This window comes from Macaca thibetana, chromosome 3 (genome assembly GCF_024542745.1).
Source record: "Macaca thibetana thibetana isolate TM-01 chromosome 3, ASM2454274v1, whole genome shotgun sequence".
Lineage (NCBI taxonomy): Eukaryota > Metazoa > Chordata > Mammalia > Primates > Cercopithecidae > Macaca > Macaca thibetana.
In genome coordinates, this window is record NC_065580.1 from 150,141,446 (window position 1) to 150,266,673 (window position 125,228).

The following is a 125,228-nucleotide window of genomic DNA, read 5'->3' on the forward strand; positions in this document are numbered from 1 at the left end:
CCATGTTGGCCAGGCTGGTCTCAAACTCCCGATCTCAGGTGATCTGCCCATCTCAGCCTCCCAGAGTGCAGGCATGAGCCACCATGCCTGGCCCCATATACCTTCTTTGGAGAAGTATCTGTTCATATCTTTCACCTGATTTTTAAATTAATTAACGTGTTTTTAGAGACAGGGTCTCACTCTTGTTGCTCAGACTGGAGTACAGTGGCACAATCGTGGCTCACTGAAGTCTCGACCTCCTGGCTCAAGCAATCCTTCTGCTTCAGCCCCCTGAGGAGCTGGGACTACAGGCATGCGCCACCACACCCAGCTAATTTTTGTAGTTGTAGAGATGGGGTTTCACTATGTTGGCCAGGCTGGATTTGCCGAGTTTTTAATGGACTGTTTCTCTAGATATTTTATTGCCTCTTTAACAATAAAATTAAATAAACTCCTTCTTTCACACAGCCTTAACTTCGTGTAGTGGTCTTGTGGATGGCTTAATGCCTGGAGTTAGTTTTGTTCCTTCTCGTTTCTGCTACCAGCTTCACAGGCTTCTGCTAAGGTAAGAGCCTGGCTATGGTGGAGCTTGAAAAGGTTGTCTCACCCCTCCTTTGCAAACCCTTTTTTTGTTGTTGTTGTTTAGATGGAGTCTCACTTTGTTGCCCAGGCTGGAGTGCAATGGCGCAATCTAAGCTCACTGCAACCTCCACCTCCTGGGTTCAAGTGATTCTCCAGCCTTGCCTCCTGAGTAGCTGGGACACGCCTGGCTAATTTTGTATTTTAGTAGAGATGAGGTCTCACCATGTTGGCCAGGCTGGTCTCAAACTCCTGACCTCAGGTGATCCACCCTCCTCAGCCTCCCAAAGTGCTGGGATTAGAGGCATGAGCCACCACGCCAGGCTGGAACCTTCTTATTTTTCTTTTTTGTTTTGTTTTTGTTTTGAGACAGAATCTCATTCTGTCACCCAGGCTGGAGTGCAGTGGTATGATCATAGCTCACTGCAGCCTTGACCTCCCAGGCTCAGCCTCCCAAGTAGCTAGGACTACCGGTGTGCTCCACCATGCTTGCCCAATTTTTGTATTTTTTTGTAGAAATGGGGGAGGGGGTCTCATTATGTTGCCCAGGCTGGTCTCCAACTCATGGACTCAAGCAGTCCTCCTGCCTCAGCCTCCCAAAGTGCTGGTGTGAGCCACCGCGCCAGCTATGCTTCTTTTTTTGAACACGTGCTTTGTGAGACAGCTTTCACATGCCCTCTGGACCGGGAGAGAGTGAGAGAAGAACTCCATTTCTAACATTTTGGTTGGTCAATGCCTTTTTACTGGTCCTTTTTAAACCTTCCCTGTGGAAGCTACCAACATATCCAATGACTGCGTAAGGAAAAAGGAATGGCAAATGATTAAATCCATGTCTGGACTTGCCAAGGTCACAGGGAGTTGGCCTCGTGAACTCCTTGCAGTATTATTGTACAGTGTTTTGCTCCTTGGAGAAAACATCATCTAGGTTTGTAGTTTGTGCACAATTCTTTCTTTCTTTCTTATTTAGTTATTTATTTTTTGAGATGGAGTCTTGCTCTGTCACCAGGCTGGAGTGCAGTGGCACGATCTCGGCTCACTGCAACCTCTGCCTCTCAGGTTCAAGCGATTCGCCTGCCTCAGCCTCCTGAGTAGCTAGGACTACTGGTGCACAGCATCATGCCTGGCTAATTTTTTGTGTTTTAGTAGAGACAGGGTTTTACCGTGTTGGCCAGGCTGGTCTCGATCTCCTGACCTCGTGATCTGCTCACCCCCATCCTCCCAAAGTGCTGGGATTACAGGCCTGAGCCACCGCGCCCAGCCTCTTTCTTTTTTTTTTCTTTTTTCTTTTTTTGACCTCCTGAGCTCAAGTGATCCTCCAGCCCCTGTCCCCTAAGTAGCTGGGATTACAGCCATGCGCCACCACACTTGGCTAATTTTTTGTATTTTTTGTGGAGATAGGATTTCACGGTGTTGCTCAGGCTCTTCTCAAACTCCTGACTTCAAGTGATCTATCCACCTCGGCCTCCCAAAGTGCTGGGATTACAGGCATGGGCCACCTCACCTAGCCTACAAGTCTTTTTTTTTTGAGATGGAGTCTCGCTCTGTCACCCAGGCTGGAGTGCAATGGCGCCATCTTGGCTCACTGCAACCTCCACCCACCGGGTTCAAGTGATTCTCCTGCCTCAGCTTCCCAAATAGCTGAGATTACAGGTGCCCGTCACCATGCCTGGCTAATTTTTGTATTTTAGTAGAGACTCGGTTTCACCATATTAGGCAGGCTGGTCTCAAATTTCTGACCTCAGGTGATCCACCCGCCTCAGCCTCTCAAAGTGCTGGGATTACAGGCATGAGCCACCACGCCCAGCCTACAATTCTTTACATTTAATATTGTTAGGCCTGTGGGGCCTGGAGGTACATACATGCCTCTTGTCATTAAATAAATCTGTCATTAAGAAGTCAGAAGTCATCTCAATGAGTCCAAAGGAAGAGACTGTGTGAGGAGATTGTATGTAAATCTCTCCCTTTACCATTGTGGTAAAATATACATAACATATAATTTAACATCTTAACCGTATTTTTTTTTTTTTTTTTTGAGACAGAGTCTCATGTCTCACTCTGTCTCCAAGGCCGGAGTGCAGTGGCGCAATCTCGGCTCACTACAACCTCCGCTTTCTGGGTTCAAGTGATTCTCCTACCTCAGCCTCCTGAGTAGCTGAGATTACAGGCGCCTGCCACCATGCCCATCTCTATTTTAGTAGAGATGGGGTTTCACCATGTTGGTCAGGCTGGTCTCGAACTCTTGAGCTCAAGTGATCTGCCTGCCTCAGCCTCTCAGAGTGCTGGGATTATAGGCATGAGCCACCACGCCCGGCCATCTGAATCATTTTTAAGTGCACAGATCAGTGGCATCAAGCACGCTCACAGTGTTATGCAACCAACACCATCATCCACCTCCAAAATGTTCTCATCTTCCCAAACAGAAACTCTGTCCCTATTCGACAGTAACTCCCCGTCTCCCCTCTCCCAGTCTCTGGCACCCAGCATTCTACTCTCGTCTCTATGACTCTTACTGCCCAAGGGAACCCATAGAAATGGAATCACACTGCATTTGTCTTTCTGTGACCAGCTTATTTCACTGAGCATAATGTCCTCAAAGTCCATCCCTTCACATGTCACGTATGTCAGAGTTTCCTTCCTTTTCAAGGCTGAATCATACCCCACTGGATGTGGTACCACAGGGGTAAATGCATGCTTGGATTGCTTCCATCTGCTGGTTCTTGTGAATAAATAACGCTGCTGTGAGCATAGCACGCAAGTGTCTCTTCAAGACCCTGCTTGCAGTTCTTTGGGGTATAAACCCAGAAGTGGAAGTCTGCATTGCATCTTATGGGAACTCTAGTTTATTTATTTATTTATTTGTTTATTTATTGAGACAGAACTTTGCTCTATCACCCAGGCTGAAGCGCAGTAGCGCGATCTCGGTTCACTGCAACCTCTGCCTCCCAGGTTCAAGCAATCCTCATGCCTCAGCCTCCTGAGTAGCTGGGACAGGTGCACACCACCACACCCCGGGTATTTTTTTTTTTTTTTTTGTATTTTGGTAGTGACAGGGTTTCACCGTGTTGGCCAGGCTGGTCTGAAACTCCTGACCTCAGGTGATCACCCACCTCAGCCTCTCAAAATGCTGGGATTACAGGTGTGAGCCACTGCACCCTGCCTAGTTTTAACTTTTTGAGGACCCTCCATGATGTTTCCCACAGAGGCTACCCCATCTTCCATTCCCACCAACAGTGTGTGTGTAAATGCCTTTGCAGGAGATCAATATCTCCTGCATCCTTTTGCTTCTCTGCACCTCTCTCCTTTCGCTTCTCTTGCTGGTCTCCAGCTTCCTAAGGAACCTCCGCCGTCATTCTGGCCTATTTCAGGTTCAGGATCCCCATGGCAGCGGGAATGATTGCATTTCAGATACTGCACGTCGGTGTGCCTGCCGTCTTGCACTTAAAGCCCCTCAGTGGCTTCCCACTACTCTAGGATCAGCCCCAGATCCTATAGGACCCATCTCGGCCCTTCTTCCCTCCTTAGCCTAACCTGGTTCAGTTGAACATGGCCACTCGGTTCCACACACAGTGGCCACCTGCCTACCCCTCCATGTCCCATACTTCCTTCTTTATCACACACAGTTTCCTGGCAGGGGCACTGCCCTCACAGTCCCTTGCCACTTCTCTAATCAGGCATCCCTTAGACCTCAGGGAGGAGCCCCCGACTCTGTTTACCATCCTCCCCACCTCAATCAAGCAGGTACTCTAGTTACTGCTCCTGCTAAAAATGCGTTCCTTGGCTGGCCACCGTGGCTCACGCCAAAGTGCCTGTAATCCCAGCACTTTGGGAGTCCGAGGCAGGCGGATCATGAGGTCAAGAGATCAAGACTATCCTGGCAAACATGGTGAAACCCTATCTCTACTAAACATACAAAAATTAGCCGGGTGTGGTGGTGCACACCTGTAGTCCCAGCTACTCAGGAGGCTGAGGCAGAAGACTCGCTTGAACCCGGGAGGCGGAGGTTGCAGTGAGCCGAGATCGCGCCACTGCACTCCAGCCTGGGCTACTGAGGGGGACTCTGTCTCAAAAAAAAAAAAAAAAAAAAAAAAAATGCTTTCCTTGCCTCCCACTTACCTCTGTTTGCATGCACATATTCAAGACTGAGAGATGAGATTAATACCTATTTCAGCCCCAGATTGGAGCACGGTGTGTGCGGGGCAGGGAAGCTCCCGCCTTAGGCCCAGTCTCTCGTCTATACTCGCACATCACCATGCACTAGTCCCTCACCGGATGTATCATAGCTGTGACTTGATTTTACTTTTACTAGATGTGTCTTTGATTTAATATCTGCATCTCCCCCTCGACTATAATCTCCATCAGGGTGGGAACTGTGTCTCCTTTCCCACCCTTAATAATTCATAAATGAGGGAAATGTGGAAACTGCACCGCCTTTTTAGGGGGATCTGAATTGGCAATGGAGGACCAGGCTACTGAAGTCCCAAAGGGATCCCAGTGATGCCCACGTTTGCCACTCCCTGTTTTCAGCTAACATTTCTCTCTGGGGCATTCTCTCAGATCTGTCTTGCCTGGATCTAGCATATCGAATGAGTGAATGAAGGGCTCTAAAAAGAAAGAGAGCTAGGCTGGGCGCGGTGGCTCACGCCTGTAACCCAGCATTTTGGGAGGCTGAGGTGGGAGACTGCTTGAGCCCTGGAGTTGGAGACCAGCTTGGGCAATATAACGAGACCCTGTCACTATACAAAATTTAAAAAGGCCGGGCGAGGTGGTTCACGCCTGCAATCCCAGCACTTTGGGAGGTCGAGGTGGGTGGATCACCTGAGGTCAGGAGTTCAAGACCAGCCTCACCAACATGGTGAAACTCCATCTCTACTAAAAATACAAAAATTAGCTGGGTGTGGTGGCAGATGCCTATAATCCCAGATACTTGGGAGGCTGAGGCAGGAAAATCGCTTGGACCCGGGAGGCAGAGGTTGCAGTGAGCCAAGACTGCACCATTGCACTCCAGCCTGAATGACAGAGTAAGACTCTGTCTCAAAATTAAAAAAAAAGAGAAAACTTAAAAATTAAAAATTAGTTGGGCATGGTGGCTCATAGTCCCAGCTACTTGGGAGGGTGAGGTGGGAAAATCACCTGAGTCTGGGAGGTCGAGCTGCAGTGAGCTATGACTGCGCCACTGCACTCCAGCCTGGGTGACAGAGTGAGACCCTGTCTCAAAAGAAAAAGACAAGAAAGAGAGAGAGAGAGAGAAGGAAGGGAGGGAGGGAGGGAAAGAGAGAAAGAGAGAAAGAGAGAAAGAGAGAAAGAAAGAAAGAAAGAAAGAAAGAAAGAAAGAAAGAAAGAAAGAAAAAAGAGAAAAAAAGGAAAGGAAAGGAAAGTAATAAAAAAAGAAAAGAGGCCAGGCACGGTGGCTCAAGCCTGTAATCCCAGCACTTTGGGAGGCCGAGACGGGCGGATCACAAGGTCAGGAGATCGAGACCATCCTGGCTAACCCGGTGAAACCCCGTCTTTACTAAAACATACAAAAAAAAAAAAAAAAAAACTAGCCGGGTGAGGTGGCGGGCGCCTGTAGTCCCAGCTACTCGGGAGGCTGAGGCAGGAGAATGGCGTAAACCCGGGAGGCGGAGCTTGTAGTGAGCTGAGATCCGGCCACTGCACTCCAGCCTGGGCGACAGAGCCAGACTCCATCTCAAAAAAAAAAAAAAAAAAAAAAGAAAGGAGGGAGGGAGAGAGCGAGGGAGGGAGAGAGCGAGGGAGGGAGGGAAGGAAGGAAGGAGGGAAGGAAGGAGGGAGGGAAGGAAGGAAGGAAGGAAGGAAAGAAGGAAGGAAAGAAGGGATCAGGGATTCAGGTATCCATCTCAAGTGGTCTTCAGTTACAGTAAAGTATGATGACCTTTAATCTGAGGGTTTAAGAATGATCAGGCCTGGCACTGTGGCTCACACGGGTAATCCCAGCGCCTTGGGAGGTCGAGATAGATAGATCTCTTGAGATCAGGAGTTTGAGACCAGCCTGGCCAACATAGCAAGACCCTGTCTCTATAAAAAGTAAAAAAATTAGCTGGGCATGGTGGCACTTGGCAGGCAGAGGCAGGAGGGTCCCTTGAGCACAGGAGGTGGAAGTTGCAGTGAGTTATGATTGTGCCACTACACTCCAGCCTGGGCGACAGAGCGAGATTAAAATATAAACATATGTATTATATATAATACACACATATTTTATCTTCTATCTATCTTACACTTTAGGGTTGGGGGGCTGGAGTGGCTGGGGCGGAGACACAGCTGAGGTCATCTGTTCCTTTCTCCAGTGACCCAGGCTCAAAACTTTCCAGATGGGCATTTCAAGGGTCCCCTGTTCCCCCCATGGAGGAAAGGGCGTCCACCGGCTGCAGCCCCGCGGGCAGGGGGCTAGGTGCGCCGGGTCTAGCTCTCCGGGGGACCCCCCAGCCCTGCCAGCACAGGCCTCGCCCCCGGCCCCCAGCTGGCGCGCGCCGCGTGGGCTGCGCTGGGCGGGACCGGCGGGCGGGCGAGGCGCACGGTGGGCTGGGAGGCTCCGCTCCGCGCCGGCGCGATCTGGTCCGGGTTTCCGCGCCCGCCCAGCGCCCCGGCCTCCCCGCCCCCCGCGCCGCCGCTGCAGCCGCCGCCGCCGGAGGCCGCTCGGAGCCGCGCGAACATGGCCGAAGTCGGCGAGGACAGCGGCGCCCGCGCCCTGCTCGCGCTGCGCTCGGCGCCCTGCAGCCCCGTGCTGTGCGCCGCAGCCGCCGCCGCCGCCTTCCCCGCGGCCGCGCGCCCCCGCCGGCCCCAGCGCAGCCCCAGCCTCCGCCTGGGCCGCCGCTGCCGCCGCCGCCGCCGCTGCCTCCCGGCGCGATCGCGGGCGCGGGCTCCTCCGGGGGCTCCTCCGGGGGCTCCTCCGGGGTATCCGGAGACTCCGGGGGCGCGGGCGCGGCGCCGGCCCTGGTGGCCGCGGCGGCCGCCTCGGTGCGGCAGAGCCCGGGGCCGGCGCTGGCGCGGCTGGAGGGCCGCGAGTTCGAGTTCCTCATGCGCCAGCCCAGCGTCACCATCGGCCGCAACTCGTCGCAGGGCTCGGTGGACTTGAACATGGGCCTGTCCAGCTTCATCTCGCGGCGCCACCTGCAGCTCAGCTTCCAGGAGCCGCACTTCTACCTGCGCTGCCTCGGCAAGAACGGCGTCTTCGTGGACGGGGCCTTCCAGCGGCGCGGCGCGCCCGCCTTGCAGCTGCCCAAGCAGTGAGTGCCCCCGCGACCCCCGCCGCCCGCACCCGGGGCTCACCCCCGACCTCGATCTCTGAGGCCCAGACCTGGGGATCCCCCTACAGCCTACCTGGCCTGAGCCCCCACCACCCCCAGCCACCCCCGTTAACCCCCGACCGGCCTGGACCCCGGGGTCAACCCCGACCCCCGCCTCCTGGGTCCCTGGGGTCACCTAGACCCCAATTCTGGACCCTCCGGCCTGAGGATTCTCCTCCACTTTCGCCGGCCTGGACACCCCGTCGCTCCCGACCTCCACCGGCCTGTACTCGGGTCAACCCCTACCCACACTTCGCGGCTCCTGGGGTCACCCCTGACCTCATCTCCCACCGGCCTGGGCTCCTGGAGCCACCCCTACCCCAAGCCCACCTGGCTGGGCTTCTTAGGTCACCCCTGACCCAGATCCCTGCTGTCCCCCAGCTCCCACTGGCCTGGACTCGGTGGTCATTCTTAACTCCTACTGGCCTAGATCCCTGCGGTCGTTTACGTCCCCACCCCGCGTAAACACGCAAGGTCAACCATGACCCCCACTTCCTAGGCCCCCCCCCCCGGGCCACCCCGACCACTAACCCCACAAGCCTGGGCTCGCAGGGCCACTCCCACCCCAGCTCCGCCCAGCTGGACACTGAGGTCACCCTGACCCCAGTCCCTGTTTCTTGGGCCTGGGGATCACCCTCAATCCTTCCAGGTCACCCCGGACCCCCACCAGCTTGAACTCCAGGGTCACCCCAGCCTGGCCTGGTTTTCAGGACTACCCCCGACCCCCACCAGCCAGGGCCTCAAGTCACCTCAGTGCCTGATCCCTGCGGTCCTGGACCCCAGTGGCCACCTCTGACCCTGTCTGGTCTGGACCCTTGGATCACCCCGACCCCATCCAGTCTGGGTCCTGGGGGGCCCCAGCACACTCACCCAGGACAGTGGGAAGGGTGTTGCTCCGGGAAGTGCGAGCTCCCTAGTAGTTTGGACTGTGCTGAAGGAGCAGAGGCCTGGCAGGGAGAGGAGAGGACAGGAAGCCTGTGCCTCAGTTTACCTCGCCAGTGAGTGCTCCTGGGATGGAGTAGCAGGACCCCAAGCTCAAATTAGATTCCCCTGGGCCCGAGGTCGCCGGGGCAGAGAGACCCAGCTGGGCCTGGATGGCTGCCCAGGCCTGTTGGTGCCTTTTCAAAGCATCCCATGGTCACCTCCTGCCCATTCCGGTTCCCTCCTTTCCAGCTCCACCGCCCGCCCTCCGCACCCTGTGCTCTGCCCCGGACCTCAAGGTCTGTTGATCAGGAGAAAGCCTGTTTAATTACTCATTTCCTCTGGAGCCACTTTCTTTTTCTATTTAGTGATTGCCTCTAACTCATCACCAGTGTTTATATTTCTTCAATGTGGTTCTTGTTCCAGGGTTGTCTGTCTAATTACTCCCTTTTATAAACGCCTTGCGTCTGGGGAATTTTTGCTGGGGTAATTCCCAGGGCCCAAAGTTTGTGTCTGTAAACTTCTCCCCATTTTTAGAGTCTTGGCATGTTTGGTTACAAATATCGCATTGAATAATTTACAATGCAACATCAACAATGACTCACTCCCTCTTGGGGCGTGAGAGGGGAAGTATACCTTTTCCTAGCCATGCTGAAAGGTGTGCATTTTGGTAAAATCAGAACCCAGGAGATAACAAAGTTGTTCTTTGCCTCAGTTATTACTCTGTTCTCTCTTTTCCATAACCAATGTACTCTCTTCTGTTTGGGGCCATTAAATGCATTTGCTGGCCACTCTCCCTTCCAGTAAGAAAATGACAGGTAGGCTCCCCAGGCCCCCCTTAGAGACCTGCTTTACAGATGCACTTTTATGTAACTCAGGTTCACCAAGTACTTCCATTAAACAGTCTTGTTTTCAGCTTTCCTGCTCCAGCCATGGAAACAGGTACACTCCCCAGTCAGACCCAGCTTTAGTGAATCTTGAAGGAGGTTTTCACGGTATTTTTTTTTTCTAACTCAAGGGGAAAAAATTTCGACCTCAGATTGTCTACAAATAGGCCAGTAGCGGGTTTGTTATTTATGAAATGTTATCAGTGTATACAGTCCTTGCACATTTATGCTCCAGGGAGCTCGTGTTCTCAGTGGGTGCATTACCAGGCATCGTGGTGGAGCTGTCAGGCTACACGGATGCCCGCCCGCTGACTTGGTGCATTAGATGTGTGTGAAGTGCTCGGTGCACTGTGCCTGTCTGTTTTTATTTGACTTCACCTGCACATGTGAGCAATATCTATGTAGGCAGCATGTAAAATTTACAAGAACAAAGCACACGTGCAGAAGGAAAAACATTAAGTGGATGTGTATGTCCACCCTCCTAGAAAAGAGCTGTTTGCTTCTTTTGTCTTTCTTTTTTTTTTTTGTCACGGAGTCTTGCTCTGTTGCCCAGAGTGGTATGCAATGGCTCACTGCAAACTCCACCTCCTGGGTTCAAGTGATTCTCCTGCCTCAGCCTCCTGAGTAGCTGGGATTACAGGCACATACCACCACGCCAGGCTAATTTTTTGGATTTTTAGTAGAGATGGGGTTTCGCTGTGTTAGCCAGGATGGTCTCGATCTCCTGACTTTGTGATCTGCCCCCCTCGGCCTCCCAAAGTGCTGGGATTACAGACGTGAGCCACTGTACCTGGCCTCACTTTTTTTTTTAATTTTAGAAAACTTATACCTAAGTAGTCATATATGTAGCACAGGCTGTTACAAACTTCTTTTTGGTTAGGTAGATTCTTTTTTTTTTTTCGAGATGGAGTCTGCTCTGTCGCCCAGGCTGGAGTGCAGTGGCGCGATCTCAGCTCACTGCAAGCTCTACCTCCCGGGTTCACGCCATTCTCCTGCCTCAGCCTCCCAGGGAGCTGGGACTACAGGCGCCCGCCACCATGCTCGGTTAATTTTTTGTATTTTTAGTAGAGACGGAGTTTCACCGTGTTAGCCAGGATGTTCTCGATCTCCTGACCTTGTGATCCGCCCGCCTCAGCCTCCCAAAGTGCTGGGATTACAGGCGTGAGCCACCGCACCCTGCCTGGTTAGGTAAAGATTCTTAAGCCTGGCCGGGCGTGGTGGCTCATACCTGTAATCCCAGCACTTTGGGAGGCCAAGGTGGGTGGATCACTTGAGTTCAGGAGTTCAAGACCACCCTGGTCAATATGGTGAAACCTTGTCTCTACTAAAAATACAAAAATTAGCTGGGCGTGGTGGCTTGTGCCTGTAGTCCCAGCTACTTGGGAGGCTGAGGCAGAAGAATCGCCTGAACCTGGGAGGCGGAGGTTGCAGTGAGCTGACATCACGCCACTGTACTCTATCCTGGGCGACAGAGCAAGACTCCATCTCAATAAAAAACAAAACAAAACAAAAAACAAAAAATGCTTCTTAAGCCTGTTACATTGAAAGTCATCAAGAAATTTTAAGGATTTCAGAGCAAGGAAGTTAGATGCTTAAGTTTTTGTCACCCTAAATGGGAAATTCACCACCGAATGTCAGGAATTACTGTGTCTGTTTTCTCTCGGGCTTTGGTACCTGCTATTGCCATTGCTACTGGAAATTGTGAATTTCTTTACTGTAAACTACAAATTTTCTTGCCGCGTTGGAATGTGATTGCCTTGGACGTGCTTGGATTTGGTGGGAGGTCTATGGGAGGTCTATGGACGTGCTTGGATTTGGTGGGAGGTTGGTGCCCACACCATTTTCCAAAGCTGTGTGATCCGGGGCCGCCCTCTTCACCTTGGGACAGGTGCATGCCACACACACTTCCTATACGGCTCCCACTCAGGAAGGATGCCAGAATTCACCCCTATTTGTTACTGGAGGTATATAATTCCAAATCTTCAATATTTTTAATTATTGGCGGGGGAAATAAAAATGACTTGTGACCCAGCTTAGAGCTGATCTCGCTCCACTGGGTGTCTGACAGTACGCGTGGTGGGTAAGCATCTTGCCAGAGCCCCCAGGCACAGGGGAGAGTGCGTGGATTCTGATTCAGGTTTGCTTGGTGTTGAGTTGGAGGAACTGCCCGGGTGTCCGTCATAGCGTTTCTCCTAGACCATAAGCTCCCTGTAGCTGGGGCCGAGAATTTATGATCTTTCACCAGAGACCTAGCGCAGGCACTGGCTGGTATTAGGTACACAGCAACTGAGTTCTGTTTGTTGAGTGAACAAATTAATGACTAAATGAATTTGCAGCTTCCATAGGAGAAAAACAGTGTCATCGATTTAGCCTGGTGTCCTAAAAGCACCATGAGCCTGTCATGGGGGGAATTCAGACAGCCTTCTTCGGTTATGGGGAAGTGGGGGTGAGGTGTGTGTGTGCTGTCATTCTTGATGCCACTTAATTTTTTCTTTTTTTTTTTTGAGATGGAGTCTCTCTGTTCCCCAGGCTGGAGTGCAGTGGTGCCATCTCGGCTCACTGCAAGCTCCGCCTCCCGGTTCACGCCATTCTCCTGCCTCAGCCTCCTGAGTAGCTGGGACTACAGGCGCCTGCTACCACGCCCTGCTAATTTTTTGTATTTTTAGTAGAGACGGGGTTTCACCATGTTAGCCAGGATGGTCTTGATCTTCTGACCTTGTGATCCATCCGCCTCAGCCTCCCAAAGTACTGGGATTACTGACATGAGCCACCGCGCCCGACCTTTTTTCCCCTTTTTACATAGTTAATGTGTCCAACTGAATTCTTGGTTTGTTTGTTTGTTTTTGTTTTTTTGCGACAGAGTTTCACTCTGTCGCCCAGGCTGGAGTGCAGGGGTGTGATCTCAGCTCACTGCAACCTCCGCCTCCCAGGTTCAAGTCTCGCCTGCCTCACCCTCCTGAGTAGCTGGGATTACAGGCGCACATCACCACACCTGGCTAATTTTTGTATTTTTAGTGGAGACGGGGTTTCACCATGTTGGCCAGGCTGGTCTGGAACTCCTGACCTCAGGTGATCCACCCACCTTAGCCTCTCAAAAGTGCTCGGATGTCAGGCGTGAGCTGCTGCGCCCGGCCCCAACTGAATTCTTGATGCCACTTAATTTTGAATTTCAATTATCCAATTCAAAATTCAAAAAATTTGTTTTTCTCATGAACCTGAGACCCTGTGTGTATCCCATACTTGCTTTTCTCTCTTTCTCTGCAACCTTTTCCCCCAGTATTTTTATAGTAAATGTGGATTGCTTGAATAATTACAATGAGAATGAGACTTCTGTTTGTGGTAACTTTGAGTGGTAAGATTCATATGGGTGTCTTTTTTTCTTTATACTTTTCTGTGTTTTCCATGTTTTCTGAAGTGAACGTGGTTACTTTTTAAAATTATTTTTTAATTCTGTAGAGACGGGGTCTCACCATGTTGCCCAGGTTAGTCTGGAACTCCTGGCCTCAAACGATCCTCCCACCTTGGCCTCCTAAAGTGTTGGGATTACAGGCGTGAGCCACTATGCCCAGCTTCTTTTTTAAAAACACACTTTTTATCATGGACAATTTCAGACATAGACATAGAGTAACAAGCTTCCACATGGCTGTTGCCGGCTTCAGCAGCTATCATCGTGTGGCAGGCTTCTTTATCTTCGCCCCCATTCACCTTTCCCCCTCGCCCCAGTTATTTAGAAGCAAATCACAGATGTCATCTTACTTTGTCTATAAATATTTCAACCAAAATTTCTAGAAGATAAGAATTCTTAAAAAAAAAAAAAAAAACACAGTGTCATTATCACACCTAAAAAATGAATAATAATTTCTTACTGTCCTCGAATAATCAGTGCGTAGGTTTCTCTTACCGTCTGCATAGTTATTTTCTTTTCTTTTTTTTTTTGAGACAGAGTCTTCGCTCTGTCGCACAGGCTAGCGTGCAGTGGCACTATCTTGGCTCACTGCAACCTCCACCTCCCAGGTTCAAGCGATTCTCCTGCCTTGGCCTCCTAAGTAGCTGGGATTACAGGCATGCAACACCACACCCGACTCATTTTTGTTTTTAGTAGAGACGGGGTTTCGCATATTGGCCAGTCTAGTCTCGAACTCCTGTCTCCAGTGATCCGCCCGCCTCAGCCTCTCAAAGTGTTGAGATTACAGGCGTGAGCCCCCAGGCCCGGCACCCGCTGCTTTTTTTTCATGGGGTCTTTTGTCCTGTGTAGTTCCTCATACCTGCCTTTGCAATTGGATTCTGCCAGCATCTGTTCACTATGTCCCTTCCCCTTGTCATTTCTATAAACTGGTGACTAGACCCGGGGATTCCATCAGACTCAAGTGTGTTTTGTTTTGCTTTGTTTTGCTTTTTTTTTTTTTTTTTTGGCCAGAACTGCCTTATAGGTGGTGGTGCATGCAGAGGTGAAAATGTCTGGGTGTCCCCCCCTAATTTGTAACATTAGCAGCTTTTGGTGGTCATTGCCTGGGTCCCTTAATTTGTTCTTACCTGTACTTTTTTTTTTTTTTTGAGATGGAGTTTCACTCTTGTCACCCAGGATGGAGTGCAGTGGCACCATCTTGGTTCATTGCAACCCCTGCCTCCCAGGTTCAAGCAATTCTCCTGCCTCTGCCTCCTGAGTAGCTGGGATTGCAGGCGTCGACCACCATGCCTGGCTAATTTTTGTATTGTTAGTAGAGAGGGGGTTTCGCCATGTTACCCAGGCCAGTGTTGAACTCCTGACCTCAGGTGATCCGCCTACCTCAGCCTCCCGGAGTGCTGGGATTGCAGATGTGAGCCACCGCGGCCGGCCACCTGTACTTTTTTGTAGTTCGTTTTGGCTGCCAGCGTGGATAGTGCCTGGGTTACCACGCCCCAGCTGCTGAGAGGTGCATTGTGAATGGCAGGTGTTATGGATCACAGCCTCTGCACATGTGCCAGGAGAAAAAGTAATTGTAACCACCAAAGCGTTTTACTACATAAATGTTTTAGCCCCTATAAAAACATCCGGAGATCCTTTTGTTGTTCATGAGCCTGACAATTGGGTGTTTTCACGCGGCGGCATCTGAGATGTGCCACCCTGGAACCTTGTTACGACGTGGGCACATTACCTGTCTGACCTGAAAAACAATTAATAAATAAAACATACAGAAGCCAGTTTTGCGTGGCTATTTCCAACTGGTCACTTGAAGAATATCGAATTATACAATTACTTACACATTGTATAACCATCATAAAATTAGTCACAGATTGACATGACATTATCTTGAAATTAATTGGAAAAGTACCCCAGACCTGGGGAAGTCGAACGCCTCACTACGCGGCATCAAGGATGGTCACGGCATTCCTCTTCTCCTGGGGTTTTCCCACCCTTGTCACTGCCCTCACCCAGTCCCCTTAGGTGACCCAGCGCCTGGGTGGCTCATGCTTGGCTGGTGCAGGAGTGGGCGTATGTGCTGAGCTGGGCTTTGCACTTGGGACAAGAGAGGGTGTCAGATCAGTCTCTTTCCAGCGGGTAGACGTGAAAACTCAGATGGTGCTGTCTCGCTTCTCCATGTGAAGGATCAGCCTGCAGTGCCAAAGGTGACGGGAAGAGCTGTGATTAGGGAGGGTTGGTCTCTTAGTGAAGGAAGCCATGGAGGAGACAAAGAGGGGCATCAGGCCTGACTCCTGAGACCTGGTGGCCCCAGGACCGGAGAGGAGCAGATCCAGGTGCAGGATCTGCTGAAGGAAGGAACGTTCCTGTTGGGTGATGGTTTTGAACCAGACCTGGGGAGAACAATCACTGCTGTAGAGGTTAGTGGGGAGCTGCTTCGCGGAACAGGGTGAAGCCTTAGTTTTAGTCCGGTGGTATCTTGATAGTCAAAAAATGAAATGCGGCATCTCCAAATAAAGTCTTTATTCTGGTTTTTTGCTAGTTGGCAGTTATTGTGTATCACATGTGTTTGTTCCAAGTTAGACTGTCAACTTGTTAAAAGTTACTTTAAAAAGCTCTGTGGGCATGTAGCAAGTACATTGGGTCGATGTTAAAAATATGAGCCACTTTCTAGTATTTGGTGCACGTTGAATTTTTTGGGCTTGCCGCCTTAAGAGAACTTACATAGGATTTTAAAAGTCAGTCTCTGAGGAGGGTGCTGTCATGTAGTATTATTGAACTGAATTTAGAATATTCGCATGAAAGCCTTTGTCATATTGATGGAGGAATAGGGTTTGTGGGTGCTAAAAGTGTAGGATGTAGTGGTGTTCTTATTTAGTATTTTTGAAAAGACGCAGCTATGTTTAAAATTGTGTGCTGAAATGAGACTAAAGCATTTGATTTGGAGATAGAGTAATTTACGATTTGCTGTTTTTGCATCTTGTGAATGTCAGAGGATAAACTTGCTAAATTAATGACAACTCAAATTGCAGCAATGCCTCATTTCCATAATTACCCTACATTTAAAGCATTTCATATTAAAATGAGAGGATTGTATAAAATGTTTTTAGTTTGATTTCCTGGAAATAGGCCCCTGCATCGTGACTCGTTGGGTGATCTTGCACTTAATTTTCATTGCGACTATTACTTTTCACGAGTTTCTAGTTTCCTGGTAAAATGTTGCCGGGTAATTAAAAAGGATAAAAACCAGAATGTGCGTGTGAGTGTAGCTGGTGAGTTTACAAAGCAAAACCAAGAAGGCGTGCGGCTTGCTGCCAGGAGTCGGAGGAACCAGGGTTCAAGAACTCGCCTCACCTGACCCATTTCTACAGTGTTGACAATGTATGTTTTCCTTGGATGCTGTGAAGATGAGTTCGGGCGTGTTTTGCTTTACTTAAACATAACAGTTCCATCATTAAATCATGAACTGCTTGCAAAGCATAGCTTTTCTCTCCTAAGAATACTTTTCAAGAGGTATACAAACTGATCAATAGGCATACAGAATACAGATGGGGAATTTTTTTTTTTTTTTTTTTTTTTTTTTTTTTTTTTTTTTGAGACAGAGCCTCCATCTGTCTCCCAGGCTGGAGTGTAGTGGGGCGATCTCAGCTGACTGCGACCTCCGCCTCCCAGGTTCAAGCAATTCTCCTGCCTCAGCCTCCCAAGTAGCTGGCATAACAGGCACGCGCCACCACGCCCAGCTAATTTTTGTATTTTTAGTAGAGACGGAGTTTTACTGTGTTGGCCAGGCTGGTCTCGAACTCTTGACCTCAAATGATCCACCCACCTCAGCCTCCCAAAGTGCTAGGATTACAGGCGTGAGCCACCACGCCCGGCCCTGGTGGGGATTATATACATGATTTGATGAAGAAGAATCTCGTCTGTCCTCAGTCTTGCATCGAACCTTGCTGGGAAAGGTGTGAACTGTCTTCCATATGTTTCCTCAGAGGACGCTGAGCTCTGATCATGTTGCCGCCCTGCCCAGAAACCTCGGTAGCTCCCGTGTTCCCAGGGGGTGAGGCCCTGCCCCTCAGCAGAGACCCCGGTATTCTGAAGCTGCTCCCCTAACCTGTTCCCCTAAGTGTCAAAGGGCATTGTTCTCTTTGGGCAGAATGACTGCTGGACATTCTGTGCTCATACGAGCAATTCCTAGATGTGTTTTAGTCTCAGGACATTTTTATACTCTTAAACTCCTACACATTACTGGGGATCCCAAAGAGCTTCGGTTTATACAGGCTCTATCTGTTGACGCTGACCGTATTAGAAATTAAAATATACATATTTATTCATCTACTCAAAAATAGCAATACTACTCTATTTCAAAAAATATTTTTATGAAAAAAATATATTCCCTCCCCCCCAAAAAAATAGAATAAGAGGTTTTTTGGTAGAACTCTGTAATGTCTGGCTTAATAGAAGACAGCTGGAATCCATGGCTGCTTCTGCTTTTAGTCGGCGTTGATGCATGTTTAGGCTGAAGTACATGGAGAAAAGCCAGCCTCCTGAGGATACGTAGTTGGAAAAGGGAGTGTTTTTGTAGCCTTTTCAGATATTGCGGATGTTCCTGGATACCTCACTAAAACCTGACAAGGGATAGTTTCTTTTGTTGTTGTTTTTGTTTTGAGACAGAGTTTCGCTCTGTTGCCCAGGCTGGAGTGCAGTGGCACGATCTCAGCTCACTGCAACCTCTGCCTCCCAGGTTCAAGCGATTCTTCTGCCTCAGCTTCCTGAGTAGCTGGGATTACAGGCATGTGCCACCACGCCCGGCTAATTTTGTATTTTTAGTAGAGACAGGGTTTCATCATGTAAGCCAGCTGATCTCGAACTCCTGACCTCAGGTGATCTGCCTGCCTTGGCCTCCCAAAGTGCTGGGATTACAGGCGTGAGCCACTGCGCCTGGCTGGGTAATTTCTTTTTATTTATTTATTTTTTTTTTTGAGACAGCGTCTTGCTCTGTCGCCCAGGCTAGAGTGCAGTGGTGCAATCATAGCTCACTGTAGCCTCGCCCTCCTGGGCGCAAACAGTCCTCCTGCCTCAGCCTCCCAAGTAGCTGGGACTACAAGTGAGCACCACCAAACCAGTTAATTTCTTTTATTTATTTATTTATTTAATTAGTTAGTTAGTTAGTTAGTTACTTTTGGTTGAGATGGGGTCTTGCCGCGTTTCCCTGGCTGGTCTCAAACTCCTGGCCTTAAGTCATCCTCTGCTGTAATACCCATGGATGTTTTATACTGTGTTACGTTAAAACCCGTTGCTCTATCTTTCATTTTGAATGAATCTTTTGGCACCTCTGTGTGATTTTGTAACATCATACTTGGCCATTGGGAAGATTATTGATTGAGTTATGCAGATCTTCTAATGTTAATATAATTATACAAAACAAAGTCTGTTTTATCCTGAGGTTCAGCTCATAGTTAAACTTGGTCTCTTCAAACCTAGTAAGCTGTGTTTTTAAAAACAGAGATCTTTTATAGGAAAATGCTTTTTGTAGTCAGTTAATTTTTAAATCTGTTTTAAAAGTTGAATGACACAGCATATTTTTTAATAGACTTTTTATAGAGCAGTTTTAGGTTCACAGCAAAAGCATATTTTTATAGAAATAAAGTTATATAATTTAGTCATTGGCCTTATTAGCATCTTATGACATGACTTGGCTAAATTTAGTGTATTTTTTTAAATGCACAGTAATTTTTTTTTTTTTTTTTTGAGACGGAGTCTTGCTCTGTCACCCAGGCTGGAGTGCAGTGGCCGGATCTCAGCTCACTGCAAGCTCCGCCTCCCAGGTTCACGCCATTCTCCTGCCTCAGCCTCCCGAGTAGCTGGGACTAAAGGTGCCCGCCACCTCGCCCGGCTAGTTTTTTGTATTTTTTAGTAGGGACGGGGTTTCACCGTGTTAGCCAGGATGGTCTCGATCTCCTGACCTCGTGATCCGCCCGTCTCGGCCTCCCAAAGTGCTGGGATTACAGGCTTGAGCCACCGCGCCCGGCTCACAGTAATTTTTTGATGATTTAGGGTGGCACAATTCATCCTGTTAGTTACTGCCGTTATTTTCCATGGGGGCCTCTGTCCCCCAGCTGCTCTCTGATGGTGCCCCTAGCCTTTCAGCCACTGATGTGGGTGTCCCCTCCCCTTGAGAACAGCAGAGCGATGGGGGAGGTGGGACAGGGTTGGGATGTCCCAGATGAGTCCTAAAGTCAGTAACAGAATTTGTCTTTGTTTGTTTGTTTGTTTTGTTTTTTGTTTGTTTGATTGATTTTGAGACGATCTTGTTCTGTTGCCCAGGCTGGTCTCCAACTCCTAGGCTCAAGTGATCCTCTAGCCTCTGCCTCCCAATGTGCTCAGGTGTGAGCCACCTCACCTGACTGCAAATAATCTCTTTAAAAAAATAACAAAACTTTTTTTTTTTTGTAGAGACAGGGCATTGTTGTCCAGGCTGGAGTACAGTGGCGTGATCACAGCTCACCGTAGCCTCTAACTCCTGGGCTCAAGTGATCCTCCTGCCTTAGCCTTCTAAGTAGCTGATACTACAGGTGCCCACCACCATGCCTGGCTAATTTTTTAAAATTATTTTTATAGAGACCAGTGTCTCACTATGTTGCCCAGACTGGTCTTGAACTCCTGGGCTCCCATGATCCTCCCACCTGGGCTTCCCAAAATGTTGGGGTTATAGGCCTGGGCCATGCACCCAGCCAGAATGGGTTTGTATGGAGACAGTGTTGTGTGGGATTTTTCATGAAACTTTTCTAAGTTTTTGTTGTTGTTGTTGTTGTTTTTTTTTTTTTTTAACTTCGAAACATTTACATCAAAATAAGCAGACTTTTTGAAAAACTATGCCACTTTGGATAAACATAAAAATTCATTTTCTCCCTCCCCAGTCTGATAGGAACTCTTGGGGAAATTTCTCTCTCTCTCTCTTTTCCTTCTCACTAGAAATCACAGTAAATCAGCAGTACACCGAGAATAAAAGCAATCTTCTGCCTGTTCTGAAAAAACTTTGCTTTTTGTGATTTGTATCATGAGGGTGAAGGGTCCTTACTGTTTTTTCAAACATACAGTTGTGACAGAGGCTCCTTCCAGCCCCACCCACGGACCCCAACAGTGCCCGGTCTTACAAATGGATTCTGGGGCTTGGTCTTTGTTTTTGTTGGGGGCAGCATATGGAACCCAAAAATAATATCACAGCCTAGATTTGGAGCTTTGTGCCAGCTTTGTCTGTAGGATGACCGGTGTGGGTCTCACCTGGTGGCCGGGAGTCCACAGGGGTCTATTAGCAGCAGGGAGCTGCAGGGCGCCTGTCAGCGGAGACCGTCTCATTCCCCAAACCTAGAAGCCAGAGGGACTGACGCCCGGATAAATGCATAAGCTGCCGCGGGTGGGGTTAGTCGTCTATAGAAAACCTTCCCCAAAATACACCCTCCCATCCTGTGACTTGGATACAGTTTACTGATGAAATTAGGGAATCTCCTACCCCTTACCAAGAAGCTGTGGCTGGAACTTAGTCAATGAAAAATGATTTGTAAACTTAGTAACTCTTTGGAGCTGACTTCGAAAGAATGTTTAAAATGATAGCTGATACTGCCAGACAACAGAGCAGGCCGGCCTTAGCCATGAGGTTCCAGAAGAAGGAAAACTGCAGAGTTTGTGTTCGCTACCTCTGCCCTTGGGATGGAGCCATTCTGTCTGCTTGGCCTTACAGCCCTGGCATTGGGAACAGTGATTCATCGCCGTTTGATGAAAACATCTTTCCCTTAAGAACATCCACCTCCCTCGGGTTGGAGTCCATATTAACCAGGGAACACTTGCAGCCCTAATTTGGTTCCTAACCTGCAGAAAGATTCTGCTAGAATCTCCACCTTCCTTTGTAATTCTCTTTTTCTCCGTAAGTTGTGGTGTGGACAGATTTTACAGGCCTGCCCACCCTTGGATTGGCCAGTCAGGGATTGGCCATGGCGAGTCTAGAACTTTCTGTGGTGGTAGAAATGTTTTGTATCTGTGCTGTCCAACATGGCTGCCACTAGGCATGTATGGCTGTTGAGTGTTTGAAATGTGGCTCAAGGCCGGGCGTGGTGGCTCGCGCCTGTAATCCCAGCACTTTGGGAGGCCAAGGTGAGAGGATCACCTGAGGTCAGGAGTTTGAGACCACCCTGGCCAACATGGTGAAACCCCGTCTCTACTAAAAATACAAAAATTAGCTGGGCATGGAGGCTCACGCCTGTAGTCCCAGCTACTCGGGAGGCTGAGGCAGGAGAATCACTTGAACTTGGGAGGTGGAGGTGGCAGTGAGCTGAGATCGTGCCACTGCATTCCAGCCTGGGCAACAGAGCAAAACTCTGTCTCAAAAATAATAATGATAATAAAAATAAAATGAAATGTGGCTCATGTCACTACAGAACTGAATTTTTCATTTGGCTTTAGTAATTTTTTTTTCTTTTTTTTTTTCTTTTTTTTCTTTTTTTTGGAGACAGGGTCTCACTCTGTCGCCCAGGCTAGGGTACAGTGGTGCAATCGTGGCTCACTGCAGCCTCTAGCTCCCAGGGCTCAGATGATCCTCCCATCTCAGCCTCCTGGGCAGCTGGGACTACAGGTGTGTGCCACTACACCCTGCTCATTTTTGTATTTTTTATAGAGACGGGGTTTTACCATGTTGTTCAGGCTGGTCTTGAACTCCTGGGTGCAAGCAATCCACCCACCTCAACCTCCCAAAGTGCTGAGATTATACACGTGAGCCACCGCCTCTGGCCCCAGTGTTAGTTTTTAAGATAAATTGAAGTGGCCATACACGCTGCTGGTCAGCAGTGCCCTTGAAGAGTTGCAGGTCTGCGAGTTCCCTGGTGACTGGGCGTGGCCACTGCCTCAGTTTACCCCATTGACCTCAGTGGCACAAGTATGATTTTCTGCAGTTGGCTTTGAAGTGGAAATGATCGGGAAGGTCTGGTCAAGGCTGTGGGATTTTGCAGACCACCGAAGTTGTCTGTGGTCACAAGGTGTCCTAAGGCAGGAAGCCCGCCCACCAAAGTTGTCTGTGGTCACAGGGCGTCCTAAGGCAGGGAGCCTGCCCACCAGACCTCTGTTAAAGGCTCTTTATGAAATGTCTTGTGGCCTGGCATGGTGGCTCCCACCTGTAATCCCAGCACTTTGGGAGGCTGAGGTGGGTGGATCAACTGAGTCAGGAGTTCAAGACCAATCGGCTAACATGGTGAAACCCCGCCTCTACTAAAAATACAAAAATTAGCCAGGTGTGGTGGCTCATGCCTGTAATCCCGGCACTTTGGGAGGCCGAGGTGGGAGGATCACCTGAGGTCTGGAGTTTGAGACCAGCCTGACCAATATGGAGAAACCCCATCTCTACTAAAAATACAAAATCAACTGGGTGTGGTGGCACATGCCTGTGGTCCCAGCTACTCGGGAGGCTGAGGCAGGAAAATTGCTTGAATCCGGGAGGCAGAGGTTGTGATGAGCTGAGATGGCACCATTGCACTCCAGCCTGGGCAACAAGAGCGAAACTCCATCTCAAAAAACAAAAACAAAAACAAAAAACAAAAAACAAAAAAACCCTATAATAATTAGCTGGGTATGGTGGCATGTGCCTGTAATCCCAGCTTGTTAGGAGCCTGAGGCAGGAGAATCTCTTGAACCCGGGAGGCAGAGGCTGCAGTGAGCTAAGGTTGTAGCACTGCACTCCAGCCTGGGCAACAGAGCAAGACTCTGTCTCAAAAAAAAAAAAAAAAAAAGAAAAGAGTCTTGTGCTGACTCTGACACCTGATATACATTAGGAGGGGAGGCTTCCATTTGTCCCTGTTTTAACCCTACTTCTTGAAGCCAAAGGAAAGAAACAAATCATCTGAGAGAAGATTCTGATGATTAATAAAGAAGAGGGACAAGCTTGCTGATGTGGGGGAAAAAAATCGTGGAGGCCCTGTCTAGCTTGGATTTCCTGTGCATATTGGCTGTGGGTGGATTACATGTGAGCTCATAAATGCTAATATTTTGCTTATGTCCTTGCAGATTTGTAAATTCCTTGATAAGCAGGCACGTGTCTGTTGTCTACCTGTCACATGGTTGTACCAGGTAGCCTTTGCTTAATAAGCCCTCGGAGTATGTGCTTTGAGCTCATGGAACTTGCGCAGTGGTGATTAAGCATTGGCGTAAATACCGGGTATCTCCGTCTCCCAGAAGCTGCGAGTCCCTCGAGGGCAGGGGCTGGTTCTTTCGGGAGGCATTTTGTTCTCAGTTCCTCGCCCAGTGCCAGTGAAGACACATTTACAGGTGTCATCTGCTATAACCTGCTAGCTCTTCTAATAGATAAACCCCAAAACCTTGCCCATGGAAAGTCCACAGTGGATGTTCCTGAATGGTGGGCAGAAAATGCCTCCTTCGGGCCGGGCGGGGTGGCTCATGCCTGTAATCCCAGCACTTTGGGAGGCTGAGGCGGGTGGATCACTTGAGGCCAGGAGTTCGAGACCAGCCTGGCCAATATGGCCGAAACCCCATCTCTACTAAAAATACAAAAATCAGCCAGGCATGGTAGCGGGTGACTGAGGCAGGAGAATCCCGTGAACCCGGGAGGTGGAGGTCGCAGTGAGCCGAGATCATCCCGCCACTGCACTCCAGCCTGGGCGACGGAGCGAGACTCCGTCTCAATAAACAAAAAAAGAAAATGCCTCCCTCAGGGTGTGATTCAGGGACCCAGGCCAGCACTGTCTGGAGACCGGCGGCCTGGGCATGGCTGTGCCTGCTGCAGTACTGTCTGCATCTAGAGGAAGAGAGGAAGGCTCAGGGGAGGCCAGGCCCAGAAGCAGCAGATCTCACTTCCACTCAAGCCAGTGACCAGAGCTCAGTCTCCGGCCACCCCAAGGGAAGGCAGCATGCTCAGGAATAAGATGACAGTGGCTCGCTGAACAGCTCGCCAGTGGTCGTGGCCAACTTTTTAGATCAAGGTGGCCAGCTGCAGCCTGTGGGCCAGACTCTGCCAGCCACCTGTGTTTGTAAATAAGTTTTATTGGAACACACCACACACATTTGGTGAGTGCTGTCTGTGGCTCCTGAGCTGAGCCAGAGACCATGTGGACTCCAGAGCCTGCGTTATTTGCTTCTGGCCATGCCCAGTGGCCCGTCTGCACCCCTCTGCCCTAGGCTACAGCCTTCTTCTCTTCCACATCAGTGCGTTTCACCCAGATTCATCAGCACCTTTTATTACCAGTTTCTCTCCACATCGAACCGCCTGTGTTTCTTGTCATGTTGAGTCCTGGGTTTTGGGAATATGAAGATCTTTTTTTCTTATTATTTTCTTTTTTTTTTTTTTTTTTTTTTTTTTTTTTTTTGAGACGGAGTCTCGCGCTGTCACCCAGGCTGGAGTGCAGTGGCCGGATCTCAGCTCACTGCAAGCTCCGCCTCCCGGGTTCACGCCATTCTCCTGCCTCAGCCTCCCGAGTAGCTGGGACTACAGGCGCCCGCCACCTCGCCCGGCTAGTTTTTTGTATTTTTTAGTAGAGACGGGGTTTCACCGTGTTAACCAGGATGGTCTCGATCTCCCGACCTCGTGATCCGCCCGTCTCGGCCTCCCAAAGTGCTGGGATTACAGGCTTGAGCCACCGCGCCCGGCCTTTCTTATTATTTTCTAAAGGTTAGTGTTTACATACAGGAAAGGTAGGCTGTGTGTGTGTGTGTGTGTGTGTGTGTGTGTGTGTGTGCTTCTTTGGTATGAGTTTTATAATACTAATTTTTTTTTTCTTTTTTTGTTTTGAGATGGAGTCTCGCTCTGTCATCCAAACTGGAGTGCAGTGGCGCGAACTCAACTCACTGCAACCTCCACTTCTTGGGTTCAAGCGATTCCCCTGCCACAGCCTCCCGAGTAGCTGGGATTACAAGGGTGCGCTATCACGTCCAGCTAGTTTTTGTATTTTTAGTAGAGATGGAGTTTCACCATGTTGGCCAGGCTGGCCTTGAACTCCTGACCTCAAGTGAACCTCCTGCCTTGGCCTCCTAGCGTGCTGGGACTACACGCAAGAGCCACTGCGCCCAGCCCTAATTTATTAACATTTTACACTTTGAAAAAGTTGCACGCCTCCAAAAATGTTGCAAGACGTGTCCAAATAACTCCTGCATGTCCTCTGCCCAGATTTGTTCATTTTTAGTGCTCTGCCATGTTTAGCATTTTCTCTATATATGTATGTTATCTGAGAGTGAGATTTTATATATGTATATGTGTGTATATATATATATATATCGTGCCCTTTTTCTTAATACCACAAGATGCATTTCCTAAGAATAAGGATTTTTTTTTTCTTTTCGCTTCATTATATGCAAGAATAAGGATATTTTATTCATGCCCACCCCAGGACACCCAAAAAAGGGGTGGAGGATATTTTACATAATCACAGTCTGTTATTAAATTTAGGAACATTAATGATGATCCCATATGATTAGCTCATGTGCAGTCCACCTACCCCTTTGTTGTTGTTGTTGTTGTTTGAGATAGGGACTCTGTGTCACCCAGGCTGGAGTGCAGTGGCACGATCATAGCTCACTGCAGCCTTGACTTCCCAGGCTCAAGTGATCCTCCCACCTCAGCCTCCTGAGTGGCTGGGATTACATCCACATGCCACCACACCCTGCTCATTTTTTTCTGTTTCTAAAAGCTGGGTTTTACCATGTTGCCCAGGCTGGTCTCAAACTCCTGAGCTCAAGTGATCCTCCAACCTTAGCCTCCCGAGTAACTGGAACTATAGGCCCGCGTTACCACGCCCAGCTTACTTTTTATTTTTTATGGAGATGGGGTCTTGCTGTGTTGCCCAGGCTGGCCTCAAACTCCTAGGCTCAAGCGATCCACCCACCTCGCCTCCCAAAGTCCTGGTGTGACAGGCGTGCACCACTGTGCCTGGCCCACATACCATTTTTGCCATTTGTCCCAGCATCCCCCAGTGCAGTGCTTTGTCCCCAGCTCGGGCTCCAGCCCAGGATGGAGTTTGGCATGCTGTTGTCCTGTGTTTTTAGTCATCTTAATCTGGGACAATTCATCAGCCCTTCTTTGTCATTATTGACCTTGACATTTTTAAAAACAAACCGATTATGTTGTGGGCTGGCTGTCCATGTACACTTGTCCAATTTGACAAAATCCCGACTTCAATCAGGTCGAGCATCTTTGGCCGTGGGACTCGTGGGGTCCTTATCCACAGGGTTAGTTTTTTTCTTTTTTTTTGAGACAGTCTTACTCTGTCACCCAGGCTGGAGTGCAGTGACACGATTTCAGCTCACTGCAGTGTCTGCTTCCTGGGTTCAAGTGATTGTCCTATCTCAGCCTCCCAAGTAGCTGGGATTACAGGCACCCACCACCATGCCAGGCTAATTTTTGTATTTTTAGTAGAGACGGGGTTTCACCACGTTGGCCAGGCTGGTCTTGAACTCCTGACCTCAGGTGATCCACCCGCCTCAGGCTCCCAAAGTGCTGGGATTCCAGGCGTGAGCACCTGGCCTCACAGGGTTACTTTTGATCACTTGGTTTAGGTGTTGTCTGGCTGGCTTTTCCACCAAAGAGTTACTGGTTTTTTTTCTTTTGTAAGTAAGTAATTTTTGAGATTCAGTACAAGTGTAAAATATTAATTTTGTATCTAGTCACATTACATTTCTGGTAACAGTTTTTTTTAATTCATGTGCTTGCATTTCCTAGGTCATAATCCTCATGTGCAAATAATAATTCTTCTCTTTGTTCCAGTATCTTAGATCTCATTTCTTCGTGTTGTCTGGTTGAATCAACTAGGACCTCCAAATAACATGGACTGGGTACCATGATAATGGGCTCCTTCTTGTTTCTAGCTGGGAAAGAAACGCCTGTGAAGCATTTCAGAGTAAATGTTTCTCTGCCTCCCTGAGAGCCATTTCCGTTGGGAGGCCTTCCCCAGTGCCCGGCTGAGCTTAGGTCCTACTGGCATGCACTGTAGTACCCCACGGCACCCCATGTGGCCTGTCATTGTTTGTGGTTGTATTTCTCTGAGACACCCTGAGTTTTGTGGGGGCAGGACCACGTTTTTCTTGTTTATTGCATAACCTCAGTACATACCAATATGCTTGGCACATCGTTGGCACTTTGTAAATAATTGTTGGCAAAATGAATAAACAAATAGGAGAGATCTGAATGCAGAAATAACCTGGTCTAAGAAAGTGATCAGAAGTTCTGTTGACTTAGCTTCTAAAGATCTGGCTTTTGCTGAGTGCCCTTGGGCAAGTGGATTGACCCCGAGCTCCTGTTTTCCCATCTGTAAAGCGGGCACACTTCCTTTTTCATAGGTAATGGCGAGAATTACTAGAGATACATTGAAGTATTTACTGGGCCCGGTGTGGTGGATCAGTGGGATTATGCCTGTAATCCCCTCCCAGCACTTTGGGAGGCCGAGGTGGGAGGATCGCTTTAAGTCAGACGTTGAAGACCCACCTGGGCAACATGGTGAAACCCCGTCTCTACAAAAAATACAAAAATTAGCCAGGTGTGGTATCACGCACCTGTGGTATGAGCTACTCAGAAGGCTGAGGGGGAAGGATCGCTTGAGCCCCGGAAGGTCAGGGCTGCCGTGAGCTATAATCGCACCACTACACTGAAGCCTGGGTAGAGCGAGACCCTGTCTCAAAAAACAAATAAACAAACAAGTACTTACCTCAGTGCCTGGCACAGAGACAGTGCTGATACACAAACATCCCACTTACATGCGTCTGTGCTGTCATCATCGCTGCTGTTACTGGCAAGAATGTATTATTCATTCTGCAATGTCAGAAGTGGGGTTTGTTGCAGGGCAATGGGAAATGGCTGCAGTGCTTTGAGCTGCTCCCAGTGCAGCTCAGGTCTGCTGAGCTCCCTGCCCCAGCCTGTTCCAGCAAGGGCGGCCGCTGACCAGCAAGGCTGTCATTCCTAGGTAGCATCTTGCGCTGGCTGGAGAACGGGCTTGGTATCTCCAAGCTCCCTGCGACTCTGAAGGCTGCATGATCAGAGCTAAACAGTAGGGGTTTGTTTTCTTGTGTTTTTCTGAGCTGCTTATCTAGAGAATGGGAGCTCAAAGGACCAGGGACTGGAATAGAGAAACTCAGGTTTTACTTTGAATTAGTTTGAATAACGTTTGTCGGGTACAGAGACTGGCCAAAACTTTGGAAGGACACTGAGATAAGAAGGTCTGATCTCAAGACAGCCCCCAGTTTGAGCCACCATGCCCAGCCAATTCGTATCTATTTTAAGGTATCTTTTAAATGTGGAAAAGTACAAAAGATATGTAGCAACTACTATTGACCGGGCACGGTGGCTCACACCGGTAATCCCAACACTTTGGGATACTGAGGTGGGAGGATCCCTTGAGCTCAGGTGTTCGGGACCAATCTGGGCAACGTAGCAAGATTCTGTCCCTGTAAAACATAAAAAGTAAAAAATGATCTGGGCATGGTGGTGCTTGCCTGTATTCGCAGCTACTCGGGAGGCCGAGATGGAAGGACTGCCTGAGCCTGGGAGGTTGAGGCTGCAGTGAGCTGTGATCGCACCACTGCACACCAGCCTGGACAACAGAATGAGACCCTGTCTCGGAAAAAAACCCAAAAAGCAACAACAACAAACCCAAGTCGTATTGTACCCACTAAGAATCAGTGCTTATTCACGTTTTGTCATATTTTTTCAAGCCCTTTTTAAAGAGACACATGACAGATGAAATTGACGTCCCCAGTCCTCTGCCTTCCCCTCCCGTTTCTGTCCCTTCTCCAGAGGCAGCTCCTGGAGGAATTTAATCCTAGTCGTCCTGCATACGTCACATATACACATAGATATCTAAGAGGCATTTGTTGTTTGTGGTTTTTCTTTTTCTTTTTTTTTTTTTTGAGATAGTCTCACTCTATCGCCCAAGCTGTAGTGCAATGGCACAATCTTGGCTTGCTGCAACCTCTGCCTCCCTTGTTCAAGTGATTCTCCTGCCTCAGCCTCCCGAGTAGCTGGGATTACAGGCATGTGCCACCATGCCTGGCTAATTTTTTATATTTTTAGTAGAGACAGGGTTTCACCATGATGGCCAGGCTGGTCTCAAACTCCTGACCTCAGGTGATCCCACCCGCCTTGGACCCCCAAAGTGCTGGGATTACAGGCGTGAGCCATCACCCCCGGTCAGCATTTATTGTTTAGTTTATGCAAATTTTCAGGTTTGCGTAAGTGGTGTCATGCCATCTTCTTCATGATGCTGTTTGTATTTTCCACTTCTCTGGAAAGATTACTTCATCGGTTAGCGCCCTCAGACATGCGTAACCCTAGTGGGTGTAGCCCCCCATCTTGGATGGGGCCTTGATGGGACCTGTGGCCTCCTCCCTTGCCTTCCTCTTCTCAGCTCTGACCAGAAGGAATGGAAGCTTGTGTCCCTCTGGGTGACAGAGCCAGCCTGCCCGCCCTACCCAGCTTGGGTTCTGGGTTCCTTTGTCCCTGTCCCCAGGGCTGCGTGTCCCGCTCATCCTACTGAGCTCCTGGCCTGCGTCTCTACCTGAAAGGCCATCCTTAGCTCCCCTCCGCCAGGTCTGGTTGGGGACCAAGACCCTGGTTGCTTTCAGTGCTGGGTGAGAGCACCTCTGTGTCGGGGGATGGGCCAGGCTGGGAAGACTGGCTCTCTCTGTATTCCAGGGCAGGCGGGATTCCAGGGCAGGCGACTGGGAGGGCGTTTCTGAGGAAGCCCTGTTTTAGCCGAGGTCTAAGTTACAGGCAGGAGCTGGCGATGAGGAGTCAGGGAGACAGACCTCCAGCCATTAGGCCTCTCAGCTCTGGGGCGAGGGGAGGGAGGGGGAGGACCCGAGGGAGCAGAGCATTTAGGATGTCAAGTGGGTAGGGCGTGGTGACAGCCTGGCTCTTAGGGCACGGGAGGACAGCTCGCCCGAAGTTAGCGGCCCCAAGCCATGCGGAGAACCCGCGTCTGCAGGGCTGGTGGTGTCCAGCACAGGGCAGGGTCCTGGTGTCCTCACCCCACAAGGCTCTTCCAGGGTGGCCCGACCCTGCTGCACAGGAGGGAAAGAGCCACAGAAGGTTGAAGGTGCCCAGGAGACTTGGGTACGTTTTGCTCATCTTAGGGTTGAGGACAGAACATCATTAAGAATTGTTTTTATATCTGACAAAACTAAAAGCTTGAATGTTAAAACCAGATGATCCCGGGGAAAGCCGCAGCAGGGGACTGGTGCGCCATGCAATTCACACAGCGAGGCTTGGGCGACCGGGAGGCCCTTCAGTGCTCAAGAGGCACTTTCAGCCTCATCTTTCAGAGCATCATGACTAGATAAAAGTAGATGAAAATGGAATCGCAGCCTGCCGAGAGCTTTCGAGAGACTCCCCTAACCATGATTTAATCCGGGGAAGGGAGAAAAGTAACACGTGGCAGTCACATTACTTCATGACCATGAAGCCTAATACTCCCAGTCACTATAAATACAGAAAACCAAACCTGGCGGGAAAAAAAATGTGTGTATACGTAGCCCTATGGGTGGAAAACTGGCTACCGCATGCTTAACAAAATAACTTGGGAATGAATTGCTCATGGTGAGGCTTCCGATCAGCGTCTAACCTTGGTAGCGTCTGCCAGTAGCTGCGCTGAAAGGGTCTGCCAAGGGTACACTATGGGCATTTTTCATTTAAAGGTGAAAGATTTTTTAAAATGCATTGCTAAGAAACATCCCTGGCCAGGCGTGGTGGTGCACACCTGTAATTCCAGCACTGTGGGAGGCTGAGGCAGGCGGATCACTTGAGGTCAGGAGTTTGAGACCAGCCTGGCTAATGTGGTAAAACCTCATTTCTACTAAAAACACAAAAATTTAGCTGGGCGTAGTGTCGCACGCCTGTAATCCCAGCTACTCGGTGGCTGAGGCAGGAGAATCACTTGAACTCAGAAGGTGGAGATTGTAGTGAGTTGAGATCCCACCACTGTACTCCAGCCTGGGCGACAGAGTGAGACTCTGTCAAAAAAAAAAAAAAAAAGAGAGAGAGAGAGGGGAAGAAAGAAAAGAAACATTCCTTTCATCAAACAAGAAATAAATATTTTTCAAAAATTAAAAAAAAAATGCTCAAAGGATTACCAGGTCGGAGTTGGATAAGCTAAGCTGGGATCCACACAGCAGGAGGGATTGCCCTGTGTGCTAGGCAAGGCTGCCATCAGTGACACCAGCAGCAGGCTGTGCCCGGATCATGGGCCCATCTATAGTCATACTTTCAAAATTTTTTTCTTTTTTTGTTTTTGTAGAGATAGAATCTCACTGTGTTGCCCAAGCAGGTCTCGAACTCCTGGCCTTGAGTCGGCCTCCCAAACCAATCTATGTTTTATTTATTTATTTATTTATTTTCTGAGACAAAGTCTGGCTCTGACCCCCAGGCTGGAGTGCAGTGGCACGAACTCAGCTCACTGCAACCTCCACCTCTCTGGTTCAAGTGATTCTCCTGCCTCAGCCTCCTGAGTAGCTGGGACTACAGGTGCATGCCACCACGCCTGGCTAATTTTTGTATTTTTAGTAGAGACGGGGTTTCACCGTGTTGGCCAGGCTGATCTCGAACTCCTCACCTCAGGTGATCTGCCCGCATCAGCCTCCCAAAGTGCTGGGAATACAGGCATGAGCCACTGCACCTGGCCTAAAAGTTTATTTTCCATCAGTCTACATTCTCCAACTTTTTAAAGTGATAATTTTATTTTTTTGTTGCTGTTTTTAGAGACAAGATCTCACTCTGTCACCCAGGCTGGGGGACAGTGGCACAATCACAGCTCACTGCAGCCTCAAACTCCTGGGCTCAAGCCATCCTCCCACCTCAGTCTCCCCAGTAGCTGGGACTACAGGTGCACGCCATCACCCTGGCCAATTTTTTTTTTTTTTTTTAAAGACAGGGTCTTGGCATGTTGCTCAGGCTGGTCTTGAACTCCTGGGCTCAAGCGATCCTCCCACCTTGGCCTCCCACAGTGCTGGGATTACAGGTATGAGCGATTGTGCCCGGCCTTAAGTGAGAATTCTTATGGATCATTTCCTTCTTTCTTTCTTTCTTTCTTTTTTGAGATGTTTTGCTCTGTCACCAGGCTGGAGTGCAGTGGCGCAATCTCGGTTCATGGCAACCTCTGCTTCCTGGGTTCCAGCGATTCTCCTGCCTCAGCCTCCCAAGTAGCTGGGACTACAGGCTTGTGCCACCATGCCCGGCTAATTTTTGTATTTTTAGTAGAGGCGGGGTTTCACCACATTGTCCAGGCTGGTCTCGATCTCTTGACCTTGTGATCCCCCCTACCTCGGCCTCTCAAAGTGCTGGGATTACAGGTGTGAGCCACCATGACCGGCCCTTACATGTCATTTCTTTTTGTAGGAACGAATTTTAAAAGAAAGCCAATTTTAAGAGCTCAGCTTTTAGGTTATATATCCATATAAACTATATCATTTCAGAGTTTCAAAATAATATATATAGATATATATATGCACAATTGATGCTTATAGAAAATTGAAAAATACAGAAATGTGAGAAGGAGAAAAGCCACATAGAACTCTCCACAAAGATGACAGCAAACACCATTTCAGTGCGGTTTTCCTCCTGTTTCCTTTTAAAAAATCTCTAGCAGGGACTTGGCTGAAACCTTATATTTGCATATTCACAACGGTTGGTGATCAGAATCACAACTGGTTAGGGGCTTAAATACTTAAAAAAAAAATGCCCTTTGTCTGTGAATGATCTGTTTAAGTGGGTAAAGTGCTCTGCCACCCCAAGTTAGGAGTTTATATCTGTGACACTCCCTCCCTCCAGCTAAACAGCAAAGGGAGGTGGTCAGGGAAGTTCCAGGAATGCAGGCCTCTGGCCCCAGAGTGGGGTGGGGCCGTGGACGCTGACAGTTGGGGGTCCAGCCGGGACAGTCCCGAGCAGCATGGCTGGGTGTCTGTGGTTCCCTCCTATCGAGAAGGAAGCTCTCCACCCTTCTTCAACGTGGATGGAATCCTGACACCACCCCCCACCCCCCCGCCCCGCACCCCACCAGCTGGATGAGATAATGCCGACAGTCGCCAAAAAGCAAAATGTGATTTATGGTTCTTTCTGAATCGTTTTCGGAGTGCAGAAATGTAAAGGAGGTCTTCATCATCCTCATGAAAGACACATCACAGGGTGAAACCTGCCAAAGTTACATGAATGAGGAATGATTTCCTTTGTCAGTATCAGCCAACTCATCGTTGACCCAAGAGCTGGGGCTGACCTTCCTTGGCCGCCCGGATGCCAGTCCCCGATGCCCCTGTAGCCTGCGCCTTCTCCTTCTCACCCGCCGGGAGTTCTGAGTTCCTTCTCCAAGGAGGGCTGTGCCCTAGACTTCCGGGCCACTTCCCGCTACCCTTCTCCAGGAAATAACTTAGCTACTTCATGCCCTAATTGAATTCCATTGCATTTTCTTCTTAAAAATAAAAGACTAAAAACTAACGGTTGCTTCCTGCCTTTGTCCGTAACGGCCACCTTCCAATCTTAGAGAAGCGGCAATGTCTCCCCTCCAGGTTTCCCATGACGTCACGTTGACCACTTTGTTACCACCCCCTGGTGCCGCGGACACAGACATTGCCCAAACGCTAATGGAGAGGGAAGAGGCGCGGGGAGCTGAGGACGTTCGGGGTGGTGGTCTGGTCGGGGCAACGCTGGGAAAGAGCAGGTCTGGCTCAGTGCTTATTTTAGGGAAAACTCTTCTGATGAATGGGCCATCCGGGATAAACAGATGGGGCTGAGAGTGCAATTTACATAACAATTAAGCTAGTTTAGTACATCCTGCAATGCTGCTGAAACCAGGCCTCTCCCTGGGCGGGCTTTCCGTGTTATTAATCTACTTTATGACCCAGTTTCCCCAAATGGATTATTTTGCCTTGCGAGTGTTAAGATACATTTAGCGACTCAGGTATCTGCAGCAGCCAGGGGGTGGGTGTGGGAGTTGGTGAATTGTCTCTTCCGCTGCCTTCTCCGGGTGTGCATGGAGAAGGCTGCCTCACTGGGTCTTTGCAGTTGGCGTGTTCCCCAGTGCCATTCGTATCTGATTGATGCGTGTGCGACCATAGCATGCCAGCAGTACTCCATTTTCACTTTTTTTTTTTTTTTTTGAGACAGACTCGCTTTGTGGTCCAAGCTGGAGCGCAGTGGTGCGATTGTGGCTCTCTGCAACCTCCGCCTCCTGAGTTCAAGCGATTCTCCTGCCTCAGCCTCCCAAGTAGCTGGGATGACAGGGGCCCGCCACCGTGTCCGGCCATTTTTTGTATTTTTAGTAGAGATGGGGTTTCACCGTGTTGGCCAGGCTGGTCTCAAACTCCTGACCCCAAGTGATCCACCCTCCTCGGCCTCCCGAAGTGCTGGGATTGCAGGCATGAGCCACCGTGCTCAGCCTGTTTTCACCTCTTTTCTGAAATCTGAGTAAATGTGGAGGAAGAGAGTGCCTTGGCACTGGGGTACCCCCTGGGAGAGGTGGGGAATGAACTGGAAGGATGACAGCCGGTTCCTTTTCCCAGCCTGGAACCTGCCCCGCCCTCCAGGAGTGCTTGGAATGTGCTCTTTGAAGGGCCAAGTCTTCCATCGAATAAAGGCTTTTTCAGATGCTGATTGGTGCTGATGCTGTGTGGCTTTGTTTGGGTTCAGTTTTTATCCTGGCTGGCAGAGAGGTCTCTAAAAATGAGTCCGCATTGCTTTGTAAACATGACCTGGTTGCCACAATGACCCCAGCCGCCCTTCGGAAAACTGGAAGCACCTGTGGATCCAGGATCCGGCCTCCTTCATCCAGGGCTGCTGGTCTGGGGGAAGCTCACCCAAAGGTAAATCAGAGTGGATCTTGGGAAAGGACCGCTTCCTTGGGAAAGGCTGATTAGGTTAAACTCTAACTTGACCTTCAGTTATCCAACGTCTCTCTCCAGGGTTAGGATGCGATTTTATGTACGGCAGAACAAGAACTAAAGATGATCGAGTTTAATAAATTGATGTCATAAAAGTATAGCAATTTGCCCCCAATGGTATAAACTTGTGTGTGGCCTGGTAAGCAGAGTTCTCCCTGGTGTTTTTGTGGCTGGAGCGGTCGGGAGGCTGTTCCCTTCCCGGGGCTCCCCGCCTGGGGTGACCTTCATTCCTGCCAGCTTCTCGGAGTCTGGGTGGATATCGGTGGCTGTCAAATGCTGCTTTCAGAAAAGAGGCTGGTAAGGCCAGGCTTGGTGGCTCACGCCTGTAATCCCAGCACTTTGGGAGGCCGAGGCGGGCGGATCACCTGAGGTCAGGAGTTCAAGACCATCTTGGCCAACATAGCGAAACCCCTTCTCTACTAAAAATACAGAAATTAGCTGGGCGTGGTGGCGTGTGCCTGTAGTCCCAGCTACTCGGGAGGCTGAGGCAGGAGAATTGCCTGAACCCGAGAGGTAGATGTTGCAGTGAGCCAAGATCACCCCACTGTACTCCAGCCTGGGCAACAAGTGAGACTCTGTCTCCAAAAAAAAAAAAAAAAAAAGAAAAGAAAAGAAAAAAGAAAAGAGGCTGGTGGGAAAATGTAGCCTTGCGTGGCTGCTGCTGTGCACACTGGGGGCCTGAGGCCCCAGGATCCCCTCGTGCCTTATTCACGCTATTTGTTGCCTGGCATCCCCATCCTGTCACCCCGAGAATCCCCGCTGCACGTTTTGGATCTGACCAGGATCCCTCCTTGTTTTGGCCAGGTCAGCGTGAGGCTGCGTACCATGCCTCCTTCCCCCTGTCATCCGTGAGCCTGGCTTCCACTTCCATTCTCAGGGTCTGGACAGGGCCAGGCTCTTCCCAAGCACACAATCCACGTTGGCTGCTCATTTGGACTCGATGTCTCCGAGCAGATCGAGGCTGGCCCACCGCTGCTGGCCCGTGACCACTGCTGGCAGATCAAGGCTGGCCCATGACCTGGGCAGGCGGACCTTATCTGGGAGCCCTGTGCACAGCTGGTTTTGCAGCAGGCCCGTGTGGTGGTCTGCTAGAAAAGGGGAGGTGGCAGAAGATTTTAACTTTGGGAAAATCGTGAACCGATTTTGCCACAATGAAGTGTAATCCACGATGCAAAATGTCAAATTGCGTTTTACGCCACTGGTTTGGACATTGGGGCAGTGAAGTTCCCCGTTGTAATGATAGTTCTTGGCGTTGAGTGACCTCATGATGTGCCGCGCACCTTCTCGCTGTTCAGCCAGCAATTCACTGTCTGTAAAATAGGTCCAAAAGCCGTCCCCACCTCCGAGGAGGGAGAGAGGATCGAATGAGTTCACTTAGAACAACACATGACACATTTGAACATGGAAGAACACGGAAGCCTGTGTGTTAGGCATTAACAGTGTTGATGTGTGAAGGGATAGAAAACCAGGCAAAATCCATGATTTTTCAACATTAAATTGTGTGGTGGCCACTTAGTTCAGCGCCACTTCTTCTTACGGCTTTGACCGTATTGTCCAAAAATTTCACAGTATTCAGTTTCTTGGTTTCCTCATCTGAATGAGAAGGTTGGCACTTAAATAGAATCTGTGACTTACTGTGTTTTTTCAACTTTGGACGAGTAGCTCATCTGTCTAAGCCTCAGTTTCCCCAGTCATAAACAACATACCTGCCTGCTTCCCTTCTAAGATAACAGAGGTCTCAGAAAGTACAGAATAGGCCAGTGCCCTGGCTCATGCCTGTAATCCCAGCACCTTGGGAGGCTGAGGCAGGATTGCTTGAGCCCAGAAGTTTGCAGGCAGATCACCTGAGGTCAGGAGTCTGCGACCATCCTGGCCAACATGGTGAAACCTTGTCTCTACTAAAAATACAAAAATTAGCCGGGCGCGGTGACAGGCGCCTGTAATCCCAGCTACTCGGGAGGCCAAGGCAGGAGAATCGCTTGAACCCGAGAGGTGGAGGTTGCAGTGAGCCACAGTCGTGCCACTGCACTCCAGCCTGGGCGACAGAGTGAGACTCCATCTCAAAAATAAATAAATAAAAATAAATAAATAATAAAACTAGTTGTATATTTTGGAGAAATGGGTGCAGCCAGGTGTATAGCCTTCTGCCCCTTGTGGGACCCCAGGGTACGTTCTTGCTTCGGAAGGGAGGGTCACATTCAGGGCAAAGGTGCAGTGGTGGCTCTGCATCCCCAGCGGTGCCTGTTCTGGCATGTTCTCTGCAGCCCCAGCGGTGCCTGTGTGGCACGGGCCACAGTGCTGTTAATAGAAGCTGAGCTCAGTTTTGGAGCCACCGGCTCCCACCACTGGGAATTACAGCCGTTCCATGTCGTGGATTTTCCCCATTTGTTTGTTTTCAGCTTGTTGTGACTCTTGTCCCTTCTCCTCGTCTGTGTAGTTCCTTCTGGGTAGAGATGTGTCTTGTCAGCATTACCTGTCGACACCATCCTAGCCACTGGGTTCTGGGAAGCCCCGTCATGGTGCCTGAGCTTCACAGGGTTGCAGAGCAGCCTGGCTTTAGAGAACACTTAGAGAAGACGGAGATTGATGGAGATGGCTGTCCATCAGCTGGGCAGGGCCAAGCTGGGCCTGGATCCTGCTTAGTCTCCCCGACTTCTTCTATTCAAGCAGGATGTCCATTCCTGATGCCTTGCCCAGGCAGCGTGTGCTCAGCTCAGTTCAGGAAGCGTTGTGTTGGCGTGCCCTCCTGGGTCCCGACACCTGGGGGTGTTTGCACAGGGTGGGAAGGCTGAGGGTCCTGGGAAGCGTCCGTGGGATGTATCAGTCAGGGAGGCCGGGCGCAGTAGTAAACACGCCCAGCGTGGAAGGGCTTCCTGTAAGAGGGTGTGGCAGTTCGGGGGTGGGTCCCAGCCAGCCGCCAACTCTCCTTGGAGTGATACCTGGATGTTAAGGAGGGAGAGATCCGAAGTTAAGGAAGATGTGACCTTCTCAGTGGCCCTCAGACGTCTTGGCAAGTGAAGAGCGTGAAGAGGTGTGCCCCGTCCCATGGCCACTGGAGAACTGCTTCTAGAGCAGTCGCTTGGGGAGATCAGAGCGGGTCTCAGGAGTGCAAGTCCTTGGCACCATGCGGATGGGCGTCGTACCCTCTCGTATCTGCATCACCCATAAGGGGTGGGCAGTGATGCTGCCGTGTCTTGTCAGGAGGCCAGCTCTGTGTCACCCACCAGGCTGGGCTCAGCCACAGGTCGGCAACGTAGCGCCTCCAGGGCAGACGTCACGGACCATGGAGCAGCAACGCAAGGTCAGAGAGAAAAGATCACAGCTGGCCGGTGCCGGGGGAGTCCCGTTAGCTGGGCCTGGAGCTGAGGCTGAACTTGGTGGACTATGTATGACTCAAGGTTGGGATGGGGCGGGGACTCCGGAGGGCGGGGCGGAGGGCAGGTGCTGCCGAGCAGGAGGGAGGACGCGGCAGGTTGTAGAGCCCACCAAGTCCAAAGCTGGAAGGTCAGATTCTTTGATATTCAGAGGTGGATCATCTGTGCTTATTTTTTTTTTATCAGTCTGTCGTTTTTTAATCCACCATCTAATTGTGACAGCTTATTTGCCTTTATTTCATGCGATTGGGAAGAGGATCGAGATGAAATCCAAGCAGCGTTTCCCTTCCCCGATGGTCGCCTCCCTGGGGTGAGACGTTTGATGTGTCAGACTTCACCCAGAACATCTCCCACCTCGGTGCAGTAATGGACTTGGAAACGATTTACTCCGGCACTTGGTTCCTGTCTCCATAAATACGGCTGCTTTAAAGGGAATGTAAAAAGGGCTGTAAATTGGTATTGATTGCTGGTGGTCTTGAAGAATCCGAACTGAAGATTGACCGTTCCTTGGAGTGAAGGCTCCGCATTCAGACGCCTTTCGACTTACATCATCATCATTGAGAAGGGAAAGGAGACGTGTTAGTTTCGGTTTGATTATTTACCATCAAGGCATAAACACTTACAGAGGCAGCTGAACCCATTTGTCCTGCCCCGTGCACTTACTTGAGAAGGCACATGGAGAGTTGTTAGAATCAAACCGCCGCTCTCTCAATTCTGGGTGTATTATTGCAGTCTCGAAAAGCCTGGTCATGTTTGTGTTTAAGTGTACCAGCGATCAGGCTTCTCATTTTACACCTCAAGGGTTTCCGATCCTCTTACCTCGCTCATCTATTGCTCTTACAGATAGGAGATACTTGGTTCTGTTTATGCTGCAGAGTGCGTTCAAATCCGTTTATGATTAAACACTGCTCAAACAGCCGGGGCAGGGTTTATTGACACACAGCGGTGTGACGGGGACGGAGTGGTAGGGGATGAATCATTGTTCTCTCTTCTGTTTATTTCCAGTTGACAAGAGGTGACATTTATTTTTAAATTGTGCTCAGAGCTCTGTGACTTCTGCAGAACTCCAAACGAGATTTCATTTTTAAAATACAGTAAGAGGGGGGATAATGACCAATACCAGCAAAGGGGGCATGCCTACTTCCTGGCCCCCTTAGGCCGTAACTCCACATCTGGAGCTCATAGTCATGTAACTTTGGTTCAGGTCATTTAATCCAAGTACATTTGTGGCTTGAAAAATGAATTCTTTTCCTGCCCTATTAATTTGCCAGTTACTTACATTTTGAAATAGTCTACAAAGTTCATAGCTCTGGTCACAGCCCATTGTGTAATTTTAAAGTAGTCGAAAAATTATTTCTTTTCTATACTGATCGTAACAGTGCTCTGTGCCAGGCCCCAAGCTAGGCTCTGGGCTTGGGCAGGCTGGGATTCCCGCTGCACTGGGCTTGGTGTCGCGGAAAAAACGAAGGTAGAGAGAGAATTAGACCACGGTGCAGCCGCCGAGGTCAGCTACCTAAATAAGAGAATTTGCATAACCACTGTGTTTTCTTTTTGTTTTGTGTGTGTTTTTTTTTTTTTTTTGAAGCGGAATCTTACTCTGTCACCAGGCTGGAGTGCAGTGGCGTGATCTCGGCTCACTGCAACCTCCGCCTCCCGGGTTCAAGTGATTCTCCTGCGTCAGCCTCCGGAGTTGCTGGGATTACAAGCACATGCCACCACGCCCAGCTAATTTTTGTAATTTTAGTAGGGACAGGGTTTCACTGTGTTGGTCAGGCTGGTCTCCGACTCCTGACCTCATGATCCACCTGCCTTAGCCTCCCAAAGTGCTGGGATTATGGGCGTGAACCACCGTGCCCAGCCCCGTGTTTTCTTTTGATTTCTTTTTTCTTTTTTTGAAGACAGAGTTTCGCTCTTGTTGCCCAGGCTGGAGTGCAGTGGCGCCATCTTGGCTCACTGCAACCTCCACCTCCCGGGTTCAAGCGATTTCTCCTGCCTCAGCCTCCCTAGTAGCTGGGATTACAAGCATGTGCCACCATGTTTGGCTAATTTTTTGTATTTAGTAGAGACGAGGTTTCACTGTGTTGGTCAGGCTGGTCTTGAACTCCTGACCTCAGGTGATCCACCTGCCTCAGCTTCCCGAAGTGCTGGGATTACACACATGAGCCACTGTGCTCAGCCTCTTGATTTCTTACCCATCTGTAAGATGGTTTTTTAAGTCGTCTGTTCTTGAGCCCTGGAAACTGGCCTGTAACTCCCAAATCTTGTCACCTTTTGCAAGACAGAACAAGGAGAGAACGGAGATCATCTTTTCATGTTGACCCTATTTTCACTGTGTGTGTGTGTCTGTTTGTTGAGACAGTCTCACTCTGTTGCCCAGGCTGGAGTGCAATGGCGCGATCTCGGCTCACTGCAGCCTCCACTTCAGGGTTCAAGGGGTTCTCTTGCCTCGGCCTCCCGAGTAGCTGGGATTACAGGTGCGTGCCACTGTGCCCGACTTAGAGACAGGGTTTTGCCTCATTGCCCAAGCTGGTCTCGAACTCCTGAGCTCAAGCTATCCACCCACCTCTGCCTCCCAAGGTGCTGGTATTATGGGCATGAGCCACCAGCCTGGCCCCTATTTTCACTTTGAAAGGAAAAGTTTAGGTTTAAAGACATTACTTTTCATGTGTGAAAGTAGGAGTGCCTGCTTTCTTTGTTTTTTCAAGGCACATCTTATGGATTTTGGCTTACATATTTTCTAAGTAGGTGATACATTCCCGCAGTTCAAAACTCAAAAGATATGCAGTTTAAAAATGTGGGGTTTTTTTTTTTTTTCTCTGTGTCTCTCATTTCAGTTTTCCACCTTAGAGAATCAGTTTCCAGTGTCTTGTACAGGAAGGGCATAAAACCTAGACGTTTGTCCACCCGAGTCCGATTTCTCCAGAGAGCCGCGATGAGCATCATGCTTTTAGGTGCTTTTGGGAAGTCTGCGTGCACGTGGAGTTGTGCGTATTCAGGGAGCGTCTTGTTGTAACGTGGTTCTGCATCTTTTCCTTGATACAGAACAGAAGCCACACCAGCAACAATCAGAGGCTAATAGGCTTGGGGCATAGCTTTTCTGATCAGATGAGTTTCACAGCTTTAGTACAGAAAATATTCAAAGCAAGTGCAGCTGGAATTGTGATATATGCACAGTGGAATTGTGATGATACAGGGCATGGTGGAACTGTGATGATCCGGGGCACGGTGGAATTGTGATACGGGGCACGGTGGAATTGTGATACGGTACATGGTGTTTGGTTTCAAGGAGAGATTGTAAGTCATGGCTTCCGTCTGCTGGCAAAGTGTGTCTCAGAGTGAAGCTGATAGGATCAAGCCCAAGTGTTCCGGGGGGCTCAGCTGCGGGCGACCTGTGTACAGGAGTGGGATTGTACGGTGGTCCAGCTCATCTGTGTACCCATCCCTGCCCTGCCTCCTTCTTTCTGGGGGGTTGGCTGGAACTCGGGCCCCGCTGGCTGGCGGCAGGAGCTGGAATGCCGGAGCTCTGAGAAGCGCTTCATCTATCAGCAGTCAGCTTTCAACTTAAGCAGAGCCAAGTTTAGAATGAATGAATAGGATATTTGGAAATGCTCTGGTGTTGTGAAATACGGAACTTTGCGAGTTCTTGTGGCCGTCCCCTTTGTTCCCTGCTGTGACTGACTGGCAGGAACTGGGGCTTGCCAAGTCAGTCTGTAGTGCACGCTGTTAGATTGCTTGGCGTTGGCCAAGCCAGCACCAGGTACCCTGACGCTCTCTCACAGTGAATCTACCCAAGAGCGCTCCCGTCCACAGCCGGCTCTTTGAATATTTGAGGAAATGTAGGAAAAGCAAAACTCACAAGACAATCCTTCCAGCCACTGGTCACAGGATGGGAGTTGCTGAACTTCAGCGTTGGCCACCAGTATCTGCTGTCTGTGCTTAAAGGATCGAAAATGCAGACCTCGGCCGGGCACAGTGGCTCACATCCTAGCACTTTGGGAGGCTGAGGTGGGCGGATCACCTGAGGTCAGGAGTTCAAGACCAGCTTGACCAACATGATGAAACCCTGTCTCTACAAATTAGCCAGGCATGGCAGTGGGTGCTTGTAATTCCAGCTACTTGGGAGGTTGAGGCAGGAGAATTGCTTGAACCCAGAAGGCAGAGGCTGCAGTAAGCTGAGATTGCACCACTGCACTCCATCCTGGGCAACAGAAGAAGAACCTATCTACAAAAAAAAGAAAAAAAAAGAAAGAAAGAAATAAAGAAATACAGACTTCAAGGTGGGAGGATCACTTGAAGTCAGGAGTTCAAGACCAGCCTGGGTAACATAGCAAGACCCCGTTTCTACAAAAAAAAATTTTTTTGGTCAGCTAGATGTAGTGGCACACACCTGTAGCCCCAACTACTTGGGAGGCTAAGGCAGGAGGATCACTTGAGCCTAGGAGTTCAGGGCTGCAGTAAGCTATGATGGCACCACTGCACTCCAGCCTGGGTGACAGAGCAAGGCCCTGTGTCCAAAAGAAAAGAGAAAAGAAATATAGACTAGCAGAATGGGCCACCTCCAAAAAGCCGGTACAGTGGGAGGGGCCCCAGACGTGTCACTGTGGCCCACCGTGGCCACAGGCAGAGCCAGAGCCTGAGGCTGGGTCCTTCTCAAGACCCAGTGCTGGTCTTGGAAGCGGGTGAGTACAGAGGCCAATGAGGGCACGGCAGGCGCGGGATGGATGTGCTCCTTGGAAGCTGTGTGAGAGGTGCTATGGGCGTCTCCATTTTACTGGTTTGGAGGCGGCTTACATAGGCGTCGCAAAACAGATGTCTTCAAGTTTTCATTTTATGAACTATTTTAAGCTGATTGCTTGCTTTTTCTTTATCTCAGTAGAGATTAAAATTGGTCAGTTTGTGTCTGGCTTATATGTGCAGCACATCCTCAGGTGAAGGGCAGGTTGTACGTGGTGGGAAGTGCGTGGCTGGGAGGTGGTGGCTGGGAGGTGCGTGGCTGGGAGGCACGTGGCTGGAAGGTGGTGGCGGGAGGCGCGTGGCTGGGAGATGTGTGTCTGGGAGGCGGTGGCTGGAAAGTGCATGGCTGGGAGGTGTGTGGCTGGGATGTGTGTGGCTGGAAGGTGGTGGTGGGAAGTGCATGGTTGGGAGGCATGTAGCTGGGAGGCATGTGGCTGGGAGGCGTGTGGCTGGGAGGCATGTGGCTGGAAGGTGGTAGCGGGAGGCATGTGGCTGGGAGGCAGTGGTGGGAGGTGCATGGCTGGGAAGCAAGTGTCTGTGGGGTGCGCAGCTGTAAGGCAAGTGTCTGTGAAGTGCATGACAGGAGGTACTCCACCCTAGCCCCAGAGGCAGGGCCCTTCCCTGCACCTGACCCCACTGCCCTCCTGGTCCTGCCGGCCTCCTTGTCTCTCGGAGCATTGCAGCTTCATCTGCGCGAGGAGGTGCTTGAACCCTGCCTCTAAATGCTGTTTATTCTGAAGCTTTGCTGCACCGTGTATGTTTATTTACAAACACGCAAGTCTGTGCTCCAGTTAAAGACTGACCACCACCGTGTGTTGCCTGCATCTTTGGGCTCTGGTCTCAGGTTGGGTGATGGTTTTCTGTTGTAAAAGTGGGAGAATATTAAGCATCTTTGCCTCGTCACCTTTTCTCCCTGATAAATGTCCACTGATCCTGGTTTATGTTTTTCACTCCTCCTGTGTGCTGTTTCAGTGTTGAAGGAAAGGAGAGTGGGGGTCGCTGCCCCTGGGGGCCCCGTCGCCTGTGTTCCCGCCAGCTCCATGGGCACACTTTCCATTTGGAAACAATTACAGATTCACAAGGAGCAGCAGGTGTGTTGCAGAGAGGTCCCTGCACAGCCCACCAGCCTCCTCCCGGAAGTTGGCATCGGTGCGATGTGTGTGGTTCCATCATCTCATCCTGCGTGTCTCTGTGTGACCGCCACCTCGGTCACCATGCAGAGCCATCCCCACCGCAGCGGTCACGCAGCCATTGTGATCCTGGCAGTCAGTAAATGCGTCTCCATGGCTGCAGGCCTGTCATTCTGAGAAGGTTTCGGAAGCGGGCTCGTCTGTAGCGCAGGGCCGTCTTTCTGAGTTGTGGGCCTTAGAAGTGGATTCCTTTTTATTGCTGAGATGCTGTTGGTGGAGGTTCCCCTGTTTGTTTAACCCCCTTGTCTACTGAAGGGCATTAGTTTTTCCATTTTTTGGTGTATTAAAAATACAATAGTTGCTATGAGCAACCACGTTTAGGTTTGGAGCGGACATAGGTTTCACTTGTCGGGGTAAGTACCTGGGAGTGCAGTGGCTAAGGCCTGTCCTCGGCATAGGTTTTGTTTTTAAAGAAACTGCTGACCTCGCTTTCAGAGTGGCTGCCACATTTTACCTTCCTTCCACCTACGTATGAGAAGCCCAGTGTCTCTGCAGCCTCCAGCATTTGCTGTATTTTAAAAAAAATTTTAGCCATTTTGATAGGTATGCAGCTTTTGTTTTTTGTTTGTTTGTTTGAGATGGAGTTTTGCTCTTGTTGCCCAGGCTGGAGTGCAATGGCGCAATCTTGGCTCCCCACAGCCTTTGCCTTTGGGGTTCAAGTGATTCTCCTGCCTCAGCCTCCCGAGTAGTTAGGATTATAGGCGCCCACCACCATGCCCGGCTAATTTTGTAATTTTAGTAGAGATGGGGTTTCACCATGTTGGTCAGGCTGATCTCAAACTCCCAACCTCAGGTGATCCACCCACCTTGGCCTCCCAAAGTGCTGTGATTACAGGCATGAGCCACCGCACCTGGCCTTGTTTTTTTGTTTGTTTGTTTGTTTTTGAGATAGGGTCTCACTCTGTTGCCCAGGCTGGAGTGTGATGGCACAATCATGGCTCACTGCGAAAGTGTTCCTCCTGCCTCAGCCTCCCGAGTAGCTGGGACTACACGCATGCTCCACCATGCCTGGCTAATTTTAAAAAAAGATTCTTTTAGTAGAGATGAGGTCTTGCTGTGTAGTCCAGGCTGGTTGCAAACTCAGCCTCAAATGGTCCTCCTGCCTCTGCCTCCCAATGTGGGATTACAGGTGTGAGCCACTGTGCCTGGGGAGTATGTAGCTGTCTTAGCTTTGTGTTTCCCTAATAGCTAACTACACTGCACGTTTTTTTTTTTTTTTTTTTTTTTTTTGACAGAATCTCACTCTATCACCCAGGCTGGAGTGCAGTGGCGAGATCTTGGCTCACTGCAACCTGTGCCTCCTGGGTTCACGCCATTCTCCGGCCTCAGCTTCTGAGTAGCTGGGACTACAGGCACGCGCCACCATGCCCTTCTAATTTTTTTTTTTTTTTTTTTTTTTTTTGAGATGGAGTGTCGCTCTGTTGCCCAGGCTGGAGTGCAGTGGCCGGATCTCAGCTCACTGCAAGCTCCGCCTCCCGGGTTCCCGCCATTCTCCTGCCTCAGCCTCCCGAGTAGCTGGGACTACAGGCGCCCGCCACCTCGCCCGGCTAGTTTTTGTATTTTTCAGTAGAGACGGGGTTTCACCGTGTCAGCCAGGATGGTCTCGATCTCCTGACCTCGTGATCCGCCCGTCTCGGCCTCCCAAAGTGCTGGGATTACAGGCTTGAGCCACCGCGCCCGGCCCTAATTTTTGTATTTTTAGTAGAGATGGGGTTTCACCATGTTGGCCAGGCTGGTCTCGAACTCCTGACCTCAGGTGATCCACCTGCCCTGGCCTCCCAAGGTGCTGGGATTACAGGCTTGAGCCACCATGCCCAGCCTGCACTGAACATCTCTTCATGTGCTTATTTACCATCTGCAGAGCCTCTTCAGTGAAATACCTGCTGGTGTGTTTTGTCCTTGTTCTAATTGAATTGTTTAGTTTTTATACTGAATTTTGAGTTTTTCCAGTATTCTAGATAGGAGTCTCTTCTCCCAGCTTGTGACCTCTTTATCCTCTCATTGGACACCTGCGCCCATTCAGAGCTTTACATTTTGATGACATCTGATGTGCTGAGGTTTTTTTTTTGTTTTTTGTTTTTGTTTTTTTTGGTTTGTTTGTTTCTTTTATGGATCCTGTTTTTGGTGTCGTGGCTAAGAACTCTTCACCAAGCCCCAGGTCCTGAAGGATTTTTTGAAATTTGACTAGTTTTTCCCTCATTGGTTTCTCCCTGGCTGCCTTGTTGCTGGTTTTCAGAAGCCTGGTTGGGTTTCTTCGGGTTCATCCTGGATGGGGCTCACTCATCTTCAGTCTGTAGGTTTATCATTCTGGCCAAATCTGGACATTTTTCAGCCATTATTTCTTTGAGTGTTTTTTGCCTCATCCGCTTTCTGTTTTTCTTCTGGGAATCAGTGACATGCATGGGAGAGCTTTTATTATGTATGGTCTAGCGTGTCCCTGAGACTCTTAAGACTTGATTTTCAGCCTCTTTTTCTCTGTTGTTCAGGTTGGGTAATTTTTACTGTTTCAGCTTCAAGCTCGTTGATTTCTTTCCTCTGGCTTTTTCGTTCTGTGTGAGCCCATTCATTGAGGTTTCATTTCAGCTGCCGTACTTTTTAGATCTGAAATTTCCCCCATGCCTCGGCGGGGATGGGCAGCGCGTGTTACAGGGGGCATGACCAACTTCCACGCTGGCAGAGCCAGGCTGGGGAGGCTCCAGCCTCAGCCCCGTCTCTCCCAAGCAGGCAGGTGCTTCCTGAGAATTAGGCAGACTTGTTGGAAACTGGCTTTGTATGCTGCGTCCTCAGCTTTTTACTTTTTGTTTTGTTTTGTTTTGTTTTTTTGAGACAGAATCTCACTCTGTTGCCCAGGGTGGAGTGCAGTGGCGCGATCTCGGCTCACTGCAGCTGCTGCCTCCCGGGTTCAAGTGATTCTCCTGCCTCAGCCTCCCGAGTAGCTGGAATTAGAGATGTGTGCCACCATGCCCGGCTAATTTTTGTGTTTTTAGTATAGACGGGGTTTCACTGTGTTGGTCAGGCTGGTCTCGAACTCCTGGCCTTATGTGATCCGCCCGCCTCGGCCTCCCAAAGTTAACTTTTTATCTAGGTCTTTTTTGTCCTTCAGTTGTTTTGTAGTTTTCTCTGCACAGGCCCTCCGTGCCCCTGTCCCTTTCTTGCTTTACTCCGTCACCATTGCCGTAAGTGCTTTCCCCTGAGTCAGCAGCCTCCCCTTGCGCGTCAGGACCCTGGAGGAGGTTATCCGTTCAGTCTGCGCACTCGGCTCGATGCAGCAGCTCAGACTGGAGCTTGGATCCTGGGCATCGTGGAGACTTTGCCTATGTGTGGCAGTGCACAGGAGCCTTGGAAACCCCCAGAGCTCCCAGCCTTGAGTTGCTGGCCTGGCCCTTTGTCGCTGCAGCCCACAATGGTGCAACCTTCAGATGACCTTGGTGAGAAGCGACCATTCACTGCGACCTCCAGCCTGTTCCCTGCAGGCGACAGTGGCTCAGTAAAATGCCTCGAATTCTAATCTCCAGCCGTCGGCTGTCAATTAACCTAAACTGCAGAAAGAACTTTTTCTTAAGCTTTGAGAGTAAGAATAATTCCAGCTCTCCATTGATAAGAACTCACATACGGCAGCCTAAGAAGCAGTTTTCTCTTTTCTTTTTCTTTCTTTTTTTTTTTTTTTTTTTTTTTTTGAGTCAGGGTCTTGTTCTGTTGCCTAGGCTGGAGTGCAGTGGTGCGATCTCGGCTCACTGCAACCTCTGCCTCCTAGATTCAAGCAGTTCTCCTGCCCCAGCCTCCCAAGTAGCTAGGATTACAGGCGTGAGCCACCACACCCAGCTAATTCTTGCATTTTTAGTACAGACGGAGTTTCACTGTATTGACCAGGCTGGTCTCGAACTCCTAACCTCAGGTGATCCTCCCACCTCATCTTCCCAAAGTGCTGAGATGACAGGCATGAGCCACCACGCTCGGCCCGTTTTCATTTTAATATTTGAGTTTTATTTTTCCAAATTAGATTTCTGAAATGTAAATGCATCCCTTTCTCCTGCAGGAGTAACGGGGACACGCACAGCCACATTACTTTCTCCCAGAGGAGGTGGCTGGGGTGAGACTGGTGACCCCACTGCATGCCATACCCTCCACCCATCCCAGCAGCCTCCTGCCTGTGGGTGGGACGTGCTTGAAGAGGGGACTTTGGTGAGGCCGTGGGCTCCTGGTCACATCCTGCCCTGATTCAGTAGATGGCGGGGCAGGAGGTGTCTGTCTCAGCAGATGCTGGATTTCACTTCCATGGCTGCCTGGAGATAAATGCCAGCACTGTGCAAGCTGGCTTTGCATTCTCTGCCTTTCTTGTGTACCCCTGCCTCAGATTCCAAAATCTGTTGTTCTAGAAACTCTCTAAGGTTTTACCCAGATTCCCATTGTTGCCTCTTATGTACTTTGGCCATCTGTATTTCCTAGGCTTAAAAAACCATTCTCCTGTGAAGAGGCCTTCCCTGAGATCCTGGCCAGAGGAGGTCCCGTGGCCAAGTGGCAGCAGTGCCGGGCATACATGGCAGGGCGGTGCGCTGCTCAGTACCAGTGGCCTCAGCCTGGTGCCAGCGTGCTGGGACGGGTACACTCGTGCCTGTTAACTGCACACCTGCGTGCAGCATGTGCACACTCGTACACAACAGGCACACAAGCACGTCAGTTGCATACTCATGCACATTCACGTGCTGTCTCCGGTGTTTTCTGAGAAACGAGATTTTCCTTGGGCGAAACGAGGAAGTCGTAGGAGACCCATCTCAGATGCTCGGGTGCCCGTTTGGGGAGAGTCAACCGCCCAGCGTGGCTTTTGGCTTTGGGGAATTCCATTCCTTTGCTGCCCCGTTGGCCTCAGGCCCTCAGGCCTCCACAGCCCTCTGCTGCGTCTCTGCTCCTTCTCCATCCCTCTCTTGTTTGGGCTCTGCTTCCCGCAGAATTGGCATCCAGGTGAGGTGCCTGTGGGCAGAGCTGTCTATGGGAGATGGTGTGGTCACAGGCGGGGCAGTCGTTGTAGGAAGAACCCGCAGGAGCAGGTGGCTGATGCAGGCACCCTCAGACCTGAGATCCAGACAAGAGGCAGTGCTGGGTTCAGGTCCCCACACCATCTGTATCAGCTTGTGATCCAGAACAAAAACCGGTCTTTCCAAGCCTGGTGACGATGATGGTAACGGCACTGTGCTTCCTCCAACGCCGTGGCTGTGAGCGGAGCAAGCGTCAAAGCACTGGGTGCAGGGCGCCAGCTCACGGTCACTCATGGGGTGGGTGGACACCCAGGGCGGCTTGCACAGTGCACACCCCCGGCTCAGCACCGAGCAAGTGGGCCTGGACCCTGAAGGATGTGGCTGCCGCCTGGCTCCAGAGTGACAAATATAGCAAAAGAGCTTGTTGGTAAATACTGCCTGAAAACATTGGCTTAATTTGTCTTCTCAAAGCTGTTTTTGTTTTCTGTGGTTTTTTTTTTTTTTTTTTAATGTTCCCAGCTGACTAAATTTGCATTCTTCCCTCAAGGACCATCTTGGAATAATCTGCTCAGCTGAATAATGTTGCAGACTAAAAATAGCAAATGCAGCCCCTTGCCTTCCTGTCACCTCTCGGGTCCGTCCACGCCGTCAGCCCTGGGGCGCCTCTGCAAACACAGGCCCCTCCTTGCCGTGGTGCAATCACCATGGCACAGGACCGAGCGTGGAGACTTGCAGCAGTGCAGGGAGCTTTTCCTTTCTCCAGATGTTGCTCAAAACAGTTACTACCAATTTTTGTTTGTTTGTTTATGTATTTGAGACAGGGTCTTGCTCTGTCACCCAGGCTGGAGTGCAGTGGTGCAATCATAGCTCACTGCAGCCTTAACCTCCTGGGCTCAAATAATCCTCCCACCTCGGCTTCCCAAATAGCTGAGACTACCAGTGTGCACTACCACACTTGGCTGACTTCTTTGTATTTTTGGTAAAGATGGGTTCTCACTATGTTGCCCAGGCCGGTCTCGAGCTCCTAGGTTCAAGCGATCCTCCTACCTTAGCTTCCCACAGTGCTGGGATTACAGGCGTGAGCCTCTGTGCTCAGCCCATTTGATTTTTAAAAACTTAAATGATCCTGCGTTTTCTGCTGCCCACTTTTTCGAGGGCTTTTGGTACTTTGGATTGTTAAGTTGTGTGAGTGAACATGAGAATGACCTTGCCAAAGCAGCTCTTGGTGCCCTGAATAGCTGGGCACCAGGCAGTGCCTGAGACCTCCCTGCTCCCAGCTGGGATTCTGTGCACATCCAGAGTTTGTGTTTTTGGGGTTGTTTCTTTTTTTTTTTTTTTTTTTTTTGAGATGGAGTCTCGCTTTGTCGCCCAGGCTGGAGTGCAGTGGTGCAGTGTTGGCTCACTGCAACCTCCGCCTCCTGGGTTCCAGCGATTCTCCTGCCTCAACTTCTTGAGTAGCTGGGATTACAGGCACCCACCACCACACTCGGCTAATTTATGCCGAGTTTCACCAAGTTGGCCAGGGTGGTCTCGAATTCCTGTCCTCAAGTGATCTGCCTGCCTGGGCCTCCCGAAGTGCTGGGATTACAGGCGTGAGCCACTATGCCTGGCCCAGAGTTCGCTTTTTATTCAGTTGGGGAACTCTGACTTACTTTCTAAAGCCAAGCATTTCTATTTTGTCCAAATGTGCCAATCAGGGGTCTGTGCCTTGTTGTGTGTGTGTGTGCGTGGCATAGCTCCACAGCTCCCATCCTAGACCGTGGTCCAGGCCAGGGCTTGGGCTCAGCAGACAGCCAGGCTGCTTCCACTGGTCTGTGAAGCTTCCATCTCAGGTCTCAAGGTGGCCTCAGTGTTTGGCACCGTTGCTGGTGCCCCGGTAATTATGTTTCCATTCCAGGCGAGAGAGAGGAGGGAGGGATGGTGGGTGGTGATCTTCTGGATAGCTCTCTGCCACCTCTTCAGAGACTCCCACGAGGGCTGTGCCGTAGGCCACACCCACTTTGCACTGCTGGCTCCCAGCTGCAAGGGGAGCAGGAAATGTCATCTTTTAGCTGAGTGCGTGGCCACACAGAAAAATAGTGGGGACAGGGAGAGGAGAAGTGGGTTTGGGGGGCGCCCCGCCCTCCTAACCCTGCGTGCTGCCCTCTGTCCCCAGCAGGAGCTCCTCTGAGCCCATCCATGCACTGTGCACCCACCACCCCCAGTGCCCTGGCGCCCACCTTGCCCTAAACCCCACTGTGCTGTGCTCGCTCGCGGTTCCTGCAGGTGCACATTCTCTCTCTGAATTGTTTTCATTGCACTGAAAGTTGGGGCCGCAGGGGTAGATCGGAGCTACCTCTTGAGAACAGCAGTGCCCAGGCTTTGGCCCAAGCGGCCAGAACACCCCTTGGAGCACCGACCCCATCGGCTCCGGGAAATGCAGTGAGAACAGAGCCCAGTCCCTTGGTGTGACCGGGGGCGCTGCTTTTGTTCAGAAAGCAGTGGGGTGATGTCATGGGATTCTTTTTCACTGCTGTTGCCCAAAGTGAAACTGGGCTTAGTTGTTGTCTTGGGAGCCCAGCCAGCCAGGGGGACACGGCCTCCTGCCCGCAGGCAGAGGCCTGGGGCCAGATGTTCGCTTTCTCTTTCGCTCGCAGGAGTGAGGAGCAAGGACCTCACTGCCTTTGCGCGGCTGGGCCCCTCCGTTCTGTCTGTGCGGACGGACTCGCTGGGCCTCGCCCGTGCTCCGGGCGTGTGGCTGTGTTGGGAGGACGGGAGCTCTACTGCTTGGCAGTGGACACACCCAGGCTGCTGGCCGGCCCAGTGGGTGGCAGTGCCACTTAGATGTGATTTCTCAATCTCTGTCAACTGCCGTGGCTGCCCGGGCTGGGCTGTCCTGTAGGTTTCAGTTCTTCAGGGAAACAGGCTGGGAGCCAGGCGAGGTGCCCATACTCGGAGGGGTGGGGAGCCAGAGGCACATGTGCTGGGCATGGGCTGGGGCCTCTGGCTGGCGGGGGGCCGGGGGTGTGTGTGTTTGGGCCTGGTGGGATTCCCCATATTAGGAAAGTGAGTGGAGCTCAGCTGCGGTGGCCGAAGCAAGGAAGTGATTTGTCAAGCCATTTAGACACTGTCCCTATTTTCAACATACAGACCTTTTTTTTTTTTTTTTTTTAAGCAGCAAAGACCTTTTGCTCTCTATTGGGGTGTGGTTGAGGTTTGCATTTGGGGGCTCTCTTGAGCTTTGCCGTTGTCTTCAAGGATGGTATCTAAAGGGAAAGTCTTAAAATAAATAACTTTGAATTTGGATAGGAATGTCTGTGCAGTGAGGGCAGGAGGCTTCCATGTGTTTCCCTAGAACATTCTCATTCTTGGCCAACGAATGCTTTTACTTAGGAAGGACAAGACCCATGCTGCAGACCGTCTGTGGGAGCTGGCCGCAGCGGGATGGCAATCACCTTCCTGGCAGGCCCCTCCTGGGCTCTGTCCTCTGCTTCTGAAAGCATTTCCTCCACGAACTTTAGCAAAACTGGGGCTGGCAGATCATTTGAGGTCAGGAGTTCGAGACCAGCCTGACCAACATGGTGAAACCCTGTCTCTACTAAAAATACAAAAAAGTTAGCAGGACACAGTGGCACGTGCCACAGGAGGCTGAGGCAGGAGAATCACTTGAACCCGAGAGGCGGAGATTGCAGTGAGCCGAGATTGTGCCATTGCACTCCAGCCTGGACGACAGAGCGAGACTCCGTCTCAAAACAAAAACAAAAACACAAACAAAAACTGGGCCTGGGCCTTGGAGGTGCCTGAGTGCAGAAGATCGACAGCGGGAGCTCAGACCTGCCATGTTTGCTCTCGTTTCTTCTCCCGTCTCCAGGGCGGCAGCTGCTCTGCCCTCAAGCCCTCTCTTTTCGCCCACCCTATTCACAGGGGGAAATGATAACAGGCGCTTTCCCTCAAACTCCGTGTTTTCATACATCACCAAAGTGTTCAGAGAAGTGGGATATTTTGGTGAGTTAATTTACTTGAAGTGCTTAGCACACGGTACCTGGTATGTATAATAATAGCAGATATTAGTTGTCAACTACTAATTTTAATTTTTTTTTTTTTTTTTAACAGAGTCTTGCTCTGTCACCCAGGCTGGAGTGCAGTGGCACGATCATAACTCACTGTAGCCTTGAATTTCTGGGCTCAGGTGATCCTCCCGCTTCAGCCTCCTGCAGTAGCTGGGACTGCAGGCATGCACCACCATGCCAAGCTAATTTTTTTTTTGGTAGAGACGGGGTCTCGCTCTGTTGCCCAGGCTGGTTTTGCACTCCTGGCCCCAAGTGATCCTCCCAGTTTGGCCTTCCAGTGTTGGGATTAACAGGCGTGAGCCACCACTCCGAGCCTAACTATTATTATTATAGAATTTCATGTTAAGGTTTGCAGGTTATTCTTTACTTTATTTTTTTATTTAACTTAATTAATTTATTTATTTGGCAAGGGCATCTTACTCTGTTACCCAGGCTGGAGTGCAGTGGTGCGATCTTAGCTCACTGCAACCTTCGCCTCCTGGGTTCGAGTGATTCTTGTGCCTCAGCCTCAGGAGTAGCTGGGATTACAGACGTGCAGCACCACGCCCAGCTAATTTTTGTATTTTTAGTAGAGACTGGTTTCACCATGTTGGCCAGGCTGGTCTCGAACTCCTGACCTCAGTTGATCGTCCTGCCTTGGCCTCCCAAAGTGCTGGGATTATAGGCGTGAGCCATGGCGCCCGGCCTAATTTTACAGGTTGTGCTAAAGAGTGGTGTTTTCTCCTTTCAGGCTTCAGTGCTGAGGGCAGCCTGCTGTCCGTCCCTGCGACAGACTGGGCCCTGCCCCACCAGCCCATCACTCCTCGAGGTCACATGAGAGTGCTTGCTCCTGGGTGGGAACCAGTGCACTGAGGAAACACTTTACCAGAGTAAACGAGATTATAACTTGTTTGCCAGAGAACCTCTCCTATGGCCACACCTGAGCCTCTCCTGGGTCTGTCCGTGGTCTTCACATTGGTGCTTGGACACCCGTCCTTCGGGAGGGGAGGAAGAGTGGCCTGTAAAATGGAGATAGTCGGTGGCATGTGTTTGCTGATTGGATTGGCATTGGTATAGACAGTTATCAATCACTGCACAGACAGTTCCAGGGGCCCTCCCCCAGCCATGTTTAGTGGCACTGACCTCAGGCAGCTGGGCCCCCGGGACAGCAACCAGGGGACTGCACTGGCCCTGGATGGCAGCCGGGACCGGTCAGAAGCTTCTGTTTGGAGCAGTTCTGTTGGCAGCCCCCCACCTCCAGTGGAGATGTGACATGGCTCTTTCTCGTCTGCCAAACATTCTCTGATTCTTTGGATCATCGATCCTCCCACAGCAAAGGCGGTATTGTTGCTGTCCTTTCAAGGTTAATCCAGGATCAGAAAAGTCTAATCATTTCTCTGTGGTTTTTGGAATTTCCAAAGAGCACCCAGATTTTAACCCTCAGTCCTCCGGGTTGTCCGGCTGCAGCCGTGCTGCTGTTGAGCAGTAAGCTCATTCCACCTCCCATAAAAACTTGTTTCTTTGCATTTACCTCCTGGGAGACTCCAGATTCCTGAAAGAACTGCATGGTTATGAACTCTTACTCGTGTGCACTGAAGTGCACGTGCTGTGTGTGTATTGACCCTCTGCCCTGTGGGAGCCACGTGCTGTCGGGAGAACAGACCAGCAGCAGCTGGGACTCCTCCTCCAGGAACCTGCTCCCAGCTAGGCATGGTGGTGCAAGCCTATAGTCCTAGCACTTTGGGAGGCTGTGGCAGGAGGATCGCTTGAGGCCAGGAATTTGAGGCCAGGCTGGGCAACATTGTGAGACCATGTCTCTTTGAAAAAAAAAAAAAAGAAAGAAAAGAAAACGTATTCCTCCTAAGTCGGGCATGAGAGTGAGCCAGGGAGTTCAAGGAAGGCTGCCTGGGGAACAGTCTTAGAGGACGAAAAGTCTATGCGGATAAACCAGTGTCTTGTACTTAGTGTCAATCAGGTGGCCAGTGAATAATGACTCAGTGGAATTATTGTGGACAGCATTTTGAGATCTGCAGATTAAGCCATTTGAACTTCCCAGAAACATTTTCTTAAATCAGCATCGAGACAGAAGATGGACGGTAACTTGAACTGCTCGTCACGAGCAAGCTCTGGCACCGCGTGCAGTCTGTTCTGCCGGGGTCTGCCCCAGAGGGTTGCACAACGCCGTGTCTGTGTCCGCTGTCTTTTTTTTTTTTTTTTTTTTTGAGACGGAGTCATGCTCTGTCGCCCAAAGAGTCCTGTCCGTCTTTTTTTGTACATGGTCTTTGTGTTAGCCAGGATGGTCTCGATCTCCTGACCTCGTGACGTGTAAGCCACGCAGCGTGGTGGGGGGCGGAGGTCATTCCTCAGCCTACTCTCTCTGACCCTCAGGGTCCTCTTTGGGAGCAGCAGGCAGTGGCTTTCTCCTGGGCCAGGCAAGATTGTCTTGGGGAGTGGAATGTCTGCTAGAAATGCAGATTGCTGGGGTCACCGCCATTTGGCCAAGTCAGTCATCTGAGGGTCCCTTAGCCTCCGCAGGGTAAAGCTGTGGGAGTCACCGTGGGTCCCCATGGCGGGATTGGGAAGCAGTCACCTATCAGATGAGCGTTCCTTCCACGAACGGAAGGTGGGGTGATTTTGAAGGAGCTGTGAACACCAACGGCGCCATCCTTGCCCGTGCTGCCGTGGGGTGCTCAGGACTGCCGGACCCAAGGAGCCCCACCTAGCAGGACACACACACCTGAGCCCCAGGGAGGGTGGGTGGCCATGGCTGTGCCTGGCTGCCTCTGTGGGCCTCTGTGGGACTTCATCCTAATTCAGTGAGGTCTCTTGCCACCTTCCTCCAGGGTCTTCCTGAGACGGAGGCTAAGACTTCAGATTCAAAAAGAAACCCTGACTGGGCACAGCGGCTCACGCCTGTCATTCCAGCACTTTGGGAGGCCAAGGCAGGTGGATCACCTGAGCTCAGGAGTTTGAGACCAGCCTGGCCAACATGGTGAAACGCTGTCTCTATTAAAAATACAAAAACTAGGCAGGAGTGGTGGTGCACGCCTGTAATCCCAGCTACTCGGGAGGTTGAGGCAGGAGCATCCCTTCAACCTGGAAGGCGGAGTTTGCAGTGAGCTGAGATCTAGCCACTGCACTCCAGCCTGGGCAACAGAGCAAGACTCCGTCTAAAAAATTTAAAGAAAGAAAAGAAAAGGAAAACGAAAGCCTGGCCTTGGTCAGACCATTGTCTGCAGTTTTCACTGCATGTCACCGACTCAGCATATGGGCTTGAGTATCTCACTGTCTTTTTTCTTTTTCCAAATAGAACGTGCTTATTTGCCTGATTACAAAAATAAATGCATTCTCTCTATTTAAAAAAATTAGGCCCAGTGAACACATAAGAACTTATAAACACTAAAACTGCTACCGCGTTTTAATTCGCACACCCCATGCACACCCCCATATTGTTGTCACTGCGAGAACACAGCGCCCAGAGCCAAGTACACTCGGCCAGAGTGAGTGATGGGCAGGCTCAGAGCTGTGTCCCTGACCACACTGCCACCCGGCTTGCCACCGTGGTCAGCCATGGGCTACGTGGGTCCTGGGGTTCAGGAGAATAAGGTTGGGGCACGGACCCAAAAGTGATGTCAGGGTTGCAGCTTTGGTTCCTGGAGGAGGGACGCAGGCACAGCGGAGCGGGCATGATTTGCAGGCACCAGTGCTGGTTCAGTGTAGGGGAGGGGATGACGTTTCTGTTGATGTCAGGGATCTTGGCGACCCAGCCCCCACCCCGCCTTCGAGTTCATGCCTTATTTTCCAAAACCGCCACACTCGAGACGTCCTTGCTGCGATGTCATCTGTAACTTGTGTCCCATCACTGCCTTGCACTGTTCTTAGCACGCTGGCAAAGACGGGGTCTCTGCAGTAGAGAGGCGCCTATGGCTGCAGCCGCCTGTGTTCGTTTTGGGGGTGTCATAAATAAATGCCTTCCATTTTTAATAGAAAGACAGTATTTTAGGTTAAAAAAAATTAAGATTGTCAGAATTCTCTGATTTGGGGATTTTATATGTTAACGTTTCTTTCAAAACCATTTCCTGAGGATGGGCGTGGTGGCTCCCTCCTGTAATCCCAGCAGTTTGGGAGGCCAAGGCAGGAGGATCCCTTGAGGCCAGGGGTTCGAGACTAGCCTGGGCAACATAACAAGACCTTGTCTCTTCAAAAAATTAAAACCATTTGCTGAACAGCCTTATTTCTCCGAGGAGTTTAAGTAAACACTGCAGGGCCTCTGGCATTCCAGTTTCAGGCCTTATCTGATGTGGCCCACCGTGGGACCATCACCTGACTTCCTGTGCCCGCACAGGGAACTCACTGGTAGGAGGCGGTGAGAGGTCTCCGAGGTGGTGGGTGGGCATCCCTGCAAGTCAAGCTCTGCTGTTCCCCAGCCTTCCCTTGAGACTCTTGGGGGCCCGGGCCCTGTGCGACGTTTTCCCCCTGCCTTGGAGCCGGACCACTTAACAGAACCAGAGAAGCCAGGTTTAAAGCTTTATCGGGTTTCCTAAAGACACGTTGCAGCCTGCAAAATTCGAAAGTTCCTGTTACGAAGTATATAACAGCTTTTGCCTCCCATTCTTAAGTCTTTCATTTCTTCAAGAACATGGTAGCAACATTTAAAGAACCTTTTGAAAAGAGAGAGGTGGCCGGGCACAGTGGCTCATGCCTGTAATTCCAGCACTTTGGGAGGCCAAAGCGGGTGGATCACCTGAGTCAGGAGTTCAAGACCAGCCTGGCCAACATGGTGAAACCCTGTCTCTACTAAAAATACAAAAATTAGCTGGGCATGGTGGCGGGCATCTGTAATCTCAGCTACTCGGGAGGTTGAAGCAGGAGAATCGCTTGGACCCAGAGGCAGAGGTTGCAGTGCGCTAAGACCTCACCACTGCCCTCCAGCCTAGGCAACAGAGCAAGACTCTGTGTCAAAAAAAAAAAAAAAAAAAAAAAAACAACAACAAAACAAAACAAAAAAAAAAAAAAAGAAAGAAAAGAGAGAGGCCTGCTATAACACCATCCTTATCCAGGGCTGTTTTCATTTCTCCTTCCAGTCCTTGTCTTAGTAACAAGAATAACTGAAGCAAATTTTCAGTAACTGCTTGCCACGTGCCAGCCGTCCAGTCAGGACTCAGGACTGATGTTCACGGCATGGAGACCTGAGGCCACAGGGAGGCCGGGCTGGCCAGGGCGGGGCTCAGATCCAGTGACTTGCCCAGGTGCCCCCAGGGCATCCGAGCAGCCAAGGCTCCAGCCAGGCAGGTCTGACTTCACCTCCCTTGCCGTTAGCCGCTGCACTGTTCCACTTGATCTTCTGCTAAATTTATCAAGCTGTCGTAAATGTTTCCCTATTCCTACACGCGTCAGTATTTAGCGAGGGCTCCTTATGTGTGACACGCCTTGTGTGCCTCTGATGACGTTGCTTGGAATCGTTTGTTCAGCACTTACAGGAACTCTGAATATGCACTGTCATTACCCCAGTTTCGCTGATGAGGGAAACAAGGCCAGTGCATGAAGAGACTGACCAAAGATCCCGGTGCCGACAGTTCTCCATTCATTCATTCATTCACCGTCATAGCCCACTGCAGCCTTCGCTGCCCAACCTCAAGCCATCTTCCCTCCTCAGCCTCCCAAGTAGCTGGGACTCTAGGTGTATGCCACCACACCTGGTTAATTTCTTTAAAAATTTTTAGAGACAGGGCTGGGCACAGGGGCCCACACCTATAATCCCAGCACTTTGGGAGGCCGAGGCGGGTGGATCACCTGAGGTCAGGAGTTCAAGACCAGCCTGACCAACATGGAGAAACCCCGTCTCTACTAAAAATACAAAATTAGCCGGGCGTGGTGGCACATGCCTGTAATCCCAGCTACTCAGGAGACTGAGGCAGGAGAATCGCTTGAACCCGGGAGGCGGAGGTTGCAGTGAGCCGAGATCGCGCCGTTGCACTCTAGACTGGGCAACAAGAGCGAAACTCCGTCTCAAAAAAAAAAAAAAAAAAATTTAGAGACAGGATCTCGCTGTGTTACCCAGGCTGATTTCGGAATTACTGGGCTCAAGCGATCTTCCCGCCTTGGTCTCCCAAAGCGCTGGATTATAGGCGTGAGCCACCGCGCCGGCCAATATGCATAGTTTTAAATGGCCATAGCAACACAGGGCTTCAAACAGAAGTCCTCAGGTCTCACTTTGCAGAGGCAGTGGCTTTTAAAACTTCCCAATTAACAATCTGAGCTACTATTCACTGAGTTTTCGCCCTGTTGTAGACATGCGTGGCTTTCTGTTAGAGAAGATAGGGTCTGACTGTCCTGCTGCCCCTCCTCATCCGGGAGCCGCGGGTCCACGCTGCACGCCCCTTACGTGTGTGCCTCTTTCCCATAGTGCAGAGTTTCTTTATCCTCTTACTCGTCCAGCGTTCTCTGTACCTATTGCGAATTGATCTCTGGACGCTGACGCCACTCTAGAACTCCGCTCAGCAGTTGGGTAACACGACATTCCTGTCCTTCGGTTCTCCTGGGAACCTTCTCCCGAGAGCCCTGGCTCTCTCCTGCACAGCTCTGGGCTCCTGCACAGCTTCTGTTCTGGGACTTTTCACCCTCTTCCTGGATTCTTTCAGTTAGAATGTAGTTTTGATTTTGTGCAAAGGTCAAAATAACAAGGGCCAAGTCTGTTTCGTTTATACGTGACAGTCTTTTTTTTTTTCTTTTTTTAATTTTATCATTTTTTATTTCAAGCTGGGGTCTTACTATGTTGCCCAGGCGGGTTTCAAACTCTTGAGCTCAAGCAGTCCTCCCACCTCAGCCTTCCTGAGTGCTGGGATTATAGACGTGAGCCACCATGCCCAGCCACATGTGACCATCTTAATGTCAGCTATGACCTGACGGCACCAGGGTTTTTCTATTATGTTGCTCCGTTATGCAGTGTGGCTTTATGGCCCACTGTGGCTGCTCAGCTCCTGCCATCACAGCCACATCCAGCTGTTGAGAAGGGGAGGAGTGAAGAAAGCCCTTGGTTTCTCGTACAGACATGACCCATTTGTATCCCACTGACTAGCTCATAGTCTCATGGCTGCAAGAGGGGCAGAGAAACATGGTCTTCAGTTGGTGGGCGTTTCTCTGTCGCCGTGTTTGCTATAGAAGCAGGAGAGAAGGTGCTCTGGGAACCACAGTCTCAGCCACAGTCCAGGAAGCTGCCCAGTGCCCACGTGGGAACTGCATCCTGCAGGTATCGCTCGTGAAGACCAGCCTGGTGTCTTCTGGCCCTTCACTTGGGTCTGCTGTGTCTCTCACGGGAGTGGTGGCTGCTCTGAGGCCCCTGAAGCTGCAGGCTGGGCGGGACAGTGGGAGCCTTTTCCTGGTCTTGACTCCCGCTGGTGTCCTCTCTCTGGCTGTCATAGCCAGCCCCATGGGATTGTGGAAGCCACAGGAACCTCCCGGCATGCGCCAACCCTGGACTTCCCCCGGAGCTCGTCTGGGTGGCAGGTGCTGGCCATGTGGGGTCTGCCCTCCAGGTGCCGCGGGTGAAGCTTCACCTGGCGCAGGGAAGGCCATCAGACTTCTAGCTTGTCACCTGTGTCCTCGGTCCCTAACCACTGAAGCGATGCCTGTGTTTTAACCTTAGTGACCGCGCCACCCGGCTCCTCGGAGACATGCGACTCCACAGCAGTTAGGAGATAGCAGGTGCATTCCCGGAGTTCCTGAGAAGGAGTGGCCTGTGTAGGGTGACTCTAACTCAAGCCATAGGCCTCCTAGACAGAGCCTCTGAAACTCCTGTTTTCTTTGTCCTTCCTGGGACAGGTCTCATCCAGCCTCTTCCTTTTGACATTTTCTGAGTCACTTTAAACTGTGCAAGGTTTCCCGTTTCCCCTGGACGTGGCTCTTGTGGTCCTGGCCTTGGTGGGCAGGTGCAGGGCCTTGGTGGGCATCCATCCTTCGGAGGATGAGATGCTCTGTGGCTTCCATCACCCCCCAGATTGTCTGCTTCCTCCGTGCCCCTCAAACTCATTTGCCTCAGTCCCTGTCTTCCTTGTTGGGGACATTCCCCAAGTATCTGTTCCTGTGGAAGGGGAGGCGCCCCCCGCCGCTGCCCAAGTGTACGTGGGCATCAGTGCATGGGGTTCCCACCCTGGGACTTCATGGAGGGGCTCAGGAGGGCTAGGTCTCCGGCTTTTCTCCTGGGCCATCGTCTGCTGACAGCTGGGCTCAGCTCTGGAAGCTTGGGGGGCCAAGAGCCTCCAGTCCTCCTGCAGAATTTCAGGTCGCAAGGCTATTTTCGGCATGGGGTGTTGCTCTCTGCTGCTTCTGTGTCACGTGCCCTCGTCCAGGCCTCGTCGTTCGCCCCCTCCAGAAAGTAAACCCGTCCTTCTGCTGGGAGAGTGGGAGAGACACGGGGCGAGGGGACAGCTGTGGACAGGAGCGATCTGTCACATTCATTTTAAAAATTGCCTCTGGAAGCTTTCACGGCTTCTTCTTTCCCTCTCTGATTATTTCTCTGTGTCTGAAATGATGGCAATTGTATTTATAAATACGAGAATTAAGTGAGCTATTTTTATTTTCCTGACAGCTTTCTGGTTGGTCAGGCAGGTGGTGGGATTCGTGGCCTAAGGAGGGGATGGGAATGAAGGCACGTGACATGCCCCAAGTCACGCGGGCTTATCACTGGTGGAGCAGTGGCCGGTGCCAGCTCGCTGTGTAGAGGGGACTCTGTGGTCTGAGGCTGAGCCAGGCAATGTCATCTCCAACCAAGTCACCAGTTTGGCCCAACTTCCAGGAGCCATCAGCTTCCAGGTGGACCTGGGAAAAACCCAAGGCTGGAGTTAGACCCTCAGTGTGGTGGCTTTCGGGCAAGAATTCTCCCCACAAACAGCTGGCCTGAGATAGACTGCACACACCCTACAACTAACCCTTTCCATCGTTCCAGTCCGTGATATTCAGCACATTCACAGAGTTGCGCAGCCCCCAAGTCAACCTCGGAACGTGGTCATGACTCCAGAAGGAAGCCCTGCAGCCCTTAGTCATTTTCTACTCCCCTGCCTGTCCCACCCGTCACTCTAGCCCTAGGCAACCACGAAGCTCCTTTCTAAGTCAGGCAAGAACGTTCTGGAGAGATTTCCTCCAAAGATGGGCACTTGCTAGTACAAGAACCTCCCCGCCGGGCTGGTGGATGGAGATTTCTACCATGTGGGCACACTTAACCTTGGCAGAATCTCCACCAGTCAAGACCGGCAGTGTGTGTGGCTGGGTTTAAAGCACCATGCAGCACTGTCACGATGCAAAATGTGTGCTTTGAAACTCCAGCTAGAGCCCTGCACCTCTATCAAGATATTACAGGGAGAGATGTAACTGGCAAACTCCGTGAGCATGCTGGGGAAACATCCATTTAAAAATCAAACTGGGTGCGGTGGCTCACACCTGTAGTCCTAGCACTTTGGGAGGCTGAAGCAGGTGGATCTCTTAAGGTCAGGAGTTCAAGACCAGCCCGGCCAACATGGTGAAACCCCATCTCTACCAAAAATACAAAAATTAGCCGGATATGGTGGCGCACGCCTGTAATCCCAGCTACCCAGGAGACTGAGGCAGGAGAATCCCTTGAACCCGGGAGGTAGAGGTTGCAGTGAGCTGAGATCGCACCACTGCACTCCAGCCTGAGCGACAGAGCAAGACTCCGTTTCAAAAAATAAATAAACTAAAATAAAGTAGCATGCTTCATAGCATTTTCTCCACCTCCTAGTAACGAGGCCGCCTGCCTCAGTACAATCACTGTTACGGCAGAGTCTATGAAAATATTTATTGTTAAACTTTAATTGGAAAACTACTATTACAGTAGGAAATTGTCTGTCATCTATAGATGGGATTAGATCCCTGCCTGTCCTATAAGACATCGTTTTGTTTTACTGAAAACTCAATATATATACATATCATCTAGAATCAGTTTTTTTTTTTTTTTTTTAAGATAGTCTTGCTCTGTTTCCCAGGCTGGAGCGCACTGGCACGTTCTCGTCTCACTGACATGGCCGTCTCCTGGGTTCAAGCGTTTCTCCTGCCTCAGCCTCCCGAGTAGCTGGGATTACATATGTGTGCCACCGTGCCTGGTGAATTTTTTGTATTTTTAGTAGCGGGGGGGTTTTGCCATTTTGGCCAGGCTGGTCTCAAACTCTTGACCTCAGGTGATCCGCCCACGTGGGCCACTCAAAAGTGCTGGGATTACAGGCATGAGCCACCACGCCCAGCCTAGAATCAGTTTTTTGAACTGGAAAGCACCTTAGAGATGGTGTCTTCTATTCCAACCATTCTGTTTTATTAGCAAAGATCATGGAAGCACAGAGAGGTTAGGTCGAGTGGTTCTAAACCAGTTTTGTCTTTTGGTGGCGTTCACCGTTGTCACAAATCCCCACACCTTACACCTCTCATTCCTGCCACAGTTTGCTCTTTGAAGGGGAGAAGAGAAGCCTGGAAAGGCCTTTCCACCCCCCGGAGTTGGGGAGTGATTTAGCCCAAGGTCAGATGGGCTCTGCTTGTAGCTGGCTTTCAGGTCCCAGTCCAGAGGGGGACCCAGCTCCTCTGTGCGTGTGTGCATGCATGTGTGGTGTGTTTGCGCATGTGCATGTGCAAATGTCTTACCAAAAAGCACTTCTTCATGTCTTCCAGTTTTTAGTACATGTGCTGCCGAAGCGAGCACTCTTCATGTCTTCGTATCCAAACCCCGATCTCCAGGATCCCCTTCTTGTGACCTCAGTCATGGGCCGGAAGCCACATCTTCTTTCTCTTTGGCCTTGATAGCTCCAGCGTGATCCGATCCCATATTAACATAGGGACTTTCATGACACAAAGTCAGAGGTCTCAACTGTGCCCTTCTGACAAGTCGGAGAACATGCTTTGTTTCATTGATTTGCAGTGGTTCAGGGAATTGAGGGAATTGGAAAAAAGAGACAAATGGCAAGGGCCATAGAAACTATCTTTAAACATTTGGCATCATGACTGCCATCGTGTCCAGTGCTGGTGGAACAGGGGTACGTCTGTGTGTGTATCTGCATGTGTGCGTGTGTGTGTGCATGTACACGTGTGCGTGCATGTGCGTGTGTGTGTGCATGTGCATATGTGCGTGCATGTGTGTGTGCGTGCACGTCCGTGTGTGCATGCATGCTTGTGTGCATGCATGCGTGTGTGCGTGGACGTCCGTATGTGCGTGCATGCGTGTGTGCGTGTATGCATGTGTGTGTGCGTGTGCACATGTAGATACACACACAGACACTGTTCATTCAGCACTGTCGTTCACAGGTGGAGCTCACCTTAGCTCCCCTGCCTGGACCCTCAGCCAGATGCTGGCCTCAAAACTCTTTCCTTGCTTCCCTGGGTCAGGGACACCTGGCCCATCCTCAGACACCAGCTTGGGTAGACAGCGGCTCTGGGACCCACAAAAACTAACAGCCCCCAGAACTGAAGAGCCCTTGGGCTTCATAGAGCATCTTAGAAAATGGGTAATGCGAGGCCAGGCAGGGTGGCTCACGCCTGTAATCCCAGCATTTTAGGAGGCCAGGGTAGGAGGATCACCTGAGGTCGGGACTTCCAGACAAGCCTAACCAACATGGAGAAACCCTGCCTCTACTAAAAATACAAAATTAGCCGGGCGTGGTGGCGCATACCTGTAGTCCCAGCTACTTGGGAGGCTGAGGCAGGAGAATCGATTGAATCCAGGAGGCGGAGGTTGCGGTGAGCTGAGATTGCGCCATTGCACTGCAGTCTGGGCAACAAGAATCAAACTCCGCCTCAAAAAGAAAAACAAAAAAAAGAAAATGGGTGATGCAGCCAGGCACGGTGGCTCATGCCTATAATCCCAGCACTTTGGGAAGCCGAGGTGGGTGGGTCATATGAGGTCAGGAGTTCGAGATCAGCCTGGCCAACATGGTGAAACCCTGTCTCTACTAAAAATACAAAATTAGCCGGGCGTGGTGGCACGGGCCTATAATCCTACTCGGGAGGCTGAGACAGGAGAATTCCTTGAACCCAGGAGGTGGAGGTTGCAGTGAGCCGAGATTGCGCCATTGTATTCCAGCCTAGATGACAGAGCAAGACTCTGTCTTCAAAAAAAAGAGAGAAAAAAGAAAGAAAATGGGTGATGGACCTTTCTAGTCAAAATACTGATGCAGGAAATCTCCATTGGGCTGGACTGAAGAAAGTGTAAAGGACATCAGACGTTCCTCTCAATGTGACTTAAGAGGACAAAATTGTGGAGTATTTTCAAATGGCCTCGGGCTGCCCTTCTGAACCTTGGGGGTGCCTGACCACCCACCCTTATCCCCCAAGATTCACTCGCTGGGCCATGCCTCCCAGACAGCATCTCATCCTGGAAACAGTCTCAGAGTCCCCTTTGTGTTTGGAAATAGAAACCTGGTGCCCACCGATGGTGCCTGGTGCTGAACGATGCGGTCCGGCCTCCTTGGGGAGGCCCAGCCTTCTCTGCCCAGTATCTCGGGGAGAATCAGGACTGGCTCAGTTGAGCCAGTTTAAGTGCCTGATTTTCTCTCTTCGATGTGGGCAGCCTGGCTAGCAGAGCTATGGGAGGAGCTGCACATTTGTAATGCTGAGTCACTTCCTTTGAAGCGGGTCCCTGGGAAGAAGACTGACGCAAGAGGACCCCCTGCCGACAGCCAGGCACCCTTCGTCACCCTCTGACCCGCTCCTCAGTCCTATCTTTCAAAAACGCTTTGACGAAGAGCAAAGGGGCTTTCAAATGAAAGAGGGGTATTTGCGCATGTCCAGGCAAGGTTTTAGGTAGATTTACTGTTTAAACACTGCCGCAGATGTAGTCAGGCATAGACCCAGCAGTCTGGTGCTTGGAGACTTCATGCAGGTTCCACTACAAGAGACCTTAGCGTCTCTCAAGTGTTGAGTCACTTCGCCTGTTCTGAATGCCTTCTGGAACTCTGAAAAGTGCATTATCACTGGTGGCTTCTCTACATTCTTTCTAACCCCCCTCCCACATTTTTAAAGGAGAGCCTTTTCCAAACAGCTGCGCAGGCGGCCAGCGTTGCTTATCTCCGTGTGGGCAGGCTGCTGCTTTACATTGCTTTTGTTTTTGTTTTTGTTTTGTTTTGTTTTTAACAGTCCTGCAGTTAGCAAGTTGATAGTTGCTGCCTCATCAGTTTAGAAATTGAAAGGGCAGCCAGATCAGTAATGCTCAGCTTTGTAAATGGTGGCAGTTTCTTCAAGCCAGGTGAACCTTGGATGCTGTTCACGGCACCCCGGTGTTGACTCTGAGGCTTGCGGCTGGCTTTGTTTGCATTTGGTTGTCTCCAGTAGAAAAACCGAGGCTCATGGTTTTAAGCCCGGAACTGATGGTGAAGCCGGTCCGTTAAGCTCTGGGTGGATAATGCACGCTCTCTGCGACTCCCGCCTGCCCGAGCAGGGTTGGAATTGCTCCTGCTGTCAGATCTTCTAGGCAGTGGCAGAGAATCATCTTGAAAATGTCTGCATAGGTGGCTGCCGTGCTGTTTCAGTCTTCCACTATCTCCTTTGAGAGGTGGCAGATCCCACCTGGGTGCCACGGCAGTTGCCCTGGCAGACAGGAAATAGCCGTGTCTGTCTGGAGCCTGCGTGGGAGATGGCATGAGTGGCACTTGTCTGGGGATATTTATATCTCTTCTGTCTCACGCACAGTGAAAGACAACTGACGGCGGGGCACAGTGGCTCTTGCCTGTAATCCCAGCACTTTGGGAGGCCGAGGCAGGCGGATCACCTGAGGTCAGGAGTTCAAGACCAGCCTGACCAACATGGTGAAACCCCGTCTCTACTAAAAATGCAAAAACTTAGCCAGGCGTGGTGGCGGGTGCTCATAATCCCAGCTACTCAGGAGGCTGAGACAGGAGAATTGCTTGAACCTGGGAGACCGAGGTTGCAGTGAGCTGAGATCACGCCACTGCACTCCAGCCTGGGTGACAGAGCAAGACTCCCTCTCAAAAAATAAAATAAAATAAAAAATAGAAAGACAACCGACGTCGAAATAAGCCTAAGTCTCAGTTCCTAAATGTCTTCATAAAAGCATCGAAACTGCTCTCTGGGGCCCAGGTTTGAGAGTTAGGGTCTGGTTACGTTGACACATGGACATGCACCTTCCCTGGATGTTGGCGTCTTCTGGAGTCTCCTCCTGCACCTCACACCTGCTCCTCCTCCCGTTGCAGGTGTACCTTCCGGTTTCCCAGCACGGCCATCAAGATCCAGTTCACGTCGCTCTACCACAAAGAAGAGGCCCCGGCCTCCCCGCTCCGGCCGCTGTACCCACAGATCTCCCCTCTGAAGATCCACATCCCGGAGCCGGACCTCCGGAGCATGGTCAGCCCCGTCCCCTCCCCGACTGGCACCATCAGGTAAGCAGCCCCCCAGCCTGCCCTTGGGCCCCCAGGAGAGAGGGAGATGGTGCGAGCATGCCTGTCGCATGCAGCACTGGGGTCCAAATCTCTCTGGAAAATTGCACGTGTATGGAAACACAGAAAGTGGTGTATGTGCATCTGGGACCTGGCTGAAATCTCTGTGAATTCTCTTACAAAGGGAAGAATCACTGCCTGGTCATCACTTTTCCCACTGGAAGTTTTACAAATTAGGGCTTGTTAAAGCAAGCACAGGTTTTTTTTGTTGTCTTTTGTTTGTTTTGTTTTTTTTTAAAGGACGTTAGAAATGGTGTTTTTGTTTGTTTTGAGACAGTTTTCGCTCTGTCACCCAGGCTGGAGTGCAGTGGCGCGATCTCGGCTCACTGCAACCTCCACCTCCCAGGTTCAAGCCATTCTCCTGCCCCAGCCTCCCAAGTAGCTGGGATGACAGGTGCCTGCTACCACGCCTGGCTAATTTTTTTGTATTTTTAGTAGAGACAGGGTTTCACGATGTTGGCCATGCTAGTCTTGAACTCCCGACTTCAAATGATCTGCCTGCCTTGGCCTCCCAAAGTGCTGGGATTACAGGCGTGAGCCACCGCGCCTGGCTGAAAATGTTTTAAAGTAATATTTGTCCACCAGGATTTGGTGAACTTTGTTTCTTGAAGCTTCATTTGTGAAAATTCTCTATGACCTTTTAGAAATTAATCTAGATTTTGAAGAAGTTCTTCAAACTTCCTCATCTCTGGTGTGTTATACAATGATAAACTCCTGAGTAGGGGTTGCAGGGTGAAAAGTGTAAACAGAGCTCTGTGTAGGGAGTGCCAGTGAGCCCTGGACTGAGTTACACACGAACCTCAGGCGGCAGCCTGGATGCGTGGCACACAGCCCTGGCCCTGGTCCTGTCATCCAAGGATGCAAAAACAGACGTGTGCTTGAGGCTGGAGGGTTCATACGTTCTTTAATGATTTACCTCTTCATCGCGGACATTTCCTAAACATGGCTGGCTTTTCTCTCTCCCAACTGTACCTCTGTGGCCCTGAAGACGTGTGGCCGCGCACAGTTTGGTGCCGGAGCTGTGACTCCTCCGCAGCACCAGCAGTTTCCTCATCGCTCGTGCGTCACCAGCAAAGGTCAGCCCAGTGGAAAAAGCAGATCGAATCTTAGGGCTGTTGTGAACATGGTGTTGACCTTACCTATACCCTGAAAGGGGCTCAGGGGCCCTCGGGGACATCTGTGAGGCACATTCTGGGCATGCTGCTCTGTTGGAGCGAGTGCCGTGGCAATCCTGGGCCAGCCACGTCAGTCCCTCCCTGCTGACCTGCGCACTCTGCTGAGCCCCGGCCTGTACCTTTGCTTTCTTTTTTCTTTTTTTCCCCTTGCAGCTGTAGGAGAAGAGAGGGCTGTTGTTTGTTTTTCAGAGACAGCGTCTCACTCTGTCTCCCAGGCTGGAGTGCAGTGGCGCAATCATAGTTTGCTGCAGCCTCCAGCTCCTGAGCTCAAGCGATCCCCCCACCTCAGCCTCCCAAGTCGCTGGGAGCACAGGCATGCACCACCACACCCAGCTAATTTTCTTATCTTTTGTACAGACAGGGTCTTGCTATGTTGCCCAAGCTGTCTGGAACCCCTGGGCTCAAGAGATCCTCCCTCCTCCACCTCCCAAAGTGCTGGGGTTACAGGTGTGAGTCAACACAACCAGCCCATACGTGGCCTGCACCTTTTCAGGGTCCACAGTTAGAATTACACACGGGCTTCTCTTGGAACAGAGCCATCAGGGGCACAGCTCCTCTACCCTGCTTTGCTGACAAGTTACCAGTGGCCTCCTACAAGTTACAAGGTGGGAATCATCTCCATTTGAGTTGCCTGGAGTCGGCCTCCTTTTTTCCAGAGCCAGTGGGTGGGCGAGTCTCTCGTGGAGAGAGAAGTTCAGGGACAGTGCTGCTGCGGAAAGGCGAGGCCCTGGGCTCAGGCCGGGCATGGTCGCGTGTGTGACTCTTTGCGGTCACTTCAGCCCCCACCTTCCCGGGCCTGGTTCCCGCCTGCGGAGCCAGTGCTGTGACGTCATGACCCTCTGGGATGATGATGATGGTGAATCCTAAGTGACTGAAAGCCTGGTGTGTGCCCGCCTGGCCCTGTGCTGAGCAGTGCACATGCAGTATTTTGTTTAGTTCATACAGCTTTATGAGAGAATGTTCTGGAAGTAGACAGTGATGCTAGTTATTCAATTTTGTGAATATCCTAAAAGTCACTTTAAAGGGTGACTTGACTGGGCGCGGTGGCTCACACCTGTAATCCCAGCACTGTGGGAGGCCAAGGCGGGCAGATCACTTGAGGCCAGGAGTTCGAGACCAGCCTGAGCAACATGGTGAAACCCCGTCTCTACTACAAATACAAAAATCAGCTGGGCATGGTGCCACACACCTGTAATCCCAGCTACTTGGGAGGCAGAGGCAGGAGAATGGCTTGAACCCAGGAGGCAGAGGTTGCAGTGAGCTGAGATTGCACGACTGCCCTCCAGCCTGGGCGACAGAGCGAGACTCCATCTCGAAGTAAATGAATAAATGGTGAATTGAATGTTACGGGAATTGTATCTGAAGGAAGCAGTTGAGCACCGCATATATCCTTAAGTCTTTACCTAATACCACCTTAAAGGCACTGTAGAAACGGTGGCCAAGACCAGCTCATGTGCTGCTGGGAGCTCACCCCAGAAGAGGCTGCTCCTGCTGCTTTTGGGGTGGGCAGCAAAGGCCTCAGGTCCAGAGAGAAGCAGGCCAGGCAGCGATCCGGGGCTCCTGGGGAAGGGCTAGGCCAGCGCCCCTGCCTTAGCCTGGCAGTGGGTTATTAATCAGCAGGTTGTAATCCAGCTAAAGAGAAGCTTTATTTTATTTTATTTTTATTTTATTTTTTGAGACAGAGTCTTGCTCTGTCACCTAGGCTCTGTCACCTAGGCTGGAGTGCAGTGGTGTGATCTCGGCTCACTGCAACCTCCACCTCCCTGGTTCAAGCAATTCCCCTGCCTCAGCCTCGAGAGTAGGTGGGATTACAGGCACACGCCACCAAGCCCAGCTAATTTTTTTTTGTATTTTTAGTGGAGACGGAGTTTCACCATATTGAAAGAAAGAAAAATGTTTTGGTTTGCTCCGGGAGGGGGCTTAAAAAAATAAAACTATTTCCCAGTGTTAATCCAAATTTGCACATTAAAGTCGCATTTGTATGACAAGAGAGGTCGTGGTTTGCAAAGGAGTTAATAAGCGATACCTATGGCCGGGCGCGGTGGCTCAAGCCTGTAATCCCAGCACTTTGGGAGGCCGAGACGGGCGGATCACGAGGTCAGGAGATCGAGACCATCCTGGCGAACACGGTGAAACCCCGTCTCTACTAAAAAAAAAATACAAAAAACTAGACGGGCGCGGTGGCGGGCGCCTGTTGTCCCAGCTACTCGGGAGGCTGAGGCAGGAGAATGGCATGAACCCGGGAGGCGGAGCTTGCAGTGAGCTGAGATCCGGCCACTGCACTCCAGCCTGGGCGACAGAGCGAGACTCCGTCTCAAAAAAAAAAAAAAAAAAAAAAAAAAAATAAGCGATACCTGTTTTTTAAACTAGGGCAGAGAAAATACTGTTTATTTTATCTTAGCTTCAGGGGGTACATATGCATGTTTGTGACATGGGTATATTACATACTGTTGGGGATTGGGCTTCTAGGGTGCCTATTACCCAAAGGGTGAATGCGTACCCCCTAGGTCATCTTTCACCCCTCGCCCTCTCCCGCCTCCCCGCTTTGGAGTCCCAGTTTCTTGTTTCCATCTTCCTCTTCCTGGGTATCCAGCATTCAGCCCCTGCTTATAAGCAAGAACAGGCGCTGTGCGGTATTGTTTCTGAGTGAGTTCACTTGGGACAAGGGCCTCCAGCTCCCTCGCGTTGCTGCCCAGGCCAAGATTTCGTGCTTTTTTATAGCTGGGAGTGAAGAAATTTCGTTGAGCACCTGAAGCTCTTGCGGCTGGAGCTGTTCTGAGAAGCTGGGTGGCGGCCTCCTGTGACCGCCAGTCCCCATGGGCGATGCGAGCAGCTCCCTGGGCCTGCACCCGCCCTGATCTTGCTGCGGGAGCCGGGAAGGTGGGGGGCCACCCCGTTCCCCTCCTTCCGCCCAGTCCTGTTCTTTGAAACCGCCCTGTGCAAAGACCGGATTCCTGTTAGGGGGAATTCTGTGCGGAGAAAGTAGTAAGTTAGGGACTGGCTGTCTGGCTTTTTGGCCTTCCATTGTTACAATAAAAGCCTCTCTGTTTACATCCGTTTATCTTAGCACCGTGGAATTCAATTGAGTGTTTAGAAACCTCAGAGGCCCTTGAGGTTTTGCCTGCCAAGATACTTTTCAGTTTGAGTTTCTGCTGTAGGGTGGAGCCGGCGTGTTTACAAACACTCCCTGCCCTTCCCTGCCCCCTCCCCACTCTCCTCTCTGGCTGGCTCCCTAACAGATCCGGAGGTGGGAGCGGGGCCAGGCCTGGAGAGCTGGCTGCCTGCAAGGCTGTCCCCTCCCGGTGCCGCCCCGCCCCCGCGGTGCCTGCCTTCCTAATTTGGTGTGCATTCGCCTCGCCAGTCCTCATTGGCCGTGAGTGGCTGCCTTGGTGTAGGCCGGGCTCGCCCAGAGCCCCTCATTCCCAGGAGTCGGGAGTGGCTTGGGAGCGGCTTTTTCCTGGGGGGCCTCCCTGATCAGCTGCCCCTGCCCCCGCCCCCCGCCCCACCCTCCCTCCTTCCTTTCCGTTCCTCCTGCTTTGCTCTCGAAGGCCCTTGCTCCTTTTCCCAGGATGGGTGGGTGTGTGGGTGTGGGTGTGTGGTTTTGTGTGTACGTGTGTGTTCTTTTCTGATTTATTTTTTTCTGCCCTGAAGTACTCCACCCAGAAAATGAATGAACTCTCTTTGAAATAAATTCTGCTATCTTTAGCAGAAGTTTGACCTTTCTTTCCTTTTTGCTAAGAAGAGTTTTTACAGGCCAGGCAGGGTGGCTCAGGCCTGTAATCCCAGCACTTTGGGAGGCCGAGGCAGGCAGATCACCTGAGGTCAGGAGTTCGAGACCAGCCTGGTCAACATGGTGAAACCCTGTCTCTACTAAAAATACAAAAATTAGCCAGGTGTGTGATCCAAGCTACCTGGGAGGCTGAGACGGGAGAATTGCTTGCACCTAGGAGGCAGAGGTTGCAGTGAACCAAGGTCGCACCACTGCGCTCCAGACTGGGTGGCAGAGCGAGGCTGCATCTCAAAAAAAAAAAAAAAAAAAAAAAAAAAAAAGTGTTTTTAGGAAGGAATTGAAGTATTTAAGGAAAGAATTAAAGTAGTTAATCATTTTCTAGGTTCTACCAAACAGACACCAGTCTAAAAAGTGTCCCTTAGAGGGAGAGTTTGAAGAAAACTGCTGAAATTCAGTGAAAGGACTTTGCACAGAGAGGGACTGTTTCTGCTCGTGAGGGCAGTACTTCAGGAGCTGTTTCTCTTAAGGCTTTTCCTGATGTCTCCAACGTGGAGATCAAAAATGAAAGTAAGTCGTACAATTCGGCGAAGGTCAGCAGTATGTAAATATACAGTAGAAATGCAGCAACTGACTTCAGAAATCTTTCCGTTTTAATCATGATCTTTACACAGTTCTGCCTTACTACTAGATACCATTCAGTCCTAACTTGGTTTATGTTGTTTTGTAAAGTTAGAGGTCTTTTGTGTTTGGAGTTATTGGATCTACGTTAGAAATACTCTCCTTTTTCTGACAAACTTTGGTTCCTTCCTGCAGGGTGATTCATCTGTTTCAAAGTTTCTGGTTGGCTGGGCGTAGTGGCTCACGCCTGGAATCCCAGCACTTTGGGAGGCTGAGGCAGGAGGATTGCTTGAGGCCAAGAGTTCCAGACAAGTCTGGGCAACATAGTGAGACCCTATCTCTAAAAAAAAAAATTTCTTTTAATTAGCCAGGTGCAGTGGCTCACGCCTATAGACCCAGCTACTCGGGAGGCTGAGGCAGGAGGATCACTTGAGCCCAGCAGTTGGAGGCTGCAGCAAACTATGATGTCACCGCTGCACTCCAACCTGGGCAACAGAGCAAGACCCTGTCTCAAAAAAATAATAATTAAAAAACACCAGTTTGTGGCTGCACCTTCCCTGTGTTTTCAGCAGGTCTGCAGGAGGATTGTGGTGTGAAGGTGTGAGTCACCCCTAGCGGGAATCCTGCGTGGCTGATCCGGGCTGGCTGTGCCAGCATTTGCAAATCTAACGAGGGTCCCTCTTCCCTTGTCTCCCTGTCCCTGTCCCCGTAGGCTCTGCTGCCCCTCCCCAGCCCACCCCACCCTCTTACGTCTTTTCCCAGCTGAGAACTCTGGGGAAGTAACTGTTGCTTCCTCCACAGGGGAAGGTTGGGACTTTCTGTCTTCCTTTAATTTTTCCCTCCTGCCTAGATCCCTTCGAGGGGTGACTTTGGTGCTAAAGTGTTGGGAGTTCGGAATGAAGCTTGGTGGGGACGTCCTTGTGTTTGTCCCAATCTATTGAAAGGACATCCCCACCCCCGCCTTTCCTGCAATCTCAGGGAGGGCCCTAGCGCCCGCCTAGTGGCTTGTGTGGAGTAGGTCTGTTGCACAGCTTCTGTGCAGGCACGTGACGCATGAGGACAGCCCTTCCCGGGTTCCACGAGCCTCGGGGGAAGCAGGAGGCGCCTGCAGACGTGGAGCTGACCCCAGAACCTGCCTAGCTGCAGGGCCGCCTCTCAAGCACCCACACAGCTCTGTGAGGTCTATGCCTCACATGAGAGCAGCTCCTGTTCAGGCCACCATGCTGGCTATTCTCACCGGGGCAAAATGCACTTCAGAAACAAGTTAATTTTATTTTTAAAATTATTATTTTTAATGGTGGTTCCAATTTGGGTTTGGGGGGTTGATTTTGTTTCTCTTTGTTTGTTTTTTGAGACAGGGTCTCTCACTCAGTTGCCCAGGCTGGAGTACAGTGGCACAGTCACAGCTCATTGCAACCTCGACCTCCCGGGCTCAAGCCATCCTCCCACTTCAGCCTCCTGAGTAGATGGGACTACGGGCACCCACCACCACACACAACCCAGCTCATTTTTTATTTTTGTTGAGATGCTGTCTTGCTTTGTTGCCCAGGCTGATCCTGAACTCTTGGCCTCAAGTAGTCTTCCCACCTTGACCTCCCAAAGTGCCAAGATTATGAGCATGGACCTGTTTTGTTGTTATTGTTTTGTTTTGTTTTGAAGCAGAGTCTTGTTCTGCCACCCAGGCTGGAGTGCAGTGCTGCGGTCATGGCTCGCTGCAGCCTCGACCTCCTGGACTCAAGCGATCCTCCCACCTCAGCCGTGACTACGGGAGTGATCCACTAGTTAATTTTTTAAAATAGCTTCCCAGCATTTTACAATGTCAGATTTATCTTAAAGGAACACATTCTTTAAGATCGTTCTAGGAATTCGCCTCTGAAAATTTTCTTTCCCTATTTATTTATTTTTTCAGATTACGAAGAGACTATCTATCTATCTATCTGACTATCTATCTGCATCTTACAAAATGCAAACACTTCAGAAAGTGAGAATCCCCCCCACAAGACACTCTCCAGAGCTGAGCCCTTCTGTCTTCTGTCTCTGAGTCGTATTTGTACGTGACTGTCTCTTGGTTTTTCCATGGTAGATATTACACATGAGCTTCCTATATGGAAATTAAGGATTTAGCTTCCTCCCTCCCCATCCCAGTAAAGTTACATCACCATGTTTGGTTTACCTAGTGTTAGCATTTTCTGTATTAGAACTGTGTAGTGATTGTAACACTTAGCCATTTCCTTCCTTGTACTTTTGGCTTATTTCCGTCACACTCCCCCTGCTCTTGGAGTTAATAATGGCCCTTTCTCCCTTTACTGTGAAGGCCTTCCTCTGGGGCCCCTCTGACCACAGGATCATCTTCTCCATCATCCTGGGAATCCCCTCGGGAGGTGGTGGTGGAGAGAGGGCTGTTTCCTGACTCCCACGTCTTCCTCTTTCCTGATTGGTTCCTTTGTTTTACTAGAGTACATCCTCCAGTCGCTTCCTGGGAAAGGGCACAGGAGAGAGACTTTGCATTCATTTACTTATTTAAGAGACAAGGTCTCACTTTGTTGCCCAGGCTGGTACTTCTAGGCTCAAGCGAGCCTCCTGCCTCAGCATCCCGAGTAGCAGGGACTACAGGTGTGCACCACCACGCCCGGCTAATTTTTGTATTTTTTGTAGAGATGGGGTTTTGCCGCGTTGCCCAGCCTGGTCTTGAACTCCTGTGCTCAAGTGATCTGCCTACCTCAGCCTCCCAAAGTGCCGGGATTACAGGTGTGAGCCACCTCACCTGGACCCCTGGTTCCTGTCCACACTTTTGGGACTGGCTGTGCCTGCAGGCCTCTGAGCTGAGTCTCTCATGCCTCTCCTTTCCTTTCTGTCTCTACTTTCCGGGAGATTTTCTCCAGTCTCTCCTTCCACCCTTTCTTGGATTTGTATTTCTCCTCTTTTGAATTCTTATTTTTTGAGAGTATGTTCTTGCTCTGCAGGTGTGCTTTGCGTGCTGCTCTCACTGTCTTACAGAGATGGCGTCGTTACCTCCCTAGGGACGGGAACCACGTCTCGTCTCCTCCCGGGCTCCCATAGGTTGCCCTGGGTCCCTCTTCTCTTCTCTTTTGCACCATGTCCCACCTGTTAGAAGCTTCGTCAATCCACAGATGTGCCTTGGCCGGCTGTTCTGTTTAACAGCGAGGTCCTAAAAACCCTCTTAAGAGTGGCTAGTGTTGGAGCAGGGGCTGGGACAGGGACCCCGAGCATTCTCCTCTGCAGGGAGGTTCCCCCAGGAGGCTTCAGGTGCTGCCTTGGGACATAAAGGACATCGCAGACCCCTGCGGCCTTCTTGCCCCTCCACTGCCCACAAGGCTCCGTCCCAGCCCCTTCCTCCAGCCCCTCCAGACGGGTCCCATCTGTGTCTCTAGGGCTTCAGGAGGGATCAGGTCCCTTCTGACAGAGCACTGCCCTCTCTGGGCCTGCCAGAAGCGATAACGGTCCCGACCCCAGGCCTCTCAGGGTGGCCTCCACCTCAGCGTAGAGCCAAGGGCATTGAGGGTGGACTGGAAGGACCACAGCCCTGTGCCCCAGGGAAGGCTTGTGTTGGGCTCTGGGGACAGAGCCCACCAGCTGGCAGCTCCAGAGGTGGCTTTAGGTCTGTCGTTGGATTTGCCTTTCTCAGCGTGACTTCTCATGATAACGCAACCCAGCGACCCGTGTGTCCCACAGCCCATCCATTCCTTTCCAGTCTCCCTGCACTGGCGTGTCCTGGGTGGTCCCAGAGGCGCCTTCTAGGCCCGGTCCCTGGGCGTGGTGGAGGCTGCACGTGGTGGGCCAACACAGGGCTGTCCCCACGAGCCCGGCTCCGGGAGTCCCCCATGCAGGATCCTCCGGCTCTCTCATCTGAGGCAGAAATGTGACTTGGGAATTGTCCTCCCTATAAAGGAAGCAAAATCGGGGCCTAGGGGTGAGCTGCTTACTGTGCTTCTTCCCACTCTCAGCCTCCAATCGGGGGCACAGGCATTTGATTCCCGCGACATCTGTGGGCTGTCGCTGTCCAACCTCTGTGTCCCACACCCAGGCAGCTAGGGACTGGGGGTGCCTGACTGAGGCCTGGGGTACTTACCCCAGAAGGAGTGATTCCCTGTTTCCTAGAATTGAGCTGGGGGTCCCTGTCGGGGAGCAGTGGGGTCCCCTCAACTTTCTGCTCTCTCTCATTCCCGCAGGAGGAAACGTGTGCATGTGTATGCCGTCATTTTCAGCATTCTTTTTTTTTTTTTTTTTTTTTGAGACGGAGTTTCGCTCTTGTTGCCCAGGCTGGAGTGCAATGGCGCAATCTCGGCCCACCGCAACCTCTGCCTCCCAGGTTCAAGTGATTCTCCTACCTCAGCCTCCCAAGTAGCTGGGATTACAGGTGTGCGCCACCACGTCCGGCTGATTTTGCATTTTTAGTAGAGACAGGATTTCTCCATGTTGATCAGGTTGGTCTCGAACTCCTCACCTCAGGTGATCTGCCTGGCTCAGCCCCCCAAAGTGCTGGGATTACAGGCGTGAGCCACTGTGCCTGGCATTCAGCATTTTTTTTTTTTTTTTTTTTTTTTTTTTTTTTTTTTTGCGGGGGGAGACGGAGACTCACTCTGTTGCCCAGACTGGAGTGCAGTGGCGCAATCTCAGCTCACTGCAAACTCCGACTCCCAGATTCACACCATTCTCCTGCCTCAGCCTCCTGAGCAACTGGGACTGCAAGCGCCTGCCACCACACCTGGCTAATTTTTTGTATTTTTTAGTAGAGACAGGGTTTCACCGTGTTAGCCAGGATGATCTCCATCTCCTGACCTCGTGATCCACCCTCCTCGGCCTTCCAAAGTGCTGGGATTACAGGTGTGAGCCACCACACCTGGCCCAGCATTTTCTTTAGATTGCTAAGGGAGTGTTTCCGTGGACTCTTGGCATCAGACACGAGATGTCTTGATTAGTTTCCCAGACGGCGCCAAGGCCCCTGGCTTTGGAGCTGGGTGTCCCATCCCACCTCGGCCGGGCACCCTCGGACCTGTCTTCCCCCAGAGCACTTTACCAGCCCTTAGCGGCGACGTACCTTTCCTAGCTGGAATGACACCAGGATCCAGCAGCCCAGGCCGGGTCCGGTGCTGGGGAACGTGGTGGAGAGACCCCCCTCCTCTCTTCCCTGTGTTTGAGCCAGCTTTTGCCAACCTGTATTATTTCCACTTGAAATTATTATCTGGGGAATGACAGCCTTTCCTGTGGGTTTTACTCCGTGAGGTTTTTTGTTTGTTTTTTGAGATAGGGTCTTACTCTGTTGCCCAGGCTAGAGTGCAGTGGTGTGATCATAGCTCACTGCAGCCTCGACCTCCTAGGCTCAAGCCATCTTCCTGCCTCAGCCTCCTGAATAGCTGGAACTGCAGGTGTGCACTGCCATGCCCAGCTAATTTTTTAAATTTTAAAACTTCATTTATTTATTTATTTTTAGAGACAGGGTCTTGTTCTGCTGGAGTGCAGTGGCACAATTATAGCTCACTGTCGCCTCAAGCTCCTGGGCTCAAGCAGTCCTCCTGCCTCAGCCTCCTGAGTTGCTGAGACTACAAGTGCACACCACCACACCTGGCTGATTGTAAATTTTTTGTAGAGATGGGGGTGTCACTATGTTGCCCAGGCTAGTTTTGACCATCTGGGCTCAAGCGATCCTCCCGCCTCGGCCTCCCAAATTGCTGGGCTTTCAGGCATGAGCCACCGCGCCTGGCAGACATGAATTTTCTAGGATCTTTTGCAAAATAACTGCTGGGAACAGGAATGGGTCCCTGCCACCCGTGCTGGGCCATCACTGTTTGTTGTGGAGTGGCGGGGGGGGTGCCCCTCATTGGTCCTCAGGAAGGATCCAGAAGCCTGCCACCTCATGGGCCTCGGACAAGATTTTCCGAGCTGATTGGCCATTCCCCAGCCTGTGGCTGGAGATCAGAGTGTATCTGAGTGACATCTCGGCTCAGTGGTCCCAGCAAGGCCTGACATTTCAGTTCTTCCTGCTGAGTCCCAGGGGGATATCCAGTAGCTTTGGGTCTGGGACTAGGTGCACAGGCGCAGTCTGCAGCCCCTCCAGCCATGAGGCCGTCCTGCCTCAGCAGGGAGGCGTTTGGTTCCCAGAGGCCCTTGACAAAGCTGATTTTGGGGGCTGTGTGCTGTTCTCAGTCAAAACCTTTCTCTCCCCTTCTCACCTTCTTGTAAGCTTGGGTTTTGTATTTTGGGTTCAGAACTAAATTCAGAAAAAGTTTCCTTTTGACCGTTGCTACCTCTATCGAGCCATTTGTGGGTGTTCATTTAAGTTTCGACGTGTGCGGAACTTACCTATCTCTGCCGTATTTGGGGAGCCTGTTGGAAGAGAGAACAGGAATTCCAGATCAGAGTCCTTAACGTTCCATGTGGGTGACACTGAGTCATTCCTGAAAATGCCCCAGGCCTGAACTGCTCATTAATGTCAGCTGCCAGGTTTTTCTCAGCCACAGGAGTTTTTTTCATTCATCCCCCTGCTCCATCCAAAAAATGTTTCTTGAGCCCCACCTGCGCCGAGGGGGGCTCCTGCTTAGCCTGAGGTTTGGAGATCTGAGTCTTGTGCCTGGACAGTTGGGGAAGGATGTTCCAGGCAGAGGAAGGGGCAGCAAGGCGGGAGGAGGAGAATGGACCTTCTGGATGGTTCTGGGTGGCCTGCAGGGCAGTGCAGCCAGGGAGCGTCCTGCCCGCCACGGGGGCTCTAAGGCGGCTGAGGGGGGATGTCAGCATCACAGGTGGGCAGGGTCCATCCCAGGACGGGGCCAGGTGGGTGCCCATGAGCTCAGGACAGTGGGAGCTCTTTCTCTTGGGAGGTTTTGCACCCGCTCTTCGTGTTCTCATTGGCTTTCTCTGAATACCTGTAATAGAAATCATTTTCAGAAGCAAAACATCGCTGTGGTTTGCTAACTGAAGCCTGCCTGAGTGAGTTAGGAAAGCAGGCCAGGGCGCACCCCTCAGCCGGACGGACGCAGCCTCCTGCCCACGGTCCCGGCCTCAACCCAGAGCCTCACCTGCAGCCGGGGGTGTCGGTCACTCCCGGCCACCTGGGTTGCTCCAGCCTGGGAGGGAGAGGGGATGAGGGCAGGGGCATCTCAGCAGCTCAGGGCAAAACCGCAGGGGTCATCTCTTCCCGAGGGCGGTGTCTTCAGGAGAGCCACCTGCCATGCCTTCATCCTGCCGGGCGATGGCACCTCCACAGCCCCTTTCTAGCATCTGCCTCTGACTGCACGGGGTTGTCCTGGGCCTGAGCCTTTTCCCACAGCGCCATCTTGTGGACACCTGTGCAGCAGCCAGCAGCCTGCAGAGGCTACCTGCTCCGGGTGCATGTCCTGTAGGGTGCACGTCCTGTAGGGGTGTGCGTGGGGGGAGCTGAGGAGGGGCCCGCACAGAGCTGCCTGACCAGGTGCTGCCCTGGGCCCTGCACAATGGCAGGAGGAGGGCCTGCAGCACTCTCAGTCCCCGAGCAGGAGTCACCACTGGAAGGAAACTTGGCTGCCGTCTCCAGCATCTTGTCCCTGACGCTGTGTGGCCTTGGCCCGGCAGCGTGATGGCACTTACGATTGGAAAGTTCGAGCTTCTTCCCCACAGCCCCACCCTCTGGGTAGGTCCTGAAGCCCTGTGCCCCACAGGGCTTTTTCAGAGCCATGAGCTTACAGTGTCCTTCTCTCTCCTCAGCGTCCCCAACTCCTGCCCAGCCAGTCCACGTGGTGCCGGCTCCTCCAGTTACCGCTTTGTGCAGAACGTGACCTCAGACCTGCAGCTGGCAGCAGAGTTTGCAGCAAAGGCCGCGTCGGAGCAGCAGGCAGACACGTCCGGAGGAGACAGCCCCAAGGTCTGAGCCCACCCAGAGCCGTGATGCACGTGGTGACCAGGATCGGGCCATGGTGACCCAGTGTGGGCGGCACAGACAGCCCAGGGCCCGTGGGCGTGTGCTTGAGGTGGTCTCAGCCCACAGGGAATGGAGCCACAGCTGGCCGTAGAGCTGTCGGCGCTTTCTCCTTTTCGTGCCCAAATCATCCCCGTTGGTCATTTGCTGGTGACAGGGGTGGCACCGTCACCAAGGGCCCCTCCCGCTACGCTCCTTGTTCATTTGCTGCTGGCATCCTGGCGTCAGAGCCTTCATACAGCCCTTGAGAAGGATGGCACTCTCCTTACAACTTTGTCGTAGTTCGTTTCTGTCCAACAGCTGTTTTCAGATTGATTTGTGGAAGAGGTGAGAAATTCCAGAATTAAATTATAATAAAAACAAAGTTTTCCTTCCCACGAGGCAAAAATGGCCGTTCCTAGTTGAATGCAAGCACATCAATGGGATAGTTGGAGGGCACCGGGATGGGTGCCGTCGAGACATGCACGGTCTTGTGGGAAGGTTCCTCCCTGTCACCTGTGACAGGTGGGTGGAGTGGACTCAGGGACCTTGCTGGAGCTCATCCCGTGAGCCCTGTCTCTCCGCAGGACGAGTCAAAGCCGCCATTCTCCTACGCGCAGCTGATCGTGCAGGCCATCTCCTCCGCCCAGGACCGGCAGCTGACCCTGAGCGGGATCTACGCCCACATCACCAAGCATTACCCCTACTACCGGACGGCCGACAAAGGCTGGCAGGTGAGGCCAAGTCCCTGGGGCTGGACCACCTCTGAAGGCCCTTAGAACGTGAAACTAACAGGCGCATCGCTTCCCTTAAAACAGAAAAGAGGGCCGGTAAGGGAGCTCATCCCTGGAACCCTAGCACTTTGGGAGGCTGAGGCAGGAGGAGGATCAAGACCAGCCTGGGCAGCATAGAACCTCTTTTCTACTAAAAATTAGCTGAGTGTGGTGGTGCACACCTGTGGTTCCAGCTACTCGGAGGCTGAGGTGGGAGGATCACTTGAGCCCAGGAGGTGGAGGCTGCAGTGAGCTATGATCACACCACTGCACTCCAGCCTGGGAGACAGAGAAAGACCCTGTGTCTAAAAAGAAAAAAAAATATTTTTTAAACTAAGAAGATAGATATAAAAGAGGGATGTTTTCACAGATGGCCTATGATACATCTGAAAGGCACTGTGATACCATTGTATCTAAATACTCTTTTTTATTAGTTTTCTTCTTCTGAGCCCCAGAACTGAGAAGATGGGTCTATACCTTGTTAGATTTTGTGCTTGCTGTGCCTTACGATCCCATGTTAAGTTGGAAAAATGCACCGTATACTGTTAATAAAACCGTCTACATGTCTGAATTGTGGATGGGATTGTAAGAGCTTTGTCCACACCAGCCATGACTGATGCATGTTGCATTTGCCTGTATTTTCTCCAAAGTCAGTGTAGCATATCCACTAGTTTTGTTTTGTTTTGTTTGTTTTTTGAGACAGGATCTCACTCTGCTGCTCCAGCTGGAGTGTAGTGGCACGATCTCAGCTCACTGCAACCTTTGCCTCCCGGGTTCAAGCGATTCTTCTGCTTCAGCCTCCTAAGTAGCTGGGACTACAGGCGCCCATTACCACGCCTGGCTTTTTTTTTTGTATTTTTAGTAGAGACAGGGTTTCGCCATATTGCCCAGGCTGTCTCAAACTCCTGACCTTAGGTAATCCTGCCCACTTTGGCCTCCCAAAGTGCTGGGATTACAGGCGTGAGCCACTGCGCCTGGCCAAGACCCAGTATTTTCTTTGTCCCAGACATGCTCCTGGACCAGGATCTGTCATTCTGTTTCACTTTTTCTGTAAAGAATGGTAATGGCAGCCAGGCACAGTAGCTCATGCCTGTAATCCCAGCACTTTGGGAGGCCGAGGTGGGAGGATTGCTTAAGCCCAAGAGTGTGAGACCCCATCTGGACTAAAAATACAAAAAATCAACCAGACATGGTGGCCCACGCCCATAGTCCCAGCTACTCAGGAGGCTGAGGCAGGAGAATCCCTTGAACCCAGGAGGCGGAGCTTGCAGTGAGCTGAGATTGCGCCACTGCACTCCAGCCTGGGCGACAGAGCGAGACTCTGTCTTAAAAAAAAAAAAAAAAAGGTAAAATGGTCATGATGCTGTGTCAAATTTTGATAGGAATGACCTGCCCTGTGCCTCAGTGCTGCTCCCATGAGGCCCAGTCAGCGCAGCACCAAGGGCTCTGCACAGCGGGACGGCCCCCCCCCACCCTGGTCCCGCGTCTGTTGCAGATTTGGGGCGGGTGGGACTCGTTTTCTGATTTGCTGGTGACGGGTGAATGTCTCTGCTTCCCTGCAGAATTCTATCCGACACAACCTCTCTTTGAACCGTTACTTTATTAAAGTCCCACGTTCCCAGGAGGAGCCTGGGAAGGGGTCTTTTTGGCGAATAGACCCCGCCTCTGAAGCCAAGCTCGTGGAACAGGCATTCCGGAAACGGAGGCAGAGGGGCGTCTCCTGCTTCCGTACCCCCTTCGGGCCTCTGTCCTCAAGGTAAAGCTCTCTGCGCGGCCGTCCTTGAGCTGTTAGGAAAGCTGAGCTGCCCCGGAGCTTAGAGATGCCTGATGCAGTCTGCCCTCTGGATCTGTGGGCGCAATAGCTGCAGGCTCAGCGTGCGGGCATGCAACTGATCACAGGTCCAAAATATTAAAAAAAAAAAAGGGCTGGTGCGGTGGCTCACGCCTGTAATCCCAGCACTCTGGGAGGCCAAGGCAGGTGGATCACCTGAGGTCAGAAGTTTGAGAGCAGCCTAGCCAACATGGTGAAACCCCTGCCTCTACTAAAAAAAATACAAAATTAGCTGGTTGTGGTGGCAGGTGCCTGTAATTCCAGCTACTCGGGAGGCTGAGGTAGGAGAATCACTTGAACCTGGGAGGCGGAAGTTGCAGTGAGCCGAGATTGTACATACCACTGCACTCCAGCCTGGGTGACAAGAGCAAAACTCTGTCTCAAAAAAAAAAAGTAATACAAATGAAACAATACACACTACAACAGCTATTTACATAGCATGCATAGTGTGTTAGGGATTATAAGCAACCTGGCGATGATTTAAAGCTTACAGGAGGATGTGCGCAGGTTGTATGCAAAGGTGGCACCATTTCTACGAGGAACTTGGATAAGCATCTGCAGATTTGGTACCTGCAACCCCCTCCCCTCAAGTACCGAGGGGTGACTGCTGGTTTTGGCACTCAAGGCTCCACCATTTTCTGTTCGTGTTTTTGTTTTGAAAGAATACCTCAGGACCAAGAACTCCTAAAATAGTAGGGTTACTAAGCCACTGACTGTTGTATGAAAAATCACATTTTAGTTCTTAGAAGTGGAAATGTGTGTAGCAATGGGAACAGTTCCTAAGGCTGAGAATAAATGGACTGCAGCTTTCGGTGCTTTCGGTGGCACTGAGCTTTCCGTTGCAGTGTGAGAGGACCCAGGGAGAGCCGAATATTTGAAGGGACAGGCGAGGGGTATGACTTGGGGAGCCCACAACCGCCTTTGCTTTTCCCAGATGCTGGGAATGCAGCCCTGCTGCAGGCGGGGTGGACAGACCCTCCCCCAGCCGCCACTGCCCACCTGGTGGGTCAGGGCCTCCCCTGCCCAGCTTGGTCTTGGCCAAGCCCAGTCTGGAGGAGCAGCACCTCCTGTGAGTGGCCTGAGCAGCTCTTCCCAGGTTGCGCTTCAGATGAGCCCATCCCAGGTGTGGGGGAGGAGATCTCCTGAGAGGCACTCTCGGAAATCCTTCCCAGTGGAAGGACACGTTAGCATCTCGTGCTTCCCATTTCAAAATTCTGTTTCCAACACCATTCGATGAAAGATTGAAATATCTGAAAATTCATTCCAGGCAAGGGTCTGGCCTTGTGGTTCTCAGGTGAACTGGGCGTATGGTTAAGGTAGGACTTCAAAAAAGTGTTAGAACATCATTTGGAGCATTTCAACTGAGCATTTCAACTGAGCTCCAAGTGATGTTCAGACACTTTTTTGAATTCCTGCCTTAACCATACGCCCCATTCACCTGAGAATCACAGTGCCAGACCCTGTGCCTGAAATGAATTTTCAGATACTTCAATCTGAACACAACATCACTTAAATGGAACGTGAAGAGAAATTTTGTTAAACCATTAAGTTGCTAGAGCTGTTGAAACAAGTACCACATACCGGGCAGTTTGAACAGGTGATGATTGTCCCACAGTTCTGCAGGGAGGCTGGAGGTCCAGGGACAAGGTGTCGGGAGGGCTGGGTCCGTCTGAGGCTGCGAGGAGTCTCCCCAGGCCTCCGCCCTGGCTGCCGACGGTCTCCAGCACTCCTCCGCCTGTGGGTGTGTCACACCACCCTCTGCCTTCATCTTCAAGTGGCACCATCTGTGTGTGTCAGGGTACATTTCCCCTTTATATGAGGACACCAGTCATTGGATTCGGGTCCACTCAAATGACCATGACCGTTTGGCTTAATCACCTCTGTTAGACCCTGTCTCCACATAAGCTCACGTTCTGAAGTACTGGGGGTTAGGGTGCCAGTGTTTCTCCTTTGGGGGACACGGGTGAACCCCTGATAGCCACCAATGTCATTTTCAATGACACTGAAGATGTCCATCTTCAAGGTCGCCCTTGGAGCTGTGGAAGCAGGTGTTGTGCTGATAGAATCTGCTTGGGTGGTGGAAGGAGGGAAGACCCTCTGGGCCCTGAGGACTGTACGGCAAGAGCTGTGTCTTCCAAAGAGGGAGGAGGCTGGCTTGACTTCCAGAGCCTGGATGGATTTAAAGGGAGGCAGGTCCTAGGAAATGGGGTGACTGGGTAGAGGAAGGGGAGATTAGAGAGGGCCCTGACAGGCATTTGGACTCTTGGTAAGAATTAGAGCCGTGGCAGACTCCAGAACTGGGGAGCGGCCTGGCCACATGGGTTTGGGATTGAGTCCGGTGTGCGCTGGAATCCGCAGTCAAGGCCTCCAGGCCCCTGGATGAGGAACAGACGGGGAGCTAAGTGGTCTGGAAGAGACTACACAGGGCAGCAGGGAGGGGAGGGATGGAGAGGGAGCGCCCGGGCCTCTGCCCATGGAGCCCAGGAAGGGCCCAGCTCAGCCACCCGTGGTAGACACAGCATATGCAAAGTGACCAAGGATGTTTGTAACATGATGAAGACTCTGGCCAGGCACGGTGGCTCATGTCTGTAATCCCAGCACTCTGGGAGGCTGAGGCGGGAGGATCACTTGAGGCCAGGAGTTCAAGACCAGCCTGGGCAACCTAGCGAGACCCCTGTCTCTACAAAAAAAAAAAAAAAATTATATATATATGTACATATGTGTTTGTCTGTGTATCTATGTGTGTGTGTGTGTGTGTGTGTGTGTGTATTTAAATAAAGACTCGCTCCTTACCCCAGCCGCCCCAGTGAGTCCCAGCTTCCTGCCTCTCTGGTCTATGCTGAATCCTCCTGCTTTGCGTGTGCAGCGGCGTGGCTGGGCTGCGTGTCCTGCCTCACGTGTGTGTTGGGTGGTCCCAGAGAAGAAAGCTGACTGCTTCCAGGCCTGGGTCTTGGCTGTGTTGCAGTCGCCCACGCCAGGCCCTCACAGGTGGCACCTGGCAGGAACGCTGTATTGTAGAGCCTGGGTCGATGGTGGTGGGGAGCGGGCGGGGAGCGGGCGGGGAGCGGGCGTGCTTGGACTGTTAGTTGTGCAGGAAAAGGTTGTGCTCCCAAAGCTCGTTTTACTCTCAGGGGTAGAGTTTTCATGGTGTAATGGTTGTGCCCATCAAACAGAAGCTTATGTTTTTGGCACAGAAGGCCTGAGCCATTTTCACGGACACGTGGCTGGACCTGGGTGGAAGTGAACTCTGTAGGTTGTCGCGTTTACTGCAGCACCTCAGATGATACCGTCCCCTCCCATGGAACGGAGCCTCCCCCGATGCAGCCCCCACTCAAATGGAGTTTTAAACACTGGGTTCAGGTTTCAGGGGGGCATTTCTCACTGTCTGAATGGGGAGGACAGAGACAGCTCCAGGGAGCGTGGGCGGGTGATGGGGGCGACACTGAGATGCCTGGTGTCTCGGAAACGTCCTCCTGCCCCTCAGCGTGGGTGCTGACTGCCACGACCTTTCCCTCTCTTCCAGGAGCGCTCCAGCTTCGCCCACACACCCCGGACTGATGTCCCCTCGCTCCAGTGGCCTGCAGACCCCAGAGTGCCTGTCTCGGGAGGGCTCCCCCATTCCACACGACCCTGAGTTTGGGTCCAAGTTAGCTTCTGTCCCAGAGTACCGGTATTCCCAAAGCGCACCCGGTAAGGAGCGGGCAGCCCTCTTGCGGGGTGGGGTGGGGCTCGTGGGGGCGCGGGAGGGGTCACCATCTGCTCTCCGCCCTCCATGCAGGCTCCCCCGTCAGTGCCCAGCCAGTGATCATGGCCGTGCCTCCCCGACCGTCCAGCCTCGTGGCCAAGCCCGTGGCCTACATGCCCGCCTCCATCGTAACCTCACAGCAGCCCGCGGGCCACGCTATCCACGTTGTGCAGCAGGCCCCCACCGTCACCATGGTCAGGGTGGTCACCACGTCCGCCAACTCAGCCAACGGATACATCCTCACCAGCCAGGGCTCGGCGGGGGGCTCCCATGATGCGGCGGGCGCAGCCGTGCTGGACCTGGGCAGCGAGGCCAGAGGTAATGCAGCTGCGGCTGGCAGCCTTCGCAGGACCCTCTGTAGTGGTCTGGGCCAGCAGATCCGCAAGGCAGTGCCATCGGCCTAGGCCTGGGGCTTGAGGAGGATGATTCTCTGCTTCTGCCTCCGCTGCCTTGTCCTTTTAAATCAGCATGAGCTGGGTGGGTGGCTCATGCTTATAATCCTGGCACTTTGGGAGGCCAAAGCAGGTGGATCACGTGAGGTCCGGAGTTTGAGGTCAGCCTGGCCAATGTACTGAAACCCTGTCTCTACTGAAAATACAAAAATTAGTCAGGCATGATGGTGCGCTCCTGTAGTCCCAGCTACTCGGGAGGCTGAGGGAGGAGAATCGCTTGAACCCTGGAGACGGAGGTTGCAATGAGTTAGATTGCGCCAGTGCACTCCAGCCTGGGTGACAGAGCAATGCCCTGTCTCAAAAAAAATAAAAAACCATGACTCTCCACAGATGCATCCTTCCTTGTTGAATAGGGCCCTTGGATGCACATAGCTGTGTCCTTGCCCTTAAATTCAGTTGTGCTGCGGCCTTGCGTGCATTTGGAATTCAGTATTTTCTGCAGGAGAAAGAATGAGCCTGGGAAGACTGTTCTTTTCGACTCCCTCGTAAGGAGACTTTAGAAGTCATTTAGGGAAACAGTAGTTCTGAATTGCTAAAAGAAATCCAATCCCAGGGCTTGATGGGGTAGACACTGAACACGCAGCTGACCCCAGAAGCCCCTCTCTGGAACACCTTCAGTTAGGCAGCACCCCCTGACGCCACTCTCCACCCTTGACTTCATCTCCGTGGTGGTGTTTATTTCAATGTTGCCGTAATGAAACTGCAGTTTGGTGAGGGAAGGCCAAGTTACAGCTCTAATCAGGATCGTTTCATTCCAAGTAATACATTTTCTTTCTCAGGCTAAATTTGGGTTAGTTAAAGCTAAGGTATTTAAAATACTGTTCTAGGCCGGGCGCGGTGGCTCACGCCTGTAATCCCAGCACTTTGGGAGGCCGAGGTGGGCGGATCACTTGAGGTCAGGAGATCGAGACCAGCCTGGCCAACATGGTGAAATCCCATCTCTACTGAAAATACAAAAATTAGCCGGTTGTGGTGGCGGGCACCTGTAATCCCAGCTACTCGGGAGGCTGAGGCAGGAGAATGGCGTGAACCCGGGAGGCAGAGGTTGCAGTGAGCTGACATCGTTCTGCTGCACTCCAGCCTCTGTGACAGAGCAACAAAACCCGTCTCAAAAATTAAGTAAAATATTGTTCGAAAACCTTAGTAATTGTTTTCTTCCCAAACCTATTTCGCCCGTGGGATTTTCCTCTAGCAAACCAAGTTTTTCCCAGTGCCGACCTCACTTTCCCCACTTGGCAACCTGTTGCCCAGGCGTCGAGGAAATCGATTGTCTCGTTGGCCCAGTGTGGTGCTGACTTGGTTCCTGTCCCGCAGGCCTAGAGGAGAAACCCACCATTGCGTTTGCCACAATCCCCGCGGCCGGTGGAGTCATCCAGACAGTGGCCAGCCAGATGGCCCCCGGGGTCCCCGGACACACAGTCACTATCCTGCAGCCCGCCGCACCTGTGACCCTCGGGCAGCACCACCTTCCAGTCCGAGCCGTCACTCAGAATGGAAAGCATGCGGTTCCCACGAACAGTTTAGCTGGCAGCGCTTACGGTGAGGCCCTGGCCCTGTTCTGCATGCCACATCCGAAGGTCTGTGGCTCCCAGTAGTCAGTGCAGCACGAGAATGTTCTCCCAGTATCACCCGATCCTCCACTCAGTTCAGTTTATTGCACACCTGCTATACTCCAGGCACCGGGATAATGCTAAGAAAAGAGGGTGGAAGGGGCTGGGCTCTGTGGCTCACACCTATCATCCCAGCACCTTGGGAGGCCAAGGCAGGCAGATCGCTTGAGCCCAGGAGTTTGAGACCAGCCCGGGCAACATAGCAAGACCCCATCTCTACGTAAGATTCAAAAACTTAGCCAGGTGTGGTGTCGCGCACTTGTGGCCCCCGCTCGGGAGGGTGAGGCTGTAGTCGGCTGTGATTGCTCCGCTACATGCCAGCCTGGGTGACTGAGCGAGACCCTGTCCCTTAAAAAAAAAGGGATAAAGAAAAGAGGGTGGAAGGAAAACCCAGACCTGCCCAGTGTCTGGAGCTCACGCTCCATGGGGTGAGGCAGGAGGTCGAGGGAAGGAGGAGAGTTGGGGTGCTGGGGTGCAAGGGCATCGGGCAGGGTGTCAGTGGGGTGGCTCAGGGCGGTGCATCTGTGTAAAGGAGTGGGGCGAGCCATCGATGTCCAGCAGGATCCAGACAGCAACAAGAGGGTCCTCCACCTGATAGGCTGGAGCCAGCAGAGACGGGGCAGATGAGGTGGGGAGGGGATGGCAAGGCCCACAGGGCCCGCAGGGAGCAGAGCAAGGGGAGCTGGCCTGCCTGGCAGGGGTGCACTGAGCTCCAGTTCCTGCTCGGCGGCTTAGCCCCTGTGTAGGTGACTTGAAAAAAATAGCTGGGTCCTAACCAGATCCCAGAGTAACCCTCTTTTTCCTCCACTCCAGCCCTCACCAGCCCTCTGCAGCTCCTTGCGACCCAAGCGAGTTCGTCCGCGCCAGTGGTGGTCACCCGGGTGTGCGAGGTGGGGCCCAAGGAGCCAGCAGCAGCCGTCGCGGCCACGGCCACCACCACCCCAGCCACTGCCACCACCGCGTCTGCCTCTGCCTCTTCCACTGGAGAGCCTGAGGTCAAAAGGTCCCGGGTGGAGGAGCCCAGTGGGGCTGCAACCACACCGGCTGGAGTGATCGCCGCCGCTGGCCCCCAGGGGCCAGGCACCGGGGAGTGAGGTCCCCTGCAATGTGGGGGAGTGGGACTCACCCAGCGGCGACCCCGAAGCTGGACATGGCAGCTCAGGCGGCCGCACCCACAGACGGAGGAGAACAGCCCATGGCGGCCCGCGGGCATCAGCAGCACCTGGACACACCCAGCCCTTTCCATTTTATCGCCTGCCCTCCCGTGGTTTAAAACAAAAACACATAAACAAGTTCAGACAACTGATTGTATGATTCTGGGAATTCTTTGCTTTCATTTCCTTCTCCCTTGGCACCACCTCTCCCCAGGCCTCCCTGTTGGGCATGGGGAGGAGGTTGGAGCTCAGCATCTCGAGGAATGTGTCAAGACAGCCCCTCTGCTCCACGCTGCACGGCCAACTGCCTTTGTCCCGGGAGGAGGGACAGAAACACAGCAAGGCACACACCGAGGCTGCCGGGGAGGCCTGGGTACCGGACGGATGCCTGTTGGGGAAGCCAGGAGCTGCCTAGCCATGGACTGCCTAACAGCCTCTCTGCCCGGAACGTGACATAGAAAGTGTTGGCATTAACTCGGGGGGTGTCCGGTTTCACTTCGGACCCCAAGTTTTTCTTTGTTTAAACTTGGAATTCAGACTTCATTGTACACCTGAGGCAAACACAAAAGGGATCATGTATTTTTGAGGATTTCATCTGTTGACGGTCTGATGACTGGCTGTAGGTCTGGGGTTCCCGCTGGGTTTAGTCCCCTGGAAGAGTAAACCTGCCGCTCTGATAACTTCAAGTGAGAGCAGCGGCTTCCTGGGTTGGCGTTCACGGTGGAAGCTTCCTAGGATGCAAGATCGACCTGGATCCGCCAGCCGCAGACATCGCACTGCCGGGGACAGTCGGGGCCACTGCTCTGCAGGCCAGACCTTCCCAGATTCTCCCGTGGCTCCGACGTCCCAGTGCTGACGGCCACAGCGGGACCCAACGGTGCCAAATGCCATCTGCTCCAGCTGCTGTTTCACTCAGTTACAGCGTCCGTGCCACTCCCACATTGATCTGCTGTTTTAAATTGGAAGCATTTCTCCTGCCTGAAACTCCAGGGCTCCTCCGTGAGCAGAAGGGAGACCCCACCATAAGCAGAAGGGAGGTGGCACGTGGCCACCCTCATGGGGGAGCTCTGTTTGCTCCTGGGCCACTGCTCAGGTCCGTCCGTGAGCAGAAGGGAGACCACACCCCAGCAGCAGCGGTGAGCAGGCCTGTGCCTCCACACCCAGCCCCGGCCAGCGCAACTGCTTTCGTTTGCCACACGGTGAGAACCGGAGGACGGGATGCTCCAGCAGTTGGGTGGCTCCGAGGTCCCTGAGGAAGCCCCTCCTGCACTTCTATTAAGACGGCCAGTGGCGCCTGGATCTTTTGTCATCAAGCGGCATTGAGCCAGAGCTGTGTAACGCCGAGCCCAGCTCGAGGAGGAAAGAGGATTCCTTCCGTGTGTCTTGGAGATGCGAAGTACATCCCTGTAAAGGTCAGCTGTCAGTTTTGCTGGCCGCTCCGGCGCTGGCTGTCCTGTTGGGGAAACAGCAACAGATTCGACACAGAGCTCCGGAAGAGCGTGAGGAGTAGTGGGTCTTGGAACTCGCCCATCCTCTGTGTCACAGCGTCTCACCAGCAAAGCAGCCTCCGCCCGGGCCCTGGCGGGAGAGCCACAGAGGGACCCAGGCGCCTGGAAGGCGTCTGAGGGAGGTGGCTGGGCAGGTGTCTCCCTGGAGAAGAAGGGAGAATGCTTTTCAAAGTGATTCCGAGGCAGTGCGGGAGGACACGCGTGCTGTGCGGCGGAGTGGGGTCGCCCGTGGCCCCATCAGAGTCCCCGTCCCCCAGGACAAGTGCAGGACCTTTGTGGGCCCCCTCCTTCCACCTAGATAGAGAAAACCCCCGTTCAGTTTCCTTCTCCCATTCTGTTGTTTTTCTAAGCCCCCCAAAATGAGTCGTTTCTATGGCACTAACCTTTCCATGAGAAATAAGCTCTTTGTGGAAGTCCATACCTGTGGCCCTGGGTGAGGTTTCAGAGAAATGGGGGCGGGATGAACACAGCCGGCCATCCTGGGTGCAATTCCATCCGTGGAGGGTGAGAGATTGCGCCCCGTACCACACTGAAGCCTCCTGCTGTTGTCTGTGGGCCTTTTCTTTCCGTGGTGCCTGGTGTGTGCGTGCAAGGCTGAGAGAACGGGGTGTGGTGGTTGGAGATGGCTCCCTGACACCAGTGCCTGTGTGGCCTGAGCTGGCACCCTCCCGGGAGCGCCCGTCACAGAGGGCCTCTGTGACCACCTGCTGCTACTCTCTCCTCCATGGTGACTGTGTGCCCCCAGGGCTGCACGTGGCCACCCTTATGGGGGAGCTCTGTTTGCTTCTGGGCCATTGCAGTTGGCCTCCTCGTGCAAGCTGATGTCTGCAGGGAGCGCCGCGTGCCGGGATTGCACCACGTGTTGGTCACACAGTGAGGTCGCCTCTTGGCCTGGTCCGCTCAGGCTGGCTCTGACCCACTTGCTTTCCTGGTTTTTGAGATGGAGCACATTCTTCCTGTTAGCGGTAGCGTTCTCTGATTTTACTGCTTCAATGCCAAGGGCGTGGAAAGGGAGTGGTGGATGGAGCCGGAAGGTGACGAGCACAGGATCCCTGGGCTGTGTTCTGCCGCTTGGGAGTCCTCACTGTCTGGCTTCTGCGGGGACTGCAAAGAGGGATGAAGGGACGTGGTCCTAGGGGTCGGCTTAGACTCAGAGCAGGGCAGGGAGAGGAGGCCTGGGTCCTGGATCCACTGCTCTGGGCTCATAACCATGAGATTTTGAAAGAGTTTTTGCTCATCTGAGCAGGTACCATGCCTGGCTCATGCTGGAGCTTGTCTTGGAACCAGTAGCCAGAGGCCCAGGAAGGGACAGGGCCCAAAAGGGCTGCACATCCCGGCCACAAAGTCCTCCCGGTGTGCCCTGAGCTAGCCCAGTGAGCGCCTCCCAGCCAGGCGCTTTTGCAGAAGCAAGAGCATAGGCCAGGAGGACCCGGAGAGCCTCAGCCCCCAGCCTGGGCGGCCTGGGACCCTGAGCCGTGTCTGGTTGACCCAAGAACCTTCTCTGGGTTCTCCAGGGTGAGCTGACCCTAGCAACGTGCAGAAATGTGGGGAGAAAAGTAGCTTGATTCCGCCCCGTTGTGGGGTCACTGCAGAGGCAGAGGCTGAGGGCCTGCTCTCTGGTCACCAGGGGCTGGGGGCACGGTCCACAGCGGATGAAAACAGGTCACAGTGGTGGCTTTGGGAAGGGCCCCTCCTGCTTTGCCCTGTTCGGAAAGGGGCTCCCTGAGAGCCCCTGGGCTCGGTAACCCGCTTCTGTCTTCTGCTTCCTGCTGGATAATTGCCAGGTTTACCAAATACAAGAAAACACCCACTTTGGCTAGGAGGTAAGTCCCAAAAACAACATCTTAAGTGGTTGAGCACAGGCATCCACCGAGGCCATCTGGTGGCCCTTGGGAAGTGGGGAAGCAGGGCCTGAGCGTCCCCCGGCTGCTACAGCAGCAGCTGGCTCAGGGCACCCTCTCCCGTGCCAGCTTCTGCCACCAGCCCAGTGTCCACGGAGCTGCAGGGCTGGAGGAGGTCAGGGAGACCTGGCTGTCAAGGGCATGGTGCCCGGTGTCCCGGTGTGTGCCCGTCCTCAGCCACTTGTGTCTTTCTTTCCACGTGGAAGTTCTCCCGGTGACACCTGCCCTCCGTTGAGGGTGGAATCTGTCACTCATGCCTTTGAGGGACCCAGATAGACTGTCCCTCTTCTGCTTTCTTTACATTCCTAAAAACCTCAATGTTAATCCCTCACCAATCGGGCCGAGTACGGCCTCACAGCTCTGCAGCGCCCCAGCCTTCTCCCACTGGCTTCACGCTAGAGGGCGCCATGTGCTCTGGGTGAAATGAGACGCTGGTGTCAGGTCCCCATGCAGAGACCCTCAAGGCAGCCCTAGGAAGACACTGGGGTGGGGGGGACCGTGACCAGGCAGGTGGAGCCATGTGTGTCTCACACCTGCCGCCCCTCAGTTTCCTTCCCGAGGTCTGGTGTGTTCTCTTTGGGATTTGCTGTTTATTTGTATTTCCTTTTTCTTTGATTTAAGAACCATGCCAAGTGAAAAAGGTGGGAATGAATTTCTGAGTTGCTGAGGGTTCCCTGATCCTAGGTACTGCGCTCTGTGCTTCTCGAGCAGGGATGGGATGGATTTGGTGGAGTTGGGCCAGGCCGGGGGCTTCACCCTGCCCCCTCCAGACTGCCGGAGCCCCAAGAAGTTTTGAGTCCAGCTGGGCCTCGCCACCCGCCCCACCACCCGCTCCTGGGTCCGTTTACTGGTTTAAGATCAGAGGCATCATTCAGCGAATGCTCTTGTGTTCTCTACATAAAGAGGGCCCTCCCTGGAACACTCCAAGGGAGCTGGGACTCTCCAAAAAGCCCCCACTAAGGGCTCCCTCTGTCTCTCGAGAGAAATTCCTTCTTTGGGCGAATCAGCGAGTTCAGGAGGAGGAGGCAGCTTTTCCTTGGCTTTGAAATCAGTGTTAGAGACAAAGAACAGACCTCAGTGGAAAAATGAAAACGTAACTGAACATGGGGAAGCGTCGGAGAAGAAAGGATTTTCCCCTTCGCTTTCAGAGCCGGCGGGAGTGCAGGTCTGTTTTGCTTCAGAAGCCTCACATTCTGCTTTGCCTTTGAGTGACTTCATGCGGGATGAGGAACTGTAGAGCTCTCTAGAGCGGATGCCCCAAGTCCATCCTGGGCTCCTCCTCACCCCTCTGAGAAAGCCCCCTAAAAAAGGCTTTAGAATCACCAGCGTGCCGCCTCATGTTTCAGGGCGGAATCGCACGCTCCTCATGCTGGAATAAGTTACAAAACATGATTGTAAGGCTGTTTGCAAATGCAGAGCCCCAGAATGCTGGATGGAGACCTCCTCGGCCCTGCGGGCGGCCTGACTGCAGTAGGTCTGCTGTAAGGGGCGACCACGGGGACTGCGTCACACTCCTGATGAAAACGTGTTTACCCACAGCCTCGCCTCGAGCATCCTTGACGTTACCGCTGCCTCGAAGCAATATTACTTAATAAGGATACTTTACATTGCTCACATGTGCTGCTATGAAGACAGGATTAATCTTTAGACAGGACTCAGCTCCGGAGGTTCCCGGGTAATGTATTTTGGCTCTTGGAAGTGAGGGTAGAATTGAGAATATAACAAATGGTCTCTTGCCCGGTTCTGTCCCTTATTTTTAGATTGTTTTCCTGCATCTTACAATTTTCTTTTCCTTTCTCCAGGCCTGTTTTTCAGTGCTCAGGACACAGTTTTCATCACATACTTACTGTTTTGTTGCTGGGTTTGATGCAAGCCCTTTGCAATTCACATTGTCTTTTAATATGAAAAGCTGCTACATTTGGTGACCAGAGGGAGGGTTTGGAATCTGTGCTTTGCAGGGGATCTCGGTGGGTACCGCAGCCCCTTGCAGGGTGGGGAGCTGGGTCCGTGCCTCGAGAGGGGGGCCCTTTCCCACGCCACGCGGCTTGAATTCTGTCAGAGTTGAATCTGTGGAAAGGATCGTCCCGTTGGAGCTGCTGCATCCTTTCCTCTGTCCTCCCTGTCTCCCAAACCCCGAAGTCACAGCTGCTTGCAAAAATGGGATTTTGGGGATCCAACCACACACATTTCCCTCTGAACTGAAATTTTAAAAATAGACCCATTTCACTGACTTCTTTAAGGAAAATAGTTTCACTCTTGGGTTGCCTTGTCCCTGTCTCTGCTGGGCTTTTTCGGCCCCATCCCAGCTCCTCCTTCTCAGGCAGAGGCTGCAGCCCTCAGCTCTGCTGCCGGATGGAGCAGTCGAGAACCCCCTCCTGGAAGGCAGACAGGGTGGAGGGCCCAGAGGCAGCCCTGCCATGCGTCATGACCAGTGGTGCTACCTGGGGGTGTGAAGCTGGGCTGGCTTTTCCTGGAGGTGGGTGAGAAGTCTGTCTGGGCAAAACAATCAGAAGGCCATGAGAGAAAGGGGAGTAGGGAGAGTGGTGAGGAAGATTCATCTGTGACTGATGAACCTCGCCGTGCTTGTCTGTCCCATCCAAGTCTGTGCCAGCTGCTGGAGGTCAGACTCCTGCCCTGAGAAACAGCCCAGTCCTTGGAGAATGAAACCCTGAGGGTCAGTGCGCTGAGGCCTTCCCTCGGGGCCAGCCATTCCTGGGAGGCCTGAGTGTGACCCAGAAGCTCTGCGGGTCGCCAAGACTGGCATTTTCCTTGTATTTTTGTGCAGGGCTGAAGTGAGCATTCCTCCTTTGAAAGTGAGCCTTTGGGGTTTTTTTTGTTTCTTTTACTCATCCTAATGGCTGGTTATGGCTGCTCAGAGTATCAGAGAATATTAGTAAGAGGGCAGTCAGTTTATTTTTAGGCATCTTTCTTTCTGTCCAAGGAGAAACCCCTCGGAAGAATCTTAGTCACTCTTTGCACCTGCCCTGTCATTCTCGCCATGGGGAAAATGCGTTGAAAAGAGAAATACGGGGACCAGGGAGAAGCCGTGAACGTATTTATTTGCTTTGGTGAAGCAGCTGAACACTGGCTGCAGAGGACCCCCAGCCCCCACCCCGCTCCAGGCCCCAGTGACCCAGCTTCATCTTAGGTTCCATCCTCCAGATTTCAGTCAACCAGAGGCTGCCAGAGGTGACTGAAGAGGTCTCCAAGTCACTCTGTCACCTTTTTTTTTTTGAGATGGAGTCTCACTCTATCACCCAGGCTAGAGTGCAGTGGCCTTATCTCGGCTCACTGCAACCTCCGCCTCCCAGGTTCAAGCGATTCTCCTGCCTCAGCCTCCCAAGTAGCTGGGATTACAAGCACCTGCCACCACGCCTGGCTAATTTTTGTATTTCTAATAGAGGTGGGAATTTCACCATGTTGGCCAGGCTGGTCTTGAACTCCTGACCTCAGGTGATCCACCTCAACCTCCCAAAGTGCTGGGATTACAGGCGTCAGCCGCCGCGCCTGGCCTCTGTCACTTTTTTTGCTCCTTACCCAGTTTTTTTTTTTTTTTTTTCCAAGAGTGAGACTACAATGGGAAGACTCCTAGTTGGTTATTCTTTATCTCAGATTCTTTTTTCTGGAATCGTTTGCTCATTTGAGTCGTTGGTGATTTGCCCTGTGTCAGACACAGCGAAAAGAGTGCAGGGAGGCTGGGGCCAGGGGAAGCGAAGCGGCTTCAATCCGGGCTGACAGCCAAGAATCGTTCTCCTCCCTTCGGCGACAGGACCTGCCCCTCCGAGTCTACAGTTAAAAGCAGCTTCTAGAACCGACCCCTAAGTTTCCAGATGTATTGGCCAAGCTGAAATGAGGTCTGTGACTCTGAATTAGATGTTTTTTTTTTTTTTTTTTTTTTTTTTCCTGCATGAAGTTCATAGGCCTGGATGTTAAATTGTGTCTGTGGCCTCTAAATCTCCAGGTTAACTGGTCCAGATTTTTTTTCTTTTAATCAATAACAATGGGGATTTAAAATCAAATATTTGGCCAGGTGCGGTGGCTCAAGCCTGTAATCCCAGCACTTTGGGAGGCCGAGGCGGGCGGATCACCTGAGGAGTTTGAGACCAGCCTGGCCAACATGGTGAAATCCTGTCTCTACTGAAAATACAAAAAAATTAGCCAGACGTGGGGGTGGGTGCCTATAATCCCAGCTACCAGGGAGGCTGAGGCACGAGAATCGCTTGAACCTGGGAGATGGAGGTTGCAGTGAGCGGAGATCACGCCACTGCACTCCAGCCTGGGCAACAGAGGGAGACTCTGTCTCAAAAATAAAAATCAAATCAAATATTTTAAGTTTGGTCCTTCTCTCCTTTCTTTCAAGAAAGGCTTTTTGGATACCTAGAATACCTTCATGTATGTGGCTTGATTTCGGTTTCAGGAGAAGTGGGGGCAGGAGGAGAGACTACACCTGTTTTCCAGAGTCTGTCCTGAGATGTCACTGAGTCCAGACACTTGAGCTGCACGTGCCCTGCAGATGACAAAGGCTGGCAGCTCAGCACACGTGCGGGAGGGGTTAAAGCCAATACTGAGTTTTTGTTGTTGTTTTAATCTGAACAATTATTCTCCTGTAAAAATAATTTGGGAGGGGCGGGTGTTGTTCGGTGTGTGTGTGTGTGTGTGTATGTGAGTGTGTTATCTTTTTTTTTTTTTTCTTACAGTGGCTGCCTGTCTAAAGTATTTTTCACAACATGTTTGATAATCAGTGCTTTAAAAAGCAGTGGTATCCTATAAAGTGGAAATGTCAGTTCTAGAGCATTGGATGTGAAGTTCCGGTCGTGTCACCTTGCGTGTCCCGCCCTGGAGGAGTGAAGGTGGGCGCCCCGGTGGGGGTGTGGCTGCACCCCAGCACCGGGAGGGGGCACGCATGACACCAGAGGAAGGAACAGCCCCACCCATGTCAACAGCAGGCGGCCTGTGTTTTCATTTCAAATGGGATACAGTATTTTTTTAATAAGGAGCCATACTTTTTTTTAAGAGTTTGAGATCTGAATGTGATTTCTAATTGTATCAGACGTTAATGTTTTAAAGCTATAACAAAGTTTAAAATTTCTACTTTTTGTTTTTCATTTATTTTAACTGTTCTTTTATCTATTAAATTGTTGTATGTGGATGGGGAAGTTTTGTTTCTCCTCTTAGCATTTGTTTCTATAACCAGAAATAAAATTCTATATTAAAGAAATGATCCTGAGGCTCCGGCATGGTCCTTGTACACAGGTGGCTGCTGAAGGCGGTGGACGGACAGACGGCCTGGACACACAGGCTCCTGGCCCCTGGGACACACGGGCTCCGGACGCCCTGGACACATGGGCACCTGGTTCCCTGCTCCGGAGGCTGAAGGGCAGCTGCTGCTAAGGGAAGTTGCCCATAGGTCCTTGGTATCCTGTTCCTGGCTCACACAGGAGATGCTTCTGCAGGTGCCTGTGGCTCCTGGACTCGGTGACCACCCACCGAGAGTGTTCTCAGCGAGGAGGTTTGCAGCTCCAGGAATGTGAAGACAACGTGTGTCTCCCCTCAGACATGGCAAAGGCAGAAACCAGCTGAGCCAACCCCCTGCTCCTGGCACATGCCCAAAGCCTGGCTGGGGGGCACTTGCAGGTACTTGTCACTGCCCCAGTGGCTCCTGGGCAACTGTGGGTCCCTCCTGCTGGCCCTTGGCTAGATGAGAATTTCTACCCGTGTACAAGATGGGTAGAAATGTATATGGGAAGAAGTTATCCCAGGCCTTGCTTATTGTAGGTGTGGGGCCCGGGGCGTGGCGATGGCATTGACTTTGGAACTACACAGACCTAGTTTCAAGTTCCTACTGTGTCCTCACCAGCTGTGGGACTTCAGCCTGCAATGCGCTGCACGTCTTCATGTGCCGCACAGGCACCCCCACCCCACAGGCCTGGCGCCCTGAAGCTCAGCTGCGATACAATCAGCCTCTGTCTCTTCTGAGAGTTCCCCCAGACTTATGAGACCCTTGGGTGTGTCTGTGTGACGACTTCCGACGGGAGACTTAACAGCGGTGCGTGCTTGTCACACGTCTATCTTCTGTCAAGGTTCTGTAGTGTTTGCGTGTGACTCACTCAGCTGAATAACTTGCATTTTTGCGATTGTACAGTTGCCCGCAGTTGCAGCTAAAGTTTGACTGCTTCTCTGTCTTCCTTCCAGTTACTCCATTTCCATTGTAAGAATCTAATACAACTTTAACAGATTAGTTCTAGTTTAGGATGTCAGCCCAGGCTGGGCGCGTTGGCTCACACCTGTAATCCCAGCACTTTGGGAGGCCAAGGCAAGTGGATCATTTGAAGTCAGCAGTTCAAGACCAGCCTGGACAACATGGTAAAACCCCGTCTCTACTAAAAAAAAATACAAAAAATTAACCAGGCATGGTGGCGTGCACCTGTAATCCCAGTTACCCGGGAGGCTGAGGCAGGAGAATCGCTTGAACCCAGGAGGTGGAGGTTGCAGTGAGCTGAGATCACGCCACTGCACTCCAGCGTGGGGGACAGAGCTAGACTCAGTCTCAAAAAAAAAAAAAAAAAACCTATCAGCCCAACAGCAGGCATGAGTGAGAGGCGTAACCTTCCTCCAGGGAGCTGCGCTGGCTAATTATTAATTGCATCGTTTTTAAGGTGTTGTAGTTGTGTTTGTTTGTTTGCTTGCTTGTTTAGAGACAGGGTCTTGCTATGTTGCCCAGGCTGGTCTTGAACTGGGCTCAAGCGATCCTCCTGCCTCGACCTCCCAGTGTTTGGATTACAGGCATGAGCCACCATATCTGGCCTTTTTTGCTTTTGATTAGGACAACCATTTTTCACTAGTGAGACCTTAAAATGACATTGGACACTAATGTAAATATTTTGTAAGAAACAAGTCAAATATTACCCCTGGTAAAATTGCCTGGGTTGTGTCTGTGTGGAGAGAGAGAGAGAGACAGAGATTGAGATTCCCGGCACATAGTTAGAATCTCAGTTAAACTTAGCTGCCCTATGAACCTGGGTATCTACACAACAAAGAGGGGTGCATCTCTCAGAACCCCAGAAGACATACAATTATGCACTGCAGCTCTATTCATTATTGTCAAAATCTGGAAACCAACCAAATATTCATGGATGAACAAGAAAAGCTAAGTACGGTATGATTCCATTTGCATGAAGTATAAAAAGAGGCAAAACTAATCTCTGGTGAGAAGAGACTAGCAGTTACTTCTGGGGGAGGGGAGTGTGCGTTGACTGGGAGGGGGCCACAGGGGGACCTCTGGGGAGCTGGAAATGGTCTAGATCTTGAATTCAAGCCATGGCAAGAGTATTTACACCACAGAAATTATGAAACACAAATCCCCCCCCGACTCCCCACCACCGCCCATGGAGCCGAGGCTTAAGACATTTGCCAATTTACCACTGGTTTCTAGAAATGTAAAAAATCGAGTTCATTTAAGGTTTGTGCGCTTTGGTGTGGACATTTTACCCTAGTAAACGTTAAACACTGGCAGTAGGCTTTCCATAGACTACCTGCCACCAGTTTTCCTTTGCCAATCTTCAACCTGCAGCTCCAGGGGCACCCGCCGCACTCCACCGACTCCCATTCACTGCTCACCATCCACCAACTCCCATCTCTTCATCCTCTGCACCAGGTGCTCTCAGACATCACTGGGCGCCCTAAGGCATCTCAAAGTCATAGGTGGAGCTCCTGTAGGAAGCCCTCCCTCCCTCCTCCTTCCTTCCATCCAGGTGTCTTCTCGGGGCTTATCCCTTCAAGGTCTAACCTTGACGCACCCTATCTACGGAACACTGATTCCCACCCCCTACCCTATTCCCCAGAACCTTCAGCAGTACCTAGCACAGATAGGACTCAATCATCGCTTGTCCACTGAATGACTGACTTGGCACAAATTTCCTCCTCCTTTTCTGCCCCAGACAGACACCCCACAAACATGAAGTTATCCTTGATTTTTTCCATTTTCTTCCTCCTTCCTGCAAATTCCTCAATCACAGGTCTTACAAATCCTACCTCTAAATGGTTACTGAATCTGCCTACTTTCGGGGCAACCTCCCTTCCCTGGACCACAACTGCACCAGCCTCCTTTCTCCCTCCGGAGCTTCCCAATCCATTCTCTCCCCTGTGGCCAGAGGTCAGTTCCCCCCTGGGGTGCATTTAAGCCACAGGGAGCCGATCACTGTCCTAGGCCCGCCCCTCCCCACCCCTTGGTCTGGACACCCTCTGGGCTCATCTTAGGCCACAGTCCCCGAAGCCTTCCTCCTCCGGTTGGACCCCCGCCCAGGTCAGGCTGTGACAGCGTTTATCATGACGCTGGCGTGTTGCCCTGTGTCCCCCTGCCGTCTGCAGGGTGGCAAACATCGCCAGGGCCCGGCACATCCTGGGCATCCAACACGTCTGTTAGAATGAACAGAAACTTCCCCTCTCTGAGCCTGTGGCCTCATCTGTAAAATAAAGTTCGCGAGATCCCATGAATATCGTGGGGACTGAATAAGGGATTTTTTGTTTTGTTTTGTTTTGTTTTAAGCAGCAGGAAGAGCGGCGGGATGGGTGCTCAATAAATAGCTCAAAAAATCCCCAAAACTGCCCAGAGCCGCGGCTATTCCTTGCAAACTGCCGTTCGCTGCTGGGCTCAGCCCAGAAGTGGCGGAGTTTGTGTCAGATTTTCAGGTCGTACTTAGCATGGGGACTCCCGCACCACAGAGCTGTTTACGAAAGAGAAACCAGAACTGGGGCAGTGACACTTCAGGGCCAGCGATACCCTCTCCCAAGGCCCCAGGCGCCCAATATCCGCCGGAATGGTTTCCGGGGTCGAAGGGCGCCGGCGCTGCAGAGTACCGAGGTTCCAGGGTCGCGGAACTCCGCAGCTCCCAGGCGCCGACCCGGACCCCCAGCCAGGGCACCTACGCCCCGCCCCAGGGGCTCCACGTCAAAGCCCATTGGTCGGCAACCTGTCCCTCCTGTCCATGTGATGCGGCACGTGACGCAGCCACGTAAGGCCGCTGCGCTCACGTGATGCGGTCCCGGAAGTTGAGCGGCCTGCGGTGCTGCTGCGCTGCAGCTCGTGGAGTTTCTGCGGTTCGTGCGCGCCTGGTGGCGGTGGTGGCGGTGGTGGCGGTGGTGGCGGTGGTGGCGGCGGTGGTGGTGGCGGTGGCGGCGGCGGCGGCGGCGGCAGCGGCAGCGGCAGCGGCAGCGGCGCGATGTTCTCGGCAGGAGCGGAGAGTTTGCTCCACCAGGCCAGGTGCGGGGCAGCTGCGGCCCCGGTCCTCCTTCCCGCACCTCTCCCTAGGGGCACAGGGGGGCGGGTCTCACAGGGCAGGGGGGCCCGGTCGCCCGCCTTGCAGGAACCCGACTGGACCCGCCCTCGAGACTTGGGGATCGGAGGCAACACGGCGGCCAGGCGTGGGGTGAGGAGGTCGGGGAGGGTCATGGTGGGTCTCCGGAGGAGGTGACACCTGAGCAGAGTCTTGGTGAGCGAAACCAAGTAGGGTGGAACCCGGTCGACAGTTTAGTCAAAGGCTTGGCGGTGAGAACTCCGCGTCTGGCAGGAAATCGAGCGTCCAGGAGCTTTCGTTGCCTCACAGTCAAGAACACAAAGTCACAGACAGCTCGGAGGGCTGCTTAGGAGTAAGGCTGTGTGCCAGGCTGGCAGCTGGAGGCCATCTGAGGGCTTTGGGGAACCGTGGGAGGGTTTTGTGACTTAGAAAGATCGCTCTTGGCCGGGCGCGGTGGCTCAAGCCTGTAATCCCAGCACTTTGGGAGGCCGAGACGGGCGGATCACGAGGTCAGGAGATCGAGACCATCCTGGCTAACACGGTGAAACCCCGTCTCTACTAAAAAATACAAAAAGCTAGCTGGGCGAGGTGGTGGGCGCCTGTAGTCCCAGCTATTCGGGAGGCTGAGGCAGGAGAATGGCGTAAACCTGGGAGGCGGAGCTTGCAGTGAGCTGAGATCCGGCCACTGCACTCCAGCCCGGGCGACAGAGCAAGACTTCGTCTCAAAAAAAAAAAAAAAAAAAAAAGAAAGATCGCTCTTGGCACGGATGTATTTGCTAGGCTGAGAAATCACCCACCAGGCTGCTTCCAGGCTGGTTCCAGGCTGTCTCTGGGCTCCCACTAACGAGTGGGTAGCCCCTTCCTCACCAGCTAGCCAGTCATGGGGGAAAACAGTGTAGGCGAGGACTGAAAAGACTCACGGTCCACCAAACAGTCAAAGACTTCATACTGCATGTTTAAAAGAAGAAAATGCTGACCGGGCGCGGTGGCTCACGCATGTAATCCCAGCGCTTTGGGAGGCCGAGGCGGGCGGATCACCTGAGGTGAGGAGTTCGAGACCAGCCTGCCTAGCATGAGGAAATCACGTCTCTAGTAAAAATACAAAATTAGCTGGGCGTGGAGGTGGGCGCCTGTAATCCCAGCTACTCGGTAGGCTGAGGCAGGAGAATTGCTTGAACCCGGGAGGCGGAGGTTACAGTGAGCTGAGATCCTTCCACTGCACTCCAGCCTAGGGAACAGAGGGAAACTCCGTCTCAATTAAAAAAAAAAAAAAAAAATACAGTCAGAACTACAGCGCCTTGGTAAACGTAAATAAACTTGGTGAGGCTGAGGCAGGAGAATTGCATGAACCCAGGAGGCGGAGGCTGCAGTGAGCCAAGATAGTGCCACTGCACTCCAGTGTGGGTGATAGAGCAAGACTCTATGTTAAAACAAACAAGCAAACCTGGCTTCAGAGCTAGACCAATTGGTGGGAAAGATTCGGGTGGTTGAGAGTGAGTGAGGTCTTGAAGACAGGACAAAAATCTCTGATCCAAATAACCCTTAAAATTCCACTCATTAGGAAGGGGACTGGTGAATATGCAGCACCATCTCCCAACAGCTCAACATAGGCAACCTTCCCTTCAATCCTGGACAGATATGCCATTCATGTGAATGTAGGGACTGTATGAAAATGAAAAATACTCGCATCTCAGCATGCAACATGTTCATCCCAAGGTCCTTGCCAAGAGACAAGGAAAAACACTCACTGAGAACTTCATTCCCAGTCACATTCTGCTCCAGGTCATAAACTTGTGACATGAAAGACAAAATGAATAGCCCTCACTCCCTCACTAGATATTTATTTTTATTTATTTATTTTGAGACAGTCTCCCTCTGTGGCATAGGCTGGAGTTCAGTGGCGCAATCTCAGCTCACTGCAACCTCCACCTCCCGGGTTCAAGCAATTCTCCTGCCTCAGCCTCCCAAGTAGCTGGGATTACAGGTACCCGCCACCACTCCTGGCTGAGTTTTTGTAACTTCACTAGAGATGGGGTTTTGCCACGTTGTCCAGGCTGGTCTCAAATTCCTGAACTTGGCCTCTCAAAGTGCTGGGATTACAGGCATGAGCCACCACACCCGGTCGAGCCACCACTATTTAAATACCTGTTCCTCTGCCTCCCTGGCTCGGTAGGTAGGCGTTTTTGAGGATAGAGTGTGGTTGAATTTTCCTACGTAACATACATGAGTTCTGCAGTTGCCCTCTGTTAGGGTTTCAAGAAGGCTAGTAATCTATCAGGGCTTACCAGTTTTCACAATATACTTAAGCCTGTGATTTCTGGTGATATTTTAAAATAAATGACTATAGTTTGAGGGTTAAGGTTTGGAGCAGACCAGGCATAGTGACTGGCCCACACCTGTAATCCGAACACTTTGGGAGGCCGAGTTAGGAGGATCGCTTGAGGCCAGGACTTTGAGACCAGCCTGGACAACATAGTGAGACCTGTCTCTACAAAACAGAATTTTTAAAAACTTAGCCAGGTGTGATGGCATGCACCTGTAGTCACAGCTACTCAGGAGGCTGAGACAGGAGAATCACTTGAGCCAAGGAGGTTGAGGCTGCAGTGAGCTATGATCGTGCCACTGCACTCCAGCTCGGGTGACAGAGGGAGAACCTGTCTCCAAGGAAAGCCAAAAAGATTTGGAGTGAACTTGAGTTTCTCTGTAAATGTGTCAGAGATACGGAAAGCAAGCGTAGAAAAAGTGATCGAAGATGGCTCTGTAAGGTGAAGGATAAATGGAGAAAGCGGGAAGCGAGTGAAGGATGGGGGCATGGAGGGGTACCCATCAGGTCAGGGGTTTCCAGGAGGAAGAGCTGCAGACTGGAAGCTCGGGAGCTAGTGGGGCGTGTTTCAGGCAGAGGGTCCGTGTGAAGGGGGAGAAGCAAGAAAAACAGGACGTGGAGGCTGGAGAAGGAAGGCGGGGCCAGGGTCTTGTAGGCAGCCTTAGGGTCTGTAGGAGTTTGGATTTGAAAGCAGTGGGGAGTGATTGAAGGGTTTGGGTGGGTTGGCTTTTAGAGAGAAGCTTGGGATTTGGAGAATATGCTGAGGGGAATTAAATCGGGGTGAGGGGTTCCACCTTTCTGGGAAAGATTCTCCATTTTGTGTGTGTGTGTGTGTGTGTGTATATACATATATATATGTATACGTACATATGTATGCATATGTATGTGTACATATATATACATATATATTTATAGAGATAGAGTCTTACTCTGCCACCCAGGCTGGAGTGCAGTGGCGCAATCTCAGCTCACTGCAGCCTAATCTTCTAGCTCAAGCAGTTCTCCCACCTCAGCCTTTCAAGTAGCTGGGACTACACCATGCCCAGTGAATTTTTTTTATTCCTTTTTTTTGTTTGTTTTTGAGACAGAGTTTCGCTCTTGTTGCCCAAGCTGGGGTGCAATGGCGTGATCTCAGCTCACTACAACCTCCCGGGTTCAAGCGATTCTTCTGCCTCCGCCTCCCGAGTAGCTGGGATTACAGGTGCCCGCCACCACACCTGGCTGTTTTTTTGTGTTTTTAGTAGAAACAGGATTTCTCCATGTTGCCCAGACTGGTCTCAAACTCCTGACCTCAGGTGATCCGCCCGCCTCGTCCTCCCAAAGTGCTGGAGTTACAGGTGTGAGCCACCGTGTCTGGCCGAATTTTTTTTATTCTTTTGTAGAGATGGGGTATCACTGTTTTGCCATGGATGGTCTCAGACTTCTGGGCCCAAGTGAGCCTCCCACCTCAGCTTCCCAAAGTGCTGGGATTATAGGTGGCCTGGGGAGGGCACAGCCACGGAGGGGGCCCTTCTCAGGGAGTCCCCAGAGTCCCCTGGCACGGCAGCCCCTTTGCACATTATCGGTTCTTTCTTTTAGACTGGGATAGAAACCTAAAAACAGGCTTTCATTTGGGACTGTATTCAGTATCTTACCTGTGGCTTACTAGAGAGATTTTTAAATTAAGCCAATTAGTTATTCGAGTAAAAAATTATAATGGGCTTACCTTATAATATATCATAACATTTATTCTTTAATATATAAGATTTTATTCTCAGGCCAAGTGCAGTGGCTCACGCCTGTAATCCCAGCACTTTGGGAGGCCGAGGTGGGCGGATCATGAGGTCAAGAGTTTGCGACCAGCCTGGCCAACATGGTGAAACCCTGTCTCTACTAAAAATGCAAAAATTAGCTGGGCATAGGCCGGGTGTGGTGGCTCACGCCTGTAATCCCAGCACTTTGGAAGGCCGAGGCGGGCGGATCACGAGGTCGAGATCCAGACCATTCTGGCTAACATGGTGAAACTCTGTCTTTTCTAAAAATGCAAAAAATTAGCCGGGCGTTGTGGCCAGCACTTGTAGTCCCAGCTACTCTGGAGGCTGAGGCAGGAGAATGGCGTGAACCCAGGAGGCGGAGCTTGCAGTGAGCCGAGATCACGCCACTGCACTCCAGCCTGGGCAACAGAGCGAGACTCCATCTGAAAAAAAAAAAAAAAATTAGCCAGGCGTGGTGGTGGGCACCTGTAATCCCAGCTACTCGGGAGGCTGAGGCAGGAGAATCGCTTGAACCCCAGAGGCAGAGGTTGCAGTGAGCCGAGATCGTGGCACTATACTCCAGCCTGGGTGACAGAGCCAGACTCCATCTCGGGGAAAGAAAAAAATATATATATATTCTTGTTCCCATAAGCGGAAGGCTTATTGAAGACTTCTTTTGTAAAGCACCTTATTCTGGAGTAAATTTCCTACTCTTGCATGAGGCCCCTAAAAAGAATCGGTTTTAGTCCTTCTGCCCCTGGAATAGCAAAATCTAAGTGCGTGGGCCTCCGTGAGTGAGATTCGTCATAGTGCGCTGCAGCGACGGCTCGCGAAATCCCGGGGTGAGAGGAACCAGCTCGGGGAATCAGCGAATTTATCTGGACAGCCGTGAGCGGTGCAGCCGTGTTCCTCCCACACACTCGGCTTCTCTTTTCTGAAGAGGGATTTTCCCTGCTCCAGGAGTTATCCTTTTTTTGGTTCTGAGCAGTGAGTGCTTCTGGGTCCTGAAGTCCTCTGCTTTGTTTAGGGAGATCCAGGACGAGGAGCTGAAGAAGTTCTGTTCCCGGATCAGTAAACTGCTGCAGGCGGAGGACTTGGGGCCGGACACCCTTGACTCCCTGCAGAGGCTCTTCCTCATCATCTCAGCCACGAAGTACAACCGAAGGTGAGTGCGGCCACGGCTCAGGTCGGCTCCTCACGCAGCGGCCCCAGGAGAACCTGGCCCGCGCCCAGCAGGTCGCTGCAGATGATCCTTGGGGGGTTGAGTCATTTGCCCACTTAAACCAGCGCTGAAGGTCCGTCCTCACGTAAAATGCTCTGTCCACCGGCCCAGGGGTGCCTGGCCAGGTGCTCTGGGGTGCGGGGTGCTCCTGCCACGGGTGTGACGTGTCGCTGCCCCCCACGGGCATCTCACCTTCCAGGCTGGAGAAGACATGTGTAGACCTGCTGCAGGCCACTCTTGGCCTGGCCACGTGTCCCGAGCAGCTCCAGGTGCTTTGCGCCGCCATCCTGCGAGAGATGTCCCCCTCCGACAGCCTCAGCCTGGTCTGGGACCACACCCAGAACAGCCGGCAGCTGAACCTGGTGGCCTCCGTGCTCTTGGCCCAGGTAGTGCAGCAGTCACCACCCCAGTTGGCTGTCCTGCCCCAGGGGTCCCGGGGCCTCGGGTGCAGCCAGCAGGCCGGCCTATGTCCCCTCACGGGCACCAACATGCTACGTGGGCCTGCTGGGCTTGCGTACCCATTCCAGTCAACAGGGCATGCTCCAGCCTCAAGTGTGCCAGGCACTCAGCACCGACATGCGTCTAGAAGAAGCAGACACCTGCCGGCTCCGGCGCCCCTGCTTCCTGTCTCCCCTGTTCCGTGGGAAGCAGCCATCCGGTGCTCTCTTGAAGACTCCGTGAGGGTACAGAGCCTGGGCTGCTCTGGTGACATTCCTAGACACGTGTAAGGGTGGCACTGGTGATGCTGATAGAGCAGCAGGCTTCAGCTCCCCGGGCCCCATTCCAGGAGTTTTCAGACCACAGGATTTGTTGGTGTAAGCGGAGCTCAGTAGAGGTGGTGGAGTTCGGTTTCTCAGACACAGCCTTGAGAGAGTGAGTCAGGGGAGGCTGGGCCTCCAGACCTTCTTTTTGGAGTTTTGTTTTGTTTTTTAGAAACAGGGTCTCCCTCTGCTGCCCATTCTAGAGTGCCATGGCGTGATCAAAGCTCACTGCAGCCTCGACCTCCCTGGCTCAAGCAATTCTCCCGCCTCAGCCTCCTGAGTGGCTGGGATTACAGGCATGCATCACCACACCCACTAATGTTTGTATTTTTTGTAGGGTCTCATGGTCTCACTGTGTTGCCCAGGCTGGTCTCGAACTTCTGGGTAGCAGCCCTCCCTCCTCGGCCGGGAGTTTTTGCCAAGTCCATGTCCTCCCTCCCTCTGTGTGGTGAGCAGGCCTGGATGCTCGGCGTGGGGATCCAGGGGTTCACAGGCTGTCTGTGGGCATGGGTTGCCAGCGGTGCAGAGTCTGCTGGAAGGTTGCGGTGGAGCCGGGGTTTTCCCTCCGTTCCCAGCCTGCAGCGTCATGAGCCGCCTCCCGTGCTGGGGTGCAGCCTGCGGTTGCTTTAGTTCTGTGTGGGCGAGAGCTTGTGGGCCCCAGCGTACCCAGGGCGTCCTGGTTGGTGCCCAGCCCCCTCACCTCACAGAGCCCCTGCAGGCCACCTCCAGGCCTCCGAGATGACCCCGGTAATGCTGTGGTGGCTCTTCGCCTTTGGGACAAGATGACTCCGGCTCTTGTTCATTTCACCAGCCCTTTTCCTCATGCAACTCTCACTTTTTTTTAGTGGAAGATGATCTTGCAAAACTGCTGCCAGGCACCAGCGGTGCATCCCCCGCCAGGCACATGGCCTCCCAGCCACCAGGCGCCCTCCTCCCTCCCCTGCTGGCCCTGCCCCTGTGCTGGCTGTCTCTGGTGCTGCTCAGATGTTTCAGCATCTGGGTGTGTGGAGTGAGGCAGGCGGTTTAAAGACTGGGACTCTACACTGGAGGCCCCGCAGGACGGGGTGTCCTGTGGCTGTGACCAGGCCCATGGTGGCCACCATTGTGTTTTTAGCATTGAATCAGCCATGCCCCTACCCAGGCCCCCTCCAGCCTCAGCGATGCAGCTCCCAGAGAAAGAGGCTGGAGGTGGAGCAGGCACCTTGCGGCCCTGGGTGGGCCTGGGCGTGACATCCTCCCTGCCACCTGCTGGACCGGGGTATCGGGGACCGATGCTTCTCAGGAGTGTCACACAGACTTCCGAAATTGGGGGAGCTGGTCTCCGGCACAGGCCAGTACCCCAGCGCTTGCCCTGTCTGATTTGAAGGGTGATAGAAATGAGGAGGTCAGTGCTGTGGGCCAGGGCGTGCTGCGAGCACTGGAGAGCCGGCAGCCTGAGGGGCCCAGCCTCAGATACCTCCTCCCCATCATGGCCAAGGTCGTGGTCCTCAGCCCGGGCACCCTCCAGGAGGGTACGTGGGGCCCCTCCCAAGAGGCTCTTCGGGGTCTGCCTTCCCGGGTCTTTCCTTGAGGGCCCGTGGTGGGTTGGGAGTGGGGAGCGAGTTGGGGGCATGGGGAGGCCCAATGACCTGGGACGTTGTAGGATTCTGTTTTCTGAGAAAAATCGGCCAGCATCCCAATGGCCCGGGCATCCATAGGATTTAACCTCACCTCCCCATGCCACTCTACCCACTGCAGACCAGGCCACCCTGCTCAGCAAGCGGCTGGTCGACTGGCTGCGCTACGCTAGCCTCCAGCAAGGGCTCCCGCACTCCAGCAGCTTCTTCTCCACACCCAGGGCCCGGCAGGTGAGCGCGTGAGGCCGGGACTGTTCCGGAACCGTGGGGAACAGAGTCACAGACAACCCCTTCCCGGGAGCTCCTGTGCCCACTGTGGCCAGCCCTGCCTAACAGGTCCCCGTCGGCGCCTGTGCCCGCTCTGGCCAGCCCTGCCTAACAGGTCCCCGTCAGCGCCTGCTGTCATTCCATAGGGTCCAGGACAAGCCTGCCTCTGCTGCAGGAGGCGCTTGGGTCAGGCGGGGCCGCAGCCACTGACCCGCATGGCTCCGGGAGTCTGCGCGTGGGTTCACTCCCCAGGCCGGCGGAGAGGATGTGCGATGTGCGTCTGCCTGGGGTCAAGTGGGGACGGTGTTTTTACATCACACAGGGCGGGCCGCTGCCTGGGCTCACATGCAGGCAGCTTCCCCTCCACCTCCTGAGGAGCTCGTACTAAAGGCTGGCATTTTTCCCAGCCTCGGCCCCTCCACCCACTCCCACCTGTCCTTCCCGCAGCCGGGCCCCATCACCGAGATGGACGGGGCGGTGGCCACAGACTTCTTCACGGTGCTCTCCACCGGCCACCGCTTCACGGAGGACCAGTGGCTGAACGTGCAGGCCTTCTCCATGCTGCGGGCATGGCTGCTGCACAGTGGCCCCGAGGGCCTGGGCACCCTGGACACAGGTGTGCTGGGGGTGGGCCGACGTCAGACAGCGGTGGGAGGCAGGCGCGACGGGGACACAGGCGGAGGTGGGAGGGACACAGGTGTGCCCAGGACACAGCAGAGGTCAGGACTGGGCAGTGCAGCCTGCTGACCTGGAGCTAACCGGAGAACACTCCCAGGCCAGCATCGTTGGGGCCCAGGGTCAGCACTGGGGATCCTCTGGACACCTCATGACCCTCACGCGATGTGCAGAAGTCAGAGCCGCCGTTTAAGGCCGGCTCCCTTAAGGTTGCTGGGGTGACGCCGGTGAGCTCCTCCCAGCTGCTCTGTGGACTTGTTGGGGAAGAAGCCTCAGCTACCCTGAAGGGCGGCTGTGATGGGGAAGCTGCTGGGTGGGTGGACGTCCCAAGACAGTGACGCCTCACGTCCCCTGGGAGGGGCTGTGGCCTGTGCTCTCCCCCTGCTCTTCCAAGCAGGGCAGCGGGCATGTCCCAGCCCGGGAGCCACACATCGGCCTGCTGAGGTTCCCTCCTCCCGCAGATGACAGGTCAGAGCAGGAGGGCTCCACGCTGTCGGTGATCTCCGCCACCTCCTCCTCCGCCGGCCGCCTGCTGCCGCCCCGGGAGCGGCTTCGGGAGGTGGCCTTCGAGTACTGCCAGCGCCTCATTGAGCAGAGTAACCGACGTGAGTCCCCGGCCCAGGGCACTGGCCTCCACCTACTCTGCAAGGCGACCTGAGGCTGCACATCTTCCCTGAGCTGCTGCTCCACAGAGCGGGATCCTGGGTGGCCGGTTTGGAGCAGGCCTGTTTTTGCTTCTGGGGTCAGCCCTGAGTGTTCTTCGGGCTCCACCCCAGCCCCCAGCCCGGCCCTGTCCCGCCTGGGCCCCTCAGCCTCAGTCCCACTCAAGTCCTCCTGGGGGCCTGTCCCACTGCTCTGCTCCTGGTCCTGCCTGGAGCTTCCAGGACACAAGCTGCCCCTCACTGGGCTGCTCCCAGGCTGAGACAGAGCCGGCTGACTTCTTCCCCTCCTTCCAGGGGCCCTGAGGAAGGGGGACTCCGACCTGCAGAAAGCTGTAAGTGGCTGGGGATGGGGGGATGGGAGGTGGTGACTCGGCCCTTCTGATGTGGCGTGTGTCCCACAGTGCCTGGTGGAGGCTGTGCTGGTGCTGGATGTGCTGTGCCGGCAGGACCCGTCCTTCCTGTACCGAAGCCTCTCCTGCCTGAAGGCCCTGCACGGGCGGGTGCGCGGGGACCCGGCCTCTGTGCGGGTGCTGCTGCCCCTCGCCCGCTTCTTCCTGAGCCACGGTGAGCCCGGGGCGGGGTGGCGCTGACTCTCGGGGCTCTGCTCCTGCCTTTAGTTTTAGGATGGAATTTCTTCTTCCCTTTTTTTTTTTTTTTTTTTGTGATTGAATAGAGACAGGGGTCTTGCTATGTTGCCCAGGCTGGTCTGGAACTCCTGGCCTCAAGCGATCCTCCTGCCTTGGCCTCCCAAAGTGCTGGGATTACGGGCATGAGCCACCGTGCCCAGCTCATATTTATTTTTTATGGATCACTGTGCTAGATGTTGGTAATTTTTAAACTTTTAAAATAGGGAAATAAACAGAAACTCTCTTTGCTGAGTCCCTAGCCTGGGAAACCCGAAAGTCTAGGAACCAGCACCTTCCAAAGAATGTGCCATAGTTTGTGTGACTCATGAGCTGACCGTGTTCCTGGGTGAGGGAGACTGAGTGCCGCTTCCCAAGCGTCCCGGTGTAGGATGCCTCGGAGCCCTTGGTGTCCTGGAGAGCAGGCCCAAGACTCAGGGGCCCTAACCAGCCATAGAGAAGCACGGCCAGAATGAGGTCAAGCGTGCGTCCAGCAGACGTGCACCCTGACGGGCCCTGGTCTTGCAGGGGAGGCAGCTGCAGTGGACTCGGAAGCCGTCTACCAGCACCTGTTCACCAGGATCCCGTTGGAGCAGTTCCACAGCCCCATGCTGGCCTTTGAGTTCGTCCAGTTCTGCAGGGACAACCTCCACCTGTTCGGCGGGCACCTCGGCACCCTCAGATTGAGCTTCCCCAACCTCTTCAAGGTACATTTGGGCGTCCCTGGGTGCCAGGGTAGGGGCGCAAGTGCCTGGGACTCCTCCCCTCTTTCCAGCGGGGTTCAGGGTGAGTCCTGGCTGAGCATAGAGCCCTGTGAGTCCCAGGCCTGGAATGCAGGGTGCAGGGTGAGGTGGGGGTCCGGGGTGCAGCATCATGTGAACAATGGTGCCGTCCAAGAACTCCCTTGTGGTTGTTTTGGGGAGGGGGGTAGTGCCACAAGATGGTGAGTTTGTTCTCACAGCACTGGGGCAGGGCTGCTGGCTAGTTGGATCCCTCCCCCAGGAGCCCTGCCTGGTGCTTTGGGCCCTTGGGCCCTTGGGTGCCATTTGCCTTTTTTTTTTTCTTTTTTTTTTGAGATGGGGTCTTGCTCCTGTCACCCAGGCTGGAGTGCAGTGGCTCAATCTCAGCTCACTGCAACCCCAGCCTCCTGGGTTCAAGCAATTCTCCTGCCTCAGTCTCCCGAGTAGTTGAGATTACAGGCATCCACCAACATGTCCAGCTACTTTTTGGTATTTTAGTAGAGATGGGGTTTTGCCATGTTGGCCAGGCTGGTCTCGAACTCCTGACCTCAGATGATCCTCCCGCCTTGGCCTCCCAAAGTGCTAGGATTACAGGCATGAGCCACCACACCCAGCCTGGTGCCATTTGCTTTTGAAATGTCTTTTGCAGCCTCACCTCGCTGTAAGGTCTTTTCAGCCCAGGTGGGGAATCCTTTTTCTAGAGAAAAACCAGGACAGTGGGAAATGATTGACCTGTTGGTACGAAAGTAGATACAGGCCGGGGGCGGTGGCTCACGCCTGTGATCCCAGCACCTTGGGAGGCCAAGGCAGGAGGATCTTGAGGCCAGGAGTTCAAGACCAGCCTGGGCAACACAGGGAGACCTCTTCTCTACAAAAAATAAACAGCCACACATGGTGGTGTGTGCCTGTAGTCCCAGCTGCTCAGGAGGCTGAGGTGGGAGGATCACTTGAGCCTGGAGGTTGAGGCTGCAGTGAGCTATGATTGCACCACTGCACTCCAGCCTGGGCGACAGAGCAAGACCCTGTCTCAAAAAATCAAAAGCAGGAGGAGGCAAATGTAGAAGCCCTCCTGGGGACTGCAGGTCTGGGACAGCAGTGGGGCCCTGGCCAGCTGCTCCCTCTGCCGCCCGCTCCACAGCTCCGAGCCCTGTCCAAACCCCTGCGCTGTGCCCGCAGTTCCTGGCCTGGAACAGCCCACCCCTCACCTCCGAGTTTGTGGCGCTCCTCCCGGCCCTGGTGGACGCCGGCACGGCCCTGGAGATGCTGCACGCGCTGCTGGACCTGCCCTGCTTGACGGCGGTGCTGGACCTGCAGCTCAGGTGGGCCCCTCACCCTCCGCCAGTGCTGCCTCTCCAGACAGCTGGTTCCACACACGGGGCCCCCTCCTCACTGCTCCTGACCCTACACCGGGGACCCTCCTCCCTCCTCACCAACACCTGACCAGTCCTCCCCTGCAAAGCCACCTCCAGGACAGGGCGTGTCTGTCACCCTTGGCAGCCCCTGCGCCCTGGAGTTCCTCACCTGTCTTCACACACAGGCCTGAAGCCTCCCGTGTCCCCAAGCCCTTCCCAGCACCCGAGGCGCTCTGATGTTAGGGACACCTGCCATGTGTCTCCTTGATGGGGGTGCCCTGGAGGGCAGGGGCCGCATTCTAGCCTGGCCTTGGGCATCTGTCCACGCAGGTCATCGCCGGCTCCATCCGAGAGGCCACTCTGGGACACCTCTCTCAGGGCCCCCAGCTGTCTGGAAGCCTTCCGGGACCCGAAGTTCCAGGGCCTTTTCCAATACCTGCTGCGCCCCAAGGCCAGCGGCGCCACCGAGAGGTAGGGGGCCCTTGGGCCAGGGGACCACCAGGGGCTCAGAGAGCCAGGCTACAGCCATTGGGGTGGGGCTCGCTGCTGGGCCCTGGGCTGAGGCCAGGGTGCTTTGTGCCCAGACAAGGCTGCGTCCCTGACCTGGGGAGCAACTGTCATCGCCACTGCAGAGGCCTTGCTTGTGCAACACAGGTCTGCCGGGTGCGGGGCCTGCTCTCAGCTCTCTGCTGCCCACATCAACCCTTACAAGCCTGCGGGTCGGCCCTGTGGGTGCTCCATTTTGCAGATGGAGAAACTGAGCCTGAGCCCAGAAAGCAGGAGGCCTGGGACCAGCCCACAGGCCTCTTGCCCTCGGCGCACATCAGCCTTTGCCCCGATGGCTCTACTGTCCCGGGTGTGCTGACACCAGGGTTCTCCCCAAACCCAGGGGAGCAGGAGGTCCTGAGAGGCGACGAGCGAGGATGGGAGTGGGCTCAGCTGTGCAAGAGGGAGCAGTGGCAACGTGGCCCTGGCGCCTGGCCCTTGCCTGTGGTCACCAGGTAGGGGAGCGGGCGGCTCTTACGGCTACGCCTGTGTTCTCAGGTTGGTGCCGCTCTACCAGCTGCTGCAGCCCATGGCCGGCTGCGCCCGTGTGGCCCAGTGTGCCGAGGCCGTGCCCACGCTGCTGCAGGCGTTCTTCTCAGCGGTGACCCAGGTGAGCTCGCCATCTGGGGCCCCCCATTCCCATGGGCCTCACAACCGAGGGGCAGGCCAGAGCCAGCACCGTGGGGTCCTCCTGAGCTCTGCAGAAGGCTCATCCCACCACACCTGCCATCCACAGCCACTCTGAGGGTCAGGGAGGCACAGGGACATGGCTGCACGGGCCACAGTCCCAGCAGGCCCCGGCCCCCGTCCCATCCCCTTCATCCCCACAGGCCCCGTCCCCCCGTCCCCCGTCCCATCCCCTTCATCCCGGCAGGCCCCGTCCCCTGTCCCATCCCCTTCATCCCCACAGGCCCCATCCCCCGCCCCCCGTCCCATCCCCTTCATCCAGGCAGGCCCCGTCCCCTGTCCCATCCCCTTCATCCCCACAGGCCCCGTCCCCCGTCCCCCGTCCCCTCCCCTTCATCCCGGCAGGCCCCATCCACTGTCCCATCTCCTTCATCCCGGCAGGCCCCGTCCCCCGTCCCCCCCTTCATCCCCAGAGGCCCCATCCCCCGTCCCATCCCCTTCATCCCCAGAGGCCCCGTCCCCTGTCCCATCCCCTTCATCCCGGCAGGCCCCCCCCCCCGTCCCATCCCCTTCATCCCGGCAGGCCCCGTCCCCCCCCGTCCCATTCCCTTCATCCCGGCAGGCCCCGGCCCCCATCCATCCCCCCTTCATCCCGGCAGGCCCCTATCCCCCGTTCCATCCCCTTCATCCCGGCAGGCCCTGGTCCCCATCCCATCCCCTTCATCCCCACAGGCCCCATCCCCCGTCCCATCCTCTTCATCCCCACAGGCCCCATCCCCCGTCCCCCATCCCATCCCCTTCATCCCGGCAGGCCCCGGCCCCCATCCATCCCCTTCATCCCAGCAGGCCCAGCCCCCGATCCCATCCCCTTCATCCCGGAAGGCCCCGTCCCCTGTCCCAGCAGGCCCTGTCTCCCATCCCCAGGACAGGGCGAGTGAGTGGCCTGGGCGCTGGTGGCACAGCGGGGGCCGGAGCAGTTTGTCCCCCTGCTGCCCCTGATAATTCAACATCTGCATCTGAGTCCAAAATAAAGGCTCCCACAGGCTGGTACCCCGCCCTCCCCAACCGTTGCTGCTTCCCACCTCGGGGAGCTCTACAAGCCGGACGCCAGTGCAGGAGAGCCTGGGAGGTGGGCAGGCCGGCAGGGCGCTGGGCACAGGGCTGGGTGTCGCCTGGGCGCACCCTTGGCCGAGCAAGACGTGTCCCCAGCCTTGCAGAGCAGAGGAGCCGCGGAACAGAAGCAACGCCTCTGCGGGGGGCACGCAGATCTGCCCGGGGATTCCCTCCCTGTGCCCGGATGCTGCCAGCTGAGTCTCTGTGTCCCTGGGTGTTTGGGAAGGCAGTGGACGAGGAGTCTCCAGTCCCTCAGCTGCCCCCCAACCCTCACCATGGCTTCATCCCCCACCCTAGGGCTTGCAGTGGGGGTGGGGCTGAGCCTATCTCCCACTCCTTATCCCCAGGTGGCTGACGGGGCCCTGATCAACCAGCTGGCGCTGCTGCTCCTGGGCAGGAGCGACTCACTCTATCCGGCCCCGGGGTATGCGGCCCGTGTACATAGGTGGGTCCCTCCCGCGCCACCTCCCCATCCCTGGGCAGGTGCCTCCTGGACCCCTTCCCCTCCCCTTCCCCTTTCCCCTCCCCTTCCCCTCCCCTTCCCCTTCCCCTTTCCCCTCCCCCCCTCCCCTCCCCTTCCCCCTTTCCCCCTCCCCTTCCCCTTTCCCCTCCCCTTCCCCTTTCCCCCTCCCCTTTCCCCTTCCCCTTCCCCTCCCCTTCCCCTCTCCTTCCCCTTCTCTTTCCCCTCCCCTTCCCTTCCCCTTTCCCTTCCCGTTCCCCTTACCCTTCAGTGGCTTCAGCTCCATTCCTAGGTGGGCCCTCAGCAGCCTCAGACCCTGCCACCCCCACCCACAGCCCCATGTCCAGCCCCGGTGCTTCCTCTCTGCCTCTGAAGAACATTCCCCTGTCCCTCCCTCTGCCGAGCCTGTCATCTTCAGGGTTGGCTCAAGTCCCTCTTCCATACCCTGTCCCCTGGGGTCCTTCTGTCCAAAGGCCTGATGCACGCAGGCCCATCCTGGTTCTACTCTGAGCCCGGGCCTGAGGCCAGCGCCAGTGCCAGCCTTCTCCCCAGTGAGGAGAACAGTTCCTCTAGGGCTGGCAGTCATCTGCGTCCCCCTATCTGAGGGTGCAGCCTGCACCTGCCACTCACACGCTTCTCGGGTCCCTCCAGGCCCTTGGCCTGAAAGGGGTGGCTGGGGTGGGGATGGGGTCAGAGGTCTGTGTGGAGCAGGCGTGGGGACCGGGTGAGAGGGCTGCATGGAGTCTGCGTGGGGATGGGGTCAGAGTCTGCACAGAGCAGGCATGGAGCAGGCATGGACCCGGCTCTCTTTGCAGTGTGCTGAGCTCCCAGTTCCTGGCCCTGTGTACGTTGAAGCCCTCCCTGGTGGTGGAGCTGGCAAGAGACCTGCTGGAGTTCCTGGGCAGCGTGAACGGCCTCTGCAGCAGGGCGAGCCTCGTCACCAGTGTGGTAAGGCGGGCGCTGGCCTCCCCTGGCCGCTCCTGACCCAGGAGGCCTGGGTGGGGGCTGACCTCTGTCCCCGGGCCTAGGTGTGGGCCGTCGGCGAGTACCTATCCGTGGCCTACGATCGGAGGTGCACTGTGGAGCAGATCAACAAGTTCTTTGAAGCCCTGGAGGCCCTGCTGTTCGAGGTCACCCAGTGCCGCCCCTCTGCTGCCCTGCCCAGGTGTCCCCCCAAGGTGGTCACCGCACTGATGACCACCCTGACGAAGCTGGCCTCCCGGAGCCAAGACCTGATCCCCAGGTGCCCGGTCGGGGAGGGAGAGAAGTCTTCGGGCTTTTCTGGGGAAGAGATGTGGCTTCTGAGGTCTTCCCGTCCAGGTGTCTTGAAATGGTGGCAGCAGCGCAGGTCCTGAGTGGGCCCTGCTGAGCGAAAGCCATTGTTGGGCGCTTCAGGGCCTGGTCCCTCCACACAGACCCCTGTCCCTGGGAGGGGAACATCTGCAGCTGACAGTAGGGACCCTCTTCCCCAGGGCCTCTCTGTTGCTGTCAAAGATGAGGACCCTGACTCAGAGTGCAGCCACCGGCTCCATGCACGGCGAGGAGGGTGCGGAAGCCATCTGCACCCGGGCCACGGAGCTGCTGACCCTGCTGAAGATGCCCAGTGTGGCCCAGTTCGTGCTCACACCCAGCACGGAGGTGTGCAGCCCCCGATACCACCGCGATGTCAACACGGCGCTGCCCCTGGCCCTGCGCACGGTCAGCCGGCTGGTGGAGAGGGAGGCCGGCCTCCTGCCGGGATGAAGGGACAGCGGCCAGGGACGCCGATGCAGATGAAGAGGGCGAGGGAGTTCTGGGAGAGGAGGCAAGGCCCAGGGTGCGCTTGGCACCCTCAGACCCGTGGGGCTGGCCCCTGCTCACCCTCTGGGCTTTGTCTCCGAGCCTTTTTCTCCCGGGCAACGCTGAGCTGAGCTGAACTGGAGCCATGGAGCGGCTCTGATTGGCGGCTGAGGCTCTGATTGGCGGCTGAGGCTCTGATTGGCAGCTGAGGCCCTGTGGCCGGGCTGGGTGGAGGCTGCTTGGGCTGTTTCCTAGTCTTTGTTTTTGGACAGTTTAGGGGCAGAAAGAGCTGCAGTAAAAATAAATCTCCTTTAATAAGCGTCTGTGTGAAGAGTGCGCAGTCAGTTCCCTTACCTGCCTTGCACCCTGGGGAGAGGGCCAGGGATTGGAGGCCCTGCAGCTGCTGCCAGTCCTGGGGGCTCAGCCGAGTGCGCCGCTGCTGCTGCAGAAACCAGGTCATTTGTGCACATCCCAGAAGGCAGTGACGGGAGTTCCCAGGGGTGGTCACTGCGCTGAGTGGTGCGCTTGGTCAGTGCCCTTTTTGATGCCCTTGAATAGCTTGAAGATGAAGGAAAGGGGCCGGGGAGGGCTGCAGGCGCTGTCGCCTGTGCAGGCTGCAGCCTCTGGCCATTCTGAGGGAAAGTCCCAGGGAGCCACCTGAGTGGAGCTCAGAGCACTGGATTCGCGCGAAGGGGAGGTGCCTGGTTGTGCGGCCCCGGCCCCGCCACCTTCCTGGGCCTTGTGCTCTTACCCGCCGGGCCAAGGAGGCACAGCTGCGTCCCACGTTCCGCCCGGTGCCTGGGACGGGCTCAGCCGCCAGGGGGGGCCGCCGCCCCGCGAGCCTCGCGCCCCGCCCCCAGACTCCCGGTTCTGGCTCCGCCCTCGGTCCCCGCTTTTGCTCTGGCCCCGCCCGCCTCCCTCCAGCCTCGGCCCCGCCCCGGGTCCCCCATCGCTCCGCGGCTAAGAAACCACGCACTGAAGGCGGCTGCGGGGTCCTGCCCCTCGCCTAGCCTCAGGACTACGGGGGGAGGGGGCGAGTGACGCGCAAGGGGCGGAGCAGGGGACACCGTGCGGGCACAGGACCTCCCCAGACGCCCGGGCCGAACCCGCGGGGTCCTCACCGCCAGGTTCCAGCCCAGGAGGCGCTCGCCCGCCCCGCAGCCTGGGCCTGGGGTCGCGTTCCGAGCTCCAGGGCGAGTGGTGTCCCCCACGGCGGAGCAGGCTGGCCCCAGGACAGCCCAGGGTCGCTGAGCTGGGGTCGCAGGAAAGGCTGGCGCTGGCAGGCGCTTCCTTCGGCAGCGCTGTGTTTGTGTTTCCACGTGGAAACACAGCAGTGCACGTGTAGAACTGTGCACACCAGGGCGTGCGTGCACACGTGCATGCACGTGCGCGGGTCTCAGGATCGCTTCCCCGCGCGGTGCACGACCCAGTCTGCAGCAGGGTGTCTGGGGGAGCTGCTGGGCCCATCCTGAAACTCAGAGAGCGCGGGGCTGCCCCTAGCCTAGCCTCGGAATGAGTCTCCCACTGAGTCCCCAGCTCCCCTCCTGCCCTGGGGCGGGGCTTCCCTGACCGGAAGGCGTCGGGGCTGTCCTGGCTCCCAGCTGCCAGGCATTCTTGGGGCCACCGCCCAGGCCAGCTGGTGCTGAGTCCGCAGCCCATGCAACTGCGCCGGGCTTAGGACGGGGAGTGTGGTTTGCGGGGCCGTCCCACTCATCTGAGTGACAAGAAGGAGCTCATGGCCACAGGACTCCGAGGGCACGACCCCAGCCTAGGGAGGAGCGGCCTCCAGGTGGCCTCCAGGAGGCAACTGGGAAAGGGGCAAAGCTTACCAGCTCTCAATTTTTAAAAATAAACTTTGAAATTTTAGAATAGTCTCAGATTTGCAGAAAAGATGATGAAGCTTAGAAACATTATATGCTAAGTGAAAGAATCCAGACCCAAGGCCACATACTGCATGACTCATGTCAGAGGCGTGGGAACCAGAGCAACTCCATCTTGAATAGGGGTTGGGTAAAACCAGGCTGAGACCTGCGGAGCTGCATTCCCAGGAGGATAGGCGTTCTTAGGGGATGGGACAGGAGGTCAGCGCAAGGTACAGGTTCAAGATACAGGTCCCGAAGACGCTCCTGATAAAACAGGATGCTATAGAGAAGCTGCAACCACGGTGATCTCCAGTCATCCTCGCTGCTCATTAGCCGCTAATTATCATGCATTAGCATGCTAAAAGACACTCCCACCAGTGCACTGACAGTTTCTAAATGCCATGGCAACGTCAGGAAGTTATCCTATGTAGTCTAAAAAGGTGAAGGACCCTCAGTTCTGGGAAATCGTCATCCCTTTCCTAGAAAACTCATGAATAATTCACCCCTTGTTCAGCATATAATCAAGAAATAACTATAAGTATACTCAGTCTAGCAGCTCATGCTGCTGCTCTGCCTATGGAGTGGCCATTGTTCTTTTTCTTTTTTGTTTTGAGACAGAATCTTGCTCTGTCGCCCAGACTGGAGTGCAATGGCACGATCTCAGCTCACTGCACCCTCTGCCTCCCGGGTTCAAGTGATTCTCCTGCCTCAGCCTCCCAAGTAGTTGGGATTACAGGCGCGTGCCACCATGCCCGGCTAATTTTTGTATTTTTAGTAGAGACGGGGTTTCACCATGTTGGCCAGGCTGGTCTCAAATTCCTGACCTCCCGCCTCGGTCTCCCAAAGTGCTGGGATTATAGGCATGAGCCACTGCACCCGGTTGTTTTGTTTCTTTACTTTCTTAATAAACTTGCTTTCACTTTATGGACTTGCCCTGAATTTTTCCTTGCTCGAGGTTCGAGAACCTTCTCTTGGGGTCTGGATCAGGACCCTTTTCTGATAACACATGAAGTATCCACAAGAGGTGTAGCCACAGAGGCAGAAAGTGGGTTCGTGGTTGCCAGGGCCTAGGGGCAGAAGGGAATGGGGAGGCATGTTTTCCCCTTGGGAAGTGACAACAATGTTTTAAAACTAGACAGTGGTGATGGTTGCATAACACTGTGAACGTGCTACTTGCCACTGAATTATAACTTTAAATAGTTAACTGTATGTGAATTTCATTTTAATTTAAAAAGTGGTGACAACTGAATATGCACCAAGCATAACTGGTATATTAATAGTAACAAGTCAATGTCAGTTTTCAGGTTTTGCTGCCGTGCAGCAGTGGCAGAAGTTGGTGGAGGTACACGGGACTCTGCTATTTTTGCAGCTTCCTTTGGATCTATAATTATGTCAAAATAAAATGCCTTTAAAACACAAAAACAGGCCGGGCGCGGTGGCTGACGCCTGTCATCCCAGCACTTTGGGAGGCCAAGGCGGGCAGATCACCTGAGGTCAGGAGTTTTGAGACTAGCCTGGCCAACCTGGTGAAACCTGGTCTCTACTAAAAATACAAAAATTAGCTGGGCGTGGTGGCGGGTGCCTGTAATCCCAGTCAGGAGGCTGAGGCAGGAGAATCAGTTGAACCTGGGAGGCAGAGGTTGCAGTGAGCTGTATTGCACCATTGCACTTCAGCCTGGGTGACAAGAGTGAAACTCCATTAAAACAAACCAACCAACCCAAAAAACAAAACACCCATAAGAAGTGTTACTTTTCAAAGTGTTGTGGATTGTCTGGGGCCCAGCTGAGAAGTCGTTCTGTTCTACGTAGGATCCCACTACGTGGGATCACTCGTGGGACTGCATTCGCCTGGATGCTCAGCATACAGTGGCAGCCCTCAAGAGTCCTGCACCTCAGCTGGGCGCTTCAGTGGCCAGGGGCTGGCTGGGCCTCCCGGACTTCACGGGGCCTCCCTTCCTTGGGTTGAAGCCAAGAACTTCCTTCCATGGATGCTGAGTTCCAGGAGCATGAAAACAGAAGCCAAAGGCCCTTGAGTCTGGCTTGGAAGTCCCAGAATATCACTTATGCTGCATCCTATTGTTCGGAGCAAGTCAGAAGGTCGGAGAATATTGCAGAGAAGAAGAGATAAGCCCCTTCTCTTTGTGGGAGGAACTGTTGGTGGCCACTTTTGGAAATGCCTTGCCACTGTCTTTCCTCTGGCCACTACAGTCCACACCCCTCCCACATAAAAAATATACTCAACCCCCTTCCACTGTAAGGCATCAAATCCGAGTCCAGCATCCTGGGATCTGCACCAGGTCCAGAAATGCAGATGGTCCAGAGCTGTGAGACATTCTCAGCAGTGCTAACACACACGCTGTGGGAATTCTAGGAAAAGAAAGAGAACAAGGCCAGGCACGGTGGCTCATGCCTGTAATCCCAGCACTTTGGGAGGTCAAGGCGGGCAGATCACTTGATGTCAGTTCGAAATCAGCCTGGCCGGCCAACATGGTGAAACCCCGTCTCTACTAAAAATACTAAATTAAAATTAGCCAGGCGTGGTGGCGTGTGCCTGTAGTCCCAGCTACGCAGGAGACTGAGGCAGGAGAATTGCTTGAACCTGGGAAGCGGAGGTTGCAGTGAGCTGAGATCGCACCACTGCACTCCAGCCTGGGTGACAGAGCGAGACTCTGTCTCATAAAAAAATTAAATAAATATTTATATATTTATAAAAGACATGAATATATTACATATAATATATAATATACAAATTATTATATAAATTATTTTATATATAACATCTTAAATATATATACATACACATTACATATATATATATTTTATCCAGTATTTTTGGAACCTGGCAGTGGTCGCCTTTTGGAGCCAGGCGCAATGGGGTGCCGCACACAGAACTGGGCCGGACGCGCTGCACCTCGCAGTAGTGCACACCAGGGGGCAGCGTGGGGCTGCACGAGGCCCAGGGCCTGGGACGGACCCAGGACACCAATTTGGGGACCCCGCGCGGACCTCTGTCCCCGTGAGGGAAGCATCTGCAACTGACTGACCGGGACCCTCTTCCCCAGGGTCTCTCTGTTGCTATCAAAGATGACCCTGGGCCACCAGTTCCACCACAGCGAGGAGGGCGTGGAAGCCGCCCGCACCCAGTCCATGGAGCTGCTGACCCCGCTGAAGATGCCCAACTACCCGCGCTGTCACCGCGAGGCCGGTCCTGCGCACGGTCAGCTGGCTGGTGGAGAGGGACGCCGGCCTCCTGCCCAGGTTAGGGCCAGAGGGCGAGGATTAAGGGCCTGGGGCCACCAGCCTGGTATTAGGGCCAAGCTGGTGGCTTTCTTAGGGGAGAGGAACTCGGGAGGGAGCAGGAGTCCTGGGAGAGGAGGCAGGGCCCAGGCTGGGCTTGGGAAAGGCCCGTCCACTTTCCAACCCCTGGGTGTCTAGACCTTTCTCTGGGGCCTGTGCTGAGCAGCGGGATCAGAAGCCCA

General features: G+C 52.9%; 2 protein-coding genes and 1 non-coding gene across 4 annotated transcripts; all 3 read left to right on the forward strand.

Moving 5' to 3' along the window:
* Positions 1-7,225: 7,225 nt before the first annotated feature.
* Positions 7,226-90,701, forward strand: FOXK1 (forkhead box K1). Its single transcript, XM_050784336.1, is given in 10 exon segments — positions 7,226-7,336; positions 7,339-7,799; positions 67,468-67,653; positions 80,932-81,088; positions 81,709-81,855; positions 83,457-83,650; positions 87,249-87,415; positions 87,504-87,788; positions 89,237-89,461; positions 90,346-90,701. Coding segments are annotated over 10 exon segments (2,214 nt in total). The 3' UTR covers positions 90,627-90,701.
* Positions 14,705-14,812, forward strand: LOC126951865 (small nucleolar RNA U13). Its single transcript, XR_007724708.1, has one exon. It is a non-coding gene; the product is annotated as a small nucleolar RNA U13 (small nucleolar RNA).
* A 12,519-nt stretch (positions 90,702-103,220) lies between the features above and the next one.
* AP5Z1 (adaptor related protein complex 5 subunit zeta 1) lies at positions 103,221-120,202 on the forward strand. Of its 2 annotated transcripts, XM_050784333.1 has the most exons (17): positions 103,221-103,354; positions 108,472-108,609; positions 108,866-109,052; positions 110,794-110,938; positions 111,165-111,274; positions 111,758-111,926; positions 112,447-112,590; positions 112,942-112,979; positions 113,049-113,211; positions 113,799-113,977; positions 115,187-115,329; positions 115,693-115,833; positions 116,407-116,518; positions 117,996-118,093; positions 118,924-119,056; positions 119,137-119,351; positions 119,581-120,202. In XM_050784333.1, exons 1-17 carry the CDS (start codon positions 103,314-103,316, stop codon positions 119,849-119,851), a joined length of 2,427 nt encoding a protein of 808 aa, XP_050640290.1. In that variant the 5' UTR covers positions 103,221-103,313; the 3' UTR covers positions 119,852-120,202. The 2 variants fall into 2 exon arrangements, with proteins under 2 accessions (XP_050640290.1, XP_050640291.1); XM_050784334.1 differs by lacking the exons at positions 103,221-103,354; positions 110,794-110,938 and having other exon boundaries at positions 108,512-108,609.
* The last annotated feature ends 5,026 nt before the right edge of the window (positions 120,203-125,228 follow it).

Excerpts from the sequence above, each read along its gene's own strand:
- AP5Z1 (XM_050784333.1), top strand. The coding sequence starts at position 103,314 with ATGTTCTCGGCAGGAGCGGAGAGTTTGCTCCACCAGGCCAG. Across the intron at positions 115,330-115,692 it reads GTGCTGGACCTGCAGCTCAG|GTCATCGCCGGCTCCATCCG; the intron begins GTGGGCCCCTCA and ends CTGTCCACGCAG. Across the intron at positions 119,057-119,136 it reads CGAGCCTCGTCACCAGTGTG|GTGTGGGCCGTCGGCGAGTA; the intron begins GTAAGGCGGGCG and ends CCCCGGGCCTAG.